At 44.5% G+C, this 144179-nt stretch overlaps 2 protein-coding genes across 4 annotated transcripts; one reads left to right on the top strand and one right to left on the bottom strand.

The window, feature by feature from the left end:
• Nucleotides 1-33063: 33063 nt before the first annotated feature.
• On the bottom strand, nt 33064-70005 carry DNALI1 (dynein axonemal light intermediate chain 1). The gene is made up of 6 exons (XM_044287279.1): nt 69695-70005; nt 64486-64619; nt 63645-63814; nt 62803-62981; nt 44493-44657; nt 33064-33973 (listed from the first exon to the last, which is right to left on the bottom strand). Exons 1-6 carry the CDS (start codon nt 69773-69775, stop codon nt 33938-33940), a joined length of 765 nt encoding a protein of 254 aa, XP_044143214.1. The 5' UTR covers nt 69776-70005; the 3' UTR covers nt 33064-33937.
• Nucleotides 70006-70145: 140 nt separating this feature from the next.
• Nucleotides 70146-124532, top strand: CDCA8 (cell division cycle associated 8). 3 transcript variants are annotated; one of them, XM_044286449.1, is made up of 12 exons: nt 70200-70268; nt 72199-72269; nt 73284-73392; nt 75816-75944; nt 80618-80658; nt 82367-82433; nt 84615-84694; nt 86791-86864; nt 112750-112848; nt 116808-116934; nt 117171-117257; nt 124231-124532. In XM_044286449.1, exons 3-12 carry the CDS (start codon nt 73299-73301, stop codon nt 124264-124266), a joined length of 834 nt encoding a protein of 277 aa, XP_044142384.1. In that variant the 5' UTR covers nt 70200-70268; nt 72199-72269; nt 73284-73298; the 3' UTR covers nt 124267-124532. The 3 variants fall into 3 exon arrangements, with proteins under 3 accessions (XP_044142385.1, XP_044142384.1, XP_044142386.1); XM_044286450.1 differs by lacking the exon at nt 72199-72269 and having other exon boundaries at nt 70146-70268; XM_044286451.1 differs by lacking the exon at nt 72199-72269 and having other exon boundaries at nt 70248-70289.
• Nucleotides 124533-144179: the final 19647 nt, after the last annotated feature.

Below are 144179 nucleotides of genomic sequence, written 5' to 3'. Positions count from 1 at the left end.
GTATTCAGAATGCTATTATTTTCCCTTATAACCATGTTATAAGGGAAAATAATACAATCTTCAGAACATCAATCCCAAGCCCGAACTTCTATGAAGAAGTTCGGGTTTGGGTACCAAACATGCGCAATTTTTCTCACGCGAGTGCAACGCATGATAATGTTTTGCACTCGCGCGGGAAAATCGCGTATTTTCCCGCAACGCACCCGGCTCTTATCCGGGCCAAAAAACTGACGCCCGTGTGAAAGAGGCCTTAAACAACACAATGTAACTCCAAGTCAGTCACACTTCTATGAAATCAACCTGTCCTGATTGTAAATGCTGTTGTGCAAATTGAACAGACAACAGGTAGAAATGATAGGCAATTAGCAAGACAACCCTCATAAAGGAGTGGTTCTGCAGGTGGTGACTAGGGATGACGAATCATCCGAAGTCGATTCTCGTCAAACTTCGTTCCAATACTGTACGGAGCAGGAGCTCCTGTTACAGGAAAATATGGCTGTTTGTGGAGAAGTTTCCATATCTTCATACCACAATTCATTTGGATGCAGCTAAGGAGACATCACTGATTTGAGGCAACAATGGTAATAGAGAAGGTCAGGCAGAATTTGCTAAAGGGTCACAAGTCCATAAAAATAAGGAAGCAGGTAGCAGTTACTCACAATCTGTAAGATGTCCATATATCAAAGGTTACAGCTCATTGACCACTGCATGTGTATTCTAGTGCTCTTCAAAGAAGAAAGTGTTTCCATTGTCTGCAATATGGACACCTAAAACGACTGTCCGCACAGAGATGTAAGGCTTTCAACCACACATAAAATTGCAAGGACAGAACCCTGTTTAATTTCTGAGCCAACAGGCTACACATAAAACAGGACTGCAAAAGACACCATTACAACAGATATCCCTACTGGGAATCTGTTATAATAGATTTGTGGTGGGAATCTCTAAAGATCTGGCCATATTATGTAACTCAGGCGTACCCCGTATACTGGCCAGAGCCTGCAATCAATGTTAACCCATAATAGCCCCCAGTGAGTGGTGATATGGTCACCAACACAGGGGGAGGGATTAGGTTTACTGTTACAGAACTTATTTGTATCTTCAGTAGTGTAATGTAAATGTGATAGAGTTCTTGTCTTTAAAGGGTTTCTGTCATCAGAAAAATCATTATATAGCTGGCTGATATTAGCGATGTGCCAATGTCAGCAGAACAGAACTTTATGACTTATATCACCCTGCCTGTCGCCGTTCTCTTAAAATAAAGACTTGTATAATATGCAAATGAGCCTCTAGGTGCTAGTGGGGCATTGCTGCAGCACCTAGAGGCTCCGTCTTCTCACCCATTTCCAATTGATTGAAGTCCTAGTTCTCCTCTGTGCCCGTAAAATCCTGCAGTGAGTGAAGAACGCTCTCCTGCTGCCAGTTTCGCTCACTGCATCTGCGCCGAATACTAAACGGACAGCGCAGGCGTGGGATTTTACAGGCACAGAGGAGAACTAGGACGTCAATCAACTGGACATGGACGTGTCAAAGGGTGAGAAGACGGAGCCTCTAGGTGCTGCAGCAATGCCCCACTAGCACCTAGAGGCTCATTTGCATATTATAAAAGTCTTTATTTTAAGATAACGGTGACAGGTAGGGAGACATAAATCATACAGTTATGTTCTGCTGACATTGGCACATCGCTAATGTCAGCCAGCTACATAATTATTTTTCTCATGACAAACGCTTTAATCTCTACACACAGGTGTCTGTTGGGGGAGCTGTTAGGAATTTATGACCCTCTTTATTGTAGAGGCTAGAGCCTGAGGTCACCACAAAATCCAGAGGTGTAAGCCTCAGGGGACAAACAGATGAGGACTTCCTCAACCATGAGGAGACCATAGATTTTAGGCTACTTTCACACTTGCGGCAGAGAGATCCGGCAAGCAGTTCCGTCGCCGGAACTGCCTGCCGGATCCGTCAAAACGTATGCCAACTGATGGCATTTGTAAGACTGATCAGGATCCTGATCCGTCTTACAAATGCATTGAAATGCCGGATCCGTCTTTCCAGTGTCATCCAGAAAAAACGGATCCAGCATTTATTTATTTTTATATATTTTTTTTTCAGTCTGCGCATGCGCAGACCGGAAGGACGAATCCGGCATTGCGGTATTTAGAATGCCGGATCCAGCACTAATACATTCCTATGTAAAAAAAAAATGCCGGATCCGGCATTCTGGCTAGTGTTTCGGATTTTTGACCGGAGATAAAACCATAGCATGCTGCGGTTTTATCTCTGTCCTGAACAGTCAAAAAGACTGAACTGAAGATATCCTGATGCATCCTGAACGGATTTCTCTCCATTTAGAATGCATGGGGATGTGACTGATCTGTTCTTTTCAATTGCTGATTTTTATAATATTCAGGAGACTTAGAGATCTTCCACTGTAGCAGAACTTTAGCGGTATTTCTGGTGGATACTCAGACACTGTGTTTCAAGGTAAGGAATTTGTTAGACAGGGTATTACTATTGTCTGATTGCAAATGAGCATAGGTGATTAAGGTGTTAAATTTGTTGTTGGGGGAGGAGCTTTTGTGGGAGTGTGTGTATATATAGCCACATAGTATTAGCTTGCCTAATTATAGCTTGCTGATTCTTAATTTTTTTTTTTTTTTACTTTTGATTCAAGATTCAAGCAGAAGGTAACAATTCGTTCATGCCAAGACATCATAAACAAATCGATACAGCGTCAATTTTGTATAGACAAGCATGAATAACAAATATCATTGCATTTTCCACACTTTTTTTAAAATAAAACCAAATCCCATACCCTCCCCCCAAAAGAAAACATATCTTCCCCCCCTTATCCCTGCGGCTGCTTTCTCCGATTAGACCAGTAAGACCCCACCTTGGGGGAATCCCGCCGAAAATGCGTCTCTCCTAACGATCGCTTTAAACATTTAGCACCCTAAAAATTCCAATCTGCCTAGCTTCCCTCCCATTTGGGCCTCTAAGTACCACTTCGTTTGTGTGAAGGGGGACATTAATTCCCTAATTTCGGTGTCCGATAAAGACTCTTCAATGAACTTTCTCCATTTTTTAACAAACTGCTCTATCGATTTCTCCTTGAAGTGCTCCATTTCCAACCTTTCCATTAACAGCATATTTTTAACAACGCCTAGCACTTCATCCCATGTGGGGGTGTCTTTTTGGAGCCAGTATCGCAAAATAGCCTTCTTGACTGCCATGAGAGTTATGTGCACCCCTTTAACGGCTCCTCCATTCCCTAGCTCTACTGTCTGGTCACTTGGGATAAACTGGAAGATGCATTGCCTAGGGTCATGTGCTATCTCTACTCCCCAGACCTTTTTAATATACTCCCCCGCTGTGTCCCATAGAGATTAGAGAAGTCAAGTTTGGGCAATACCATAGTCCGTGTATTAGATTTGCTCTAGACAGCGCACATTTAGGACATTGCCTTAGATAGTGAGACGGGGCATTCCTGTAAGACAAGTCAAAAGCGTAAGTAGCTTTGTGTATGATTCTTAATTGCGTTTCCCGCCATTGTTTATTATAAATCGCTTTACGTATAAATTCATATCCGTCCCTAATGTGTTTAGCTAATGTCCGCATCCCCAATTCCCGCTCCCAGGACGAGAAAGCTGTTTCAACTAGGCCTATCGTTTGAGTCTGTGTATCTTTCAATATAACTCTGCTAGGGGGAGCATAGAGTCGGTCGTGCCTATCAGTGCGTCAAACCATGTTAATCTATCTGGCTCCCCCAACTTCTCTGATTGGGCCTTACAGTAGGATCTAAGCTGATGAAACGGGAGAAATTGGGAGGTGGATAGGTTAAATTTGGTTCTGCATTCCTCCCAGGTGAGTAGTCTTCGTTTTGACTCGTCCATAATGTCTCGCAAAGTTGTAATTCCTTTTTGCTTCCATTCGTTATACAATTTATTCTCCCTTCCCTGAGGGAAGGCCGGTAGCCCCCACAATGGCATGTGAGGGGTGATATAGATGGGCAATCTATAAATCTTTCGAACCGCCTTCCATGCCACTATGTTATCCCTAAATAACATGGAGTGCTTGATTTGACGTGATATATACCTCCACCTCATGTGTAGTAGGGCCGATAGATCCCACGGTTTAGCTATTTCCCTTTCCAGGGGACCAGCTGAGAAATGACCCGTTCCCCACAACCAATCCTTTGCATGTCGGGTGAGGGTTGCTAGATTATAATGTCTTATATTGGGCAATTGTAAACCTCCTTCCCATTACAGCATGGTTAGTTTCGCAAAGGATATCTGGGGCCTCTTTCCTTTCCAGAGGAAAGATGTGTATGCCACCTGTAATCTACAGACATCAACGTGTTTAAGCAGTATAGGGATGGTTTGTAAAGGGTATAATAATTTTGGAAAACTGGTCATCTTCAGCAAGCCCGCCCTTCCATGAAGGGATAGAGGTAACTCTCTCCACTTGTTCAATTCCCCTATAATATTTTGAATTAAGTATAGAGAGCTTGGTGACCGTCGTATTTTGATACCCAGATATGTAAGGTAATCTTGTCTAATTTCAACATTGTACTTTTGTACGCGTTCTTTTGGAGAGGTTAATTTTATATCCCGTGACCCTTCCATAATACAGGAGGGTGTCCAAAATGTGGGTCAGATGAGTTACCGGGGATTGGGAAAAAATTAAAAGGTCATCGGCAAAACAGGCCAATTTTTTAGTTCCCGACCACCCACTTTAATACCGTCATAAACCTTCGACTGTAACAATAGTTGGGCCAACGGTTCTAGGGCTATGTTGAATAACAAGGGGGACCGCGGGCACCCCTGTCTTGTGCCCTTTTGTAGATTTATCCTATTTGATAGAAAACCTGGGATGTAAACCTTAGCATAAGATTGCTCTTAGGTAGTTACAAAAGTTCCCACTTATCCCCATGACTGCTAGTACTTCATGGAGCCAGGCCCAATTGACATTATCGAAGTCCTTTTCAGCGACAGAGGCCAAAAAGGCCAGGTTACCCTCCGACCCTCCCAACTTGTGGCTGTCTAAAGCTGCCAGTGCTCTTCTTATATTGGTCACTGCTAAACGGCCCTTCATAAAGCCCACCTGGTGAGCCCCAATCAGATCGGGTAAAACTGTAGCCAGCCTATTAGCCAGGAGTTTGGATAGTATTTTTAAATCCTGATTTATCAGCGGAATTGGTCTGTAAGACCCTGGGTGGGATAAATCTTTTCCCTGTTTAGGCACTTTTATGTAGGCCATTTTACCCGAAGGTGGCAGTCCCGATCCAGTTAGCACTGAGTTAAATAAAGCGGTTAGAGTTGGTGTTATTTCCCCTTGTAGCCCCTTATACAATTCTGCCGGGTATCCATCTGGACCAGGTGCTTTTCCATCCGTCAAGTTTTTGATAGTAGCTCTCACCTCTTCTCCAATCTCGCTATTCAACAACAACAGAGATTCTGGCATAAGAGACGGCAATTTGACCCTGCCCAATAATTCTTTAGCCTTTTCCTCATCATACGGGTCTTGTGTATATAAGGATCTAAAATAATCCACAAGGACTTCAACCACTTCATTAGGTTGGGTGCGAAGTATACCCTCGCCATCTTTCAAGGGATTGAAATGGGGTATTCCATTATATGTTCTGGTTAAGTTGGCTAGCAGCTTGCCCATCTTATTTCCATATCTGAATAGATCCGCCCTTTTTCTATCCCCAAACCATTTGGCCCTATTTTCCAAGTAATAATCGAAATTGTGTTTTGCCGTTACCCATAATATCTTATTGGTGGTTGATGGATCTTGAAGGAAGGCTGTATACGAATCTCTCAGGTTTGTAATCGCTTCCTCATATTTTTTTCCCGCCTCTCTTTTTTTCCCTATCGAATAGGCTATTATATGACCTGTAATTACCGTTTTCGCCGTGTCCCAGAATATTTGAGGATTATTACTGTAGGAGTCATTATCCTGGGCAGACTCCCACCACCACCCTTTTATTCGATCTAGAAAGTCCTCGTCTTTAAGTAAGTGTTGTGGCATTCGCCATATATAGTCAGTTCCCTTTGAGCATGTTTCTCGTAATTCCATAACGACCGAGGCATGATCAGATATGACTAGATCCAGTATGTCAACCCGTTGAACTTTTAAAATTAGTTTGTTGGACACTAAAAAATAGTCCAATCGAGACCACGAAGATTGGGCATGAGAGAAGTGTGTATATTCTCTCCCTGTTGGATTATGATGCCTCCAGACATCCATCAACCCCGTTGCTCGTAAGAAGGGCGTGAGGGTGTGAGGGCCCCTGGGATTTGAACGCTTATTGGATTTCTGCTGGCGTCTATCCTCCCTATCATCCTGTACTCGATTGCAGTCACCCGCTACCAGCAAGGGGCCTCCCCCTCTTTGCAGAATAAGGTTTTCTAGGTTACAATAGAAGTTAAACTGTGCAGAATTGGGGGAATAGATGTTGTAAATAGTAATGGGTCCTGTTGGTGAGTCTAACACTAATTTCAGCATTCTCCCTTCCCTATCCGCTTCCATAGATTGTACATTGCAACGTAGAATTTTGTGCAGCAATACAATCACTCCTGCTTTCCTCCCCTAAGATTAAGAACCTGTCCCACCCAGAACCTACGCAGTCTCCAAAAATCTCCCTCCTCCAGGTGCGTCTCCTGGAGAAGAGCCACATCAATTTTGTGTTTCTGCAGGTGCCTCAATACATTTGTGCGTTTATATTGGGAACGCAGACCCTTCACATTCCAGGTTGCAATTCTCATGGAGGTTTGTATAATTGGCACCCTTCAGGAGACGCCCCCCCCGGCTCCACAATGTGGTATCACTGGAACCTCAACGGAAATCATTACTTGTGAGTATTTTGCCGAAAGCAGCCCACTCTCCTTCCCTCCCCACCCCCCTGATACCAAAAACCAACCAATTAAACCTAAACGTGAACTAACAATCTCTCTTCTAGACTTCACTTTTTTCGCACCTGGACGGGCGCTTTCTCCCACCTCACCTATCACTGAATATACCAACCAGGGCCATCTTGAATATTGATTGGACCCTGGGTAAAAATTTACTTGGGCCCCCTGGATCCGGCCTTCCCACACCTTAGCAGGCAATCACGCCCTCCAACACAACACACACACAAAAAAATCCACTGTAAATACTTCCAGTTCTGAAGACTCCAGCGGCTCAGGATCAGTGCTCTGGGCAGCTGGGCTCAGGCTGGAAGTGGGCACCGCTCTGCAGGAAGGAGACCAGGGGTTCGCTCACCCTAGTTTTACAGTGCACTCCACAGTATAGCACCCTATACTATACAGCAACCCACAGTATGCAGTATAGCACCCTATAGTATACAGCACCACACAGTATGCAGTATAGCACCCCACACTATACAGTTCCCCGCAGTATATAGTAGAGCAGTATAGCAGCCCACAGTATACAACACCTCATAGTATACACCTCACTGTATACAGCACCATAAACTATACACGATACAGCCCCCCACACTATACAGTACAGCAGTATAGCACTCCACACTATACCGCACCCACAGTATACAAACTCCCACAGTATACAGTACAGCAGTATAGCACTCCACGATATACAGGCCCCCCCACACTATACAGCCCCCCCCCACAGTATACAGGCCCCCCCCCCACAGTATACAGACCCCCCCACAGTATACAACCCCCACACAGTATACAGCCCCACAGTATACAGCCCCCCACACTATACAGGCCCCCCCCCCCACATTATACAGCCCCCACACAGTATACAGCCCCCCACACAGTATACAGCCCCCCACTATACAGTAGTTTACAGTATATTAACATAACAGCCCCTGTCACCTTTTTCTGATGTAATCTTCACACAAAAAAGCTCCACAGTTAACTTCTGCAACACTCCTGGTAGGACCTATGATGACCTCATAGTCATGTGACCAGTAATTGCTAGTTTACTGGTCACATGGTGATGATGTCATCTAAGGTCCTAGATCACAACTTTAACACAGTACGATGCCTGGACTCAGTGCCGGCAGGCATGGCATGGCATCACCCCCTGTGTAGCTGACAGCTTGACACCCGGGCCCCCCAGGAGCAACTGGGCCCGGGGCAGCTGCCCCTTGGTAAATACGGCCCTGATACCAACATACAGTGGGATGCGAAAGTTTGGGCAACCTTGTTAATCGTCATGATTTTCCTGTATAAATCGTTGGTTGTTATGATAAAAAATGTCAGTTAAATATATCATATAGGAGACACACACAGTGATATTTGAGAAGTGAAATGAGGTTTATTGGATTTACAGAAAGTGTGCTATAGTTGTTTAAACAAAATTAGGCAGATGCATAAATTTGGGCACTGTTGTCATTTTATTGATTCCAAAACCTTTTTAACTAATTATTGGAACTCAAATTGGCTTGGTAAGCTCAGTGACCCCTGACCTACATACACTGGTGAATCCAATTATGAGAAAGAGTATTTAAGGGGGTCAATTTTAAGTTTCCCTCCTCTTTTAATTTTCTCTGAAGAGTAGCAACATTGGGGTCTCAAAACAACTCTCAAATGACCTGAAGACAAAGATTGTTCACCATCATGGTTTAGGGGCAGGAAGCAGAAAGCTGTCTCAGAGATTTCAGCTGTCTGTTTCCACAGTTAGGAACATATTGAGGAAATGGAAGACCACAGGCTCAGTTCAAGTTAAGGCTCGAAGTGGCAGACCAAGAAAAATCTCGGATAGACAGGAGCGACGAATGGTGAGAACAGTCAGAGTCAACCCACAGACCAGCACCAAAGACCTACAACATCATCTTGCTGCAGATGGAGTCACTGTGCATCGTTCAACCATTCGGCGCACTTTACACAAGGAGATGCTGTATGCGAGAGTGATGCAGATGAAGCCTTTACTCCGCCTACAGCACAAAAAGTGCCGCTTGAGGTGGGCTAAAGCACATTTGGACAAGCCAGCTTCATTTTGGAATAAGGTGCTGTGGACTGATGAAACTAAAATTGAGTTATTTGGCCATAACAAGGGGCGTTATGCATGGAGGAAAAAGAACACAGCATTCCAAGAAAAACACCTGCTACCTACAGTAAAATATGGTGGTGGTTCCATCATGCTGTGGGGCTGTGTGGCCAGTGCATGGACTGGGAATCTTGTCAAAGTTGAGGGACGCATGGATTCCACTCAGTATCAGCAGATTCTGGAGACCAATGTCCAGGAATCAGTGACAAAGCTGAAGCTGCGCCGGGGCTGGATCTTTCAACAAGACAACGACCCTAAACGCTGCTCAAAATCCACTAAGGCATTTATGCAGAGGAACAAGTGCAACGTTCTGGAATGGCCATCTCAGTTCCCAGACCTGAATATAATTGAAAATCTGTGGTGTGACTTAAAGAGAGCTGTCCATGCTCGGAAGCCATCAAACTTAAATGAAATAAAGATGTTTTGTAAAGAGGAATGGTCCAAAATACCTTCAACCAGAATCCAGACTCTCATTGGAACCTACAGGAAGCGTTTAGAGGCTGTAATTTCTGCAAAAGGAGGGTCTACTAAATATTGATTTCATTTCTTTTTTGTGGTGCCCAAATTTATGCACCTGCCTAATTTTGTTTAAACAATTATAGCACACTTTCTGTAAATCCAATAAACTTCATTTCACTTCTCAAATATCACTGTGTGTGTCTCCTATATGATATATTTAACTGACATGTTTTATTGTAACAACCAACGATTTATACAGGAAAAGGTTGCCCAAACTTTCGCATCCCACTGTATAACAAGTTTTCCGCTCCGGTTCCCACTGTGCCCTTTTCGTACATGTAAACCAGGAAAGGAGGGGTACCTGTGTGGTGTTTCTCCAAGGTACCTAATATCTATATAGCTTGGAAGGCAGAGATATATATATATATATATATATATATTATTTTATTTATTATTATCCTTTCTCCTTCGTTTTGTTTGCCTCCTCTTAATTTAAACCTCCCTCCTAGGGAACAGTTTTCCCTCTCATACCCCAGGTCTAATGCCTCATTTGACCCCCATAATGCCAGGCATCCCCCAATTATATCTCACGTGGCCCGACATGACGTCATTGATCCATCAGCCCCAGTCCTGATTGTGACCTGGTGACTGCTGGCTCTTGGATCCCGGCATGTTGGAATTCGACTTTGGTGATCCACGACCTCCCGCCGTCTTCTCTCGCCTTCCTCTCCCAGGGAATGGGGTCCTGCTTGTCGGCGACACTTGCGCTGATGGAAAGTCCTCCTCCATGTCTAGTGCTTCAGAGGCCTCCTTTGGGTTAAGGAAAGTCTCTACTGTGCCATCTGGCCGGAAGACGCGCAGTGTAGCTGGGTATACAAGGGCGAATCTGGTCTTGTTCCTGACCAGGGAGGTACAAATGGTGGAAAAGGCCCTCCTCCGGCGTGTGACTTCTGCAGAATAATCACTGAATAAAAGCACTTTGGTATTTCTCACCATCAGCGGCTGAGTTAATTTTCTGTACTTGCTCAAGATGGCTTCTTTTGCAGCGTAATTTAAGTATTTCACTATAACCGCACGCGGCCTAGTAGGGACCATGTTTCAATCCTGTTGTGGTGCAGGCCCCAGCCTGTGCGCTCGTTCTGCTATAAAGTATAAACATTCCATATCCCAATTGAAGTATCAGATAATTGAACAGGTACCTCCACCTCGGAGAGAAGGCAATAGAATCAGAAACCTCAAATTCAGAGAGGCCTATTGGATCCACACACTGCACATGCTCTATCCGAAAGGAATGAATAAAGAATATGAGATCTAATGTTTATTGTAATGCAGTTACATGTGTGTGTCCAATCATCATATTAATTCATGTTTGCCTTTTTTTCTGACAGGCCTCCTGATCCCCACCTCTTGGACCACGTGCCGTTTACTGTATCCTTTATTTTTATTTTCCTCCCTCATATTTTACACTCATACAGCATCACATGGATACACACCATATATCCGTTCTGTTCACATATTCATATTTCACGTATAACCTATTTACACCATTCCATTGTAGTCTTCATCCATTGGACCCATCCATATTTGTTCCAGTTCTACATACAGTTGTGTTCAAAATTATTCAACCCCCAATGTTGTAAAGGGTTTTAGGGAATTTAGTGTACATTTGTAATTGTGTTCAGAATGAAATCTTACAAGGACTTTTTAAAGAACCAAATGCAACTAAAATAACATCAATTGTTTTTGTAATACAGTATTATTATTTTTTTTGTGATTTCTTCATTGACACAATTATTCAACCCCTTAAAGACTACCACTCTTAAGAACAGAGGTTCATTCAAGTGTTTTTGATCAGGTATTGAAAACACCTGTGGATGTCAAGGAGCAGCAATCAAGCATAATAAGCACCACTTAGGCAGATTTAAAAGGACTGTGATACTCTGCTCCTTCTAGACATTTACTGGTGTGTTTACAAACATGGTGAAGTCAAGAGAATGGTCCAGGAAGACAAGAGAACAGGTGATTTCTCTTCACAGGAAGGGCAATGGCTATAAGAAATTGCAAAGATGTTAAACATACCATGAAACACCATAGGAAGCATCAGTCTCAAATTCAAGGCAAAGGGCACTGTTGAAACGCTACCTGGTCGTGGCAGAAAGAAGATGCTGACTTCGACTGCTGTGCGCTACCTGAAGCGCAAAGTGGAGAAAAGTCCCTGTGTGACTGCTGAGGAACTGAAAAAAGATTTGTCAGATGTGGGTACTGAAGTTTCAGCTCAGACAATAAGGCGCACACTGCATAATGAAGGCCTCCATGCCAGAACTCCCAGGCGCACCCCCTTGCTGTCTCCAAAGAATAAGAAGAGTCGACTGCAGTATGCCAAAAGTCATGTGGTGTGATGTTTCAGACGATTGCATTCCAAGACCGAACTACTTCCGGTCCTTGGAACGCAGTCACATGACCCGATGCGTTCCATTTGCCGATTTACTTCCGGTAAATGGAACGCACAGCGTCACACGTGCACCAGCCCCCAGGCCTGTCCATCGTCATGCCGCGCTTCCCGGCACCTTTTTAAAGCAGTGTATAACACTGCTATGGGCACACACTAAAACCACTGGTGCTGACAGCACCTTATCTATACATGTGTGTCTTCTGACTTCAACTTCTATCACCCAGCGGCAATGGTAGGTCCTCCTGAGTGGGGATGAGGCTCTTTTACCTGCTATATACTATATACTATGTGTGCATTTTATAAACATTAGTGTAAGCATCGCCATACCTTAAATTCTCAGTCTGTGATTTATAAGTATCTAATAGATATCATACTGGAACTATAGGAATCTATGTATGTTTTCTCCTTAATTTTACATTTCAAGAACCATCGCTTCGTCATGTAGATCTGGTTTTGTACGCTAGTGTGATACTGTGTAGCTTCAGAATTGCAACTTTGCATCTTTGCATATTGTATGATGTCTCACTGGTTATCTGCCTGCCATTTTTTCATGTTTTATGTCTTATGTTTTGTTATGTTTATCGTCGTCCATGGTTTGCTACACATGTTTATGTATATACCTTGTATATATATGTATATATATATATATATATAGATGTCTCAAAGAATATATATATGACACTACTGCTTTTTGTCCCATAGTGTTTGATGAAGGCTAACCTAGCCGAAAACGCGTTAACACGTAAATGTCACATGTAGTCAGCACAAAATAAATCACAATCAAAGAAAATCTCCTACTGCTGTGATTTTTATTGTATTACGACTAGGGTGGGAACCCTATACACAGCGGATACCCGGTGTGAACAAATTTGTTCTATATATATACGTTCTGCTATAAAGTCGCCATGTAGCCCCAATGCCTGGGGTACCTCTTGGGCACACAACTGGGCCAACTGACTGGGAGAGATTGACTCTGGTAGTCCCACAATCCTAAGATTGTTCCGCCGTGAGCGGTTCTCTAGGTCATCTACCTTGTCATTTAAATATTGATTGTCATGCAGTATAACTTTAATCTGTGAATGCGCCTTGCCCAGCTCTTCTTCTACCATATCCAGCCGCTGTTCCAGCTCATTTATTTGTACTGTATGCTGATGCACATCTGTTTGCAGCTGTTGCAGAGTTGAGGCCACTGTCGCCTCCAAAGAGGCTGTGATATCTGGCGCCAGTAATTTGGCCACTTCTATGGCCATTTCCTTGTAGGAGAAATGCTGTGGCAGATCAAGGGACAGGGGGGGTGACACCCTCTCTCCGCTCCGATATCTCCTGGTCCTTGTGCCTCTGTGGGGGTTGCGAGGCAGACCGCGTGAGTCGGCCTGTCTTGTCCGGAGTGGCCGCCATCTTGCCACAGAGCCACCGATCAGCGCGATGTGGGAGAGCCGGGGCTGGCTAATGCAGGCTATTGAGGGACAACTGGTCCCGATACTTGCGGTCCCGCTGATATACGGGTGGTGGGTCCCGGAGCTTACCGCTGCTGCATCTTCACATGGTGCGCGCCGGAACCAGAAGTCCTTGCTGATTTTTTATAAGTGCATTGGAGATACTCAGGAGGTAATCTGGAGGTGGATACAATCTAAACAAGTAAGATTTGTTTGTTTAAAATCTTTCCCCTCTTTAAAATGGCAGACCTGGTTCTGTGCAGGAATTGTGCTTTTATTTCAGGTTCCACTCTTCGGAGGTTTGGATGCTGTCTGATCTGTAGACAGCTCTCCATAATGCAGCAGGAAATTGCATTTTTGAAATCTGAGATTTGGAAATTAACCGTTAAACAAACTCAGGCTGAAAACGTTGCAATGCCACTGCCACAGAGGCCCCCTAGAAATGGAAGATGGGTTACAGTAGGTTCTGGTAGACTGAGAATTGTTGATAGAAGACATGTCCCACAGTCTGTGGCTCTCCATAATTCATTTGCAGCACTTTCAGAGTGCAAGAGCAAGATGGAGGATGGCTCAAGCACAGTGGGTGAGACACAATCATCTCCCATGCCTAAAGTATGCAAGACTGCAGCCAAAGACAAAAAGGAGAAGGTGAGGACTGATAGCAGCTGTTGGTGGGCGATTCCATCATAAGAGGTGTGAAGTTTGAGGAAAGTGGTGTTGTGAGATGTCTCCCTGGTGCTACCGCTAGCAGGGATATCCTTAATATTGTTAGGCAAGCAAAGCAGGAAAGGGGGTGGATATCATTGTCCATCTTGGGACAAATGATCTGGCTTGCAATGAGGTTTCAAAGGTGAAGGAAGCTTTTCACGCACTTGGAAATGATATACAAGAGGTTGCATCAACTGTTTAATTCTCTGTAGTTTTGCCTGTGTATAACCTTCAGCATGACAGGAAGATGTGCATTAAGGAATTCAATGCATGGCTTGGTGAATGGTGTCTGAACCAAGGGTTTGGCTTTGTGTCTCATGTTAGCTCTTGTCGGAATGGAAAAGAACTGTACAAGAAAGATGGTTTGCATCTTTCTCTCAAGGAAATGAATGTCCTCAGTGAACAGTTCAAAGTATTTGATAAGGAGCATTTAAACTAGGAAAGGCGGGCAAAAGAGTGACAATCCCACAGTCCGACTGCCCCCCAGAACAATGCCAGAAGATGCCAGTAGCACATAGGTTAAGAAATGACAAGCTCAGAGTCTTGTCTACAAATGCTCGCAGTTTAGGGAATAAGATCAATGAACTTGAGGCTATAATGGCATCTGAGAATATAGATTTAGTGGCTGTTACTGAGATGTGGTTCAATGGAAGTAATGACTGGGATATAACAATACCAGGGTTCTCTCTATATGGGAAAGAGAGAGAAGGCAAGAAGGGGGGAAGGGGGGCCCTGTATGAGAAAAATAGCATAAAATCTAATTTAATACAAGTTAGCAAGACCAATTTCGAGTCAGTTTGGGTTACCTTGCAACTTGATAATCATAAGGTAACTCGTGTAGGTGTGATATATAGACCACCTAGCCAAGTCAAAGAATTAGATGATCTACTAGTTGAGGAAATAGCTAAAATGACATTGAAGGGGGAAGGTATCCTTATGGGAGACTTTAATCTTCCTGATGTAAACTGGAAAACCAAAATAGATAGTTCTGCCAGGAGTAAAGATATTCTAAATTCCCTACTGGCATTATCTCTACACCAAGTAGTTGAGGAGCCAACCCGGAAGGAGGCCATTTTAGATTTAGTATTCACAAATGGGAATTTGGTATCTGATATTACTGTAGGAGAAAGCTTGGGATCTAGTGATCACCAGTCAGTGTGGTTTACTATAAGTACAGTGACACAAAAACAAAAGTTTTAGATTTTAGAAAAACTGACTTTTCTAAAATTAGATTCGTGGTATACGAGTCCCTATCAGATTGGAACAGTTTCACTGGAGTCCTGGAGAAATGGGACTACTTAAAAGTGGCACTATTGAAGGCAACAGAAAATTGCATTAGGCTTGTCAGTAAAATCAAAAACAGGAAGAGACCACTGTGGTACTCAGCAGAAGTGTCCAAAATCATTAAAAACAAAAAGATAGCATTTAGTAATTATAAAAAAAACGAGGATGACAGGCAAATTTATAAGATTAGGCAGAGAGAGGCCAAACAAGTTATAAGAGCTTGTAAAGCGCAGGCAGAAGAGAAATTAGCTCAGTCAGTGAAAAAAGGCGATAAGACATTCTTCAGATACATAAATGAAAAAAGGAAACTAAAACAAGGAATTACCAAATTAAAAACAAAAGAAGGAAGGTATATGGAAGAAAATAAAGAACTAGCTTACTGCCTCAATAAATACTTCTGTTCAGTTTTTACAAAGGAAAATGAAGGAAAAGGAAACCATACTTAAGGAGGGGATTGTGGAACATCTAAAATCCCATAGATTGAAAGATGAAAAACAGCATGGGTTTACTTCAGGGAGATCATGTCAAACTAATCTTATTGATTTTTTTTGATTGGGTGACTAAAATAATAGATGGCGGAGGTGCAGTAGACATTGCTTATCTAGACTTTAGTAAGGCTTTTGATACTGTCCCACAGGAGAAGGCTTATCAATAAATTAGTCTTTGGGCTTGGACTCCCATATTGTTAAATGGATTAGGCAGTGGCTGAGGGACAGACAACAGAGGGTTGTAGTCAATGGAGTATATTCAGACCATGCTCTTGTTACCAGTGTGGCACCTCAGGGATCTGTTCTGGGACCCATATTGTTTAATATCTTTATCAGCAAAATTGCAGAAGGCCTCGATGGTAAGGTATGTCTTTTTGCTGATGACACAAAGATTTGTAACAGGGTTGATGTTCCTGGAGGGATACACCAAATGGAAAAGGATTTAGGAAAACTAGAGGAATGGTCAAAAATTTGGCAACTAAAATTTAATGTTGATAAGTGCAAGATAATGCACCTGGGGCGTAAAAACTCAAGAGCAGAATATAAAATCAGTGATACAGTCCTAACCTCAGTATCTGAGGAAAGGGATTTAGGGGTCATTATTTCAGAAGACTTAAAGGTAGGCAGACAATGTCATAGAGCAGCAGGAAATGCTAGCAGAATGCTTGGGTGTATAGGGAGAGGAATTACCAGTAGAAAGAGGGAGGGGCTCATGCCGCTCTACAGAACACTGGTGAGACCTCATTTGGAGTATTGTGCACAGTACTGGAGACCATATCTCCAGAAGGATATTGATACTTTGGAGAGAGTTCAGAGAAGAGCTACTAAACTAGTACATGGATTGCAGGATAAAACTAACCAGGAAAGATTAAAGGACCTTAACATATATAGCGTGGAAGAAAGACGAGACAGAGGGGATATGATAGAAACTTTTAAATACATAAAGGGAATCAACAAGGTAAAAGAGGAGAGAATATTTAAAAGAAGAAAAACTGCTACAAGAGGACATAGTTTTAAATTAGAGGGGCAAAGGTTTAAAAGTAATATCAGGAAGTATTACTTTACTGAGAGAGAAGTGGATGCATGGAATAGCCTTCCTGCAGAAGTGGTAGCTGCAAATACAGTGAAGGAGTTTAAGCATAAGGCCATCCTTCATATAAGATAGGGCCAAGGGCTATTCATAGTATTCAGTATATTGAGCAGACTAGATGGGTCAAATGGTTCTTATCTGCCGACACATTCTATGTTTCTATGTTTCTATGTTTCCCCTAGGATGGAACTCTATGCCGGAAAAGAATAACGCTAGTGTGAAAGTATCCTTAGATAAGCTCTTTTGCTTGCATCAATTGGCAATACTGTTGGTTCGTAAATGATTGTTGACTTCTTATACAATAGGACAGTTCAGTCTGGGAATGATCTTTTCATGTTGGGCAGGTGCCTTAATAGAAATGACAAGGTCTGGTTGTGTGACGCAGACCTCACCTCTTAGCAAGGTCTGTTGTTCCCTAAACTTGGCTCAGAGTGTCATCATAAGGGCATGTAATTGCATACCTCCAGTGTGTCTTACTCAGGTAAACCCTGTACTGTCAGCTTCTTAATTTAGTTCCTGAGTAGTATGGAGGAATGGCAGTCTATCTCTCTGTCACTGGCACTTATAAGTAGGAGTTTAGTCAGGCCAATACTGACTGGTCCCATTAACAGTAGTAACTAACTACCATGGAGGCATACAGTGTAATTTGGGTGCTAGCCCACAAAGTACGCAGCGCAGCCAATAGGTTGTGGGGCATAGCTCTCCCTATTGGGGATTCTGCGAGGGAGTGGGTTGACCCCACAGTGATCCGCAGAGTCACTTTGCAGGAATTGCGACTGTTCAGTCGAAAGCGGAACTTGGGCGCAGCCATTGCAAGTGGGAACTCCCACTGGGTTGTCATATATAGCCTTGGTTTGTAATGTACCTACTAAGAGTGCCAAGTCTTATCTACAGAAACTGTCAACAGGGGGAGGCCATGATATCTCCAGATGGGTTTTCAGAACTGCAGCTGTTGAGGTGTCTTCCCTCAGGTGGAGAAATGCCTAGAGACAATTTTTTATTATTATTATTATTATTATTTATTATTAAAGTGCCATTCATTCCATAGCGCTGTACATATGAAAAGGGGTATACATACATAATACAGACAATTGCACTAAGCATGAACAAGACGAGTTACAAACTGGTACAGAAGGAGAGAGGGCCCTGCCCGTGAGGGCTTATAATCTACATGGTATGTGAGAAGGACACAGTAGGTGAGGGTGAAGTTGGTCATGGCGGTATAGAGGCAGCAGGATCACTGGTTGTAGGCTTGTCTGAAGAGGTGGTTTTTTAGGTTTCTTTTGAAGAATTCCACTGTTGGTGAAATTCTGATATATTGGGGTAGTTCCAGAGTGTGGGGGGTGCACGGGAGAAATCTTGGAGGCAATTGTGGGAAGAGGTGATAGGAGAGAAGGAGGTCCTGTGAGGATCGGAGATTGCGTGTGGGGATGTATCGGGAAAGTAGCTCAGAGATGTAGATTGGGGACAGGTTGTGGACAGCCTTGTATGTATTTGTTAGTAAAAATGTAAAAATCAGCGGCTCACCCTATATACTGAATGGACAGGGTGCACACCTCTCGGTCCACCCAGACCGCACGAAAGGAAAAATTGTGTAATAAAGGAATGAGGGGCACTCCGTATAAGGGAACAGGAGACAATAGTTCACAGTATAAATTTAATGTCACATCTATTCATTATACATAAAATCAACCAGTAAGATCAATAAAATCCAATAAATTCTGTATCACATTAGAAATAGAATCCTGAATCAGTCGTACTAATTCAAAAGGTCCATAGAACAACAAGCATCCGATATTCAATCACCACAGATGGTAAGGGCAGATTGCCGTTTCCAGGATGTATCTTTCGGATGTATCACAAAGAGGTACAAAATTTCATCAATGTCCAATGTGTAACAGCCAGATTCTGACGATATCTTAGTCAGATGCTGAACAAGAATGTTCTCTTGTATAGTAACACAGTGACAGCCGAAGTCTCTTACCCTCTGTGTCCGCACCGCTTACATGGAGACTCGAGGTAATGGCTGGATGAAGTTAACGCGGCGTCCCACGTGGTATAGAGTCTGACGTGACGTCTCACGTGACTCACCAACTTAGATAGTAGTAGCGTATTCCTGTAGCGCTCACTGGCTCTGTGTTAAGCTGGCTGTGTAGATGACCCCGACCGAGGCAATCGCTCAACGGTTCACTCGTAGTGCTTGGGGGAAAAAAGGCTCACTGTCTCGACTTGCCCAAACGCGTTTCGAGGTATACACCTCTTCCTCAGTGGTGGAGACAGTGAGCTCTGAGCAGCTCCCCTCCCTTATCTACATACAAATAGACATCTTCATCCCCCTTTTTTGGAAGGGATATTATGCCTCTTTGAGGGGATTTCCCCCAGGTCTCTATTTTGGAAGAAATTGACTGTTTGATGCGTCGTATATTTTATAAGAAGGTTATTTTGTTATATTTGAAGGGATTTTAGAATTATTTTAAATTTTTTATAAAAAACGCATCAGAAACGCATTGAAGACGCATATGCGTTTTCTGTGCGTTTTATTTGAAAATGATATGATAGTGTTATCGGCAATGTCATTTGGTCAGATTTTTAATTGTTATTATAATGGGATATGTTATGTTAGTGTGGTAAACTATGAGGTCTGTGGGAGCATTCCATATATAGCTGCGGTCTGTCATTTGACATCTGACTGGACATTGCAGATGTTAAGTATTGAATAGATTGTGGGATGATACCACCTTGCCAGTTGCTTTTCTGACACAGATGGTATGATGTTGCGATATTTTATATTTTATGTTTATAGTATCTATAATATGAATGTTGCAGGATTTGATATGGAACACAATCAGGTTCCGATACCATGTTTTCCGGATGTTTCAATTAAAGCAGCTCCACCTGAGCTGGCTTCCTGGGAGGATACAAAAGGCTGCTCAGAGCTCACTGTCTCCACCACTGAGGAAGAGGTGTATACCTCGAAACGCGTTTGGGCAAGTCGAGACAGTGAGCCTTTTTTCCCCCAAGCACTACGAGTGAACCGTTGAGCGATTGCCTCGGTCGGGGTCATCTACGCAGCCAGCTTAACACAGAGCCGGTGAGCGCTACAGGAATACGCTACTACTATCTAAGTTGGTGAGTCACGTGAGACGTCACGTCAGACTCTATACCACGTGGGACGCCGCGTTAACTTCATCCAGCCATTACCTCGAGTCTCCATGTAAGCGGTGCGGACACAGAGGGTAAGAGACTTCGGCTGTCACTGTGTTACTATACAAGAGAACATTCTTGTTCAGCATCTGACTAAGAAATCTTCAGAATCTGGCTGTTACACATTGGACATTGATGAAATTTTGTACCTCTTTGTGATACATCCGAAAGATACATCCTGGAAACGGCAATCTGCCCTTACCATCTGTGGTGATTGAATATCGGATGCTTGTTGTTCTATGGACCTTTTGAATTAGTACGACTGATTCAGGATTCTATTTCTAATGTGATACAGAATTTATTGGATTTTATTGATCTTACTGGTTGATTTTATGTATAATGAATAGATGTGACATTAAATTTATACTGTGAACTATTGTCTCCTGTTCCCTTATACGGAGTGCCCCTCATTCCTTTATTACACAATGTATTTGTTAGTATTTTAAATTGAATTTGTTGGGCAATGGGGAGCCAGTGAAGGGATTGGCAGAGGAGTAACAGGGTGAGAGGGTGGATCAGTCGTGCAGCAGAGTTGAAGATAGACTGGAGGGGTGAGAGAGTGCTAGATGGAAGGCCACAGAGGAGAATGTTGCAGTAGTCTAGGCGGGAGATGATGAGGGCATGTACAATTAATTTCACAGACTAAAAGTTGAGGAAAGCACGGATGCGGGAGATGTTTTTGAGTTGGAGGCGGCAGGTGGTGGAAAGGGCTTGGATGTGTGGTCGGAAGGAGAGGGCAGAATCCAAGGTCACTCCAAGGCAATTGACTAGGTTGGCCGGGGAGATTGTGAGGCCATTAATTGTGATAGATAGGTCTGTTGGGGTGGGGGGGGGGGGGGGGTTGAGCTGGATGGGGGAAAGATGATGAATTCTGTTTTATCCATGTTAAGTTTTAGAAAGAGAGAGGAGAAGATGAAGGATATGGAAGATATGCTCTTGATCTAAGAAGGTGACCAGACATCTGTAAAGACCCATCATGAAGGAACCAGATGATCCCCTCCTTGTAAAATCCCAGATGAACACCAGAACCATCCATGTACAAGAAGATGAATCAACAGATTGGCCAACAATGCAACATAAATGAGCTTATAATGTATTGTGTTTGTTACTTTTTAGCATGTTTTTTTTTCTCATTGTAAACACTCCCACACATAGACCAGGCTTCCAACATAGTGTGTCGGTATACTAATAACAGGGAAATATGTTACAGGAAAATATGGCTCTCAGCCAGAACCTCAGCCTGATGACCACACAAATATGCCTAATAATTGGATATAGTGTATATTGATATCCAGTGGTATTCAACCAATCAGTGATACCAGTATGGCCAGTAGCCATTTGGTCATTGTGTCCCTTGTTAGCATATTAAAGGCAGGAAGAGCACATTGTAAAAGCAGTTGGACATTATCTTGGCCAATAGATTGGGAAGATATTTGGATGGTCATAGGGGTGGAGTCCATGGTGGGGGCTGGGACACAGGAACATATAGGTGACATGAAACTTGGAAGTCTTGCTCTCTCTTTCTGCCAGCCCCTTGGACCAACAGTACTTCAGGAGCAAGCTAAGTTATATGTCTACTTATGTGTGTATGTTTTTAAGTATATCCCAGTAGACTTTATATGTGTACATATAGATATTTGTAGTCTGCGATTGTATTACATGTAGATTATATATGCTGGTCAGGTACTGGATGTGAGTTGGGTAGAAGAGTAGATCCAGTAGATGGTATATTGGTGGACTCTGGATATACTTTATATACATACACAATATTAGCCACATTGCTTAGCATCCAGGGAGGGCAGGAACGGAGGCAGCTGTGTGTGGCGGTGTCCTCTATGTTATTTGTAGTGTCTGTATCTTTATGTATAATGTCCATTGCTTTATTATCTCTATGTTATCAGTAAACTATTATTATATAAAAGTATCTGCGAGGGTTGTATGTTACTCCTGCAGTATATGAAGGACTGGAGGGACAAGCGGGTTATATAGGAAACAAAGACAACAGTCTAGGAATAGAATAGAAGGGACAGAATACGGAGTTAGACATAAATCTCCAATTTCCAATAAGCAAAATTCCCTTCATCAGCTCCATACAGTACAGTATTAGAATGTATTGGCTCCAATGAGCGAAATTTATTGCTTGGAACCGAACCCAAGTTCGGGAAATGTTTTTTTTACAGTACAAATTAACTTATGAAGTTATTACCCGAAGTCTTGCAAGGCTTCGTGAACCAATAACTTCGGCTCATCTGAGCCAATACATTCTAAAAATGTACGGAGCTCCTGCTCCGTACAGTATTGCAACATACTTTTATGCGAATCGACTGCGGATGTTTCATCTGGAGTCGATTCGCTCATCCCTAGTGGTCACCACAGACCATTTCTCTGTTCCCATCCTTTTTGGCTGTTGTTTTGGTCACTTCTGCATTTTGTCATTGTTCTCACCACTAGAGGCAGCATGAGATGGTGTCTACAACCCATAGAAGTTGCTCAGGTAGTGCAGCTGATCCAGGATGGCACAATGCGAGCTGTGGCAAGAAGGTTAGCCCTGTCTGTCAGCACAGTGTCCAGAGCATGGAGCAGATACCAGGAGATGTGGAGGGGGTCGTAGGAGGGCAACAACCTAGCAGCAGGACCACTACCTCATTCCTTGTGCAAGGTGGAGCAGAGCCAGAGCCCTGCAAAATGACCGCCAGCAGGCCACTAATATCCATGTGTCTGCTAATACTGTCAGAAACAGACTCCATGTGGGTGGTATGAGAGCCCGACATCCATATTACAGCTCAACACCGTGCAGGACAACTGGCATTTGCCAGAGAACACCAAGATTGGCAGATTCGACATTGGTGCCCTATTCTCTTCACGGATGAGAGCAGGTTCACACTGAGCACATGAGACAGACGTGACAGAGGTCTGGACACGCCCTGGAAAACAGACTCCGTGTGGGTGGTATGAGGGCCCCAACACTGTGCAGGGCAATTGGCATTTGCCAGAGAACACCAAGATTTTTAGATTCCACATTGGCGGCCTGTGCTCTTCATCGATGAGAGCAGGTCCACACTGAGCACATGTGACAGATGTGAGAAAGTCTGGAGATGCTGTGGAGAACGTTCTGCTGCCTGCAATATCTTCCATCATGACCGTTTTGGCAGTGGGTCAGTAATGGTGTGGGGATAGGGTTGCCACCCGTACGGGATTAACCCGGACATTCCAGGTTTGTAATACTGTGCCCGGGTACAAGGCTTTCTCAGACCCGGGCACAGGAAGATTCATGCAGAGACTCTCTTCTACGCTTGCCTGCCCAGTCTGCCCTCACCTGTCAATTGTCATCACAGCTGGTGGCGGCGCAGGCGGTGAGTCAGGCAGTCAGATCAGCGGTGGCTTCTGCCAGCAATGACCAGGACATGACTGTCAGTCAGCAGTGGTGGAGGTCAGCTGACTGAGCACAGTGTCTGAGTGAGAGTGACTGTGTGACTGTGCAATGCATGTGTGCAGGAACTTAGGAAGGATTAAGGAATAGGATAGGAATAGTGGCAGACGTGGAAGTGCCTGTGACCTGGAGGCTGCCGCTGCACTGGAGCTGCAACTGCATATTGCGCAGCTTGTGTGTAAAGGGCTGGCAGCTCTCTAAAGCAGAAATCCTCTCCCTCCCTCTCCTTCTCTCTGCTAGTCAGTACTAGAGGAAGTGACATCAGAGAGGGAGGAAGCGTGGGAGTCTGGGAGAGGAGAAATCACTCTCTGGCAGCCGCCTGCTCATGGAGCTGCTCCACTCCAGGCAGCTGCTCTTCTTTTCGTCTGGGAAAGGTAGTGTTGTAATATTAATATCACATTAAAGGCTACAAAAATGAACTCTCCCACATTTTCTTCTTTTTAAAAACTCATGTACATTACTAATAGCTCCTATTGTTCAGTTCTGCAACACTATTGGATGGTTGAATGTGTAAATAGGCCTGTTTGTCTGGCCACGAAGTCATACGACCCGGGTGCCTGCTTTGGAGTACATCATCTTGATGTTTTGGATGGGATAAATCAAGATTCAAGTAAGTAAAAAGCTTGAAATATTTTTTTCTGTAATAATTGATATGTGTAGATCATGCAGATTTTATGACATCATTGAATATACTGATATTGAGAGATTTAGAGCTGGTTATTTCTATGTTTACAACAGTGGGTCAAAGGGGTAGTGAGGTTTTGTCTGCACAGTAGGAGGAGTATGGAGTTATCTGTGAGGTGGACAAAGAAAGTAAATTACCCAATGGCCACCTAACTACTGATGTTCACATCACCCCAACAGAGGCAGTGCATCCTGATGCCCAGACCATGCCCCGTGACAGGTATCGATGGCTGAAAAAGAATTTCATCAGTCGCAGTACTGATTTTTCTGGTCAGGATGTCAGTAATGGTGTCCAATCCCCAATGCACACGACTACTAGTACTTTCTGAAATGTGTGACAGAAGACATGATCAACGCTCTGGCAGATAACACCAATCAGTACAGTTTTCAGAAGAAAGGATAATCCATAAACACAAAGGAAATAGAGCAGATGATTGGCATGTATCTGAAGATGGGTCTTGTCCAAATGCCTGGAGTCCGCATGTACTTAGAAGCAGACACAAGATACAGTCCTGTCTCTGATGTAATGTCACAAAACAGATCCCAGTCTCTGTTGACATCATTACATTTTGTGAACAATCTAACCGTGCCTGAGATGGAACAAAACACTGAAAAATCTGGAAACTCAGACCATGGCTTGATGCTTTCAGAGAGAAATGCCTAAAGGACTGAAGAACATAACTCTGTTGATGAAATGATGATCCCTTTCAGGGGGAAATTTAGCAGCATCAAACAGTAAATGCGTGGCAAGCCAAACCCATGGGGGTTCAAGCTGTGGGCAAGGACTGGAATCTCTGGTATACTTTGTGATTTTGATGTTTACCAAGGCAGTGTGAATGGAGTACAGGCAAGATCTGAACTTGGACTATCAGGGGATGTTGTGATGAAACTTGTTTCCACATGGTCACAACTACAAGATCTATGCAGACAACTTTTTCACCAGCTTCCCATTGATTGTTAGGAACAGCCAGACAAGTGCACCTTCCCAATTGTAACCTTGAGGATGAGAAAAGCTTGAAGAAAAAGGGGAGAGGAAGCGTTAATGTCAGAGTGGAGTCAAACCACAACATTTTTGCTGTGAAATGGTTCGACAACAGGCAGGTTATACTTGGGTCATCCTTTGCTGGCCCACAACCAGTGGAGAAGATTCAACACTGGGACAAAACTGCCAAAAGATTTGTTGAAGTTGAGAGGCCTTACATTGTGGCTGCCTATAACAAATTCATGGGCAGAGTGGATTTGTTAGACTCATTTGCAGAAAAATACAAGTTTCCACTGAAGTCCTGCCGCTGGTACCTTTACATCTTCTGGCACACCATTGTCCTAGCTGTGTTCAATGCTTTGCTCCTGTACAAAAGGGACTGCAAAGCTTTGGATATCCCAAAGAAACAGATGCTAAACAGGAGACTGTTTCAGGCCCAGTTGGCATCTTCTCTTATCCTGATCAACACTGCTGTATCAGTGCCAAAGCGAGGGCGACCATCAGCAAGCCCAGTTTCATCCAGGGGGGGGGGGGGGGGGGGCCTTGTCTTCCCAAAAGAGGCAGTATACAGATGATGGAGGTTCTTCAGCTACCAAGACAGCCAAAAAGTCAAATGCACACCCTCCAAAGGAAGTTTGCAAGGACATGATTGGACATTTTCCCATAAAGGCCGATAGAGGACGGTGTTGACACTTTGCTAAAGGCTACACCAACACACTTTGCAGGAAGTGCAATGTTCGCCTCTGCTTTTCAGAGCAAAATAACTATTTTTGGGCCTGCCATAATTGAATAAATCAACAAATAAAACAAGCATGATTTTCACATATAGTCTGGATCCAGTGTTTTTTAAATATGATACTCATTTTTTGTATTAAATTGATAATAAAAATTACATTTTTTTCTATTATACTATTCTTATTGTGTAGATACATAAACGTATGTGGGTCTTTATAAGCTGTAAAGTACAAATAAACTTTTAATTGTTCCTTACATGTGTTCAGAGTGTGAGTGATATTATTGAAATTCTGCTACCATACAGGCCCAGCATTGCAATTTTACAACATCCTCCCCAAAAGTTACTAAAATGTCAAATCCCCAAAGGTTCTCAATTGGATTTAGATCAGGGGAACATGCAGGATGGGCCAAAAGAGTGATGTTATTCTCCTGGAAGAAGTCCCTTGTCCTGCAGGCATTGTGTACTGTAGCGTTGTCCTGTTGAAAAACCCAGTCGTTACCACACAGACGGGGCCCTCAGTCATGAGGAATGCTCTCTGCAACATCTGGACATTGCCAGCAGTCGTTTGACGCCCCTGCACTTCCTGAAGCTCCATTGTTCTACTGAAGGAAAAAGCACCCCAGACCATTATGGCGCCCCCTCCACTGTGGCGCGTAGAAAACATCTCAGGTGGGATCTGCTTGTCATGCCAGTAACGTTGGAAACCATCAGGACCATCAAGGTTAAATTTTTTCTCATCAGAAAATAAAACTTTCTTCCAGCTTTGAATGTCCCATGTTTGGTGCTCTCTTGCAAAGTCCAAACAAGCAGTTCTGTGGTGTTCAAGGAGACGAGGTCTTTGAAGATATTTTTTGTTTTTGAAGCCCTTCAGTCTCAGATGCCGTCTGATGGTTATGGAGCTGCAGTCAGCAACACTAAGGGCCTTAATTTGGGTCGAGGATCATCCAGTGTCTTGACGAACAGCCAATTGGATCCTCCGGCTGAGTGCTGATGAAATTTTTTTGGGTCTTCCACTTGACTTTTTTGCTCCATAACCCTCAGGATCATTTAAGAAATTCCAAATGACTGTCTTACTGCGTCCACCTCAGCGCACTGTGAGAGACCCTGCTTAATCAGTTCAACAACCCGACCACGTTCAAAAAGGGAGAGTTTTTTTGCCTTTGCCATTACAACGTGTGACTACCTGACAGAAAATGACAATGAATCCACATCTTTGCACAGATTTGGCCTTTTAAAGGCATGTGGTCCTAAAATTTGGATCAGCTGAAAAACAGCCTGTTTCAGTTTAATCGTTATTTTCTAATAATTGAATGCTCAAAAAATATTTTGTCTCACTCTTATTTCTTCTTGTTGCATGTTGAAGCTCTACTTGGAACCTTGTTAAGATCCAACAATGTAAAATATGATTTTTTGCCATTTTTCAAGTGGTCTTAAACTTTTGATCAGGACTGTACATATCGTCCAATACAGACATCCAAATTTCATATTAGTGAAAAATCAATTTTATCGATAGTTATCGTTCTACCGACAAGTGCTTTTGGGGCCGTGCAGGGTCCCCTTCATCAAGCCCAGAAATGCGCTTGTCGTTTCAATGACAACTATCAATAAAATGGATATGCACTATAGATGTACCGCCGAACTACCAATATTAATATCGCTGCCGATACAGAGTATTTGGGCGAGTACTTGTACTCGCCAAAATGCTCCGATACCTTCCCCGATATTGGAACTTCCGGTCAGAAGGAGATGTTCCTCTGACTGGCAGCACCAAGGGAGCATACAGCCGAATTCCTTTCCAATCAGGAAGGCCGGGAGGTGGGTTATTATCCGCCTCCTGGCTTTCTGATAGGCTAGAAAGCCTGCTTCACTTGTTGCGAGGCAGCCTGGCTTCCTAACCAATCAGCAAGCTGGGCAGTATGTCATAACTCGCGTCCTGGCCTATAAAAAAGTGGTACGCTGCCTACAAAAAGTGAATCCGGCTTCCTAGCCAATCACGAAGCGGATTGAAATCATGACTCGCCGCCCCTCTTCTTGATTGGTCAGGAAGCTAGGTTACCTCTGAAGCCGGTGTTCTTTCACTTGAACGCCGTCTTCACAGGAAAGCAGGAAGCCAGGCGATGGATCATGATCCGCTGCCCGCGTGCATATTGTATACTTTACAAAAAAATTGCAGCGAGGTGCTAAAGTGTTTGGGTTTGGCTTGAACAAAAGGTGGCAACCCTATGTGGGGAGGCATTTTTTAGAGGGATGCACAGCCCTCCTTTTGTTAGCCAGAGGTAACCTGACTGCCATCGGGTATTGAGATACTCAGACCCATTGTGAGATCATATGCAGGTGCAGTGGGCCCTGGGTTCCTTATGATGCATGGCAACACTAGACCTCATGTGGCTGAAGTGTGTCAGCAGTTCCTGCATAATAAAGGCATTGATGCTATGGACTGGCCTGCCCTGAATCCAAACAAGAACATCTGGACTCGTCTCGTTCCATTCACCAACGCCACGTTGCACCATAGACTGCTCAAGAGTTGACTGATGCTTTAATCAAGGTCTGGGAGGAGATCCCTCAGAACATCCGTCGCCTCATCAGGAGCATACCCAGGAGTTGTAGGGAGGTCATACAGGCATGTGGAGGCCACGCACACTACTGAGCTTCATTTCCTTGTCTTGAAGCATTTCCACTGAAGTTGGATCAGCCTGAAATTTGATTTTCCACTTTGATTTTGAGTATCATTCCAAATCCAGACCTCCATGGAATATTTATTTATTTACATTGATCATTTTTATGTTTTACTAGCAGAAGGACCCGGCTTCGCATGGGTATATTTCATTTCATGTTTCTGTGTGTCGTTAAAAGATATCGACAGTATCCCCCATAACTGTGACCTCTACAGCACCCCGCCCCTTAACAGTGAAATCAACTGCCCCTCACTCCTTAACACTTATTCCCCCACAGTGCCCTGCCTCCTTACAATAGGATGTCTACAGCAGCCCGTCCCCTTAAAGGTTTTCTGTCATGGGAAAAATCGTTATGTAGCTGACAGACATTAGCAATGTGCTAATGTCAGCAGTACATAACAGTATGCTTTATAACTCCCTGCCTGCCGCCGTTCTCTTAAAAAACAGAAATGTATAATATGCTAATGAAGCCTCTAGGTGCTATGAGGGCGTTGCTGCAGCTCAGTCTACTCGCCTTTTTACACCCGCACGTGCACTTGATTGACGTCCTTCTTCTCCGCATCATCCTCATAATCCAGCGCCTAGAGGCTTCATTAGCATATTAGAAAAGTTTGCTTTTCACAAGAAGCATTTCCTGAGTTAAATGATGCCTCACACAAAAGAGCTCTCAGAAGACCTACGATTAAGAGTTGTTGACTTGCATAAAGTTGGAAAGGGTTATAAAAGTATCTCCAAAAGCCTTGCTGTTCATCAGTCCACGGTAAGACAAATTGTCTATAAATGGAGAAAGTTCAGCACTGCTGCTACTCTCCCTAGGAGTGACGGTCATGTAAAGATGACTGCAAGAGCACAGCGCAGACTGCTCAATGAGGTGAAGAAGAATCCTACAGTGTCAGCTAAAGACTTACAAAAGTCTCTGGCATATGCTAACATCCCTGTTAGCGAATCTACGATACGTAAAACACTAAACAAGAATGGATTTCATGGGAGGATACAACAGAGGAAGCCACTGCTGTCCAAAAAAAACATTGCTGCACGTTTACAGTTTGCACAAGAACACCTGGATGTTCCACAGCAGTACTGGCAAAATATTCTGTGGACAGATGAAACCAAAGTTGAGTTGTTTGGAAGAAACACACAACACTATGTGTGGAGAAAAAGTGGCACAGCACACTAACATCAAAACCTCATCCCAACTGTGAAGTGGGGGCATCATGGTTTGGGGCTGCTTTGCTGCATCAGGGCCTGGACGGATTGCTATCATCAAAGGAAAAATTTATTCCCAAGTTTATCAAGACATTTTTCAGGAGAACTTAAGGCCATCTGTCCACCAGCTGAAGCTCAACAGAAGAGGGGTGTTGCAACAGGATAACGACCCAAAGCATAGAAGTAAATCAACAACAGAATGGCTTAAACAGAAGAAAATATCCTTTTGGAGTGGCCCAGTCAGAGGCCTGACCTCAACCCGATTGAGATACTGTGGCATGACCTCAAGAAAGCGATTCACACCAGACATCCCAAGAATATTGCTGAACGGAAACAGTTCTGTAAAGAGGAATGGTCAAGAATTACTCCTGACCGTTGTGCACGTCTGATCTGCAATTACAGGAAACGCTTGGTTAAAGTTATTGCTGCCAAAGGTGGTTCAACTAATTAAATCCAAGGGTTCACATACTTTTTCACCTGCACTGTGAATGTTTACATGGTGTGTTCAATAAAAACATGGTAACATTTAATTCTTTGTGTGTTATTAGTTTAAGCAGACTGAGATTGTCTATTGTTGTGACTTAGATGAAGATAAGATCACATTTTATGACCAATTTGTGCAGAAATCCATATCATTCCAAAGGGTTCACATACTTTTTCTTGCAACTGCATATACGGTACATATATACATACGTCCTTTTTATATATATAGATTGTTCTCAATGAATTCTACTATGTAATGAAGAAAGATTTGCAACTGGAATATTTGATTATTTGAGATCTAGAATGTGGTATTTCACTGGTCCCTTTATTTTTTTGAGCAGTATATAGGCTCATTTTCAATACTAGTATGTATTGATTGAATAAAGCAGTTTGTTTTTAAACATTTGGCAGTATAACAGTAGAAGTACCGTATATTGATGCCATATCATGGATCTGCACAACTTTGAGGTTATACAGAGTTTAAAAAGTTGTCGGGGATTTCTTTTATTTATGGCCTCGAGACTAGCCATCAATATCAGATTGGCTGTTCAGAAGTTGCTCTGGTGTCAGAAGCTCTGTCTATTGTGAAGTGGACGGGGCTGGGTATTGCAGCACTGCACTAACTGGCTGCATCCATTACACACAAGTGTGCCGGAGATAGTCCCTAAATAGCTGATTGACAGGGGTGCAGGGTGTCAGACCCCAGACAATCTGATATTGATGACCTATTACAAGGATAGATCATCAGTATAAAAATCAGGGTACACCCCTTTAATATGGACCAGTGCATGATATTCAAGACCAAAGAAACTGTAAGCAATCTGTGACTACTATGCACACATTCTAGATGAATTCATTTCTAAAATACTAGTGACTTTAAGAGGTTATCCCATGACTAACGTAAATACATGGCAACCTCTTTCTAACAAAGCTAGACCCAGCCCTGTACCTCACATGGATCCAGAGATCTCACCATTCACTGCTCTGCTAGATTTATATCAAGCTGGCAGCTCAGGGGAGTGTCTTTCCTGCTGCAGCTAAGGGGGTGTGTCCATGCTCTGCCTATCACAGCTCAGGAGAATGAAGTATTGAGGCACTCAGGTTCTTTTTGCAATTTAAATGAAATTTATTTCATGAATTAATCTCTGCATCATCCATTCGCCCGTGGTATATATAGGAGCATTAAACAACAGAATATTTCTGACCAAACGTTTCGGTCACGGTGGACCTTCGTCAGTGGTCATATTATCTGGAATAATATTGGATACATGTTCAGGGTTATTCGGATGGCAGAGATAACGTTACATCATCATAGTGAAACAAAAATCAATGTCAATATATACAAGTCAAATTGAACACGGTTGTAGCAGCAAGAGAAATGGTGTCCAATAACGTAATAAATATTCAAATACATAGACGCAAATACGATGGGTCCGTGGCGTATGGTTTATAAAGGTAAAAAATAGTAAAGTACCAGTGTAATAATTTAAATTGCAAAAAGAACCTGAGTGCCTCAATACTTCATTCTCATGATAAATGGCTTAATAAGCCCTTGATTGGCACCGGTGACACACTTGAATAGAGTGCGGTTCCTCACTGTATTATAAGATATCACAGCTCAGGAGGCATGTATTTTCTGCTGCAGCTAAGGGGGCGTGTCCATGCTTGCCCTATCACAGCTCAGGAAACAGTGGAAAGATAAAACTGAGCATGTGCGGCCTTCTCAGTGAGCAGGTCAAAGAAATAAGAAAAAGACAAGCTGCAGGCGGTGCCATACAGATACATTGTATTGAATAACTCAATGGCTATACTAAATTTTAACTACATGCAATTACAAAAGTATTCAGATCCAGGTGCTGGCTTGAAAACTGTAGAATATTTTTCATGGGAAACCAATTTAAGTGTCACTTTATGTTTTTCAGATATGTTCAATAGCTAAGAGATTTAAGACAGTATGGGGACCTCTAAAAAGCACATTGAGAAGATGTTTAGTGTGCCTCATTCTGTAGTATTACAGCATCTATAAAATGTCAATATAAAAGTGCCCTCCTAAAAAGTTCCCTTTAAATTTGTCACAACTCTGAAAATTGCTTTTACTTGTTTTTATTCATTCATTTAGTATTACGGAGTCGCTCTTGGGAATTTATGCCATTTCCATTCGTCTTTTTGTCACTTATCACCGTAAGGATGTTTACATTATTGTTTTACACATTAAAAGGGTTTTGCCATTACATACAATGGAGGCATATTGCTAGGATATGCCCCTATTGTCTGATAGGTGCTGGTCCCAGCTCAGGGACCCGCACCTGCAACGAGAACGGAGCGGGGAAATCAATGGAGGGCTCACTGCGCATGCGCAGCCGCCCTTCATTCATTTCAATGGGGCCGCCAAAAATAGCTGAGCACTGGCTCGCCTTTTTCCGTCTGCTCCATAGAAATTAATGGGAGCAGGGGCCGCACGTGCATGGTGCGGTTCCATTCACTTGTATGGGAGCAGTGTGGAGCAGTGCTTGGTGGTGGCCGGACCCTGGGAAATCCGGGAAACCACAGCTCTCCCCGGCTTTATTCTCCTTGTAGGTGTGGGACCCGCACCTATCAGACAATGGGCGCATATCTTAGCGATATGCCTCCATTGTATGTGATGGGAAAACCCCTTTAGATCTGGTTTTACTGGATCTTTGTCATCTAGTACAGTAAGGGGCTGTTCACGTCTCCTTTTTGCTGTACGTCAAATGGATATGTTTGTAAACAGAAAAAACATTTGACTGTCACTGTTTACATTTCTGCAGGACAGAATGATGTAGCATACAGCGGTTTTGTGTCCAGAAAAAATAAAACATATAGAAACTTTTTTTTTTTTTTACATTGCAGCGAATGGGAGATGGATTCAGTTAAACGTATCCGTTTTTATCCAGATACTTCCTTTTATACACTTCAAATCTTTATTTCAAAAAGGAAAAATTTCACATTGTATCCGATATTTTTTATTGTATGTGTAAACGTATCCGCTTGTCAAAAGTTAAACAGCAAGAATTTTATTAACTTCTGGGTCCAAATATGAACATGTTAGTGTTTTTATGATGTCATGGTTGGTGGTGGTCCAACCAAGACCTCCAGATCTGGTCATTCTCTTTTGAAATTAATGGGAAGGAAGCTGCCAGCAATGGTCGGACCCCCAAAGATCAGTCTTTCATGACCTGCTGCAGTAATAGCCTGGGCTCACAGGGAATTGTTAGTTCCAGCCATCACGGACATTGTACTGTAGTAGTTTGGATATCGGACTGGCGCACGTTATATGCCAGAAATCTGTTTTAAACTCTGTCCAACAGAACGCTGTCATGTGAGAACCCACAATATACAATACTTGGAAAGAGGTTAGAACAATTTTACCATCAAAAGAACTTGGATATTGAATATATTGAGGTGTTTCATTATAGAATGAGCGATGTCCGCACATTCTTCTGGTCAGGGGGCGTTTTAATATTTATATAAAAGCCAAATATAATTAGAAATGTGACCCAGAGGTACAAATATTAGTTTCTTGGCATTAGCACTAGCATCGAATCCAGACTGCAGACACATCTCGCCAGCAGATGTTACTTCTTGGGCGTAATAATTCCTTCGAGCTGTGCCTGTGATAGAAAGCAATATTACAGTCATTACATACAAAGCCTGAGTGCACGGATATGCAAATGAAAAATATTAACAATGTGAAAGTAACAGTGCCACTGGATTCTTCGCATTGACTTCTTTACATATTGCAGATTTGGTCAGTATTTGGAAGCAAAAATGAGGCATTAAGGCCTCTTGCACACAACCGTATGTATTTTACGGTCCGCAAAAAACGGATCCGCAAAAAAAAAAAGGGATGACATCCGTGTGCATTCTGTATTTTGCGGAACGGAACAGCTGGCCCTCTAATAGAACCATACTATCCTTGTCCGTAATGCAGACAAGAATAGAATATGTTCTATTTTTTTGCGGAACGGAAATTCGGAAACGGAATGTGTATGGAGCACTTTCCGTTTTTTGGGCCTACCCATTGAAATGAATGGTTCTGTATATGGTCCTCAAATAAAGAAAAAGGAACAGACAATGAAAGAAAATACGTTTGTGTGCAAGAGGCCTAAGGCCTCTTGCACACGAACGTTTTTTTTTTTCCATTTATGTTCCGTTTTTTTTGTGTTCCGTATAGAGAACCATTAATTTCAATGGGTCCACAAAAAAACCCGGAATGTACTCCGTACAAATTCCGTTTCCGTATTTCCGCTCAGAGATAGAACATGTCAATGGGGCTGTAAAAAAAAACTGAACGGTTATGGAATACATCCGTATGTCTTCTGTATCCGTTCCGTTTTTGCAGAACCATCTATTCAAAATGTTATGCCCAGTCCAATTTTTCTATGTAATTACTGTATACTGTATATGCCATGCTTCCGTTTGCGTTTGCGATCTGCAAAAAACAGAAACAAAACGGAACGGCAAAAGGGAACGGAAGCGGACCAGAAACAGAAACACTACTGAAACAAAAAACTGAAAAACGTATCCATTTAAGACAGATCACTAAACACTGAAAAAGCTATGCGGCCGTGTGCAAGAGGCCTAACACAGATGTATACCGTAAGTGCATGTTTGCATGGAGTATTTTCAGCTCTGATAAAAACCTAATTTGGAATCCGCATCAGTTTTTTTTCTCATGTATTTTTTTCTGACGCATTTTTAATGCATTTTTTTTGTGTGTTTACAGTTTGTCCGCTACTAATTCCTCAGCATATCCCACTGCAGGAACTGTTACACTGTGCTGATGTTTCTGCTGTGGGAATTCATGCGGACCCACCCTAGGTTTAGCGCCTACGGCTTTGTGAGGGGCCCGCGCAGTAGCCATGGCAAAAATGGACCTGTACTTTCGTGAAAAACCACACGTCAAATACCCTCACTGCAGGAACTTGAAAATAATTGGAGATGATGTGAGAGCAGATTCGGCTCGGTTTTAGGGCTCGTTCACATGAACGTGTGATACCCGTCGTCGTATTGTGGACCGGATTTGCGGATCCGCAATACACGGGCACTATTCCATGGTCACGGATGTGGACCTATTCATTTCAATGGGTCCACAAATCCGGAGATGTGAAACGGAAGAACGGAACACTACGGAAGCACTAGTGAATGGGTCTGCGATCCCCATGCGGTTGCCCCACGGACGAGCCCTTAGGCATTGAATCTGTGATGAAACCCACGCTGAATATCCACCGTCAGAGAATCCCCTACATCTTCCATTATATATTCTGTGTTTGGGTTCCACTCCTGATTTTGGCTTACAAACACTGATGTAAAATTCTGACCAAATACTACAATGTATAAGTAAGGTCTAAGGCTACTTTCACATCTCTGGTGATAACATCCGGCAGGCTGCTCCAGCAGAGAACAACCTGCTGGAGTTCATCAGATCCGCCGATTCCCTATTGACTATAATGGGGACTATTGCTTGATTTTATATTGTGCATTATTGTAACACTTCTGTCTTGAGAAGTTGCTCCATTTTCTACCCCACCACTTTACTGGAGTGAGGCCTTATTCAAACGATCTCTCCTCACAGCCGAAGCCCCAGCAAAAAATTGCATTCTCTGACCTGTTATAAAGTACATGATGTAAACTGTAGTGAATGTATCTTCTTACCAGTGTCTGTATTTGTGAGTTATTCCCTCCCTTCTGATCCTCAGCTGTGTCATGTGACCAGCAATCAGAGTTTCCAAATGACACAGCATATTATGTGAGGAAAGGCAGTCAGTTCCTCTATGTATTCCTATGGGAGCCTTAATGTCAGTCTCATAGGAATGAAGATAGAAGTAACTGACTTCCTGTCCTGTGTCAGTTGGAGATCAGAGTGCTGGTCACATGACACAACTGAGGATCAGAAGGGAGGGGATAGCGCAAGGATACAGTCACTGATGAGAAGATTACATTCACTACAGATTACATCATGTACCTTTCTAGCAGGTCAGAGAATACATTTTCTTTGTCTCTCTCCAACAGTAAGGGGAGGCAGTGCTCTTTATTGGCGCTTTTAACTCCTCATTTTAGTGAACTCAATCAAAACCTTTCATATGTCACTATGACATACCAAAAGTTATTTTTTCTTTACGTACTGGTACACTTAAAAGATTTAGTCGACATTTTATTTCATTTCTCTGCTAAAACATACAACTGAAAAGATTTTGTCAAAAAGATGCTCCTGTATCTCGATACAAAGTTGTTCTGGCGCCCCCTTGTGTTCTTTTCCTACCCTTTTAGAACATAAATGTTTACGTTACTGGTCGTCATACATGCTATTGTCGCACAACTTGGGTAGCAAGTAAGAATTGGTGCTTATTTTCACCAGCACTGGGATACCTTTGGTGGACTTTCTTAGAGGGATTGAAAAGAACAGATTGGGGGATCGCAGCAATATCTGGTCACAGGTTTCCAACTGGAGTCTTGTTAGGCTTTGTGCGACATTACTCCCTTTACACTGTTTGGCCGCATTTTTTACATAGGTTCTGTTGCTGTTTTTAGCTTCAGCCAGATGTTTCTATAAAGTCTTTGGTAATTCACTGAAACGTCTGCATGCATTTTTGTAATTTTTTTTTTCAGAACACAGCAAATTCTGGGTATGGTGTTTTTCTGGCTTTTTCCTCCCATAGATTTCTCTAAAGGGCGTGAAGAAGTCCCTGACCAGAAATGGTCAGATATTAATCTTCTAAATTGCCCTACATATGGAGTAGCACATACTAAATTTACTGTCCTCCACACAGGACCATCTATCCACACAGTCAGCTGTATTTACCTGTACATACGGTACCTGTGTCAAAAGCTGAGGGCAAGGACCTCAAAGGTAGTATTTTCCGAAATACTGCCTGTACCACGAGCCACACAAGAAAGGCAGCGGGAGATTATGGAGATTAACAAGTGGCTCAAGAACTGGTGTAGGAAGGAGGGGTTTGGGTTCCTGGAGAACTGGGCCGATTTTTCTATCGGCTACAGGCTCTATCGTAGGGACGGGCTGCACCTCAATGGGGAAGGGGCAGCTGTGCTGGGGAGAAAGATGGCTAGAAGGTTGGAGGAGTGTTTAAACTAGGGACTGGTGGGGAGGGTAATTACGTTATAGGACGGGAAGATAGTGCAGATAGAGACCGGGGGCAAAGTAATGGGACTGGGGGAGGAATGGAAGGCGGGACTAGAACAGTTCAGAAGGAAAGGTGTAGGGTAAAAAATATACATAAACCTCTCAAATGTATGTATACTAATGCCAGAAGCCTGACTAATAAAACTGGTGAACTGGAATTAGTGATGTGTGAGGAGAACTATGACATAGTGGGAATAACTGAGACATGGCTGGATGATAGCTATGACTGGGCGGTTAATGTACAAGGTTACAGTCTGTTTAGAAAGGATCGTCAAAACCGGAGAGGAGGAGGGGTCTGCCTCTATGTAAAGTCCGGTCTAAAGCCCACACTCCGCGAAGATATAAATGAGGGACATGAACATGTGGAGTCACTGTGGGTAGAGATACATGGAGCAAAAAACAACAATAAATTACTAATAGGAGTTTACTATAAACCACCTAATATACCAGAGTCCACAGAAAATCTATTACTAAACGAGATAGACGAGGCGGCAAATCATAATGAGGTGGTTATTATGGGGGACTTCAACTACCCAGATATAGACTGGGAAACGGAAACTTGTATATCTCATAAAGGAAACAGGTTCTTGGCAATAACCAAAGACAATTACCTCTCCCAACTGGTTCAGGACCCGACTAGAGGGACGGCCATACTGGACTTAGTATTAACCAATAGGCCTGACAGAACAACAGACGTGCAGGTTGGGGGACACCTGGGAAATAGTGACCACAAAGTAATAACCTTCCAATTATCATTCAAAAGAGCGTTTCTACAGGGAGGAACAAAAATACCAAACTTCAAAAAAGCTAAATTTAGCCAACTAAGAGAGGCCATAGGCCAAACTAACTGGGACAAAGTCCTCAAAAATAAAAATACAGCCACAAAATGGGATATCTTTAAAAACATCCTAAAATCTCATTGTGAGAGGTACATACCGTATGGTAATAAAAGGTTAAGGAATAAAAAGAAACCAATGTGGATAAATAGAACTGTAACGAAAGCAATAAATGACAAAAAGAAAGCATATCATTCACTGAAACAGGAGGGGAGCACGGAAGCACTGAAAAACTATAAGGAAAAAAATAGAACATGTAAAAAACAAATAAAAGCGGCCAAACTAGAGACCGAGAGATTAATTGCCAAAGAGAGTAAAACTAACCCTAAAATGTTCTTCAATTATATAAATGTTAAAAAGTATAAATCTGAAGGTGTCGGCCCTTTAAAGAGTAATGAGGGGGGAGTCGCAGAGAGCGACGAGGAGAAAGCAAAGCTGTTAAATATTTTTTTCTCCAATGTATTCACTGAGGAAAATAAATTGTCAGATGACATGCAGAATGCAAAAATAAATCCCCCATTAAAAGTGTCCTGTCTGACCCAGGAAGAAGTACATCAGCGACTTAAAAAGATTAAAATAGACAAATCGCCAGGACCGGATGACATACACCCCCGTATCCTAAAGGAATTAAGTAATGTCATAGCCAGACCCTTATTTCTGATATTTGCAGACTCTATACTGACAGGGAATGTCCCACAGGATTGGCGCATGGCATATGTGGTGCCAATATTCAAAAAGGGGCCAAAAACAGACCCTGGAAACTATAGGCCGGTAAGTTTAACATCTGTTGTGGGTAAACTGTTTGAAGGTTTTCTGAGAGATGCTATATTAGAGCATCTCAACGGAAATAAGCAAATAACGCCATATCAGCATGGCTTCGTGAGGGATCGGTCATGTCAGACTAATTTAATCAGTTTCTATGAGGAGGTAAGTTCTAGACTTGACAGCGGCGAATCAATGGATGTCGTATATCTGGACTTCTCCAAAGCATTTGACACTGTACCACATAAAAGGTTAGTATATAAAATGAGAATGCTCGGACTGGGAGAAAACATCTGTATGTGGGTAAGTAACTGGCTCAGTGATAGAAAACAGAGGGTGGTTATTAACGGTACACACTCAGATTGGGTCACTGTCACTAGTGGGGTACCTCAGGGGTCAGTATTGGGCCCTATTCTCTTCAATATATTTATTAATGATCTTGTAGAAGGCTTGCATAGTAAAGTATCAATTTTCGCAGATGACACTAAACTGTGTAAAGTAATTTACACTGAAGAGGACAGTATACTGCTACAGAGGGATCTGGATAGACTGGAGGCTTGGGCAGATAAGTGGCAGATGGGGTTTAACACTGATAAATGTAAAGTTATGCACATGGGAAGGAAAAATGCAAGTCAACCGTACATACTAAATGGTAAAACACTCGGTAACACTGACATGGAAAAGGATCTAGGAATTTTAATAAACAGCAAACTAAGCTGCAAAAACCAGTGTCAGGCAGCTGCTGCCAAGGCCAACAAGATAATGGGTTGCATCAGAAGGGGCATAGATTCCCGTGATAAGAACATAGTCCTACCACTTTACAAATCGCTAGTCAGACCACACATGGAGTACTGTGTACAGTTCTGGGCTCCAGTGAACAAAGCAGACATAGCAGAGCTGAAGAAGGTCAGAGGAGGGCATCTAAAGTAATAACTGGAATGGGGCAACTACAGTACCCTGAAAGATTATCAAAATTAGGGTTATTCACTTGAGAAAAAAGATGACTGAGGGGAGATCTAATTACTATGTATAAATATATCAGGGGTCAGTACAGAGATCTATCCCATCAGCTATTTATCCCCAGGACTGTGACTGTAACGAGGGGACATCCTCTGCGTCTGGAGGAAAGAAGGTTTGTACACAAACATAGAAAAGGATTCTTTACGGTAAGAGCAGTGAGAATATGGAACTCTCTGCCTGAGGAGGTGGTGATGGTGAGTACAATAAAGGAATTCAAGAGGGCCATGGACGTATTTCTGGAGCTTAATAATATTACAGGCTATAGCTACTAGAGAGGGGTCTTCCTCTGGATCAACTTGCGGGATAACAGGCCGAACTGGATGGACAAATGTCTTTTTTCGGCCTTATGTACTATGTTACTATGTTACTATGTTACCTCCATGAAGTTATATGGGGCAGCGCACGTGGCTGGCCACAGCCCACAAACCTCCTCCCTACCACAGATCTACTAGTAGGAAGGAGCAAGCCCTGTTTCAGAGACTGATGGGATCCCAGCAGCTGGACACCCGCCAGTCTAATATCTTTTCTTTGGACAGATGTGTGTAATCTGGAGCTTCATACTCAATTCTGCACTGTTCACAAGTACTTCTTCCTGGCCTAATTATTTCTGTACAGACACTTTAAAGGGCATCTGTCAGCAGTTATGTACCTCCGAAGCTGCATGTGCACTAGGCAGCTAAAGGCATCTGTGTTGGTCCCATGTTCATATGTGCCCTCATTGCTGAGAAAAATGATGTTTTAGTATATGCAAATGAGCCTCCAGGAGTAATATATGCAAATGAGCTTAATATACGCAAATGAGTTTAATATATGCAAATGAGCCTCCAGGAGCAACAGGGGGTGTTAATATATGCAAATGAGCTTCTAGGAGCAACGGGGGAGGGGGGGGGCAGATGCTTATAACCTAAATTCTAGAGCACTGCCACCAAATATTAGCCCACTCCCAGAACGTCTCTGGTGTTTCGGACGCTAGAAGATTGTGGATGCAGTACCTCTCTATGTGCACCACAACCATATCTAGGCACTTGGCATTTCATCCTGCAACTTAGTGCATAAGAAACATCTGAAGAGGTGATTTTGATTTCCTTTCTGACTTATATAGAAAACACGGAGTGAAATCTACGCATGAAAGCATAACAGTTTTCTTATGTCGGGCTATGCCCTCAGTTGACTTAAAATTCTGCTATTGGAAAATAAAATGCTTGGCATTTTTATGGAAAAAAAAAAAGAAAAGATGAAAGATGGGGAACATTTACTACAGTAAGTTGGCTTTGTTCTCGGTTTAAGGCATTTGTATAGATATTGCTCATGGGATATTTATTGCAACAGGCGGACTGCCCTTTGTAGATGGCATTAAAATACAAGGGTACCTCTACACTGATTATTTAATGATTTTTAAATGTGCCCATATCCTTCATCATTGCCTTCTCTGTTAGACGGAGAGGGCAGTGATGAATATTTTGCAGCATCTGCACTACCATCAATATAAGGAATCTTATGACAGTCAGGAACCACGGACTTAATTAGGTGAAACAGAGCAATGATTTGTAAAGGAGATAGATCTACCAAATGGTGCCCAAACCAATGATGGACTACATGTCAGCTTTGCTCAACAAAGTGCCACCTATCACCACTTTCTATAGTCTAATAAAAAATAAAATATCTTGTCTCCAGGTCTTTCCTTCTGCGTGTTCTGTTGTCTCTTTCTCCCTAGCTGTTAAAGTGTGTCTCTGATTGTAAAAGCTTTCCATAAATCAATAGTACAAGTGAAGATAAGAAACCTTTGTAGACTTAGATAAAAATGCCTCTTTTTCATGTAGCAGCTCCCCCTTAAAGGACTTGTAGTCTAAGTGTTCTTCCAGCAGGGCTCTGTTTTCCTGGCTGGACCAGCAAGATCACATCAACATCAAGGGACTACTAAAGCCAATCAGTGGCCTCTTCAGTGCAACGCTGAGGCCAGTGATTAGCTTCAGCCAACGTGAGATGTCTGCAGCCAGGAAAACATAGCCGTTCCAGGAGAACTGGAGTGGAGGTGTGGGATCTGTCAGGTAAGTAATTATCTATTATTTATTACAGGTCGATCCTCTGAGTTGTCTGTTTTCCTCTTGAAACCAGACAATCCCTTTAAGGCTACATGGAGCGATTTTCTGCTGTGGATTCTACAGTGATTCCATGGTGGATTTATTAAGGAGTTTTCTGCAGATTTTCTGTGGATTTTACCCTATGCATTGCAAAGTATGTATATTTATGCTGCAATGCAGTGGCTAACTGAGAGATCAGGTTATGTGCTGCCTATAGAATTCCATAGAGGGAAGTAGGGGCAGGTGCAGGATACCAGCTGCTATGAGGTCTACCATACACTGCACAAAGCGAGAAGAGGAGACTCTGTTTATTCCTCTGTCTCCTTGTAGCATCCCATCACAACCAGCAGCAAGGAGGACATTATACAGCAGTCCTGAGCAGTGTTGCTGTGAATCCAGCTTTCTAGAGTCAGCAGTGTCTATCTGTCTCTGTGTCCCTCTAGCAGCAACTTCCTCCACCTCCTGTAGACTTTTATGAACAGCATGAAACTGGTTCTGTTAGTGAAGCTAAAAAGCTGTCTTTTTGATCAGCTATTTAGAATAAGTGAACATTTAAATGGGTTTTCCCACTAACAATACTTATCCACAAGATAAGCATCTGATCTCTAGGGGTCCAACCACTCTGGAACCTCCAGCCATCAAGAGAAAGGAGGTCTTGAAGAGCATGAGGAACTTCTGGACCTCTGTTCTCAAGACCACAGGGGGTTCCAGCAAGTATTGTTAGTGGGAAACCCCTTTTAAGGAGGTAAAGGGAAGGAGGAAAGGAAACTGATTTATGGAAAGGAAAATCTGAGGTAGATTTTAAGGGCTTCCTATATCAGTGACCATGCGTTCTATACAAGTCCAGTAGTAGCAATTGAAGTATTTCCTACATAAACTTAAATTCCGATGAGGACTACTATGTGGAATTACCCTGCAGGCTGATGCCCAAGGCAAAAGCTCGTTCATCCGGCAATACAGATTTTTAAGCATTCGTGCTGTCTAATCATGATCTGCAGCCGGCTTAGGGTACTTTCACACTAGCGTTTTTGTTTTCCGGTATTGAGTTCTGTCCTAGGGGCTCAATACCGGGAAAAAAATTGATCAGTTTTATCCTAATGCATTCTGAATGGAGAGCATTCCGTTCAGGAGGCATCAGTTCAGTCCCTCTTAAGTTTTTTGGACATAGAAGATACCGCAGCATACTGCAGTTTTCTCTCCGGCCAAAAATACTAAACACTTTCTGGAATGCCGGATCCGGCATTAATTTACATTAAAGTGTACTAGTGCTGGGTCCGGCATTAAGTGTTCCGGCAAAACGGATCCGGCTTTAAAATTGCGCAGACCTTTAAAAATGCAAAAAAAATATATAATACTGGATCAGTTTTACCAGATGACACCAGAGAGACAGATCCGGTATTTCAATGCATTTGTCAGACGGATCTGCATCTGGATCCGTCTGACAAATGCCATCAGTATGCGTCTGGATTGCTGGATCCGGCAGGCAGTTCCGGCGATGTGACTGCCTGCCAGAATCCTCTTCCGCAAGTGTGAAAGTACTCTAACAAGTTGTCAGTATGAGGAGGAGCAATGGCATAACTCATATACTGTGGAGGAGATCGCTGCATGCAGTAGCAGGTGTCCTCCGCTGACAAGAAAGTGATTGCTGGGAAGGAATACTCCCCTCCCGACAATCGTCTGCCTGATCTTTGAATGTAACACAGCCCTTACTTCTTTTGTTATTTTATTGCATTGAGAACAATTTATTTACAGAAAATGAATGGGTTTGGACAATTACTTTAACAGCACTAAATAACTGAGACTGCCCTCCTGATGATATTCACGTTGAGCTTCTATATCTTATAGATTAAACGAAGTCTCCCAAACCCTGGTGTAAATGAGCAATCAAAAGATAGCAAACGCAATACAGCATCTTATTTGAATTTAAGACGTGGAGAAAAGGCTCCTTTACAACTGAGCAGACTGATCTCCTCCGCAGTATGGGGAGGAGTGATTGCTAATGCTATCGCTCGCCCCATACAGGATCATTGTTTTCTGGCAGAAGAGCGAGTTTAGACAGCACGATCTACTGCTGGCAATAATCATTGATTTAGGTGTCCTCACCAAAGATCCTATTACCTGACAAACGAGCGTTGCGCTCGTTCATCTTGTAATCCGAGGCATCTTTTCACTGGTCGTTAACAATAATCTGCCGGAACATTAGGAAATCTAAAAGGGCCTTTAATCGTACAGTAAAGACATTTTATGCATGAAGTGAGTATGAAAAATCTGAAAAATGGCCATTTCTTACCTTCAACTGCTGGTTGGTCCGTTTCAGGAATTGTATTTCCTCCGCATGCTTCTTCTCTTCCACCTGCCGCCTCTCTGCCTCCCGTTTTTCAATGGCCTCGCACTTGGCTTTCTGTTCATTAACCTGCCTCTCAAGATCTTTCTTCTCCTGCTCCAATTCTGCAATCTGTAGACGAGAAATGATGACTTGTAAATGGAAATAAAGAGGAAACAATGGTAAACGACTAAATATATCCAACAAATCTCACATTAGTAGCACACGTTGGCTTTCTTGCCTGTCAATACTATTTTAGTAATCTTTTTATTGAGTTTTATATATCGTACAAATTTATGCAAACATGAACATGTATACATTAATCTGATCAGACAATAGATGTCAGTTGCAGGATGACAGGCCGAACTGGATGGACAAATGTCTTTTTTCAGCCTTATGTACCATGTTACTATGTTAGATAACAGAAATAAAACTGGACATACATATTAAGATGTATCCGGCTGAACCTGGCCATTTCAGTGGAATTGGCAGACCATTTCTAGTGTATGGGGACCTTTCGACTCTTCATGATGGCACATGTCAGACTGGAGAATGTCGGCTTTCTACATGCCCCATCCTTTTGTTCTCAAGGAAATAACCTGTCAGCTATCTCGTCTTCCACAAAGCAGCCATATAAAATTCAAGGGGTGGAATGTATTAACCTATTTACACCAATATTCTGTAGTAGAAGAGTCATACATTTAGTGCGACTTTTAGAATTTTCCACCACATGCCAAGTGGGTGGGGCTCAGCAGGAGGGGTGGGACCTTCACGGCCAGACCCATTTACCATGATTTACACAACAAACTGATTTGCTTTTCTGGTGCACAAACTGCCAGAAGATGTGCCAAATTTATGGGGTTCTCCGTGATTTTGATATTGATGGCCTATCCTCAAGATATGTCATCAATTTCAGATCGATGGGGGTCCAACTCCTGGCACCCCTGCCGATCAGCTGTATGAAGAGGCCGCAGCGCTCTTTGTGCGGTTAGGCCTCTTCCTAGGCCATGTGATATAATGTTCATGGGTCACGTGGCCTAGGTGCAACTCAGATCCATTCATGTGAATGAGGCTGAGCTGCAATACCAAGCACATCCGCTTTACAATGGATGGTGTTCTGCTTGGTGATCTGTGAGGAGCTCCTAAAAGGGATTGTCCCACACAAAATATTCTACAGTTTTCAAACCAGCACTTGGATCTAAATACTTTTGTAATAACATGTGATTAAAAAATGTAGTATAGCCAACGGGTTAGTCACTGAAATCTATCTCATAGCGCCACCTGCTGTTTGCCCATTTTGTAAATTCTGTGTCCCTCACTGAAGTTGACATACATGCCCAGTTCCATCCTCCTCTGCCACCAGCTGCAGCAGAAAGGGCACACTTCTTGAGAAAGTGCATGCCCTTTGAGCTTTCAGCTTGATATAAATCTATAGGAGCACTGAATGGGGAGATCTCTGGATCCATGTCAGGTACAGGGCTGGTTCGAGCTTTGTTAGAAAGAGACTGAACTATATGATATCTGATTTTAATTTTTTACATTACTCATGGGATAACCCCTTTAAAACAGTTGGACCCCCACTGATCTCATATTGATGACCTATTCTATGGAAATTCCTGAGAACCTCTTATAGAGGCCTGTGCCTAAATTTGTTATCTTACTCCAGCGCTCCTCTGATTTAGGGCTCATGCCCAAGGCAGTAGATTTTTTCTGCATCCAATCCCCATTATTTGGGTTCCATGCGTACCCATTCATCTCAATAGTGCCGCAAAAGATGTGGACAACACACCCGTGTGCTGTCTGCATCTATAAGTCCATTCCGTGACCCCACAAAAAAATGTCAGCAGGCCCTCAGCTGGTATCCGCAATTTGCGGACTGCAAAAACGGCTACGGCCGTGTCTGTGAGCCCTTAGACTGGCATTTGAAACTCTGTCCGTAATAAAGGGTTTATTCATGTAATGATCATTATATAGTTGTTATGAAATGCGCAGAATCTGCGACACCACCCACTGTGCGATTATGTATGCAGCTTTAGGGAATGTACACATGAAGCAGGAAAATCAGCTATGAATCCATACAGTGCCTTGCAAAAGTATTCACCCCTTTGACTTTTTTCGTATTTTGGTACATTACAGCCTTAAAGGGGTTCTGTTTTAACTGATGATAGATCATCAGCATCTGATCAGCGGGGGTCCAACACCCGGGACCCCCGCCGATCAGCTGTTTGAGAAGGCAGCGGTGCTCCAGGGGCGCCACGGCCTTCTCACTGTTTACCGCTGGCCCAGTGACGTCTTGACTAGTATCAACTAGCGTGGGCGGGGCTAAGCTCTTTTCACTTGAATGGAGCTTAGCCCCGCCCACGCTAGTTGATACTAGTCGTGACATCACTGGGCCGGCGGTAACCAGTGAGAAGGCCACGGTACTACTGGAGCTCCGCTGCCTTCTCAAACAGCTGATCGGCGGGGGTCCCAGGTGTCGGACCCCCGCTGATCAGATGCTGATGATCTATCATCAGTTAAAACAGAACCAACTTTAAGTACGTGAAAGGTACTCCCTGAAACACGACACCGGACAAACCGCAGGAGACACAGGAAAAGCAGGGTAAGAGACCGACCTGATACCGGTTTTGGTACGGCAGGAAATGTCGAAAGAGACCCTATCCGGGGTAAAGGAAACCACGTCAAAGTCCAAAGCGCGAACATCAGAAACCCGCTTACACGATACAAGGCAAAATAAGGTGACGAGTTTCGCAGAAAGCTGACGAAGAGATAGATCCGAATTAGGCGGCCAATGAAAAAGGAAATTAATGACCAAAGAGACGTCCCACGAAAAAGTGAATCGGGGTCTAGGGGGCCGAGAGAGACGAGAACCCTTGAGCAAACGGCACACCAAAGGATGCTGACCTGCCGGACAACCGAAAAACCCTTGATGACGGGAGGAAATAGCCGACCTGTACAAATTAATAGTACGATACGCCTTGCTGTCCTCAAAAAGGGAGGCCAGGAACTGTAAAATATCCGCTACAGGGGCCGTAACGGGATCCAGGTTACGGACCATGCACCAACGAGACCAAGATCCCCAGGCCGACCGGTAGGCACGTGTGGTACCGGGGGCCCACGCACTTTCCAGAAGGAATCTAGTTGTCTCCGATACTCCAGCGATGTCCCAGCGACCCCCGAAACTCTGCACACCAGAAGATGAAGAGAACTGTTCATCAGGAGGGGATGGTGCTGGCCCATTGGGCCCAGAAGGAGGTCCGGCAGGGACGGGAGGAGACGAGGATCCTCGATTAACATCTCCAGAAGTTGGGGAAACCACACTTGGGCCTGCCAGAAGGCAACCACCAGGGCATAGGAAAGGGCCCCTGACCAGTCCTGGAGAAAAGCGTCCACTACCTTCGACTGAGGGTCTGGCCTCCAACTGTAAAACCTGGCCAACTGGGCGTTCCAACGCGAAGCAAACAGGTCTAAGGTAAAAGGCCCCCAGAGGGACTCGAATGGAAGAGAACACCATCGACTCCAATCTCCAGTCGCTGAAGTCCGAGATGTACCAAGAATTCCAATCCGCATGGTAATTGAGAAGACCCGGAATATACTCCGCCACTACCGTGAAGCCCCTGTCCAGACAGTAAGACCAGAACTCCTTCGCTAGATGTGTTAACATTGTAGAACGAGTGCCGCCCATGGAGTTCACATAGCGAACAGCTGACACATTGTCCATCCTGAGCCGTATGCAAGCAGTGGCTCTGCCGCAGGCAAAGCTCTGAATCGCGAAGGAGCCCGCTAAACGCTCCAAAGCGTTGATGTGCAAAGTCGCCTCCGACGTTGACCAAGGACCCCCGGTGGAAACGCAGTTGTAGCAGACTGGCGTCCGACTCAATAATCAAATCCTGCCGGGGGCCCACAATGGCCTTGTGTCGAGATTGTGAATCCACCACGTCAGTTCGTTCCTGGTGTCCTGGTCCAGGACCACTGAGTCTGCGTAGGAGGCACCCACCTGAAGATGTGCAATCTTGAGCCGTTGAAGTGCCCGGTAATGCAGGGGGGCCGGGGAAATCGCCTGAATCGAGGACGACAGGAGGCCCAAGATACAGGCCAAGTGACGTAGGGAAACCCGGGGAAGCTGTAGAATGTGACGCAGCTCTTTGCGGATGGATCGGACCTTGGACAGGGGAAGGCAAAGAGTGCGCAGTTGAATCCACTCTGAACCCCAAAAACTCCATGATCTCGACGGTTGAAGACAAGACTTCTCTCGATTGATCATGAACTCGAGGCCCGTGAGAAGGGAAATGGACAAACGCAGGTGAGCCAGAAGAATGGACGGATATTGGGCAATGAGCAGCATGTCGTCCAAGTAAATTATCAGACGGACACCCTGACTGCGAAGCCATGAGACCACCGGCTTCATGAGCTTGGTGAAGCACCATGGAGCTGAAGAAAGGCCAAATGGGAGACAGGTGAAGCGCCAGAACTGCCCTTCCCAAAGGAATCGAAGCAGGTCCCTGGACTGTAAGGCAATCGGCACTGTAAGGTAAGCATCTTTCAGGTCGAGCTTGACCATCCAGTCCCCCAGGAGAAGAAGGTCCCTGAGCAGGTGGATGCCCTCCATTTTGAAATGGCTGTATCGGACATAAACGTTTAGGTTTATAAGTGGATGAAATTGTCCTCCCTTCTTCTCTACCAGAAAAATGTCGCTGATGACGCCTCCATGGGATAACGGGGCCCTCTCTATAGCCCTTTTTTCCTGCAGGGATAAGAGTTCTGCGTCTATGAGTCGACGAGACTCTGGCAAGAACTCCCCCGGCCTGGATCGACGAAGACAAAGTGGGGCGTCTATCTGAAAACCCCTGATAGTAGCCAGGATCCACGGATCGGATGTGATGAGAGACCAAGCATGTAAAAAATGTTGGAGTCTGCCTCCTATGTAAAGGGAAGAAGACGGGAGCGGATTTTGAGGACTCACCGAAAGGATGTCTTGAACCCGGAGTTCCTCTGAAACCTCTGGACCTTCCGAAAGCTCCTCTGGACGGGAAGAAAGAGGCTTGTTGTCTCTGGTCCTGAAACGCTGGTAGCTGGTTTAAGGGACCTCGACCTGTGCTACGGGTCTGAAAAGTCGTACGGCCGGACAGTCGGCCCCTAATACTGCCGGCACTGGTAGAGACCCTACCGTAAAAAAATTTGCGCATAGATGATTGCGCCTTGTCCAAAGCCGTGAAGGCCCCCCCACAAACTTCCCTAGTTCCTTTATAAAGGAGTCGCCAAAAAGGAGCCCCTGAGCATCCTTGCCCGTTTCAGTCAAAGCCATGTTGGCCAGTTTTGGCTCTATTTTCATGAGGATGGCCTTCCTCCTCTCAATCGCGAGGGAAGTATTTACATTCCCCGCAATGCAGATGGCACGCTGCACCCATACTTGGAGCTCCTCCGGGTCTATCGGCGTGCTGTCCGCTCTAGCAGACTCTGCTATATCAAAGATCTTTGCAAGGGGTCCTAAAATATCCAGGAGCTTATCCTGGCAAGCTCATAGTGCTGAATCTAGGCCCCTGCGGGGGTTAAACCCTGTCTTGGCCAGAAACTGGACCATTTTAGGGTCAACATTAGGGGTCTCACAGACCTTATTAGGTATCAAAGGGCGTGGGCATTCGGCCCTTAATTTATTTTGTGTCTCTTTACATAAGGGCGTTCTAATCCTGGCCTCTAAATAATGGGCCACATGTGGGGCGGGGATCCACTCCGCAGACCTAGGATGATGTAAACTATCAGGATCAAAAAGGGGCTCCCCTGTAGGATCCGTAAGAGAGGCAGAGCCCAAAGCGGCAGCATCTGCGGCCACACTAGTAGAAGGTTGCGACAAAGGGATGTTACCGTCCACCTCAGGGTCCACCATAGCGCCCTCAATCTCATTTTCTGAACCACCGAGGTGGTAACTCAAAGCCTCCTCATCAGACTCCATGTAGGAGTTTGAACTAGGCTCGGGCTGAGTGCGACCTGATTTCCACGGCCGTGCCTTTTCTGCCTGGCGTGGACAGGCTCTCTTGCGTGTGCTGAGCACGCTCTCATTTGATAGAACTACGCTATCATTTGCTAGATTTCTGGAGGCAACAGTATCAGGTGGAGGAATGCGGGGAGGCCCCAGAGGGACAAGGGCCTGTGATATGGATTGTGAGATAATAGAGGACATAGACCCCATAGCTGAAGCAATAGCCTGGGAGATTGATTGTTGCAGGGCCAAGGCCTGGGCATCCACCGAGGGCATAGAAACAGCCCCAAGAGGAGTAGGGGAGGATCCCTGAGTTATGGCAATTAGTGAACTGACCGGTACTGAAGGGTTAAAATCGGCAGGATGGGACATGGTTGTGCCACTGAAGGGAGTTAGTCACTCCTGTAGGGAATCGCCAAGATGAGGGAGACAAGAGGAGAAACACAACTGCACAGCAGAGGAGAACACAAAAGTGGCGACCAAGATCGCAAGAACAGCAGTGAAACGCGGGGGGGGGGGGGGGGGGGACACGCCCCCCACCCCCTCCAGGCGCCAATAGGAAGGGGAGTCAGAATCAAATCCCGAGCGCGGCAGGGACAAACCAAGATGACGCCCGAAATCTCGTCACTCGAGTGTGTGTGGACTGGGATGCCGCGTCAGAGGCGCCAAGAGAGGAAAGATGGCGCAGAAACCCCCACCAGAAAGGTGAGGACGAATAAAACAGTGGAGAGATGTGCAGGATGAGGGAAGGGCAAGGCGCCGGCGGCGCGATATGCCAGAGAGGATGAGGGAACACTGGGAGGGTATAACGGAAAAACCGAGGCAAAATATATATCAGACAATAACACAGTAAAAAATATATAAAATGATACCAAATAGAAATAAACTAAAAAGAGGGGAAATTAAGAGAACCCCAAACTTATTGGGGAAAAAATCCTTACAAGGAAAGCAAATATAATGACCACACTTTAATAGTTATCTGCCATGGAGCAGCAAAGAAAGAGGAAGATGTCAGGAAGGAGGGCCTATTTATGGTCTGGTTGGTGGGAGCGGTCACCCTTAGGGGTGGTTTAGTATGTTATCTTTGTTATTCTTCTTTGCTGCTGTGGATTTTCAGTAAAGAGAGAGATAGCAATATGAGCCTCCGTGTCTTGAAATAAAATTCTAATCCTCCTTTACATTCACAGATCATTAATCAGCCGGATTACCGCGCCATGACTTGTCCTGCGATGTGGAGACAAATGGCAGGTGGCACACGCTACTACTGTGACTGATAGGACACCTGAATGCCTCTTCTCCACATCTGCTCAGACCCTATTTCTGGACATTGCACTTTAATAGTATTAGAAGGCTAATCGGAAAATGAACATTCGTGGAGACAGTGGCGGTCAGGGTTCCTCTCTAGCAGACAGTTAATGTCATTTCTGCCTCTTGAATCATATTAGCCAATGATGTGTTAACGGCAGGAAAGAAAAAAAAATCCCACCCACAACCATCTATCCAGGATGCAATTTGTTTAGAACTGCTTGGCAATTTTCTAAAAAGCCGTTCCAGTGCTGTTTCATATTTATAAAACTTTGATAATGTGATTAAAATCCAAGTTTGTCGACCATGAAATTAGAGATTCAGGTATAAAATTGGTTAAAAAAGAAATTAAATCATCTTTAAGGCAATGACCATTCTATGCTAAAGCTATGAAGTCACTGTTGAGATATGGAACCGTTTTAGAGCATAGAAAAGGCAATTTCATTGTGTATTAGCTATGGTTGAAGAAGTTAATATTCCAGATCCTGGCTTTACATGCGGAGATTCACAGCACTTAACCAGAAGGATTAGACATGGTGGCTGTCTGACGCTGAAGGGGCTGGAAGAGTTTGCTTGAAGAACTGCTTTGTTTGTGATACGGTGACAGCTGATCACTCATTCTACACGCCAATGTGGAGAGTTTAACTTCATAGTTCCATCAAAGTTTCCAAATTACGGAATCACATCTGATGACCTAATAACAGTTAGCTGGAGGGGACAAGAACACCTCTTCGATGGCTTCTACAACTGCAAATTGGGATGCCATAGGCAAGCATGTGTTCTATCACCTAACTGGCTCCAAGCTTTTTTTTTTTATGGTGTTATAGTCATGTCGCTGTACAACCGGTGGTTTTATTTGACTAGCTTAGCCTCTGTTCACACCATGTTTGGTGTGTCCCATGTGTGACTGCATGCCATACGCACCTCTCTTTTCTATTGGAGAATGTAGTTCACTATACACTACGTGCAGAATTATTAGGCAAATGAGTATTTTGACCACATCATCCTCTTTATGCATGGTTTCTTACTCCAAGCTGTATAGGCTCGAAAGCCTACTACCAATTAAGCATATTAGGTGATGTGCATCTCTGTAATGAGAAGGGGCGTGGTCTAATGACATCAACACCCTATATCAGGTGTGCATAATTATTAGGCAACTTCCTTTCCTTTGGCAAAATGGGTCAAAAGAAGGACTTGACAGGCTCAGAAAAGTCAAAAATAGTGAGATATCTTGCAGAGGGATGCAGCACTCTTAAAATTGCAAAGCTTCTGAAGCGTGATCATCGAACAATCAAGCGTTTCATTCAAAATAGTCAACAGGGTCGCAAGAAGCGTGTGGAAAAACCAAGGCGCAAAATAACTGCCCATGAACTGAGAAAAGTCAAGCGTGCAGCTGCCAAGATGCCACTTGCCACCAGTTTGGCCATATTTCAGAGCTGCAACATCACTGGAGTGCCCAAAATCACAAGGTGTGCAATACTCAGAGACATGGCCAAGGTAAGAAAGGCTGAAAGACGACCACCACTGAACAAGACACACAAGCTGAAACGTCAAGACTGGGCCAAGAAATATCTCAAGACTGATTTTTCTAAGGTTTTATGGACTGATGAAATGAGAGTGAGTCTTGATGGGCCAGATGGCTGGATTGGTAAAGGGCAGAGAGCTCCAGTCCGACTCACACGCCAGCAAGGTGGAGGTGGAGTACTGGTTTGGGCTGGTATCATCAAAGATGAGCTTGTGGGGCCTTTTTGGGTTGAGGATGAAGTCAAGCTCAACTCTCAGTCCTACTGCCAGTTTCTGGAAGACACCTTCTTCAAGCAGTGGTACAGGAAGAAGTCTGCAAGGTAAGAAAAACATGATTTTCATGCAGGACAATGCTCCATCACACGCGTCCAAGTACTCCACAGCGTGGCTGGCAAGAAAGGGTATAAAAGAAGAAAAACTAATGACATGGCCTCCTTGTTCACCTGATCTGAACCCCATTAAGAACCTGTGGTCCATCATCAAATGTGAGATTTACATGGAGGGAAAACAGTACACCTCTCTGAACAGTGTCTGGGAGGCTGTGGTTGCTGCTGCACGCAATGTTGATGGTGAACAGATCAAAACACTGACAGAATCCATGGATGGCAGGCTTTTGAGTGTCCTTGCAAATAAAGGTGGCTATATTGGTCACTGATTTGTTTTTGTTTTGTTTTTGAATGTCAGAAATGTATATTTGTGAATGTTGAGATGTTATATTGGTTTCACTGGTAAAAATAAATAATTGAAATGGGTATATATTTGTTTTTTGTTAAGTTACCTAATAATTATGTACAGTAATAGTCACCTGCACACACAGATATCCCCCTAAAATAGCTAAAACTAAAAACAAACTAAAAACGACTTCCAAAAATATTCAGCTTTGATATTAATGAGTTTTTTGGGTTCATTGAGAACATGGTTGTTGTTCAATAATAAAATTAATCCTCAAAAATACAACTTGCCTAATAATTCTGCACTCCCTGTATGTGTCTGTACAGTATGTTGATGTATACTGGCCAGCAGTGATGGCCAGTTTGCATTGTTCGCCCGCGAATATATGTGAGCTGCCATCTTTTTTCACAAGTCTGGAGAGGCACAGGTAAGCCCTTACCTGTGCCTGTGCGCGAGCCGGTCTGAAAACAAGTGCAGTCAGCGGGAGCAGGCAGTTCCGAGAACAGCCACCGGGGGCCTTCATCGGGCTGTTCTCGGAACTGCCTGCTCCCGCTGACTGCACTTGTTTTCAGACCGGCTCGCGCACAGGCACAGGTAAGGGCTTTCCTGTGCCTCGCCAGACTTGTGAAAAAAGATGGCAGCCCACATATGTTCGCGGGGGCGAACAATGCAAACTGGCAATCACAGGATATATGATTTGGTGTACATTCTAGGAGCAATTCTCTGCCTATAAGCCTGTAAGAGTTATTAAAGCATCTTAAAGATACCCTCATTTACTGTAAAAAGATGACACCTTTACTGTAAACCAGTTATCTGGGACTTCAAAACTGATGGCCTATACTTAAGATAGGCCATTGATATTTGATTGTCGGGATCCAATTCTTGGCACCCTTGCCAAAAGGCTGAAAGGGCTTCAGCGCTCCATGGCCCCTTTAATGCTTACCATACTTGTGATAATGGCTGTGTCTGGTATTACTATTCAGACCTACTCACGTGAATGAGACAAAACTGTAGTGAACTGTAACACCAGGCACAGCCACTACGAACAGTACAAAACTGTACCTGGCAAGCATTGAAGGGGACCTGGCCGGGTTCACACATGACTGAAAATACAATAGAAAAATCTACTACTATTTTTACTGTGTTTCAGTTTTTCTGTGTATTATATGCAGTTTTTGCCACGGGAAAACCAACAGAGACCAAAGTGTTAAAACGGAGGTCAGACACAGGTCAGGTCAGGCAGCAGATGGTCAGAATCCAGGAATCAGACAGGATGCAGTACATGGACAGACAAATGGATACAGCACACCTTACCAGGGAACTAGCAAGCTAGACAGCATATTGCTCAGGCACCCTCCCATAAGGGAAGGTGCCTTAAGTACCTAAAGGTGGCCAGCCATAAGCTGGTGTGAATTAGGGTGCACATACCGGCCCTTTAGGAGCCAGAGGAAGCGCACAGGGAAAGGTCTTGCCAACAAGGGAGTTGAGTCAGTTGACTCTGGCAGCTGGGCCCACCAGAAGGAACCTGAGGAAGACCAGCAGGTCCGGGCCAACAGACAGAAAGCAGGAGGGTGAGTGGGGTGGTGTCTGTGCCCACCAAGGAGAAGGTGGGGTCGGGGAAATTCCATTATCTATCGGCTTTTTATGGCATATTCTATACTTTTTATCTACATTACGATCCAGGACTTTGAATAGTGGCGGAGATATGGACATTGATGCAAAGAGTTAATTAGCTCATGTTGGCAGCCAGGACAAGGATTACATGCTGCAGTGTGTGACTAATGAATCTTACGTCACATGATCCTTTTCAGGGCTACTGATTAGCTGGTAAGGACATGTGATGTGCCATGTGACTTGGCAGGTCCAATCACACCATTAGTGTAACTCTATCAGGACATCACACTGATGCTGTAATTTATACTGACACGGTCCCTTTAAATGTAAAGCTGGACATTTAGATGTCGGCAGAACCAGCTGACCATTCAATGTGGGTGGGGGTCTCCAGACTCTCCCCAACGGCAGAAGGATCTGGCTTTTGGATTTCATCATTGACCTCACAAGTACGCAGCCGAACCAAGCATACATGTGTATGGAAAGTTGGGGGAGATAGCCGTCTGACAGCTAATTTGTATGGGCTGCATTACTCTTTCAAACATAAAATGCCAATTGCCAATGTTGTATGCAGCCCTTCAAAAGAAAAAGTTTAACTGCTTTGAAGTTTTGGGCTCTTCTTCATCCCGTGGGCAGGCAGAACTCTACCACCATCTAGTGGACATTATTAGAACTGTAACATATAACAATTTGCTATTTCATAGCAATGCTAGACATAACAAAAAAAGATAGGCAACGTTCCACTGGATTTTGAGGCTAGAATGAGTGGATTTGTGACTATTTAGGCATGTTGGAAGCAAAGGTAGTTGCCCTGCCTGCCATTGCCCTTTAATGCCAAACATGTTCCTTGGGATTGTAGACTGAGCTTGATGCAGGCCAGTGAAGTTCTTCCACACCAAATATGAAAACCATTTTGTTTTGTGCGTACTCTCCATTCACTGAGCCAGTGCTCAGCTATTTTTGGAAGTTCTATAGTGGTGAATGGAGGGTGACCATGCATGCACGGCTAGCTCGCGTTCATTCCAGGGTCCCAATTCTTGAGATAGAAGTATGTCCCAGAGAAGGGGCCAGCACCTGGCAATATGCCATAAACCGAGGGGATCCTGTGTTTTACTAATAAAAACTGGAACTGCATCAGAAACTGCCCCAAATATGTGTGAATCCAGTGCTGCTTCTAAGGACAGATTACTTTTATGGACTGTGCAGGACTTTGTCTAGGATCCCCTCAGTTTTGTTATGGACAGTGGGTGTGTAACCGCTGTGTTAACCAACATATATGGCTTTGGTTGTTACCCTGGCAGTCCCCTGATATTCCCCTGATATTCCCCTTTTAACCACTGTACAGGGATCTGGACTTCGCTGCAGGGGATCCACCAGGCTACCTCCTGGAGTAGTCTCTGTGTGGTTAACAGCTGATCCACCATGGTCAGGGAACCGAATTGTCAGGCAGAATCGTAGCCAGGGACAGGCCAAAGTCAGGGCTGGTGGAGTGTGTGTAATACGGAAACTGGTCTGAGGTCAGGGCAGGCAGCATAGGATCAATACAGAGATCAGACACAGGTCAGGTGGTGGTGGATCAGAATACAGTAAACAGGCAGAAGGTCAGTACACTGGCAGACAACAGAAACAGCACGCCTTTGCAGGAACTCATCTCTCAGCAGATTTGTACCTATGAAACTGCTTGACCTGCTGCATGTGCGCTTGGCAGCTGAAGACTTCTGCGTTGGTCCCATGTGCATATGTGCCCGTATTGCTGAGAAAAATTATATTTTAATATATGCAAATGAGCCTCTAGGAACAATGTGGGTGTTGCCATTACACCTACAGGCTCTGCTCTCTCTTCAACTGCTGCACCCTCTCCACTTTGTTTGACAGGGCCAGGCGTGAAGACGTTTACACTGCTGGGACCTGTCAATCAAATTTGAGAGGGTGTGGCAGTTGCAGAGCGAGCAGAGCCTCTAGGTGTAATGTCAGCGCCCCTGTTGCTCCAAGAAGCTCATTTGCATATATTAAAACATATTTCTCAGCAACGCAGGCACATATGACCATGGGACCAACACAGATGCCTTCAGCTGCCAAGTGCACATGCAACAGGTCAGCCAGTTTCATAGGTACAAATCAGATGCCCTTTAAATATTGATCATCTTTCCTTAGGATAGATCATCAATATCATATTGGTGGGGGTCCAACTCTCAGCGCCCCCACCACTCAGCTGTTTGAAGAGGCTGCGGCCCTCGGTTGAGCTCTGCAGCCTATTCTGCACGTGCTCATCAGTCACATAGCCTTTGTACAGCTCAGTCCCATCTAAATGTCCCGCTATGCTTTACCGTATACAACACTTGGCAAAAAGTATAGTTTAGCCCTTTTATGACATATGTGTACAGCACAAGTCTTCTCTTTAAAGAGCTGAACCCAGACATACCTCCATTTTCACCCAGGCAGCCCCCCTGACTTGAGCATCGGAGCAATTCATGCTCCGATGCTCTCCTTTGTCCTGCGCTAAATCGCGCAGGACAAAGGCATTTTCAGGAGTTCCGTTGACGAACTGGGCTATCCTTGCGCAGAAATCGAGGGAGCCTTTCAATTGCTATGGCAGCCTCATGCCCTCTGATAGATCACAGGCCTTCCACAGCAATGATTAGCAATGGCAGGGCTCAAACTCACAATGGTAATTCATTGCAGCCTATGGGGGAAGCAATCAGACTTTAAAAAGAAGTCAAGAAAGTTTTTTTAAAAATATTAAAACATTTTTAAAAATGGCTGATTTGACTTTTTCGATTGCTTCACCTACCAAAAAAAAAAAAAAAAAGAATAAAAAGTGATCAAAAAGTCATACACACTCCAAAATGGTATAAATAAAAACTAATGTATAAAAAGTTATTGGGGGGGGTTAGAGTATGGTGATGTAAAGAAAAAAAAACTTTTTTTTTTTAAGTATTAAAACACAAGAAAAACTATACAAATATGGTATCGATGAAATTGTACTGACCCGGAGAATGACAGTAAGGCCTCATGCACACGACCGTTGTGTGCATCCGTGGCCGTTGTGCCGTTTTCCGTTTTTTTTCACGGACCCATTGACTTTCAATGGGTCCGTGGAAAAATCGGAAAATGCACCGTTTGGCAGCCGCATCCGTGAGCCGTGTTTCCTGGCCGTGAAAAAAATATGACCTGTCCTATTTTTTTCACGGCCAACGGTTCACGGGCCCATTCAAGTCAATGGGTCCGTGAAAGAACACGGATGCACACAAGATTGGCATCCGTGTCCGTGATCCGTGGCCGTAGGTTAGTTTCATACAGACGGATCCGAAGATCCGTCTGCATAAAAGCTTTTTCAGAGCTGAGTTTTCACTTCGTGAAAACTCAGATCCGACAGTATATTCTAACACAGAGGCGTTCCCATGGTGATGGGACGCTTCTAGTTAGAATACACTACAAACTGTGTACAAGACTGCCCCCTGCTGCCTGGCAGCACCCGATCTCTTACAGGGGGATATGATAGTACAATTAACCCCATCATATCCCCCTGTAAGAGATCAGGGCTGCCAGGCAGCAGGGGGCAGACCCCCCCCTCCCCAGTTTGAATATCATTGTGCGGCCCCCCCCTCCCCTGTTGTTAACTCGTTGGTGGCCAGTGTGCGCACCCCCCTCCCTCCCTCCCTCTATTGTTTTAATACATTGGGGCCAGTGTGCGCGCGCCCCCCAACCCCCCCTCCCTCCCTCTATTGTTTTAATACATTTGGGCCAGTGTGCGCGCGCCCCCCCCAACCCCCCCTCCCTCCCTCTATTGTTTTAACACATTGGGGCCAGTGTGCGCACCCCCCAACCCCCCTCCCTCCCTCTATTGTTTTAATACATTGGGGCCAGTGTGCGCACCCCCCCCCCCCCCCCATCATCGGTGGCAGCGGAGTAGAAGATTTTCATACTTACCTGGCTGCTGGCTGCTGCGATGTCTGCGTCCGGCCGGGAGCTCCTCCTACTGGTAAGTGACAGCAATGCGCCGCACAGACCTGTCACTTACCAGTAGGAGGAGCTCCCGGCCGGACGCAGACATCGCAGCAGCCAGCAGCCAGGTAAGTATGAAAATCTTCTACTCCGCTGCCACCGATGATGATTACAATGGGGGGAGGGAGGGGGGGGGGGGGTTGGGGGGGTGCGCACACTGGCCCCAATGTATTAAAACAATAGAGGGAGGGAGGGGGGGTTGGGGGGGCGCGCGCACACTGGCCCCAATGTATTAAAACAATAGAGGGAGGGAGGGGGGGTTGGGGGGGCGCGCGCACACTGGCCCCAATGTATTAAAACAATAGAGGGAGGGAGGGGGGGTTGGGGGGCGCGCGCACACTGGCCCCAATGTATTAAAACAATAGAGGGAGGGAGGGAGGGGGGTGCGCACACTGGCCACCAACGAGTTAACAACAGGGGAGGGGGGCCCACTGGCCACCAATGAGTTAAAAACAGGGGGGGGGGGGGGTCTGCCCCCTGCTGCCTGGCAGCACCTGCCAGGCAGCAGGGGGCAGTCATGTACACAGTTTTTTTGTATATTCTAACCTGAAGCGTCTCCATCACCATGGGAACGCCTCTGTGTTAGAATATACTGTCGGAAATGAGTTTCACGATGTAGCTCATATCCGACAGTATATTCTAACATAGAGGCGTTCCCATGGTGATGGGGACGCTACAAGTTAAAATATACCATCGGATTGGAGAAAACTCCAATCCGATGGTATAACAGAACTCCAGACTTTACATTGAAAGTCAATGGGGACGGATCCGTTTGAAATGGCACCATATTGTGTCAACATCAAACGGATCCGTCCCCATTGACTTGCATTGTAATTCAGGACGGATCCGTTTGGCTCCGCACGGCCAGGCGGACACCAAAATGACTTTTTTTTCATGTCCGTGGATCCTCCAAAAATCAAGGAAGACCCACGGACGGAAAAACGGTCACGGACCAACGGAACCCCGTTTTGCGGACCGTGAAAAAAAACGTCCGTGTGCATGAGGCCTAACAGGTTAGTTTTACTGCATAGGGAACACTGTAAAAACAAAACCCATAAAAACTATGGCGGAATTGTGTTTTTTTAATCAATTCCACCCTATTTGGATTTTTTTTTCCAGCTTCTCTCTAAATTATATACAATATAAAGTCATGTAATTAGTAGGTACAACTTGCTTATATTCACAATAGAATGGCTTGTTTTGTCTAGGAAGCAATCATTAAGAGAAATAAAATGGGCGCCGTCTCAGTACACACAAAACCTGTCCTAATCACACAGTTACTTCACCACAATGAGCTATAGTGCTGTCTCATCCTCCTCTCTGCTCTGCTTGTCAGGTATCATTATCCTGAATACAGGTGAATCTGTGGGATGGAGAAGATGATGAGACATGAGAGGAGGCTGAGGTGTAGTAATCAGCAGCAGCTCTTGTATGCAGTCTCCATTACCACAGCCTGTCCTGTCCGTCCTCTCTGTACTTCATGTCTTCTCATGAACTAAATTCCCCAGAGATTCAGCTGAAGATCTTATCATCTGTATTCAGGATCATAATCCCTGACAAGTAGAGAGGAGGATGAGGAGGCAGCTCTTTACCTCAGTGTTGTGAAGTAACGTCCTAATTTGTGATCAGGACAAGTATTGTGTGAACTTTTGGGACAGCAGCCATTTTGTTTCCCCTGATGATTGCTCCACAGACAAAACGAGCCATTAGAAATAATGAAAGGTATTTGAGAATATATTTATAATAAATGAATATTTAAGTATTTAAATTTTCTTAATTCCCAGAGAACCCCTTTAAAGGGGTATTCCCATCTCAGACAATGGGGGCATATCGCTAGGATATGCCCCCATTGTCTGATAGGTGCTGGGACCCGCACCTACAACGAGAACGAAGCAGGGAGTGCTGTGGCTGGAGGACCCGGGATTTCCCGGGGTCCGACCACCACCAAACGCTGCTCCCATAGAAGTGAATGGGAGCGCACCGCTCATGCGCAGCCCATGCTCCCATTCATTTCCATGGGGCAGACGGCAATAGCCGAGCCAGTGCTCGGCTATTTTTGGACGCCCCATAGAAATAAATGGAGGGCGGCTGCGCATGCGCAGTGCGCCCTCCGTTCGTTTCCCGGCTCCGTTCTCATTCTAGGTGCAGGTCCCAGCGGTGGGACCCGCACCTATCAGACAATGGGGGCATAGCCTAGCGATATGCCCCCATTGTCTGAGATGGGAAAACCCCTTTAACCTGTCAGAATGATTACAATTGTACATTTTTATCCAGGTGGTGAAACTGGTGCATACTTATTTCAGTGGGAGAGGAAACAAAGAATAATACAATCCAGCATGCTGATCCTTCTTTCCCGCTGACATCTTCTCCCAGGGAAGAGCAGCCCTGAAATTAGGTTGTTGGTCATCCTGCTGAAATTGGCAGGTTCAGACAACTGTTACCTATTGTGTATGGCCAGTTTAATTCAGACTTAGGGCTCATGTACACGACCGTTGTTGTTTTGCTGTCCGTTTTTCACTGATCTGTTGTTCCGAATCTGTTTTTTTTCCTCTGATTTAAGTCCTCTTTCGTTCCGTTATTGCACAAAACATATCCATATGGTTTCCGTATTCGTATACAAAAACAGTAACTTACTAATCACCAAACACATAAGCAATATGGGCTAGGCATAGCATTTCTACAGTATGGATCCGCAAAATATGGATTTGTTCCTTGTGCGCTCTGTATTTTTTGCGGACCCCTTGACTTGAATGGGGCCTCGGACCATGATTTGCGGACAATAATAGGACACTTTTTTGCGGAACGGCCATGCGGACAAACGGAAACGGAATGCACATGGAGTAACTTCTGTATTTTCTACAGCCCCATTAAAGTGAATGGTTCCGCATACGGTCCGCAAAAAAAAACGGAGCAGAAAGGGAAAGAAAATACGTTTGTGTGCATGAGCCCTTATAACGGGGAGCTGTTTTTTACAATAATGTAATCCTAAGGAAACTTGAGGTCACTAAGTAAGTTTGAGATTTTGGATTTACGAAGACTTTACGCAATAGAAAGGAAATTTAAGCTAGAGGCTTACTAAAGAAGAGCTAAGTGCGGAAAATAATGACGTACAACATGTCGGAGCAGGCTAAATTATAATTCAATAGTTAGTAGGTTAAAAACCGATAATCAGAGGCAACCTACCCTTTTCTCTATGTCCGATTTGCCTTGTTCTGCCTGTAAGGCCTTCCTCATCCCAAAAGCCACGCTGCTTTCATATAGCGTCTGGTATGCAGAGATGGTCATGTGTATTTCATCACGCACCCTCAGCAGTAAGACACCCCGCTCGGCACAGTTGATGGTCACCTGTCTGATAAGCTCATCTACAGACATGAAAAGGAAAAATATATCATGAACTCATTTCAAATATATAAACAGTGTCGGACCGGGGTACCTAGGGCCCACCAGTGAAATTTATTTTAGGGTCCCACCGTACCGATACATTCAAATATAATAAATAATCTAACAAGTTTTTTTTATATGAACATAGGCTGGTTGAGGTGCTGTACATTGAAAACGGGACCCTGTCTAACACCACCAGGAATAGAGAGGTGGCCACGCTTGCCCTACTCTCTCCACTCACTCTTCTGGGACTTCCGAAAATAGCTGCGTACGCTTACTGGGCTAGTTTCAGAAGTCCTAGAGAAGTGAATGGAAGGAGATTAAAGAATCTTGGGTCCCTCTGATTGCGGACAATCAGGTTAGACTTCACAGGCCTTCTTGGGCTATGTTCACATCTACATTGTATGTCATAATAGAAGGATAGAAGCTACAAACTCAATGGTCCCCAGTGACTTCTAATAGGGTCGCTTGGATGCAGCTAAGGTGTTTGTCGTTTTGTTGGGAAATATATCATTGCACGGAGCGCTGTTTACTACCATCAAAAATAATAGATTCTGCCAAATGGAATAATGGAGTCTCCAGTGCAGAGGTGGACAAGCTTGTAGTGGACTCATTTAGCAGAGGGATGGTGATGACAAACTGACCAAAGCACTGCGAATAGAGCTCTCTGCGCACAGGACAGATCCCAGTCTCCCGAGCTTGTCTTTGCTGTAATTTCATATCCAGCTCTTCCTGTAAATGGACGACATCTATCCGCGTACTGGGCGTGCTTGACACCTGCTGGATCCACAACTGATTGTTCTCCATCCATTCTCTGTTAGAAGGAACATGTAAGCCGTAGTTATAGTATTCTGAAGATGAGTACAGGGGGAATACAGACGAAGGTATAAAATAGGGGTCATTCCTGACAGACTATGGAGGGGCGTAGTAAAGAAAGAACAAGGGAATCCTGAGGAAGTAGTTGTTCATTCCTCTGGTGCAGAGTCTTTAAGGTATATGTCTTCCAATGGATATTGTTGAATGGAACAGTTTCTTTGCAGTATACTGATATCTGATATAACATCGGCCAGTCAGAGGCCGAAAGGATACACTGCCATTCGGTCTCTGACTGATGTGTCCGATGGAGCTTGGCACAATGTACTTTTCTTTTGGCTTTATACAGAAGAGAACAGTAGAGGCTCATGCACAACCATGGAAGCCCTATTACCGCTCCCATAGCTAATGGTTGGTGCACACCCCTGAAAGCCAGTATTCAGATTACAGGAAAACGCCAGGCACATGCATACACTAATAGGTAGAGGTGAGCCCCAAAGGTAATAAATACTACAGCTTCCTCTTAGGTGGAGGTCCCCAACTTTTTGTATGTCGTGAGCCACATTTGTCTTCCAAGCTAGTGGTTGGAGGCCACTGCTCTAAAGTGTCAAAGTCATGGGAAAAAATGAGTGTATGAGCTCTCTGGAAAAGTACCTGTATTAAAGAACTTACCTGGGTGGTAGGATGGCATTTAAAATTTCTTCTGCTGGCTTAGAAGCATCTAGAGGAGGGGATTTTGACTTTGGAGGTGGTGGTACAGGAGAAGATGTAATGGTTTGCTGAGGAATGGCTTTCAGAGCACGGGACTAGGAGAAAGGTAATAAAATATCCTTATAGGATGATGTCTTTCAGATGTTCACTGAGATAAGGGAAGAGAATGTTTCTACGACAAGAATGGAAAATTATTTATCAATCTTTACCTACATGGGGTCCCTAAGGGTGGACTGAAAATCTATTCCATTCACATTAATGAGATTGAAGAGTAAGATTGCTGCACTCACCTGTTCGAAATCATAGTCAGAGGCACGGAAAGTGCTTGGAACTCAGCACCAGGAAATCCAGAAAACAAGAAGAAAGTTTCCGCAAAAAAATAGAACATGTCCTATTCTTGTCCGCAATTGCGGACAAGAACAGGCATATTCTATTAGTGTCGGCAATTCACATGTCAGTATTTTTCTTTATCCCGAATTTCAATCCGTTTTTTGTTCCTGAAAATGTTTCCGTATGTCATCCGTATGACATGTATAAATTTCACAAAGCAAATAAAGTTGTTTGGTTTTTTTTTGAAAAAAAATTGGAAAAAAAAAGTGAATAAGTGATTTCTGTGGGCAGGATTTAATTTTCAGGAACGGATTCCGCATAAAACGGATGACATACGTAATGACAAACGAATGTCATCCGTTTTTTGCGGAACCATTGACTTTGTATTGTACCAGGATCCGATTTTTGCGGAAAAGAATAGGACAAGTTTTATATTTAATTGGACATGTGGAACGGAACAACGGAAACGGACAGCACACATTGTGTTGTCCGATTTTTTCCAGGACCCATTGAAAATGAATGGGTCCAGAACTGGTCCTGATCTGTTCCGCAAAAAACGGAACAGATCAGGAAAGAAACAACGGACGTGTGAATGGACCCTTACTTAGTTAAAAAAACAAAATAAAGACACACAATGACTACGCATTCTGGACCAGGAGTATACGATCCTTTAAAGGGGTATTCTCATCTGAGACAGTGGGGGCATAACGCTAGGATATGCCCCCATTGTCTGATAGGTGCGGGTCCCTCACCTATATCGAGAATGGAGCAGGCAAAGTGGTGGCTGGAGGACACCAGTCCGGCCACCACCACGCGTTCTCCCCACAGAAGTGAATGGGAGCACATCGCGCATGCCCAACCACCACTCCCATTCATTTCTATGGGCCCGACAGAAATAGCTGCTTCGGCGGCCCCATAGAAATGAATTGAGGGCGGCTGGGCATACACAGTGTGCCCTCCACCACATTCAGGGCTCCGTTTAGGACCCGCACCTATCAGACAATGGGGGCATATCATAGCGATATTCCCCCTATTGTCTCAGTTGATAAACCCCTTTTAAGGATTGTATACTCCTGGTCTGAAACGCGCAGACGTTGTGTGTCTTTATGTTGGGTCCGAAGCTTGACTCACTCAAACCTAGCGGCGACACATGGATTTCTATGAGCCCCATTCAAGTGTACGGAACGGATTTTCAGTTTCAGAAGCCATCCTAATCACAGAGACCTGTATTGATACTTATCACCTGAAGCAATGTACGAGCTCAACCGAGGGAAACTGTCACCTCTCCTGACATTTCTGTGTTAGTAATCACTTGAATTCCCCAGTGTAATAACAATTCTGGAGCATCTACCGCCTTTATGATTCATGCCAGAAGTTATGAATGAATTGCTAGAAGTTACAGAAGGGTGTTACCAGTAGGGGGGGGGGGGAGTCCCTGCACAGTTGTTTGACTTTGTGCTTATAGCATCAAACTGGGCAATAACACAGCCCCAACTGGTAATTCCCATCTGGGCCTAAATGCAAACTGCTAGTAATTCATATATACCTTCATGAGGAAGGCAAGTAGTTGCTAAAACAGACATGTCAGGAGAAGTGACAGGTGCTAATTAAAGGGAACCTGTCAGCTGGTTTGATGTTGCTGAACCGACACCATTATCTCTTATGTTTCTTTTTTACAGGTGCCCTTGTGTATAATAGATGAAGCAGGATTGATCAAAAAATGCATTTTAATCCACACATGCACATATGTAAATTACATCTGCTGGATCTCAAAACCTGAATAAAAAAGCTGATGTGAAAGTAGCCTTAAAAATGACAGAACCATTCGCTCTTTCTCTGTATACTTTTGCTTCTAACTTCAGGAGATATCTCACCTAACCCTGGCCCACCCTCTTTAAGTTCAATCCCTTCTCCATCTCATATAGGAACCCTGCTAATCTTACAAACAATCGTATGTTTTCTCTCCCCTCTTTTAACTGTGCACTTTGGAACCTACAGTCAGTGTGCAACAAACTCTCCTACATTCATGACTTCTTTCTTACTAATTCTCTTAACCTGCTGGCTCTCACTGAAACTTGATTCAGCAATTTAACAATGCTTCTCCTGCTGCTCTGTTTTAGGGTTGCTTACATTTTTCTCATACCCCCTGGCCTGAGAACAAACATGGTGGTGGAATGTACTTTCCAGGTCATTCCCTCAGTACCATAACTCTCTCATTCCCATCATTTGAGGTCCACAACCTCAGAGTTTCTTCGCCCACTGTCCTTCAGTTATTTATCCCCCCCGTATACACACACACCTTCCCCAGTTCCCGGATGGCTTTGCTGTCTTGCTTCCACATTTTCTGTCCTCAGAATTATCAGCTTTCATTTTAATGACTTTAAAGAAGACCTGTCACCACAAAATGCAATGCGCTCTGAAACCACCATATTATAGAGCAGGAGGAGTGGAGCAGATTGATATATATTTTTGTGGGAAAAGATTCTGATTTATACATTTATATCTTTGCTTTTTCAACATCCTGTGAACAGCATTGGTACAGGGAGGGGATACTGTCAGCGATTGACAGCTATCACTTATACACACAATGCTATCAGTCACTGATAACACCTCCCTTCTGTGCCAATGCTGTTCACAGGAGATAGAAAAAGCAGAGATAACAATTGCAGGTTTTTCTGAATCTTTTCCTACAAAACAATATATAAATCTGCTCAGCATCTCCTGCTCTATAACATGGTGCATTCAGGTTGCATTGCATTTTGTGGTGACAGGTCCTCGTTAACATCCCCATAGTCAGCTCGATCTCCCCATCTGCCTCCCAGCTTCTATCTCTAACTTCCTCTCTTGGCCTTTCACAGCTTTCTATTTCTCAGACACATAAAGAATGTAATACACTTGACCTGGACTTTCTCTGGCTCTGCTTGGTTCCTGACTTTACTAACGCTCCTCTCCTGCTCTCTGACCACAACTTTCTCTCTTTCACACATTCAGAAATATACATACCATTGGCTCTCATAAACGTACAAACTCTACAGTCATCATTGTCACCAATCTCTTTCCTCTACTGTCCTGATCTGGCTGCAAAACACTATAATGATACCCTCAGAAGCACCCTGGATGAAGTGGCACTAGTGCTGATCGAGCATTTTCAGCTGAACACCAGTTCGGCTTGAGCATCGCTATGCTCGGCTGAACACCGCGTGTGCTCGAGCGTGATGCTCTTGCCAGTGTTTTTAAATGTAATTTAGCATCAATTTCTGAAAAGACCTTATCCACTCAGCTATAAAGCTGAATGCTAAACTGTGTCAGAAAATCCTCATACAAGTTTCTGATGTAGTGAGTATTCCTATTCAGAAGAAGACTTTATATTTCTGTGCAGGTTAACATGTAGCTGTATAGTGTAGTGGTTAATGTCCTTGTCTCTAATGTACAAGGTTGGGAGTTTGAATCCCGGCAGAACTCCCTAATGCCACCTGCACCTCAAAAAAATCTCTACAATCTGCTCAATTCTTACAGTGGAAACAACAAAAACTCTGATCCATCCTTGTCTTGATTACTGTAACTCATTACTAATTGGCCTCCCCCTCACCAGACTTATCCCTCTACAAGCTTAGTTCTCTGTCTAACCGCTACTCCGAAGCCTCCGCCCTGTGCCAGTCACTGACCTGGTTACCCATACTGTACAGGATTCAATCCTGAATACAGCTGTTCAAATGAATATTTGTAGGAATGGAGTATAGAGACAGAGGAGTGTGGGGTGTAGCCACTTTTTTTAGAAACATTTTTTTTTGCTAAAAAAGTATGTCTTATAGTCTGAAAAATACTGTACTGGTCCCCAAATGAATATCTTGAACTGTTACAAGATCTTGCTATATTTATATGGAAATCTTAGGATTGGAACAATATTTGCTTGTTCTTGAGGGACTTGTAAAAAATGAAAATCAGACATTATATAGTACATGATGATCTCTTTCTAACAAAGCTAGACCCAGCCCTGAACCTCACATGGATCCAGGGATCTCGCATCATTGCTCTGCTACATTTATATCAAACTGGCAGCTCAGGGGGTGTTTCCTTTCTAAAAAGGCATTTCCTTTCTGCTGCTTCTCTATCCCTATCGTAGCTCAGGGGCGTGTTCTTTCTGCTGCAGCTCTCCCTGTCAGCCCGGGGGCGTGTCCTTTCTGCTGCAGCTCTCCCTGTCAGCCCAGGGGCGTGTCCTTTCTGCTGCAGCTCTCCCTGTCAGCCCAGGGGCAGGGGCGTAGCTAAAGGCTCATGGGCCCTGGTGCAAGAGTTCAGCTTGGGCCCCCCTTCCCTCAGTGCTTGTTGGAAAGGGGCAGGGGAGCACATAGCCTTCCTGCTGCCAGAAGCAAACATTGAAAGGGCACCCCCTCAATCTAAATTCTTGACCTAACCCCTTCCCTCCAGCCAGAGGTGTAAATTGACCAGCATGCACTTTCTATAATGCCAGTGTCTTATGTGGCACAAGGGTTTTTGGGCCCCTTCAGGCTCCTGGGCCCGGTAGCGACTGCTACCTCTGCACCCCCTATAGCTACGCCCCTGCTTAGGGGCGTGTCCTTTCAGCTGCAGCTATCTCCTGATCACAGCTCAGGGGGCATGTCTGGGAGTCACACCCCCACTACATCAATATATAATTACTGGAAAACCTATTTAAATGCAGGAAAAGATCAGTGATGAACATGTAGACCGAAAATTGCTTAATTTTGGGCAGCACGTCTGTGTAAAGAGGGGGTACACTGCCGACTTAGCCTGTGTATGTGTTATCGCATTGGCCAGCCAGCTGATGCAGTGGCATCTTCCCCATGGCTGGTATAAGGCTTACCTTGGGTGATCTCCTCTCCGTGTTCCTGCTGATCAGCACCGGGTTGTCGTACTTGAGGAGGGAATCTGCCGGGGGGATCATGGTGACTGGAGCCGAGCGCCAAACTGCTGCACACTGGAGCTAGCACACTGCCTGTGTACAGCCGTCTCCTAGACAACAGGACGCCTTTCACAAGGGCCGCACTGGGCATGCGCTAACTGCCCTCCCCCGCCCTCTGTTTGTATCCAAGAGACGCGGCGGTTATTAGTTGTCCACCTCCTGTGTAAAAATGCTAAAATACAGCCGCTTAGTACGAAAACGCGTTAACACGTGATAATGTCTTCCAGCAATACTAATATTCCTCGCAAGGTTCAGGGTGACTGAAGACGTGTCAGCTGTGGTTGGCAATTCATAAACGCATGACATCCACAACATGGCCGCATCCTCGCAACTCGCATCTCTATTGGCTTAGAACAGAGCGCGGCCTCCTGGCGAGCACGTGACGCATTGAAAGGACGCGATTGGGCGCGCGCTGGCGGCGGCTGGGTTTGAATCTGTTCTGTTAGTTTCCGGCTTTGGTGAGCGGCTGTGTGAGGTGAGCTCCCGGGATTAGCGGGTATGTGGACGGTACGGGGCCCGGTGCAGGCGGGGTTCATGGAGACTGCGCAGCTTTTTAGTTTTACGTCGTCAGGGAGGCAGCGCTGTGTTGTGGGCGCCGCTGGCAGTGTGCTCCTAGAACGGGGCCTTTACGTGGGGCTGCGACGTTCAGGTGTTTGTTTAACGGAAATAAAGCAGGTGTGAACCGAGGCTTACTGACAGCCATAGTTTCCTCACAGCGGCGGACCCCATCTATTCTGTCCCTGTGGGCAGGGGTTTGTCTTTGAGGTCCCCTGGCAGTAGGTGGGGCCTCTCCTGGCCAGGTCTCTATATTGTGTATACAGATAGAAGATGCTACATACATGGCTTCTGCGCATGCGCTGGACAGGGAAGGTGCCTGCACATGCCCTGTGGATTTCTCAGCGTTTTTGCTCCAATATCTGCTTGTGGATTTTGTTGCGCTTTTCGCTCCTGGTCCACAACGTGCGCAGGTAGCCTTGGACCGCCTGCACAGGACTGATGGGGGACACACACAAGATCTGCACGGATTTCCACGCAGGTTTCTCTACATCTATATCCACACCAAGATCTGCAATTTCTGGCAGCGCGTTAAGTGCTGATTAGGTGCAGTTTGCCGAATGTCCTGCCATCCATTGGAAATCCGCTGTTAAAACCACAAACCTATTTGCCATGCTGCGGATTTGGAAATCCACACGGAAAAGATCTGCAGAGATTTGTGTAATCTCATACTTTGCTGGTACTGTACTGCGGGATTTATGGCAGTGGAAGGGTTTCCAGGACCTATCCAAATCGGATGGTTGGGGGCCTGACTCCCAGCGCCCCCCCTGCTGATCAGTGGGGTCACAATTGTCAGACCCCCACCAATCTGATGGGTTAGCTCATCAGTCAGTCCCAGAATACCCCTTACAAAAGGTTATACATTGCAGACGTTTACGGAATTTCCACAGGTTAAGGGCTCATGCACACAGCTATTGTCTTGCGGTCCGCAAATTGCAGATCCACAGAAAACTGATACCGGCCGTGTGCACTCCACGTGTTACTGAACGACTGGCCCATAATACAACAGTCCTGTCCTTGTCTGTAATGCGGACAAGAATAGGACCTATTCTGTTCTGGGGCTACGAACCTAACATACTGATGCAGACAGTGAATGGGTCTGCATCTGACCTGCAAAAAATGTGGATCGGATGCGGGTCAAAAAAATGTTGGCGTGCAGGAGCCCTCAGCCATATATGGGTAGTAGATATAGGTCTTAAGTACAATATACAGATGTCTTACTGTGGATAACTACAACTGGTGCTTAGGTAAAAAAAGAAACACCCCTTGTTCTCAATTGTATAGTCAGAAAGTTGGCACTCAAAACATTCCGAGGATTATGTGGAAACATACAAATTTTATTATATGGTAAAACCGCAATGTACCTAGGTACTATACATCTAATTGATAAAATAACAATTGATACAAATAAATAATAAAAATGCATAAATTAAAACATCAATTGAACACTCTTCTTGACACAATTTCTACGTAGTCCCAAATCACCCGTTTTATAGAAAATATAATGTACACATTTGGTACTCGCGATACGTTGTGCTGATCAAAAACCTTTTTGCGTGTAGAGGTTCTTTCAGTGGCGTCCCACAGCTCCCCCACACTCCAGCAATGTTAGTTTAGTTTTGCAGCGTCTTTCAGGATCTCGTCGCGACACTTGGTCCGTATGTAAGTTTCGTAAGTAAAGCGATATATTGTTTCTTGACGGTGAAATTTAGTACATGGCCATGCATTTCGAGATGGCTTATCTTCCTCAGTGGGTCACCTGTGGTCTCAAACTTCTCAACTTTTTTACTCTCTTCATCTGTGCTTTAATTGTTCACATCGGGTTTAGCATCTGAATCTCTGTGTTCCAGTGTGGAGCTGTGGGACGCCACTGAAAGAACCTCTACACGCAAAAAAGATTTTTTGATCAGCGCAACGTATCGTGAGTACCAAATGTGTACATTATATTTTCTATAAAACGGGTGAAGCCTATTGACTCTGAAAGCTTGGGACTACATAGAAATTGTGTCCTTCCACATAAAGACCAGAAGTCCTATACATACTGATTACATGGCACCTGCCACCGGGATTTCTACCGATAGACACGTCTCTATAGAGAACCAAAGTAGAATTCGACCTAGAGTGATCAATTGATGTTTTAATTTATGCATTTTTAATAATTATATATTTGTATCAATCAGATGTATAGTACCTAGGTACATTGCGGTTTTACCATATAATAAATTTGTATGTTTCCACATAATTCTCGAAATGTTTTGAGTGCTGGTCCAACTTTCTGAAGATATAGGTCTTGCATTGGCGAGAGGAGGTTCCATAGTCTCATGCTATACTTTTTCAATACAAGTGCATTTGCGGTGCCGTGTTTGGGTAACTCCATGATCCCGACCACCTCTGCACACTGCAGTCAGTACTGGAGGGCCTTTTTCTGGAAATGGAATGGCACCTATGGAACCCACGCTGTGGATTATCTGAGATGGGTATACCCCCTTATCAGAACCGTTCTCTCCCCCACTGCTAGATGTTTGGGGATGTCGGCCTGTCCAATCCCCTCTTCTGGTGTTTCCTGGTTCCCGCCAGGTCCTTGGTGACCTCACAAACCACAGTGCTGCGGCAAGCTGGTTCCATGCACACTGGCCTAATACAGGCTGAATCAGCCGCCCATCTAGTGTCTTCTGAAGTTCATGAAGAAAAGGATTGGGCGTATTGAAGTTAAGTATGCCCGATCCTTTGTTTTCAAGCTTCAAGAACACACTCCTGCTGGGTCAAGCCAAGCATGCATGTGTGTGGGCAGTTGGGAGGCCAACAGCTGTTGAATGTATATGGCTATCCAGTACCGGGGGCATAGTGTCGTCATGATCAGGAGAGTTGTCCATATCAGTTCTCTAATGTGGTCCCGTAAGATCAGAGACTCACATCCTTCTCCAATAATCTTTAGACATTGGTTCTCACCATGGCGCCAAAGAAAAGAACCAACCGTGGACAGAAGACTCGCACTATGAAGAATGAGAAGCTGGCATCTTTTATCAAGGACTTTGACAGCCAAGGTAAGAATGAGTCTTCCCCACACAACTGCTGTAATGCCTGTGAGGGAGGCTTTACTTTCTATTGATGCCACCCTACAATGGCACAGATGAAGACTTACCGTATATAAAGATGGACGTTTCTTTAAAATCTTCCCCAATGCCACTAGATGTAATTGGATAAATAATGAAGACTTACATGGGGTGTCCACCGCTCGGGAGCTGTTCACATGGCTGCAGTGGTGACTCCCAGCATCCCTGCCGTTTGAAAGGGTAGCTATGCTTGTGTGGGCACCCACCTCTTCAGAACTATCAGCTCGCCGCCTCCATGCTGTGTAATTACACAGGAGACGAAGCGCAGGCAGGTAGTTTTCAATAGGAAGCCACTCGCATAAGTGTCGCTACCCCTTAAAACAGCTGATCGGTGGGGGTGCTGGGAGTCTGACCCACAACAGTCTGATATCCATGACCTGTCCTGAAGATAGGTCATGGATATTAAAAAGGTTTTCTATTACTGATCACCTTTCACCTAGATCAGAGATGGCCAACCTGAGGCTCTCCAGCTGTTGCAAAACTACAACTCCCAGCATGTCTAGACTGCCTGAAGCTATCAGCCTACAGCAGGGCATGGTGGGAGTTGTAGTTTTACAACAGCTGGAGAGCCGCAGGTTGGCCATTCCTGACCTAGATGGGTGATCAGTGGGGGTCTGACTCCCAGGACCGACACCAATCAGCTGTTTGAGACTGCACTGGCGCTCCTGTGAGCGTTGCAGCCTTCTCTGTGCTTACTTAGCACAATGGCTATACATTGTATAGCAGCTGTGCTTGGTATCTCAGCTCAGCCCCATTCATGTCCACGTGACCGATGAATGTCATCACTCTCCTAGGAAAACCTGAAAGAAGGCCGCAGCGCTTACAGGAGCAGCGCTGCCTTCTCAAACAGCTGATCAGAGGGGGGTCCTGGGTGTTGGACCCCACGAATCGGATACCGATGACCTATCCTGAGGATAGGTCATCAGTATAAAACTCCCGGAAAACCCCTTTAAGCCGCTGCCTAACCCCTTTTAGTCCAACTATTCAAAGTGCATTTTAGCTCTTGACCATGACCTATAGGAGTTTTCCAGTAATAAATCATTTATTTGTATCCCATAGACTGCCCCACCTATAGAAAGTCATACTTGGCTGCTGACCTCCGCTTGTCCATCTCCTGCTCCCTGGCTTGCTTTCTTCTGGCTGAGTATGGCCATAGTTGCTTATGCCTCCATCATAAACATCTGTTGGCCACTGTATAGAGGGGCTTCTGAATACCTTTCTTCATGCCAGAGTTGTCAGTCAGAAGTGATCCCATAACTAGTGGCCATACACGTCCTATATGGATGCTTAACCATCAGAAGTACCCTCTGTTAGATGATGCTGAATACTAAGGTAATTGGGCAAGGGATTCTTTAGGCTAGAACCACACATGGCATTTGTTATTGTGCCAAAACCATATGAAGTATCTGTCTCCCTTTTTAGATCTACTTCATATCCAGCTCCTGTGTTCAGTTCAAAAAGCCCCAAATGTGAATACAGTCTTAAGTGTTCAGCTCTTTTGTAATATGAACACATTTTCCGTAGAACTCTATGGCTCCATGCTGTAACTTCATGTTCTCCGACTTGGTTTGCTTTCTCCATGGAGTTTGTAAAAACAAACTCCTGGCATACTGCAGTACTTGCCATACTCCGGAGGCATCCTTCCTTATGAATAGGGATGAGCGAATCGATTTCGGATGAAACTGCCAAAGTAGATTCGCTCATCCCAACTTACGAATATTGATTCTATGGGAGAAGGTGGTGCTCATGAAGGCGCACAGTCGTGTGGGTCTGTGCAGGAGTCTTAAAGGGGTTGTCCCATCTCTCATTTCCCCGATGCAGCGCACCACTTCCTGTGCTTTCTGTGGGTGGTACCTTCTACATTCACAGTACAGGCAAGTGACCTTCTGCTGACGTCTCTTCCCTGTACAAGTGCATGCCCGATGCATCTAATAGCTAACCAAGTCTATTAGCAGCATCTACAGCAGCTGCTTGCAGGTTGGAAGACGCTGTGCATGCTCCCGTGGTCCCAGCCAGTACAGGCAAGAATAAGGCAACAAAGACGCTGCGCAAGCGCAGACACCGCTGCAGTATCGCAACGATGGCTATAACCCTTGACAACGAGTAATAAACAATGGGAACTAAAAATTGACTAGGGAGAGAAGGTCATAGTGAAAATAACATGGCTAGGGTAAGTTTATTAGAGTAAGAACCGAGTGAAAGCTACATAGCGAGATGGGACATCCGCCTTAAAGGGCTTCTCTGGGAATGAGTTTTTATCATGGAGAACGTTCTGGAAGAAAATATCTGCTCTTGTGAAATTCTGAGCTGGAAACCAGTGCTGTAAACTGTTCTCCCTCTCTCTTTTCTACCAGTCAAGACAATAGTAGAAGAACTAAAAGCCAACGTTGTGAGCAATCTGAAGGAAGTTGATAGCCTGTACAACATTGAAATTATCAAGCTCCCCATAGCGATCCGAGAGATGCGCTGGATTGATTTCTTCGGTAAGACTATCAGAATTATTTCCCTTTTAAAATTCTTACTTGCACCTCTTGTAAGGAACACTGCGGGGGAGGTTTATAAGACCGGCGTTCCCATATGTAAGTCTTCATCTCCCTGTGCTGGAGTAATATTCACCACCAGAAAAGGGACGAGAAGCTCAAAAAGTAGCATATTATGGCACAAATGTGGTGTGAGACATAATGTGCAGCATTTTTATGCTGCAATAGTGGAATAAAATCTTTATTGTCCCCTCTTTGACTTGTGATGCCTTTAATTGCCTGTTTACCTGAGATTTGATTTATCAATTATTCTTAACTTTATTTTTTTCCGCAGGACTTTAAATCTTTACATATTGGACCTTATGCATAGTAGCCATAAACCATAGATTACATTTCAGTTTCTATCGTCCGAGGGGATATTATTTATGGGGAACACTGTGGATAGTGACAGAAATCTGCAGCAAAACTTATGTGTATTTTGCCCTTTATAGCGTTGGGTGAGATATATGGCATATTGGCACAAGAATACAGCACGCTGTGTATTTCCCTGGCTTTATGTGATTTAGGTTTCTCTAAAGCCTCATGCACACGCCTGTTCCGTGCACTGGTAACCGCAATTTGCGGTCCCCAATGCACGGCACCATCCTTGCAGTTGCCACGGACTGATCCAGACCCATTTAACTTGAATGAGTCTGTGATCCGTCCACACTGCAAAAGAGAGAGAGCAAGTTCTATTTTTTTTTTTTTTTTTTTTTTTTTTTTTTTTTTTTTTTGCAGTACTAAGGCACGGAGAGAAACCCAACGGAAGAGCTCCGTAGTGGTTCCGTGCCTCCGTTCCCCACTGGACCTTCTAGATTGCAGACCCATTCAAGTGAATGGGTCTACATCATGATGCAATGTGCACTTGGTTCCTGCATGTTGCGGACCCGCTGTTTGGAAGCCACAATACAGTCAGCATCCGTGTGCATGAGGCCTAAACATCAGATTTTTAAGCCGGATTAAGGCCAGACTCAGACTAGCAGGTTCAATGTGAGAAACTCTGCATGTGGCAGTGCGAGTTCCTGTAGTGCTGTGTACCTGCGAGACCTAGAACCTATTGAATAACACTGACATAATGCAGCAAAAATCATATTGCAAGCTTTCTGAGCACAGAGGCGCCTTCAGGCAAAATTACAAATGGAAGAGTGAGAAACGGGCACAACATTTGGAGGATGTTACTACAAGACCTGTACATTGGATCAGGAAATGCTTCAATGCTCCACTCATTCATGCTAAATGAGGAAGGGGAGCTTATGTCTGGGTTCATAGCCCTTTAAATATAAACCTTGGCCGAATGACTGGATTGTAGTCAGTATAAATTCCCAAGTTCTCCTTTTTCTCCCTCATTCTTAGAGAGAACCTGTCACCTGGAGAACGCATATTAAACCAACCACAGTACCTTACAGTATCCCCCTGTGTGTTGCTAATCATGATTTTCTTTCCTCATTCTGTCTCCTCACTTGTTAAAATCGCAGTTTTAATGTCTGTTGGCGCCTTCTCCAAGTCAGGCTTGAAGTCAAGGAGGCAGCGGCCTCCTTGCTTCAAGGCACGATAAGCCCACCCCTTACCCCTCCTCTCTACATTGTGATGGACATCTTGCTGTGATGCCTGGATCGCGCTCTGCTCGCGTGTGCGCTGCCTGTTACAGCACGATCCCGGCTTCCTCACTCACCGCCATCATTTTGCAGACTGCACATGCACCGTTCAGTTCCATCACGCTCGCGCCCGGCTGTCGCTTTTCGGTCTTTAGCGTGATCACTGGCTTCAGGCGCTGGAGAACGCAAGCCAGTGATTACGCTCGCGCTAAAGACGAGAAGCGACGTCCGGGCTTGAGCGCGATGGAACTGAACGGTGCATGAGCAGTCCTACAAAATTAAGGTGGTGAGGGAGGGAGCCGGGAGCACGCTGTAACGGGCAGCGCACGATCACGGCAAGATGTCCATCACAATGTAGAGAGGAGGGGGAAGGGGCAGTCTTATCGTTTTTTTTTTTTTTTTAAACAAATGAGGAGACAGAATGAGGAAATTAAAATCATGATTAGCAACACACTGGGGGGGGGGGGGGGGGGGGATACTGTAAGGTACTGTGGTTGGTTCAATATGTGTTTTTCCAGGTGACAGGTTCTCTTTAAAATTCCCTTCGAGAATTAAAACCTTTAAGTCTCCCATGGAGTGTCCTGGTTCAGAGAAATGGTTTCCCACAGTTATAGTGCATCTGTAAATTCATCCTGGATCGCGGTTTCTGGACATTCTCCCTAATATAAAGTCCTCAATTAGGACACCTCGTACAAAGTATCATGTACACTACATTTGGGATGCACATGAGATGTTCTAGGTCTGTTGGGTATATGGACTGTATTGTGGAGAAGACACCTGAAGGTCTTGTTTGTTTTAGTTTTTTTATTGTTGCACAGAAATGTGCCAGTCTCTGGTGGTGATGAGAAGGCACCTCTGACAAGGAGATTCGTTAAAGGGGTTGTCTGAGTTATGAAAAAAAATAAAGCGCTGTAAGGGCTGTTTCACACGAGCGTATCCCGTGCGTGTCATCCGCAACATGAGACAGCCCAGCCGTGCTCCGTACAGCAGAGACACTGAGCATTAACATGACTGATAATGCTCTTTGCCTCTCTGTGTAATCTTTTTTTGCTACAAAATCGCGGTGACAACTTTATCTCGCCGTGATTTTGTAGTTAAAAGGTCAGAGAGGCAAAGATTATTGTCAATCGTGTTACTGCTCTGTGTCTCTGCTGTCCGGAACGGAGCTTGGCTGTCATTCGCGCTGAGGATGAAACACACAAGATCCGCTTGTGTGAAATAGCCCTAAATCTGATTGGCAGCAATATATAACTAAGCTAAGCAAGTTTTAGGCCCAAAAATATCTATTTCCTCCTTTCCCTGGTTCTCTTCTGGCTCTGTTTACCTGCAATAACAACGATCTCTGCCCCTCCCCCTGCTCTGCAAAGGGAGTGAATACAAGAGCTGCCCTGAGTGACATGTCTGCCTGCTGGGAGACTCAGCAGCATGTTGTATGTGTTGACTAAAAGTCCCAGCTGTACAATGACACTGCTGATACACACAGGATCTTCCCCCTAGCTGTGGTGCAATGCTCTGCTGAACTCCTGTGCCCAGCATTTGCCCCCTCGCTGCCTGCAGCTACTCGGTAAAGCCTTCAGCCCTGTGTCTGTGCTGCAGAAGGAGTTAGTCTCCTGAAGAATCCAGTGAGCGGACAGACAGCAGTGCAGGGGGGCATGGCCAGCACAGTGAGGTCTGTGTACAGACACATATCTGCCCTGTCAGCCTTGTGCACAAAACATTAGCAGGGAGAGAAGATGACATCACAGGTCATGTGACCCTCAGTGAAATCTGAGAAAGCAGCAACTACAGATGCAGTAAGTGCATGGTTTACCTGCTACACTTGATTAGTTAGAAACATACAAAGAACAAAAAAATAACTGACAACCCCAGACAATGCCAGAAGAGGTAATATTTCCTTTAGTCTTTTGTGGTTGTCAAATATGGGTTAGCGTTCCATCACAATCTTCTCACTGATGGAAATAACTCAAGTGTGAACCTTACTGTATTTCGGGTGAAAGCTCTCCAATCTGATATGCTGGACGGCCTGTGGGTTTATGCTCTTACATAGTCATCGGATCGCCGGGGATTTGAGTCCCAGCCCCCCTGCTGATCAACAGTTTCAGGGAGCTGCTCCGCTCCCTGGAGCTCTGGTAAGCGATTCGGGCTTCCGGCAGATTTTCAAACACGGCGCCGTACATTATATAGTGATCATGATTAAGATGTGCAGTTGAGACACGTAGACCTTGCCTGTGTGGTCAGCCCATGGATTTTATAATGAAGAAATAAAGAAATTGGAATTTATCCTGAGCCTGCTGCTTTGTGTGTGTTTTTTGTGGAAGTGCAGCCCCATTTAGGGTCCATTCACACGTCCGTAAGTGTTTTGCGGATCCGCAAAACACAGACACCTGCAATTTGCAGACTGCACATCAGACACTATAATAGAAAATGCCTTTTCTGGTCCGCAATTGCGGACAATAGGACATGTTCTATTTTTTTCAGGAACGAAATTGCGGATCCCCAAAAAACGTATCCCGAAGATGCGGATCCCGAAAATGCGAATGCAGATCCAGGAAATGTGGATTTGCATCTGTTCCAGCCCCATTGAAAGTGACTGGGTCCGCAAATTGCGGAACGAATGCGGACCCAAATTACGGACGTGTGAATGGACCCTTACTGAGTGGGGCTGGGCTGCTACTAGGCCATGTGACCGATTGTATAGTGACGTCATTAGTCTAGGAAGAGGCTGCGACCTCTTCTAATAGCTGCTCAGCGGGTTCCTGTGTGACCCCCCCTGCAGATCTGATCTAACCTGGAGTTAGGACATCAATATCTTTTTCTGGATAAATAAAAAATAAAAAACACAATGAAATTAGTGTTGGGGGGGATTGATGCCACTTTTATTTTCTTTAACCCTTTCTGAGGTTCTTGTTTTTCCTGAAAGTGTTTGTCATGTAAGTGACTCCTGACTGTTTTAGCTATAGTTTAATAAATCTTAACGTAAGAAAATGCCTGATAACATATAATTGAAACTTTTATATAAAATGATTTATATTTTTTTTCTAGCAAAAGGAGGCAGCCTAAAAGCTTTAGAGGCAGCGGCAATGGTGAGCTGAAGGCAAATTCTGCAACTGTAATTGACTGTGTGTATATGTGTATTTATTTTGTGGCGTGGTACTGAAGCCTGGTTGTGTGTGTGTAGAATTGTTCCCAGTTTTATGTAAACATTGGAGGGATTGTACTAATCTGCATACAGTGTTCAAATGTATAGGTCCTGACAAGGCTATTTATTTATTTATTTTTTTTTTTTTTATTACCAAAGTCTCGCAGGGTTTAAGTTTTAAACTTTAAAACATGGATCTGAAGTCTGCTTTGGTACAGACTGGTAACTCTGTACCAAGAGTTACCAGTCTGTACCAAAGCAGACTTCAGATCCATGTTTTAAAGTTTAAAAATTAATGGCTGAAGTTATTCCCCAATGTATCTCAAGACTTGGGAATAATGCACTTCACCTCACCAGACCCCCCATACATTTCAATGCTGTATGGAGACACATCTCCGTACAGCATTGAAATGAAGTTTGGAGTGAATTGACTTTGGATCTAGGATCTAAAGCTCCATTCGCTCAACACTAGTTACAAACCAGTGTTTGTTTTTTGTTTATTTTGTAATGCTTTAAATAGGACCTCTATGCATAAAGGGCATGAATGTGGCGATCACAAATCGGCCTGTTCAGACTTTTCTGCTAGTTGCTGGCCAGTATGGCTGATGTCCCAGTAAATGGCAGAAGTTCCTAGTTTATGCGGTGGTGCATGCGCTCATTCTGCATAACTAGGCACAATTGCTGCTCACAATTCGAGGCAATCTGAGTGACGACCCCTGTGGTTACCGAGGGTTTTCCAGAAACTGCTAAATAGAATGTGAAATGATTTGACATAATGGCGAAATTCAAGGACTAGGTGAAGATTTGTATAGTTGTATAGATTGACTTTCTATTTTGCATTGAGTAATTGAACTCTGGTGTCCCAGACGTATAAAGCTGTCCTGCATTTCACAGCTTGTCTGTAGTGACTAATCCACCCATTCTGGCAATGTCTAATCTGAGGGAGATTCATGAAAACCAACAAAACTAAAAACTTTGGACTATAGCGACCAATCACAGCACTAAGAAGTGAAAACTGAGGCAGCGTCTGTTAGTCTTCATACACTTACTGAATGTCTGTTGTAGAATAGGGCCGTGTGGGGTGCTGAATGCCCTTCCATTAGTTCAATACCTTTTACTAGCTGGTGACAGTATTTTTATAGCGGGATTTCTTGATTTGTAGCTTGCTATAATAGAATATTTGTAACAGATTGTCCTAACCTCCGCCTGCCCTTTTACCGTGCTCTGTATTAAGAAACTGGAAAATAAAGTTAGAGAATAAGTAAGGTTGATAGCAGCCATTATGCTGTGGCTAGCTAATTGTGCTTCTTTATAATGGATATAGTGTTCCCTGGCATGCTCAGGCAGATCTTAAGTTTTAACGTAACTGCCCTAAAAGCCATTCCAATCACACATTACTTGTCTGAAGTAATTGGCCTTCTTTAGATAAACCTGTAACCCTTGAGTATAAAGCGTTTTGTTCGCCGGGTGATGCCAATTACATTTCTTTTGATTAAAGCCTTTAAAGTGTTGGTGAGTTCTTGCTATACTTTTCGGCGTGATGGTTAGAAAAGGTATTGCAGGTGACTTCTGTTGGCATTTAGGGGTCAATGTACGCGGCAGTGTATATCGTGAATGTCTACAATAAACTCACGATTGTTTTGTCACGTTAGGTGAATGCGGACATTGAGAAAGTAACATCAAGCGTTTCTCAGACTCCTTTTAAGCCTGCCAAGAAAGGTCAGTATATAATTTTAGTCTGTGCATGGATGTGTTTAAGAATATTGATCCCTTAACTAGGGGTGGGCGATATGGCCTAAAATCTATATTGCGATATAATTTTAAGCATGTGCGATATGCGATATATATTGCGATATATTGTTTTCTATATTGGGGGGGGGGGGGGGGTGTTTAAATTTTATTTATTTTTTACTTTTTATTTATTAACTATTGGCCTCCTTAAGGGCTAGAACCCTTGTCATATTCACCCTAATAGAGCTCTATTGGGGTGAATAGGACTTTACACTCTCCCTGCTGCCCTGTGCATAATGCACACAACAGCAGGGAGCTGACCATGGCGGCAGCCTCTGATCTGCCCCCCTTCCCCAGCCTCTGATCTGCCCCCTCTGGTAACGCAAACCCCCCCCTCCCCAGTATTAATCATTGGTGGCAGTGGCCACAGGGTCCCCCTCCCCCCCCCCCCCCATCATTGGTGGCAGTTTGCAGTTCTGATCGGAGCCCCAGCAGTGTAATGCTGGGGCTCCGATCGGTTACCATGGCAGCCAGGAGTCACGCTGCTGAAGTCCTGGCTGCCATGGTATGTTAGTGAGCAGAGAGCAGCGCATTATACTCACGTGCGCTGTGGCCGCCGGTCGCTCCTTCTTCTCATAGGTCTGTGCGGCGCATTGCTAATGCTGTAAGCATTAGCTATCCGCCGCACAGACAGAAGGAGCGACCGCCGGCCACAGCGCACGTGAGTATAATGCGCTGCTCTCTGCTCACTAACATACCATGGCAGCCAGGACTTCAGCAGCGTGACTCCTGGCTGCCATGGTAACCGATCGGAGCCCCAGCATTACACTGCTGGGGCTCCGATCGGAACTGCAAACTGCCACCAATGATGGGGGGGAGGAGGGGGACCCTGAGGGATATGGCCGGCACATTCATTGGTAGTGCAGTGGCCACAGTCCCTCCCCTCCTCCTCCTACTCTGTCCTCATTGGTGTTCAGCGGCAGCCGTGCACAGTGGGGAGGGAGAGACTCCCTCCTCCCCCCTCCTCCCTCCGCTGTGCCGGCCGGCTCAGAACATGGTGCGCGCGATCATATCGCGGTCCGGCGAAAATCCATATCGTGGCCCAAATTCATATTGCATATCGCCTATACCGCCCACCCCTACCCTTAACCTTGTTGGTCACAACCAGTTCTAATATAAGACCAAATTCAAACTTCTGATCAGTTATAGTGAGCCAAAACCAGGGGGGGTCAAACACAGAAGAGGAAATTTCTCAATTATACCTGATCTCTGTGGAGGCTTCACTACTGGTTCAGATAACTGATGGAAATGACTAAAGTGTGAACTTGGGCCTAAGATATATACCGTTATAGCGGCCTGTTAAGTTTAAAAACTCTATATGGTGTTGAATAGATTGAGAAATAAGCAGTCTCCACATCCCAACGTCAATGGGTATAAACCCGACTTGTCCCAATCAACGTGGACAATTTCAGAGGTTCCAGCAGCCTGATCTCATAAGATAGTATAATGGCGAGTTTACACGCTCCGAGGAGCAGCAGATTGTCGGGAGGCAAGGAAGTGATCACCGGTTTCTGGGCAGCAGATCACTGATTAGACAGCACAACCTGCTGCCCAGAAACAACAATTTACTTGCCAGCACAAATGACTGTTTCACTGGATGAATGAGAATTTTGCTTGTTGATGGGGTGATTTGTTGCACCTTTAGACAGTCAGGTTATCTGGGATGAATGTTCATACTCGCAATAAGTCACAAAATTACGCTGCAGGAGCCACTCTAGAACTACCCATGCCAAATGGACGGAGGCAAAGCGACTAAAGTTCAGCTTTTCTAAAGCTGGGTAACTGGCAGTTGACGAGTGTTTTTCTTATGGGCCAAAAACTTTAATCTTTTGAATCCAGTCATAATTTGTTTTCTGAACAATATTTTGATGGTGGTTTTGTACAACAGGGATGCTCAACCTGCGGCCCTCCAGCTGTTGTAAAACTACAACTCCCACCATGCCCTGCTGAAGGCTGATAGCTGTAGGCTGTTCAGGCATGCTAGGAGTTGTAGTTTTGCAACAGCTGGAGGGCCGCAGGTTGAGCATTCCTGTTCTACAACAAGCACTGTTTTTATGGTGTGTAGACCTGATTACATGTATTTTTCACCTCCTTGATTTCTATATACAGCAAGGAAAGTGAAGGCCAACTCGATTGAAGAATTAGTGGAAAATATTTCGGTGACCAGTGTCCTCAGACAAAGAACAAATGTGAGTTTTTAAATGTTTGGTGCTTTCTTTTGGCCTGCACAATGAAGTTGATTTAATGTGGTTGTCCATTAGGCAGGGAGACCAAAAGCTAACCTGGAGGGATAATTTTGTTTGGAATATTCCTTCTTGTCCTGGTAGAAGCAGATGTATGCTGTAGGCTAAAATATATAAATAAGACTGCAGTGTATATGAGAGCAATGGAAAAAAAACATGTGCTCGCCCATTTAAATCATACTGGCTGAACCTACCTTCAACGTAACAGAAACCCCATTCAGAAGAGTTTTGGAAACTCCGGTTCCATCCGCTTGTCGTTTCCCTGGTGCTGGTCATGTGTCATAATCAGTGGACCGCTGCAGCCACTTATTAAAGGGAATCTGTCCCAGATCATGGTGACAATCTGGAGTAATACATGGGTAGTACTGCAGATAAGGAGTTCAGATTGCTACTAGAGTTAGCGATACCAAATTTTTGATTCAATTTCGTTACCATAAAGTATTGCGATACTAGATACCACACAAAAAAATTAACCAAAAAGCCATGTGCATTCCGCATTTTAAAAAATGGCGTCTCGCACAGTTTTTTTTATTTTTTTTTCTGTTCCGGCGTTCACTGCATAGATTTAAAAAAATATTTTAATAGTTTGGACTTCGGTCGTGGCGATATGTGATATGTTTATTTATTGTTTCTATATTTTATTTGTGAAATTGGGAAAGGGGGTGATTCATACTTCATTATTTTTTTTTTTTTTTTTTTTTTTTTTTTTTTCTTACGCTTTTTATTTAATAACTATTAGCCCCCTTAGGGTCCAGAACCTGTGATCTTTTCATCCCTTGTCCTATTCTCCCTGATAGAGCTCTATCAGGTTGAATAGGATCTCACACTGTCCCTGCTGCCCTGTGCATAGTGCACAGGGCAGCAGGGAGGTGAACATGGCAGCCAGGACTTCAGTAGTGTCCTGGTTGCCATGGTAACTGATCGGAGCCCCAGGATTACACAGCCAGGGCTCCGATCAGAAGCTGCCACTGCCACCAATAAGAGAAGGTGAGGGGATCCTGTGGCCACGGCCACCAATGATTTTAATACTGGGGGGGTTGAGAGGAGCGGGCGCACTGTGCCACCAATGATTTTAATGGGGTGGGGGAGGGTGCACTGCGCCACCAATGATGATTAACCCTTAATACAGGTACTGGCAGCAAATCAGCAGCAGTTAACCCCTCAGATGCAGCACCTAAGGGGTTAACTGCCGCTGATCGCAGCTCCCTGTCAGACAAGGTGCCGGCTATGTGATTCTGCTGCCGGCACCTGCCTCCTGTATTATGTGTTAAAGACTTTATTATTTGGGTCCAGACTTCAAGTATTAGGCTTCACAAAGCGACGCCCAGAGATGTCCCAGCACTTACTATTATTCCTGGGCGTTCCTTCTCCCTGCGCTGCGATTGGACAGCGCAACAGCCAGATAGAAGGGGCGCCCACTAGAGAAGCTGATGTCTTCTCCCCATTGCTCCGATATTAATTTGCATACGGAGCAGGAGACAGTAATGGGGCACAGCGGGCGAGCGGAGCGGCGCCCAGGAATAGTAGTAAGTGCTGGGACATCTCTGTGTAGCCTAATACTTAAATACCAGGCAGACACCCACCCAAATCCCTGTCTTGTCTGTATCTGGTAAGTTGGATTTAATGGATGGAACTCTCCCCTCAAGAAAGCCTAGCACAAGTCATCCTTTTGCACATTACCCATTCGGATATTGTTTGGACCTATAAATAACCAAAAGTGAAGAGATTGAGCACTTGGAGAACTCCTTGACCTAGACCATGGATGTCAAACTCATGGCCCTCCAGATGTTGCAAAACTACAACTCCCATCATTCCCTGATAGCTGTAGTATGCCCAGGCATGATGGGAGTTGTAGTTTTGCAACAGCTGGAGGGCCACGAGTTTGACATCCCTGACCTAGACTCTTCTGCTTAACTGTATGTTTAGAACCAGCATTGTGGATTGTGCCACTAATGTGACAGGGATACCAGTGTATACAGTACTTGCATTAATAAACCTTATGACAAAATGTAAGTTATTTGTCTGTTCTGTGCTTTTATCAGAATAAAACTTCCACAAAAAGACTTGGCACTGCAAGGAAAGCTCGAATTTCTGCTGCCAGTACTACCGCCAAGAGGTAAGTGTTTGAACAGTGTACCTTCAAGAGAACCTGCCACCTCTCCTGACATGTCAGTTGTAGTAACTACTTGCATTCTCCATGTAATAGCAATTCAAGAACATCTATTCTTATGACTGTTGTACCATTCCTGTATTTTTCCTGCTAAAGTTTACAACAGTCTACAGTAATGGTCCTGCTGGTGTCACACGTAATGGGGAGGGGCCAACACAAGAAAACACACAGAAGGAAATAAACCAGAGTCTAGACCTCAAAGCTAAGGAAGAGGGATAGTTACTTCCTAGGAATCCCTAGATCTCTCCCTGACTCCTACCAGCATGAGTAGACCCGGAGGGTGGAAAAACTCACACCATAACCTAGGCCCTGGAAGCCCTAGGAACGGTGGCAGGGAATGAGACTACTGGTTCTTTCCCAGGTGAAGGACCCAGCGTCTCCCTGAGGCCTAGAAACACAACATACAAGAGTCACAACAAAAGCACTTATCTTTAAAGAGGAAATGGAGAAGCCGGTGATTTAACGGAACAACACACCAGTAGTGTTGAGCAAACTTGTGTTTTAAGTTTGGCGTCTAAAGTTCGGGTTATCGAAGAATCGCGTTTTGGATTCCGCTACCACAGACCATAACGGAATTTAGAATCCATAACGCGATTCTTCGATACGCTCAACACTACACACCAGCTCAACAAATGCCAAGCAGGAAATATCAACTGCATGGTAAGCAGTGTGAGAGTGAACTAAATAGAGCCTCAGTGATATTCACAGGCAACACCTCGCAAGGGGTGTGGTCATCACTAAACCACAAACTGAAAGGTGAGAACAGAGACTGTCAGATAGCCTCACGTGCTGGCAATCTCCCTGATCTTCTCACCTCTGTCATGGGAGAGACCGTGACAGTTCTCCCCTCCCCCTTCTATGGTGACCTCCGGACACCCAGGGCCGACTTTATCAGGATGCGCCCTGTAAAAGGCCTTCACGAGGTCACTGGCATTAACGTCGGCTGCAGGAAGCCACATCCTTTCCTCTGGACCGTAACCTTTCCAGTGCACAAGGTATTGAAGAGATCTACAAAGAATTTGTGAGTTCACTATCCTGGCAATCTGAAATTCAAGATGACTGGAGCAAGAGGTAAGGAGGACGGTTCAGCTGGCTCGACATATCTTTTCAGCAATGACTAGAATTTTTTTAAAACCTGTACAAGGTCAAGATGAAAGGCAACCGGAATAATAATGGCAGAGATCTTATATGGTCCAATAAACATTGGGCCCAACTTCCAAGAGGGTACCTTCAACTTAAAGGGAACCTGTCACCAGTTTTATGGTGTCCTAACTAAGGGCAACATAAATAAGTGACTGATTCGCTTAGCAAAATGCTGGGTCACTTTCTTTAATTGACCCAGTCAATCTGCCAACATCTTGTATTGAAAAGCTCCAGCTGATAATGATGAGTCATGAATATTCATGAGCTCCTGACTCTCCCCGCCTACCTGCTGCTGAGTGACAGTTTGTTGCCATAGGAATCAGCTGCAGGTGGGCAGGGGAGTGGCTATAGCTCTGAATTAAATATACGCTGGACTCAATGACATCACGCCGGACTCAAACAGCTCATTAGCATGCGGCATCTTTGTGTATATTATGAGGTAACCATCTGTCACACCAGTAAGTGAAGACATCTAAGGCACTTTTTAGTAGTTAATGATTGTATATAATTAGTTAGATTATAATCGAATATCCACATGACGGGTTCCCTTTAATGTTTGTTGTGGACAGCCACACAGAATCACCCACTCTCAGACCACCCATACGTTTCTTGTCAGCCATCCGTTTATACTTTTTGTCCATCTTTTTAAAATAGTTTAGAATTTTCTGCCAGATAGATGACAATGAAGAGAAAAATCTTTCCTCTTCCGGTATACCATAGGTCTCAGTACCAGAAAATGTGCCAAACTGCGGATGGAATCCATATGCTCCAAAAAAGGCAACTTATCAGTGGACTCCTGTCTACAGTTATTTATGGCAAACTCTGCCAACAACAAAAATTAAGACCACTCCTCCTGATTCTCCGAGACAAAACATCTCAAATAAGTCCTCAAACACCTTGAGCCGTAGGAACAAACAACTTCCCTGGAGGACAAGAATCGGGTGCATCTCCCTAGGCCCCAAACATTAGTGGATACAACCACCCCAGGATCCTCCGAATCATAGACCGAGGTGTGTTTTATTTTTTTTTCCTCTAAAAAAAAACACATGGCCGCCATTTGCTAGGAGAAGGACCCTGCGACAAGACTACTCCAACCCCCACCTCGGATGCATCAACTTCCACAATGAATAGCTGTGACACATCAGGTTGCACCAGTATAGGGGCAGAAGCAAAACATTCCTTTACCGCTGAAAAGGCTTGCAATGCCGCATCAGACCAGACTGAGAAATATTAGTCATTGGTATAACAGTGGGGTAATTCAAGATAATTTTACAGTAGTAATTGGTGAACCCCAGAAATCGCATGAGTGCCTTCAGATTTTAGGGTCTATCCCAGTCCAACACAGCCTGGACTTTTTCCAGGTCCATACAAAAACCCTTAGAGAGTAGGTAACCCAGGAATTGCACTTCCAGGACCGCAAATACACACTTCTCCATCTTTGCATACAATTTATTCTCCCTCAGTATCTGTAAGACCTGTCTCACATGATCCTGATGCTTCTCCATGTCAGGGGAACAAATTAGAATATCATGCAGATGCACCACAACAAACCTGCCCACTAGATGATTAAAGATGTCATTGATGAAATGTTTAAAAACAGCAGGAGCATTGGTTAACCCAAACCGCATGACCACATTCTCAAAATGACCTTCAGAGGTATTAAAGGCAGTCTTCCATTCGTCCCCCTCCTTGATCCTTACCAGATTATATGCCCCCCTCAAATCCAACTTGGAGAACACCTTGGCACCAACAATTTGACTGAACAAATCTAGGATCAAAAGAAGGGGATAGGGATCACTGACAGTAATGCGATTAAGCTCACGGAAGTCCAAACATGGCCTAAGAGTTCCTTTTTATTATATATATCTATCTATATATAATCTATATCTCTCCATCTCTCTCTCATTATATAAACCCTGCAGCCACTGGTGATTTGCATGGTCTAATATGACCTTTAGCCAAGCTCTGACATATTCTCGCATGGCTACTCTTTCGGGTTCTGAAAGATTATACAACTGAGACTTGGGCATCTTGGCTCTGGGAATAAGGTTGACGGGGCAATCGTATTCTCGATGTCTAGGTAACTCCTGATCTCCACTTTCAGAGAATACATCAGAAAAATCTGAAATAAAAGGTACTATTTTAGTGGTTACAACAGAAAGCGACCTGCTGAGACAGTTGTCTATGCAAAAATCACTCCAATCAAGAATCTGTCTCGCTTGCCAATCCATGGTAGGATTGTTTGGTTAACCACGGTAACCCTAGCTCCAGAGGAGCAGGCAGACCCTCCAGCACAAATAGTGAAATGGATTCTTTTTTAAACTCGTTTTATTGAAGTTTAATAAAAGGCATAAGTCAAGACATCAGAAAGCCGTCACAACCCGCGCAGGGGAGTTCCGGGCTTCAAGTTATATTACACAAGAGCAGCATAAGGGATATAGGCAGCATCACTTAAAAGAAGCAATCGCATCAAAATGAACATGACATCGTGTTTCATAGCATACTGAGCAGATGCTTATTACATTGCTACATAATACCCGTCAGAGGGACATGTCGAGCAGGCCTTGGCCTACACAGAGTGCATATGCATGGGTTGCAAGGTCTGAGATGAGGAACACCACTATCCCCCCCCCCCCCCCCCCCCCCCTTCTGAAACTTGTGCGGGCACTTTCTATGGGCGTAGACCACCTTGATTTACTAGTGCTTTCCACTGGCTGACAGTAGGAGACCTGCCATCCATCTCGGTGCTACCGCCTTCCTGGCCATGAACAGAGCATCTCCCAAAAACACCCTCTGATGATGCGTCCACAGTTCCTCATCTAGCACTCCTAGAATGCATATTTTAGGGCAATTGGCTACCTGGACAGGGACCATTGTCGAGAGGACGTCCATAACACCTTTCCAAAAGGCCTGAAGAAAACTGCAACCCCAAATGGCAGAAATCAGCCCTCTCCTCCTGACACCTATGGCACCTGCTGTTGGGAGATCTCCCCATTCTGTGCAATCTGAGAGGGGATAAATAGATTCTATGCAGTATAAACAGTTGAATTAGTCTGTTATTAACTGAGGGAGAAACTTTTGCGGGCACCAACAGAGCCTCTTCCCATTCCTCAGCGTCAAGTGTAGGAATAGAAGCTTTCCACTTTGCCTCTACCTCCAAAGGTTGGAGTACCATGCGGTCTCCCAGCAAATGAGTGTATAATACAGAGATGATACCCTTGGGGCCCTGGGATCTTAACACCCCTATCAAGGGATATTTAGAGATGTTCCAGTTCGCTACCCCTCGCCATCCATTCAATTCTGTTCGCTTCCGTGGGGTCTGAGCAAAAAGAGGCCTCAGCCTCCCTACATTTGGTATGCAATTCAAGTTCCTGGCGAGCTGTGCTCTTTTTTTCGCATAAGAGATGGAGGATTTTAAACAGCCCCTCAGGTAAGCCTTCAGGGTGTCCCATAATGACAACTAAATGGATTCTTGATGAGAATCTCCCACCTTTTAGGCGAATGTCCTGCACCATTTGTGATGAACACTTTTGTGAGTGGCGCGCGGAATCAATTGCAAATACCGAAATATTTTTGTCTTATGCGCTTGTTGTCAAATCCATGCATACGGACGAACTGGCCATCCACTAGGTTAACCCCTGCCCCACTGTCAATAAATACTTAAATTTCCACAGTTTTGAGTCTAGCACCACCTTGGCAGGCAGGAGAAATCTGGTACTACCAGTAAAAGACCAAAGTACATTCTGATTCCCCACCCACACTACCAAGAGTAAGAATAGGACTAAATACATTAGTGTTTATTTTTCACCTTGACGTTTAACAGAAGGACATGCGTTCACAAAATGTCCCCCTTTTACCAAAGAAAAAGCAGAATCTCTTAACCCGAACGTCTTTATCACCAGGTCCAGGAGTGACCTCTACCAACTGCATTGGCTCATCATTAGACATGAGCTCAAGTGCCTCACTACCCAAAGTGTCTGAGGAGGCAGCTTCTCCATATGATAGTGTGTCCCGAGCGAGAGGAACCTTAGATCTCTCCCTCCGGCGCCTATCAATACGTACAGCCAGTGACATGGCTACCTCCAATGACTCAGGATATTCATGAAATGCCAATGGGTCTTTCAGGTTCTCGGATAACCCTTGACGGAATTGACTACGGAGGGCTGGGTCATTTCACTCAGTAACGGTTGCCCACCTCCTAAATTCAGAGCAATAGGACTCCGCAGACCGCTCTCCCTGCCGTAAGCCATGCAACTTGGTCTCGGCCAGGGAGACCCGATCTGGGTCATCGTAGACAAGTCCCAGAGCTCTGAAAAATTCATCTACCGACCGAAGGGATTGTAATCTGGTCAGCAAAGAAAAAGCCCAAGACTGCGCATCACCTTTCAGTAACTAGATAATAATTCCCACTCTTTGACTCTCGTCCCCAGAAGAGTTAGGACGTAGTCTAAAATATAGTTTGCACGACCCCTTGAACCGAATAAAGTTGTCACTTCCGGAAAACCTATCCGGGAAAGTGACCTTTGGTTCGGGGCAGGCCTGGCTCCCGCTCCCGAAGGTACAGTCTGTGGTCTCTGACAGCGAGATGGCCATGCGGGTGTCAGCCACCTCCAGACAGTCCCTGCAAATGATTTACCAGTGCAGAAACTGTATCCATAGCTGTACTGGCACAAACAAAATGAGGATTTTTCGGCGGTTGATAATGTCACACGTAATGGGGAGGGGCCAACAGAAGTAAACGCAAAGAAGGAAATAAACCAGAGTCTAAACCTCAAAGCTAAGGAAGAGGGATGGTGACCTCCTAGGAATCCCTAGATCTCTCCCTGACTCCTGCCAGTATGAGTAGACCCTGAAGATGGAAAAACTCATACACCAAAACCTAGACCCTGGAAGCCCTAGGAACAGTGGCAGGGAATGAGACTACTGGTTCTTTCTCAGGTGAAGGACCCAGCGTCTCCCTGAGGACTAGAAACGCAACACACAAGAGTCACAACAAAAGCACTTATCTTTAACCACTTAAGGACCACAGGTTTATACCCCCCTAGTGACCAGGCCCTTTTTTACAAATCGGCACTCCACAACTTTAGCGGTTTATTGCTCGGTCATGCAACTTACCACCCAAATGAATTTTACCTCCTTTTCTTCTCACTAATAGAGCTTTCATTTGGTGGTATTTCATTGCCGCTGACATTTTTACTTTTTTTGTTATTAATCGAAATTTAACTATTTTTTTGCAAAAAAATGACATTTTTCTCTTTCAGCTGTAAAATTTTGCAAAAAAAACGACATCCATATATACATTTTTCGCCAAATTTATTGTTCTACATGTCTTTGATAAAAAAAAAATGTTTGGGCAAAAAAAAATGGTTTGGGTAAAAGTTATAGCATTTGCAAACTATGGTACAAAAATGTGAATTTCCGCTTTTTGAAACAGCTCTGACTTTCTGAGCACCTGTCATGATTCCTGAGGTTCTACAATGCCCAAACAGTAGAAAACCCCCACAAATGACCCCATTTCGGAAAGTAGACACCCTAAGGTATTCGCTGATGGGCATAGTGAGTTCATAGAACTTTTTATTTTTTGTCACAAGTTAGCGGAAAATGATGATTTTATTTTTTTTATTTTTTCTTACAAAGTCTCATATTCCACTAACTTGCGACAAAAAATAAAAAATTCTAAAAACTTGCCATGCCCCGCACGGAATACCTTGGGGTGTCTTCTTTCCAAAATGGGGTCACTTGTGGGGTAGTTATACTGCCCTGGCAATTTAGGGGCCCAAATGTGTGAGAAGAACTTTGCAATCAAAATGTGTAAAAAATGACCGGTGAAATCCAAAAGGTGCACTTTGGAATATGTGCCCCTTTGCCCACCTTGGCAGCAAAAAAGTGTGACACATCTGGTATCGCCGTACTCAGGAGAAGTTGGGCAATGCCTTACAGGGGGGTGTGATCAATGACAGGGGGGTGATCACCCATATAGACTCCCTGATCACCCCCCTGTCATTGATCACCCCCCCTGTAAGGCTCCATTCAGACATCCGCATGATTTTTTACGGATCCATGGATACATGGATCGGATCCACAGAACGCATGCGGACGTCTGAATGGAGCCTTACAGGGGGGTGATCAATGACAGGGGGTGATCAGGGTGATCACCCCCCTGTCACTGATCACCCCCCCCTGTAAGGCTCCATTCAGACATCCGCATGATTTTTTACGGATCCATGGATACATGTATCGGATCCACAGAACGCATGCGGACGTCTGAATGGAGCCTTACAGGGGGGTTATCAATGACAGGGGGTGATCAGGGTGATCACCCCCCTGTCACTGATCACCCCCCCTGTAAGGCTCCATTCAGACATCCGCATGATTTTTTACGGATCCATGGATACATGTATCGGATCCACAAAACGCATGCGGACGTCTGAATGGAGCCTTACAGGGGGGTTATTAATGACAGGGGGTGATCAGGGTAATCACCCCCCTGTCACTGATCACCCCCCCTGTAAGGCTCCATTCAGACATCCGCATGATTTTTTACGGATCCATGGATACATGTATCGGATCCACAGAACGCATGCGGACGTCTGAATGGAGCCTTACAGGGGGGTTATCAATGACAGGGGGTGATCAGGGTGATCACCCCCCTGTCACTGATCACCCCCCCTGTAAGGCTCCTGTTAGCTATTTTTCCAGGCAGGTTTATGATGGTAATATTATGAGGCTTCAGACCTCCACACCCGTGAATATTTCCCTGTGCAACGAATATCCCCTTTGCTTCTGATCAGAGAGATAAGACAGCCCTGACTCAACATAGGTTGTCAATATCTGAAATCTTTATTCTCCCAGCACATAGTTTATAGGGTTTGTTGGGGGTGGGAACATAGTGTCCTTCCAGATTCAATTGGACCAATCCTCCTAGAACTCAGCAGGCGTTTGGGAATCATGTGTTTGTCAATATACAGTTGAAACTTTGCTAAACAATGCTGACATCTGCTATATATAATACATGAAAGGGTTATTTTACATTGAACAGGTTTCTCTCTCCATGCTAACAAGTTAAATAGGAAATCACACGTTACTGTCAATGTATGCGAGGTGAGATGTTAAATAGCCTTTTGGTCAGGAAGGCTGCTATTGTGTCCAGGACTGGCAGAGGGTGTGAGATATGTTAATGCGAGGTACTGTATTTCCATAAGAGATGAGGCTTGTATAATATATGTGTCTAATCTGTAATGTATCAAAAGTAAGATTATGAAAATCCCTTTCAATCCAACCATTGATCCCAACTTTTATATATATATATATATAAAAAAACGGGATCACTGTATGTTTTCCTCCATCTAAGGCTGTGTGTGTGTGTGTGTGTATGTGTGTATATATATATATATATATATCTATATCTATATCTATATCTATATCTATATCTATATCTATATCTATATCTATATCTATATCTATATCTATATCTATATCTATATCTATATCTATATCTATATCTATATCTATATCTATATATATATATATATATATATATATATATATATATATATATATATATCTATATATATCTCTAAATGTGTGTGTGTGTGTGTGACCCATGAAGACACTAAAGACTATGAAGGAGATGAAAAAAACCTTGTGTACTTTGGCGCACAGTAGGAAAAAATCTCCTGCATAGTGAAAAGAGAGAAGAAAGAAAAGTAAGAAAAAACATAAGGCATGCAAGCTCTGCACATAGACTTTTACTGGGCTAACCCCGCCCTCCATGGCACATGGCTGCCCAGTAATGTTACAGATAGGCAGGTACATTACACCTCATGCCTTGACCAATAGAAATTCCCTTTAGACCTGGAAGGTACACATTCGCACATTTCCTGAGAGTGCCGGTGGGTGGCGCTCAAACACTCACCATCCACCACCACACCCAGAACACGCGCAAATGAATCAGCCCTTTTTTTAAACAAATGTGGCCCTAATCGGACAGCATCTATTTAATCTGGCACAAAGATGCTACTAACCCACAGTGAATCTCTGTTAGACATGGTTCCAAAAGGGGGGATCAGTCCCTGAGGAAGGTCTTTTAAAACAGAGTCGACCAAGAAAGGTGATATAGCATTCACATGGACACCAGTCCCACCAACCAATGTTTCATGTTGGGGCGCCCATGGTTCAGTGAGACTGGCATCAGCGTGCCATACCCCACCGTTGCTGATGAGGACCCGCTGGTAGCTTTCACTAAGAACATTGCTCTCAGAGCCAGCAGCCATTAGATCCCTCTCAAACCAACGGTGGCGGCTTTCACATGGGTAGCAGGAACCAGAGTGCTGATCTATAGACCTACATACCATTCCTAAGCCAAAAAGAAAGTCTACCATAGTCATCCTATGCTTAATAAAACTTTCCACGACAGTTCCCTCCTCTCTGCAATATGTCCACTGTGTTCTTTGAATCTCTTGCTGAATCTTCGGTTTCCTCAGCTTGCCGTCGTCGATTGTGGTGCTCCTTGGGTGTTATTGCCTCCATGATGATGCTCCATCCTTCGGTTCGATTCTTCAGGGAGTTGACTCTGAGCCCTGATGTGGTAAGGTGTGGCGTGGCGATGAGCGTTTAGTTGGACATCCTTTCCATCAAACACATAGGTTAATCCGTGGTGTATCTGGGAGCTGCGATGAGGATGTGATTATCTGCACGTGACTGGGCCATCCGATCGATCAAACAGCAGCAGGAGCATCTCACCAGGATATATATGATAAAGAGAAAAACAACAACATGAGGATATATACTCCTATTTCCTTTAACCAGTTACCTATGGAAAACAGGAAATCTCCAAAACCACCCAAAGCTGTGAAAGGATTCTATCTCTCTTTAATAATAGCCCTATCTATGCCCTGAACTACAGTGACCTTATCTATATGGGCCTGGACTTTATCTCTGGTATCTGCAGTCCTCTCCTATAAACTCACAGAAACCCCCCCTTAGAAGCTAAAAGATAATCCAGTGCCATCTTTTCCTCTAAGACGAGGGTTGGGTTGGTGCACCTGTTGGCAAGGGAAACAAAAGCGAAATATCATCATAATCAATGTTTTTATTTTTTCAATCAGTTTTGTCATATATTCCTCTTGTATCTGCTGCAAGTATCTAGGCATCAGAATTAATGGACTCATTGTCCATGGGGCTGGGAAAGGTCTGCCCATACTACTCCTCCCTTTGAGCATAGACCATTAGAGTCTTTGCTCATCCCTTGAATCTTTGATGCCCTTGCATATATTGTTCTACTGGGCTGTTTAGCATGCTCAGACAAAACTTGTTCCTCAGGTTCTGTAAAGTCAGGAACCTGTGGTAGAGTCAAGTGTGCGCACATCTTATCATCTGATTCTGTTGTTAATATTGTTGCTACGGGATACAATAGCACGTATGGGGGTGGGGCAGGAGTTGGGGATTCTACTTTGATTCTACTTTGTTGTTTTGTATTTGAACTGCACAGGTCAGTCCAAAACTTCTGCACATAGCCATGCTTGGCCACAAGTATTCATATACATTTTATTCCAATGAGGGTCTCCTTTGTACCATGGAAAAGTGTCTATGTCATTCAGACATAGGCCCTTGATCATGGCCATATGAAAGTCTGAAAAAGACCCTTCTTTTGGGAACGGGTCAGTACATTTCATTCCTTCTGTCCATTTACACATATTATCAACCCAAGGATCAGTACAAAATGGACCTAAACACCTCTGGACAAACTTTTTTTAGACTTTTCCCCAATTCATTTTTAGGAGACAGTTTCGCCATAGAGATTTGCAGCAGACTCAGGGTACATGATTTTCAGTTCCAAATTTTAAAATTGTTTCTTTATGGGATCCTTCTTACAATAAGAATTGCCCATTTTTTTACTTAGCTAAAATATACAGTGAGATCAGCTGAATTTGAAGGTTTATCTAAGGATAATTATGTTTGTGTTCAGTGCGAAAATACTTACTGATAAACCTTATGCTTATCAGTTTGTTTTTTTTTTTTTTTTTTTTTTATCCTATTTCTTCTAATTCAGGTTCATAACTACTCCTGAATTTATGGCAGATATTTAACTATTCTGGATGGTATTACTTCTAATTCAGGCTCATATTACTCCTGAATCTATGGCAGATTTTTTTTAACTATTGATGGCCAATTTTATACCTTCAATTTCAGCATGAACTCGCATACAATCTATACATAATCTATACAGTAAATTCAACCTTATACATATATATAACGACAAAAAAAAAATGCTTAAGCAACTATACAGCTATATACAGGTTTAGCAAAGGATATTCGTTGCACACAATACTGTTTTTCAAATCAGGGGAATACAGACCCCATTTTTTCTTCAGGAATATCAGATTCCTGCGGGATTTCAGATCCCTCTATTACTTTAGGAATATCAGATTCCTCTGGGATTTCAGATCCCTCTATTACTTTAGGAATATCAGATTCCTGGGAGACGCTTATCAGAAGCGCTTACCGGGTTCAAATAATCCACTCTTACAGTATAGGGCAGTAATAATATATATCTTAAATATAGAATCACTTACCCGATACTGCTTTGGTGGATCCCACCTTCTGACACCAAACTGTTAGCTATTTTTCCAGGCAGGTTTATGATGGTAATATTATGAGGCTTCAGACCTCCACACCCGTGAATATTTCCCTGTGCAACGAATATCCCATTTGCTTCTGATCAGAGAGATAAGACAGCCCTGACTCAACATAGGTTGTCAATATCTGAAATCTTTATTCTCCCAGCACATAGTTTATAGGGTTTGTTGGGGGTGGGAACATAGTGTCCTTCCAGATTCAATTGGACCAATCCTCCTAGAACTCAGCAGGCGTTTGGGAATCATGTGTTTGTCAATATACAGTTGAAACTTTGCTAAACAATGCTGACATCTGCTATATATAATACATGAAAGGGTTATTTTACATTGAACAGGTTTCTCTCTCCATGCTAACAAGTTAAATAGGAAATCACACGTTACTGTCAATGTATGCGAGGTGAGATGTTAAATAGCCTTTTGGTCAGGAAGGCTGCTATTGTGTCCAGGACTGGCAGAGGGTGTGAGATATGTTAATGCGAGGTACTGTATTTCCATAAGAGATGAGGCTTGTATAATATATGTGTCTAATCTGTAATGTATCAAAAGTAAGATTATGAAAATCCCTTTCAGCTCCATTCAGACATGCGCATGATTTTTTACGGATCCATGGATACATGGATCGGATCCACAAAACGCATGCGGACGTCTGAATGGAGCCTTGCAGGGGGGTTATCAATGACAGGGGGGTGATCAGGGAGTGTATATGGGTGATCACCCACCTGTCATTGATCACCCCCTGTAAGGCTCCATTCAGACGTCCGCATGTGTTTTGCGGATCCGATCCATGTATCCGTAAAAATCATGCGGACGTCTGAATGGAGCCTTACAGGGGAGTGATCAATGACAGGGGGTAATCAGGGTGATCACCCCCCTGTCACTGATCACCCCCCCTGTAAGGCTCCATTCAGACATCCGCATGATTTTTTACGGATCCATGGATACATGGATCGGATCCACAAAACGCATGCGGACGTCTGAATGGAGCCTTACAGGGGGGTTATCAATGACAGGGGGTGATCAGGGTAATCAGGGTGATCACCCCCCTGTCACTGATCACCCCCCCTGTAAGGCTCCATTCAGACATGCGCATGATTTTTTACGGATCCATGGATACATGGATCGGATCCACAAAACGCATGCGGACGTCTGAATGGAGCCTTGCAGGGGGGGTTATCAATGACGGGGGTGATCAGGGAGTGTATATGGGTGATCACCCGCCTGTCATTGATCACCCCCCTGTAAGGCTCCATTCAGACGTCCGTATGCTTTTTGCGGATCCGATCCATGTATCCGTGGATCCGTAAAAATCATACGGACGTCTGAACGGAGCCTGACAGGGGGGTGATCAATGACAGGGGGGTGATCAATGACAGGGGGGTGATCAATGACAGGGGGGTGATCAATGACAGGGGGGTGATCAATGACAGGGGGGTGATCAATGACAGGGGGGTGATCAATGACAGGGGGGTGATCAATGACAGGGGGGTGATCAATGACAGGGGGGTGATCAATGACAGGGGGGTGATCAATGACAGGGGGGTGATCAATGACAGGGGGGTGATCAGGGGTTTATAAGGGGTTAATAAGTGACGGGGGGGGGGGGGTGTAGTGTAGTGTTTGGTGCGACTGTACTGACCTACCTGAGTCCTCTGGTGGTCGATCCTAACAAAAGGGACCACCAGAGGACCAGGTAGGAGGTATATTAGACGCTGTTATGAAAACAGCGTCTAATATACCTGTTAGGGGTTAAAAAATTCGGATCTCCAGCCTGCCAGCGAGCGATCGCCGCTGGCATGCTGGAGATCCACTCTCTTACCTTCCGTTCCTGTGAGCGCGCGCGCGCCTGTGTGCGCGCGTTCACAGGAAATCTCGCGTCTCGCGAGATGACGCCTATTGGCGTTAGTGTGACCTGGGAGCGCCGCAGCATTGACGCCTTTCGGCGTTAGTGTGACGGGAGGAGGTTAAAGAGGGAATGGAGAAGACTGTGATCCAAAGGAACAAACCAGCTCAACAAACACAAAGCAGGAAATATCAACCGCATGGTAAGCAGTGTGAGAGTGAACTAAATAGAGGCTCAGTGATGACCACAGGCAACACCTGACAAGGGGTGTGGTCATCACTAAACAAAAAAAAAAAAAATGCAAGGTGAGAGCAGAGACTGGCAGCACGTGAAGCTGCCAATCTCCCTGATCTTCTCACCTCTGTCATGGGAGGGGCCGTGACAGCTGGGTGTTACCAGTGGTGGGTGTGTCTTACGCTTTCTAATCAGTGTTGTCATACTGTGCAGAGATACAAATCATTGTGTAAAACTTGACCTATTGGGTATCGGCACGTCCGTAATAACCTGCTCCTAAAATATCACATGACTTAACCCCTCACATGAATACCGTAAAAAAAAACTTTTTTTTTTTTTTTTTGTCACCTTACATCACAAAATGTAATAGCAAGCGATCAAAAAGTCATATGCACCCTATAATTGTACCAAACGGTCATCTCATCCCACAAAAAATGAGCCCCTACACATTTTTTACAAATTTTTTTTTATTTAAAACTGAAACAACCCAAAAAAGTAGTCCTATTTGATAGTCACGTTCGTAACAACCTGCTCTGTAAAAATACCGCATGATCTAACCTGTCAGATGAATGTTGTAAATAACAAAAAGTAAAAACTGTACCCAAACGGCTATTTCTTGTTACCTTGCCTTACAAAAAGTGTAATATAGAGCAACCAAAAATCATATGTACCCTAAAATAGTACCAACAAACTGCCACCCTATCCCGTAGTTTACACAATGGGGTCCCTTTTTTGGAGTTTCTACTCTAGGGGTGCATCAGGGGGGCTTCAAATGGGATATAGTGTAAAAAAAGAAGTCCTGCAAAATCTGCCTTCCAAAAACCGTATGGCGTTCCTTTCCTTCTGCGCAATGCTGTGTACCTGTACAGCAGTTTACAACCACATACGGCGTGTTTCTGTAAACTACAGAATCGGGGCCATAAATATTGAGTTTTATTTGGCTTTTTGACTGGAAAAAATTGATTTAAAATGGAAAATCTGCCAAAAAAGTTAAATTCTGAAGTTCCATCTCTATTTTCCATTAATTCTTGTGTAACGCCTAAAGGGTTAGCAAAGTTAGTAAAATTGGTTTTGAATACCTTGAGTGTAGTTTCTAAAATTGGGTCATTTTTGGATGGTTTCTATTATGTAAGCCTCACAAAGTAACTTCAGACCTGAATTTGTCCTTTTTTAAAGTGTGTTTTGGAAGTTTTCAGAAAAATTTCAAGATTTGCTTTTAAACTTCTAAGCCTTCTAACGTCCCCCAAAAATAAAATGGCATTCACAAAATAATCCAAACATGAAGTAGACATTGGAAATGTAAAGTAGTAACGATTTTTGGAGGTATTACTATCTATTATAAAAGTAGAGAAATTGAAATTTGGAAATGTATTTATAAGTAAAAAATAAATAAAAATTGGACTCAATTTCTTGTGCATGGCATTGGGGGACACCGCACCATGGGTATATGTCCAACTACCACTAGGAGGAGACACTAAAGTGTTGGCTCCTCCCTGTTGGGCTATACCCTCTCCACAGGCACTAGACAGATCAGTCTTATTCTAGTGTCCGTAGGAGGCAGACCTGACCTGCTTTTTGTGCAGGTCATCCTGCTACAATTATTTTTTTTTCAATCATTTTTTCTTCTCTGCAGTTTCCGGCCTGCTGCAGGGGTGGCTCCATCGTGTTCCACTTTGGAGCGTCGCCCGTTCCCCCTTCCTTCCCGGATACCTACATCTCAGCTGTATCCTGGCTCCAGAAGCCCCCTGGCCTTTCGTTTTTTTTTTTCCCTGGGGGTCGCTTCTTCAGTTCTCTCCCCCCCCCCCCCCCCCCCCCCACCTGGCCCCCGTTCGCCATGGCAGCTCTGGAGCACTTCCGCAATTGCGGCCGTTCGTCCCCGGCCGCGCTCCACTAATTTAGGCCCCGTTTTTTTTGGGCCTACTAGGCCACAACTCCCCACCCACTTTCCGACCTTCCCGGGCTTGCTCCGTCACCTCACCTCCATGGGGGGGGCCTCGGAGGGGCCTCTCCTGCCTGCCAATCCAGCCCCAGGTTCCCTGCTCTGTCTGAGGGGCGGTTCTCCTGCTCAGGGCACGCTGCTCTGGGGTCTGGTAGGCAGCCTCTGGCTGAATTGCTCTGCAGACTCCATTCTCCCTCTCCCCTCTCAATTGCTGCATTTTCCTGCAGCCCTGCCACCTGATCTATAGCTGCTGCAGCACCTCTTGGGAATGTGGCATCCAGGGACAGATAGGACAGCCCTGCTGCCCAATGAGGGCCACCGCATCACCAAACGGCCATCTTACTCCCTTCTTCGGTAGAGTTCCTTCACCGTCTTTGATGCTGCAGCAGTTACACCTGTCTGGCTCTATGGTATACTATGTGGCCCTGTTTCCCTCTTTTCAGGTGAAATAGACAGCCTCCTTCAGTTGCCATTGCACTTACTTATTTGTGGTGTGCACCTGTAGTTTTTTAGTGGTACCGTGCAGCCCTTCCCCCCCCCCCCCCTTCCCGAGCGGAATATAGGTACCATTGCTCACGTGGCAGCCGTTGCACTTCTCTGGTCCTAGGGTGCTCCATGCGGCCACATTGCTCTAATCTTAAATCTAGTACCTCTACCATCTCCAGATGCTGTACCCATTGCTCCTGTCTGGTCTTATCTCTGCACTACACAGCCGTATTTCTGCTTTACAGGTTGAGGACCTGCTTCCTCCAAATGCGGTCGAATTCCCGGATGCTGTGGCTTTGTTTCCACTCTCCTTAGAGTGCAACATGCAGCCACTTTACCTCGGTTTTAGGCGGGTATTTTTAGTACCCACGTGCTGGGCCCTATGGTGCAATCTGTTGCCCATACAGTTTCTGTATTACCTGGTGCTTCCTTCTGCGGGCTCTAATCTGTGCTGCGGATGTTGGTTTCTTCCCTTTTTGGTTCTTCTATACATCTGCCACTCCGTTACTGTCGTGCTCCTTGTACTTTCTCAAGACATTGTCCACAACGGCTATCCTGATTCAGCATGTACATGGTAACCATATCTGGCAGGGGAGGGCCAGCCCAACCCCCACCTCCACCTTGTCGGTCTAGTGCTACTTCTGGTGTACCCAGTATATGGCTGATCTGTTCTGGTGGGTGGTCCACATACAACCACGCTCCCTACACCATGGCCAGGTGGTTGTTGGCTTTTGTGCTAGGGTTGCTATTGCCATCCCTATAAAATACTGCTGTCTGCGGCACTCCGCGTTCCCCATATTATAAGGGAGTACCCGCGTTGTTTTCTATTACAGGGCGGGACCGTTCCTGGTGGAGTACAGTGATCTTCACTGGATCTTCTCCTTGTTGGGGTACGTAGCTTGGTGAGCTCTGGCCGCTGCAGCAGTTTTCAGCTATCGCTGGATGTCCTCCGCTACATGGAATCCTTCTGGGATCAGCGATACCTGCCTGGTAGGTGAATTTTCTGCTGATTGCCCTGGCATCGGACAGGGTTCCGTAGTTCCTTCTGGGTCCGGGCATTCCCTTATATTCTCTGCTTAGTTGTACTATCTAACAGAGGGCAGTCCCCTTGGACCTTGCTATTGTCTGCGCCTGTCTGGTACTTTCTCCCCCTGGGAGTCTTCTGTATGTCGGTCGCAGATGGTTTCTACATTTCGTGTCGTCGCACCCATTTCTTTTATAGCGACTTCTCCATTCCTCATGCATATGAGTGTCTGTTTTAGTGGTACAACCCATGCCGCTGTACTTGCCCTCCCCGGGACAATGTATGCGATTGCTAGCCACTATTCTACTATTCTTAGAATGGCTAGTTGTCCATGGCCAATTCCTTCCCCTATGGATATTCAGTTTTTTTGTTGTCCTCTGGTGGTTCAGTTCCTGGTTCCTTGTGAGCCCATAGCAGGTACTCTTTTCTGGATTCCTTGTTCCCGATCATTCGACAACACAGATTCTGTATGATTGCTGTTTGGGAGGGGCCTGGGTTGATTGTTCCCCTTGTGGGTTCCAATAGTCCTGTGGACCGCTTGGGATTAGTGTCTATCTTCCCATCCTCCCACATCAAGTACCTGGTGTTGAGTGGTTTAGTGCTACGGGTTGCATTTACACCTTTATGGTCTCCTTCGGGAGGGGCTTCCTCCTGTTTTTGGAACCTTCCTTCTTAGACTGTTGGGAGTACTCTCCTTCTCCTCCCATGTCCCTCAGTCCAGTGTGTCCCTGGCTTCTATACGCGGTGCTGTCCTACTTTCTCTCCAGCCTTCGGCTGAGCAGGGGGTTCCCTTTTGCCGCCTTCTTGCATTTGGGTCGTTCTCCCAGGCATTTGTTCTGGGGTGCTGGCGGTCTTAACTGTGGCTTCCTTGGGGGTTCTCCCTTTTTGTACGAGGCTTCTTACCTATTCCGTGCTTTTCTCCTGTTGGGTCACATAGTTTCCCGCACCTGTATGTCCAACAGCTGGCATGGCTGTTCTTTTCCCACCCTCGGGGACTGCTTTAGGACGTCCCATAGTGTGGTGTCCCCAATGCCATGCACGAGAAAATTTAACTTTTATATATTTTTTAATTTTTTTTTTATTTATTTTTTGTACTCACCGTAAAAATCCTTTTCTCGTAGTAGGCATTGGGGGACACAGATCCCACCCTAGTTATTTACTTCCTCTTCTCCAGGCTGGTCTCTTGATCTTTCCCGGTACGGGAGTTGTTGGTTCCTTGCCTTCTCTCTCCTACTGCTTTCGGTACAAACTGATCTGTCTAGTGCCTGTGGAGAGGCTATAGCCCAACACTTTGTCGTGTCGCCTCCTAGTGGTAGTTGGACATATACCCATGGTGCTGTGTCCCCCCCCCAATGCCTACTACGAGAAAATAATTTTACGGTGAGCCAGAATGGCTTGGTTAAGTAAAAGCGTTTTTAAAGTTATCACCACATAAAGTGACACGTCAGATTTACAAAAAATGGCCTGGTCCTTTAAAGGGGTATACCAATCTTGCTACTTCATCCTGACCTGCAGCCTGCTCTACCGTTCACTTCCTGGTTTCCTGCTGCTAAGGCTTGGTGGGCTTAGGCAGTTTGAGTGAAGGCTGGCCACGCCTCCTTATGACATCGCTCAGAGCTCAGTCCTTGTGTGCGAGTTCATGTGGATTGTATGAGTCATCAGCAGCCTGCAGTGTCTGTGAGGCCCCTCCCCCCTGCTGGGGAATCGTCACTCAATTCCATAAATGTGTCCCCTTTGTTCCATCCACTCCATATTTGTCTTCCCCCTATGTTCCTAGATGCCATAATGGAGTTCCTTAATTCCTGTTGATTCCCTTTTTATTATCCTATATTATATCGTTGGTGGATTTGGTAATGCATATATTTTAAAAATACTCCACTTGAACTTTCCTCTGATCCTTCTCTGGCACGTCCTCACGCTCCTCTGTAATTTCAGAAGTCTTCGGGCGGCCGTGCATGAGCAGATCTTCATTCTTTTGCGCCGCTCCTAAAATTGAGCTGCGCATGCACGGCTGTTTTAGACGCAGACAAAGGAATAAACATCAGCGCATGAGCGGCCGCCCGGAGCCGTGCTCATTCGTGATAACATGAAGAGGCCGTGCACTGGATGGAGCCACTTCTACGCAAGCGTGGCCCATGGATTCGGCGGCCAAGAGGTGGCCGTATCCATGGGATACCAAACATATACAATGAGGTAGGAGGCAACAAATTTTAGGGGAAACGCTGGGAATTTTTTTTTATAAGATATATATTTTAAAAAAAATGATCAATGGGACATATTTATTACATTAAACTATGATCACTGATATGGGAATACCCCTTTTTAAGGTGTAAAATGGCCGATCCTTAAGAGGGGTTAATGCAAGCTGCTTGTAATGCATTCTTGAACTTCTAGTACAAATAACAAAGGAGTGGTACAACACTGAGTCGTAAGAATAGATGCTCCAGAATTTATTATATGGGAAATGCAAGTAGTTACTAAAACGGACATGTCTGGAGAGGTGACAGGTCCCCTTTAAAGGGGTTGTCTCACTTTATCTAAATGATAAATACTATTTGCTAAAGTTAATTCAAGGCATTTGTAACGGACCGTTTCAGCAGACAAGGGGTTTAAATCCGTTTAGGCGATATGCCCCTTTCTGAGAGACAGGCACAGCTGCTGCAGAACACCAAACTCCCGAACTGGATACAAAATAGCACTCCAAGCTGGAACATCGCGAATAGCTGCCAGCAGACGAACAGGAAAAGCATACAATCAGCTTACACTCCTGGCAATCAGTCTCTAACAGCATACAGGGAATCCCCCCCAATAACGAGACAAGGCTCCGTGTTGAGGGTCAAGCAGTGGTCTGTGAGTTAAAATGGCCGCTATCTATTGTTCTCACCATGTGCTTCATCCATTGTTCTCACCATGGGAATAGTAAAATCCAAGCAAGTAAGGCAAATGATGCAATCCAGGGACAGAGGGCTCAGTCCCAAGTGCCTTAAGACCCAATAACTTAAGGGACCATAATTCCAGGGCAGGAGGCTGGCAAACAGCCCCCTCCAAAACACAGTGGCGAGGTTGGTTTCGCCACAGCACTTACTGATATATTGTGATTGTCCATATTGCCCTCTTTGCTGGCTTGATAAAATTTCCAATGTCATTATACACTTTTTTTCAATTCCATGATTACGACCAGCCTGCCATATAGCAGTGGTGGTCGTGCTTGTACACTTTAGGAAAAAGTGCTGGGCTGTGCGCACTCCTGCGGTGCCGGCCACCAGAGAGTCCAGCGCTTTTTTTTTTTTTCTATAGTGTGCGAACCTGGCCACTGCTGCTGGATTTCAGGGTGGTCGTAACCCCTGGAAACGAGCAGTGTATAATGTGATGGAAAAATGAATGAAACCAGCAAAGGAGACAATATGGACAATCGTAATACATTAGTAAGTGCCTTGTATTAACTTTCTCTACATGATAAATGTCATTTTCTTAAGTGAGACAACCCCTTTAAAATCTAGACATGTAGAAAAATGGCTGTGCTTTACAGATTAATATTGCAGGTGGCCATGCACTCTGGAAATGTCAGAAAAATGTATTCAGATTCTTTTTGCTTTCGACTATGATGGCACCCCTGGAAAGACTGCCTCTACCCCCTCAGGACAGGGAACAGAAACCAGAACCGCCTTTTAAGAGGGATCTACCTCCAGTTCTGTTTCCTGTCCTAAGGGGCAGGAGGGAATTGGATCTGCTGGAATAAGACTAAGATGGAGCTGCGGGGGCCTCGGCTATTAGTGTGAGGAGGGTCACCCCGTGTGGCATAAGACTCCTTTAGGAGCTGCTGCAGAAGTCTGGGCTCCCTTCTCTCTCACTACCCCTTTCCCGGTCCTGGGGAGGTTTCGGCCTTTCTAGGCTTCTGTGAACCTCTGCGGCTGTGTTCACATGTTTGACTGCTGGCCAGCGTGCTGGATTCCCTTACTTGTGGGTTGCGGCAGTGGGAGGAAGGGGAGGGAGCCGGCTTGCGTGTGCTGAGGATAAAAGCACTGTTTCATGTTGAGAAACTCGCTCCCTAGTCAAGGCGGTTAGAGCTACCATGGGGTTGGATGATCAGAAGCCACAGCAATCAATCCAGGACTCTGAAGGTTTAGATCCCAAGAAAAGAAAGGTGTTTGAAGTGCATAAAACCATTCAAGCAGTGATTTTGGCAGAGTGTAAAAAAAAAAAACTGATAGGAAGTTTTTTGTTCCTTCTGTGAAGCGGAATTTTCCGTTGAAGAGATCTCTGCTCTGTGGGATAGGGCCCTAAAGCTCCCGTGGCAAAAATGTCCAGAAAATATGGGTTCACTTAACGACCCGATGGACAAGACAGCAGAGGATTATTTAAAAAAGAACTGGGAAGCCCCTGCGGCGGCTTTTAAACCTGCTATTGCCCCTACGTCTGTTGCTAGGTCCCTAAGTGTGGATGGGGGAGTTAGAGGCTCACATTAAGGGGGGTACCCCTATGGAACAGTTACTTTCTTTATTCCCTACTATAAATAATGCCTTAGATTTCTTGGCCTTCTCTTCTGCAGACTCCTTGAGATTTTTCCGTTAGGGCTTCCGCCTTATCTAACTCTGCCCGTAGGGGACTTTGGTTAAGTCTGGCATGGGGATGGTAGTTCCAAGGCTAAACTTTGGGCTATTCCTTTGCAGGGTGAGTTTTTTTGCTTGGGCCGGTCCTTGACTATTTACTAGAAATGGCCTCGGACAAGAAAAAAGGCTTTCCTTCTGTTAGTCGGCCCCCTAGGAGGTCTTTCTGTCCCAGATTTAATAGAGCTGTAAGGGGAAGGAAAGAGCAAAGCAGTTTACAGGTGCTGGTAGGAAAAATAAGGGATTTCTTATCTGGGTCAGATGCCTCAAAAAAGCAGTCCCAATGATGCCAGGGCCCCTGTCGGAGGTCATCTGTCTTTTTTTTTTATTTATTTATTTATTTTCTCTTCAATGGCAGAAGAGCCTGTGGATAAATTCTGTCACAAGGGAGGGCCTGAAGCTAAATTTTCAGAGCATTCCAGAAGTGAGATTTGTGATTACAGATTACCGTTCAGATCCCAAAAAGCATTCGGACATCATCTCGGAGCTTTTTTTTCCCCTAACGCTGGGTTCAGACCTGAGCGTACTTGAACGTACGCTCTGTATGCGCGATTGTACGGGCGTTTGCAATCGCGCATACAGAGACAAGCGAACGCCCATTGTCACACGTTCCCGCTGAAGTCTATGTACGGGAACGCGCGACAAGACGCCCCAAAGAAGCTCATGTACTTCTTGGGGCGTCGGGCGGTTTACAGCGCGATCGTACGCGCTGTAAAACGCTCAGGTGAGAACCATTCCCATAGGAAATCATTGGTTCTTGCCTGAGCGTTTTACAGCGTGTAGGAACGCGCTGTAAAACGCTCAGGTCTGAACCCAGCCTTATGGAGAAAAAGGTGTTGGTAAGAGTTCCAGAGCAGGAAGTGACCAAGCAAGGGGTTTTATTCAACCCTTTTTCTTGTCAATAAACCAAATGGCTCGTTTCGGACAATAATAAACTTAGTGTTTACACCGGTATCTGCTGTACGAGAGATTTCATATGGAGTCCATCAGGTCAGCCGTTAATCTTTTCCCGGACTGCTTTATTGCCACAGTAGACCTGAGGGATGTGTACTATAATGTCCCTCTCTATCCCAGCCACCAGATGTTTCTGAGGGTAGCAGTCCAGTTAAAGAGAGATGTTCTGCATCTTAGTTCCAGACCTTACCCTTTGGGCTCACACATGCTCAGAGGGACTTCACAAAGATTGTTTGAGATGATGGCCCACGTGAGGGAGGAGATCGTCATTATACCATACCTGGACGATTTTCTTCTAATGGCCCGGTCAAGTCAGATTCTTCAGTGACAGATTGCCTGGTTGAGGAAGGTTCTAGAGAAACTGGAATGAGAGATACACCTAGAAAAATCCAGTTTATGCCCGAGCCAAAGATGCAGCCTCCTAGGGATGATTTTGGAATCCAGTTCCCAGATGTGCCTGTTACCTCTTCAAAAAGCTTTACTTATCAGATTAAGGGTACAGCATCCGTCAGTCACCCTAAGAGAGACCGTGTCGGTGCTGGTTCTCATGACAGCCGCTTTTCCGGGAGTAGAATGGGCCCAGTATCATTCAAGGCTCCTTCAGATTCTGTGGGATTGGGAAAGATGTCTCCTCTTTCTCTCTGGACGCAGAGATCTCTATCACCCAGACTCTGAGTTCCTTGGGGTGGTGGATGGATCTGCAAAATGTTAAAAAAAAAAAAAAAAAGTCCTTGGATCAGGAAGCCGGTTCTCCCCTTTACCACGGATGTCAGCCCATCCGGGGGAACTGGGACAGCAATTCTCTATCCCACTCTCACAATTTCAAGGAATTGAATGCAATCAAGATGGCCTTAGTACAGAGTCTCACGGTTATCGGGGGCAGAAACTTGAGTCTACTCGGACAACACAACAGCAGTGGCCTACATCAATCGGCAGGGAGGTAAAAGGGCTCAGGGCCTCATGTCTCACTCATCAGATTTTCAGCCTAGCAGAAGCTTCTCTATTATCTTTCTGCAGTACATCTGAACCAGACAATGTGAAAGCGGACTTTCTCAGTCGTCATCTATACCAGGGAGAGTGCAGCGATATGGGGGATTCTGGAGAGAGATCTCTTTGCAACCAGGTCAAACTGAAAGGGGAAAGACCTCTACCTATCTCCAGGGGAGCATCTGAGAGCAGTGGAAGCATTTGGTGCAATCATGGCAGCAAGGCCTTCTTTATGCCCCCCCCCCTCCTAAAGTCGTTACCAAGGGTTCAAATCTGAGAGGAGGGAGTCACGGTGATAGTTTTAGCTCTTTTTTGGTCGAGATGGATGTGGTTTTCCTGGCTCCACAAGATGTCAATAGCGACCCCATGGGTGCGTCTGTCTCGGGGTCCAATCTTTCACCCAGAGGTAAAAAATCTGCACCTGACTGCCTGGTTGTTGAGAGGGAGCTTTTAAAGAGAAGAGGTCTCTCTTGGGATGTAGTTAACACTCTGGCGAGTTGGAAGAAGGTCACAGTCTGATATCTATCTGAAACTTTGGAGGGCCTTTTCAGATTCACCAAAAAACCTGTGGATGTGCTAGAAGTTCCTGACATCCCACTTGTATTAGATTTCCTACAAGAGGGATGGAAGAAAAACCCCAAAACCTTAGGTCTAGCACTTTGAAGGTCCAAATTTCAGCTTTAAGCACTTTGTTTGAGTTTGTTAGCAGAACATCCTTGGGTTAAGAGGTTTGTGACAGCAGTGTTAAAGTTATCTTCGGTCTGTAAAAGTAGATTTTCTCCCTGGAGATTTAAATTTGGTCCTCTCTACTTTCACTTCAGACGCTCTTCAAGCCTATTGATCCCCCTAAAGATGCTCTCCCTTAAACTTGCAGTCCTTTTGGCCATTACTTCGGCTAGAAGGGTTAATGAGATCTCTGCTCTCTTGGTTGACCCTCCCTACTTGGTAATCTTGAAAAATCGGTTGGTGATTTTTTTTTTTTTTTTTTTTTTTTTTTTTTTTTTTCCAAAAGTCTCTTCACTTTTTCACCGTTCCTTCTGTGCTTCCCCTAAAAATTAGAAGGCATCAGAATTCTGTTTAGATGTTAGGAGTATTTTGCAATATCTACAGGTCACTCGCCCCTTGGAGGTCCTCCTCTCGTCTGCTGCTTGCTTTTTATTTCAAGGAGCTAAAAAGGATCTGCATCTTCTTCTCAGTCTATTGCTAGGTGGATTAGACAAGCCATTTCCTTAGCCTACTCTTCTAAGGGAGTTGTTCCGCCCTCCTGGTTTGGGGCTCACTCTACGAGATCAGTCTCCACTTCATGGGCAGAGAGCTTCAGCTTCTATAGAGCAGATTTGTAAGATGGCTACCTGGATGGATGGAGATATAGATAGATAGATATAGACATTTATATATAATCTAATCTATATCATTTTTTTATTTTTTAGGGATACCTTCTAATGAAGGTCTTACCTTTTTGGCTATAAGGTGCTTCAGGCTGTGGTCCCACCCTAGATAGGTTTTCTTGCCTATTCTCTGGGGGTGCTGTCATAGAGAGAAATATTGGATTACACTTACCGGTAATCTATTTTCTTTGAGCCTATGAAGGCACCCGATTAATTCCCATCCCCCAAAAATATTAATGATGATATTTCTTGATAAAAGGACTGGAGGTAGAGGGGGATGATTCTTCCTTCTTCTTTCTTCCTTCTTTCTTCTCTGTGGAAGCGGTTTCTCCAGGAGGTTGTCATAGGCTCAAAGAAAACATATTACTGTTAAGTGTAATCCAATATTTCAATCCAACAACTTGGCAACTGTGGGTGTATATTTTCAGTTATGGCCGTAAATGGATGAATTAATAAACATGAGACTGAAGGTAGTGCATTAAAATTTCAGTGTGCTGTATATTGTTCAGTAGTGTCTGTCTATTCATTTTAGGTCAATTTCAAAGTATTCATTACTTAGTATTTGAAATAATGCAAGGTCTGTCTATTGCAGAACAAGTAAAAGGACACGTGCAACGCCCTCCAACAGCAGATTGGCAGACTCTTCAATGGTGGGATACACTCCTATGATCACACCTAAAATTGATACCAGGTAATTAACAAGTATGAAAAGTTAGTAAACCTGAAACAAACACAGGATAACCAACATGCCAATGAGCTGTAGAAGGTGGCAACCTTTCAGCCATTATTGTGAACACCTACACCCCCTCTATAGCATAGGTAAAATATTGCTGTAGTTGTATTCCCTAAACTGATCTTACAGTGGGCATGGAGGAACTTAAAGGGCTTCTGTCACCCCCAAAACTAATTTTTCATTTTTGGGCATATTAAAATTCCTTTTGGACGACTATTCCCTATATAGGGCTCTTGCCTTGTTCTGTGGCTTGGTTTCACTAAAAATCGATCTTTTAAAATATGCAAATTACTTCACCACCAGCAAGTAGGGCGTCTACTTGCTGGTAGCCGCCGCATCCTCCTTAAAAACAAAAAAATAACGCCCCCTCCTCCTGCTAATTGACAGGGCCAGGGAGCGCTCTCCTCCTCCGGCTGGCCCTGTCTGCAATTCAAATCCCGCGCCTGCACCTCATTCGGCGCAGGCGCTCAGAGAAGGACGCTCGCTTCCTCGGTGCGCCTGCGCTAATGACGTCTTCTCTTTCGGGTTTAGAGGTGACGTCATCGGCGTAGGTGCACTGAGGTAGTGCTGAGGTGGCGAGCGTCCTTCTCTCAGAGCGCTTGCGTCGATTGAGGTGCAGGCGCGGGATTTGAATTGCAGACAGGGCCAGCCGGAGGAGGAGAGCGCTCCCTGGCCCTGTCAATCAGCAGGAGGAGGGGGCGATTTTTGAAAGGAGGATGCGGCGGCTACCAACAAGTAGACGCCCTACTTTCTGGTAGTGAAGTCATTTGCATATTTTATAAGAGTTTGTTGTTGTTTTTTTTTTTTTTTGTGAAACCAAGCCACAGAACAAAGTAAGAGCCCTATATAGGGAATAGTCGTCCAATAAGGATTTTAATATGCTGAAAAATTTAGTTTTGGGGGTGACAGCCCTTTAAAGCGAACCTTTCACCAGGATTTCACCTTTTTATAGATATCCTCATTGCTTTTCAATGCATTATTGTGCTGCTTTCCTGGGATGGATATTCATGAAAAAAATTAGTTATAAAGTCCTGTCTCCAGCTCCTGAAGTCAAGGGGGTAGCCCTTCCCTCACTCCAGGCTGTACCTCCCCTGCCCTAACCCCGCCTCTATGTAGTGTAACTGACACCCGGCTCAGTCGCCGGGACCGCGCTTGTACAGGCGGCGCATGAGCCATCGGACTCTAGCGCGATCCTGTAACTGAAGAGTCCGACGGCTCATGCGCCGCCTGTACAAGCGCGGTCCCGGCGACTGAGCCGGGTGTCAGTTACACTACATAGAGGCGGGGTTAGGGCAGGGGAGGTACAGCCCGGTGTGAGGGAAGGGCTACCCCCTTGACTTCAGGAGCATGACTTCAGGAGCTGGAGACAGGACTTTATAACTAGTTTTTTTCATGAATATCCATCCCATAAAGCGGCACAATAATGCATTGAAACACAATGAGGATATCTATAAGGTACTGGTAATAGTTTATTATGTGAAATCCTGGTGAAAGGTTCGCTTTAAGTGGCTTGCTGGGTTGGTACAGCTGCCAAGACAAACCAATATAGATCCAAACTGTCTTTCACATTGAATCTATTCTAATAAATAAGGAAGTATTGCAGTTTTTCCCATTCTACACTACAAATGATTTTTTTTTTTTTTTTTTTCCAAACGCATTAATTGGTGCCAATAAAAACTCATGCAGAATAAGCCCTCTTTTTGCTACTTCAAATGGAAAAAAAAAGTTATTGCTATTCAAAATAATGTATGAAAATTGGTTTAGTCCTTAACCCTTTCACGACCAGTCTATGTATTGATGAATTATTGGTGCTGGAGGGGGTCTATGGAGCTACCGATGAGCTGAGCTCACTCCGAATGCGGGGTTGCCACAAAACAGCTGAAACCCATCCACGATGACCAGGATTGGAGTTGACGCCAATCCTGGTCAGATGCTGCAGTCAAAACCATCCACAGCATCTGAGAGGTTACCAAGTATTGGCTGCCCAATGCCTTACATGGCATCGGGACCTGCCTTCTACGGGTGCCGAGGAGGTCCAGCTGGGTTTCCTACGCAACCTGTTAGTGTATGACTCGGTGTCATACACTAACAGGCAATGCATTACAATACAGATGTATTGTAATGCATTGCAGAGGGGATCAGATCCCCAAAAGTTGAAGTCCCAGAGTAGGACAGAAATAAAGATTAAAAAAGTGTTTTTAATAAAAAATAAAGTTTTAAGTAAAAAAACAATGCTTCTTTCCCCTGATTTTATACAAAAAAATAGAAAAAAAATGAAACCGCACATATTGTGTATCGCCGCATCAGTAATGACCGGCTCTATAAATATATCACATGATCCACCCCGTCCGATAGACACCATAAAAAATAAATCAGCCATTTTTGTCAACTTACATCATTAAGTGCAACCCCAAGCGGTCAAAAAGGTGTATGCCCCCAAAAATAATACCAATCTAACCGTCACCTCATCCCTGAAATATTGAGCCCCCTACATAGGACAATCACCTAAAAAATAAAAAAAATATGGCTCTGACTATGGAGACACTAAAACTCGTGTTTTTTTTTTTTTTTTTTCTTTCAAAAATGCTTTTATTATGTATACTTTATTTTTTACATTTAACACATTGGGTATCGCTGCGTCCGTAACAACCTTCTCTATAAAAATCACATGATTTAACCCTTCAGGTGAACACTGTAAAAGAAATAAAATAAACTGTGTTAAAAAGCCATTTTGTCACCTTGCATCACAAAGTGTAATGGCAAGTGATCAAAGTCATATGCCCCCCTCCAAATTGTACGAATCGGTTATCTCGTCCCACAAAAATTATACCCTACCCAAAAAAAAACTGGCTCTCAGACTATGGTGACACATAAAAAGGCCCTGTTTTGGAGATTCCAGACCCCGCCACTATTGGACGTTTATGGCATCTTCTAGTTTTATGTTCCAGCTTGGAGTACCCCTTGACAATACTGGGTACCTGCATCATAACTGCCATGTTTTACAGCAAAAGTTTTTTTTTTTTTCCCTCACACTGGGGCCCCTGCCAGTCCATAGACCCAAGGGGCCACATTGCTGGGTTGTGTCCCACTGGAGTTTTCTGATCGGTGCCACAGACTACCCCTACTGTGCAGGATACGGGCAGTGGGGCGGAGGTGACGTTCTGTCAGGAGTGTTTGCTCTGTTTGGGGACCTGGTGACAGTCCTTACAGTCAGCCCCGCGATAGTCTGGTGACAGCCATAGCCACCCTCTGCTGTATCTGATAGTCCGGTCACAGCCATAGCTGCCCTTTGCCCTGTCTGATAGTCTGGTCACAGTCGCTATATCTGGTGACACCCCTCTTCAGGACTAAGGTCCTCATACACATTAGATGCCAGTGGCTGCACCCTTGGACTCCTGTCTGCTTCCCTTGCATTATGTTAAATGGTCATGTGATGCAAGGGAAAAAAAGATCTCCACTGTGGCCAGTGATTGTCTTGATGCCACTGCGGCCAAACTTTTTCATGGAGAAACCCAAGATAAGCAGTGGAGGCCTTGAAGCGAATGAGCCAGGACCCAGCACCTAGGGATTACCTACGCAAATCAGTCTAGTCTGACAGGTCATGGAAACGAGTGCACAACCCATTAATAACTTTAATATGTATTTAAAATTTGGCAGCTAAAAACTGAAAACAAAGTCCTGTCTACAGGACTATAACGGAAATCCATAATGGAATCCTTAACACTAGTGTGAACCTACCCTTATAGGGCTATGGATCTTAGAAGACTGATAGCTTTAAAAGGACTATCTTGGAGGAAACTGTTTGCCACTAGTGTAATCTTTAGTATTTTTAACAATTTTTTATATTTTTTTACTTATGTTGTGATTTAACAGTTTTTTTTTTTCTTTCTTTCTTTTTTTTTTTTTTTTTTTTAAAGGGTATTTAAAACTCCAGCACTTAGGACGCCAGCAATGCGAGAGCCAGTCTATACTTTTTCAGCCAACGGCAGTCCATTAGCAGGAATGGATGATTTGTTCATTAACCTGCCAACAGACAATGGAAAGGTAACGTTCTCTTAGGCTTCTTTCACATTCACTTTGAGTTTCGGCAGGCTGCTGTGGTAGAGAACAGCCTACCGGAAGTCTCTGGGTTAGGCATATGCCGAGATTCGGCTGGACAGAAAACGCGTATTGACTAACTGGGTCCAGCGGGAGTGAAGATTTCAGTGTTTATTATATCAATCTCAAAGTTCATATCAATGAGTTTGGCTTAATACAATATTTATTTTATTTTCTCCTAGAATATTAGACTGACTGCTAATGACATGGATGGTATAGACTTGCGCAATCTTGACCAGAAAGCATTTGAAAATATTAAACTTTTATCAGTAAGTATCGTGTCCTGTAAATTTGGGTTTTAAAGGGAGTTTTTCACCTAAAATCACCATTATATATTACACTAACATCAGGATCTCCATTACATTCCCCATATTACAATGCTACCTTCCATATTGCTGTCCATTGCTGATTTTCTCAGAAAAACACTTTTATTCAATGTTAATTAGCTTCTGAAGGTTGCCAGGGGCGGCGTTCATGCAGCTGTTGCCCAGGCCCCTCCCCTTTCACCCCTCTGGTTCTTCTGATTACGTCCTCCTCTTAGAAATTTAGCGGCGTTCAACAGATTCACTGCGCCTGCGCACTTCATTCCCCATTATGGGCAGAGGCACAATGCCAGCTAGATCAGGATGTACAGGCCAGCACATGCTCATTAAACGCTCTTGTGCCTCTGCCCATAATGGGGAATGAAGTGCACAGGCGCGGTGAATCTGTTGAACGGCGCTAGATTTCTAAGAGGAGAACGTAATCAGAAGAACCTAGGGCGGGCCAGAGGGGTGAAAGGGGAGGGGTTTCGTATGAAAAGCACCGAGGGGCCTGGGCAACGACTGCATGAATGCTGCCCCTGGGCACCTTCAGAAGCTAACATTGAATAAGTGTTTTTCTGAGAAAATCAGTGATGGAAGCAATATGGAAGGTAGCATTCTAATATGGGGAATGTAATGGAGATCCTGATGTTGGTGTTTTATAAGGGTGGTTTTAGGTGAAAGACTCCCTTTAATTTGTACTAGCATAGCGCATTTTTCGCCTGATAAGACGCACCTAGGTTTTTGAGGAGGAAAATAAGAAAAAATATTTTGGAAGGTTTTAAACTAATGGTGGTCTGTGGATGACGCACTGTTATGGGGGGGGGGGGGGGGATCTGTGGATGATGCACTGTTATGGGGGGGGATCTGTGGATGATGCACTGTTATGGCGGGGGGGGGGGGGATCTGTGGATGATGCACTGTTATGGCGGGGGGGGGGGGGATCTGTGGATGATGCACTGTTATGGCGGGGGGGGATCTGTGGATGATGCACTGTTATGGGGGGGGGATCTGTGGATGATGCACTGTTATGGGGGGGGGATCTGTGGATGATGCACTGTTATGGGGGGGGATCTGTGGATGATGCACTGTTATGGGGGGGGGGGAGAATCTGTGGATGATGCACTGTTATGGGGGGGGGGGGAATCTGTGGATGATGCACTGTTATGGGGGGGGGGGATCTGTGGATGATGCACTGTTATGGGGGGGGATCTGTGGATGACGCACTGTTATGGGGGGGGATCTGTCAGCAGCTCCCTCTGTCATGCGCCGCCTGCCCCAGCAGCTCCCTCTGTCATGCGCCGCCTGCCCCAGCAGCTCCCTCTGTCATGCGCCGCCTGCCCCAGCAGCTCCCTCTGTCATGCGCCGCCTGCCCCAGCAGCTCCCTCTGTCATGCGCCGCCTGCCCCAGCAGCTCCCTCTGTCATGCGCCGCCTGCCCCAGCAGCTCCCTCTGTCATGCGCCGCCTGCCCCAGCAGCTCCCTCTGTCATGCGCCGCCTGCCCCAGCAGCTCCCTCTGTCATGCGCCGCCTGCCCCAGCAGCTCCCTCTGTCATGCGCCGCCTGCCCCAGCAGCTCCCTCTGTCATGCGCCGCCTGCCCCAGCAGCTCCCTCTGTCATGCGCCGCCTGCCCCAGCAGCTCCCTCTGTCATGCGCCGCCTGCCCCAGCAGCTCCCTCTGTCATGCGCCGCCTGCCCCAGCAGCTCCCTCTGTCATGCGCCGCCTGCCCCAGCAGCTCCCTCTGTCATGCGCCGCCTGCCCCAGCAGCTCCCTCAAAGTGAGAGGAGCTGGGGCAGGCGGCGCATGACAGAGGGAGATGCCGGTCTGCGCCGTCTTAATGCTATACCTACGGTACTACAGGAAGTACCGTCAAAGCATATACAATTAAATAAAGATCAGATTGAATGTATTTAACAGTTGCCCGGTGTATTAGAGTAGAGTCACTGCACCGGGCTCCGTCATGGGTGTCCCCGCCTCCTCCCTCCACACTGATACTTCACTGGCTGCGCTGTGCAGCATAGCGGCCAGCGAAGTATTCGCTTTATAAGACGCACGGTCATTTCCCCCACACTTTTGGTGGAAAAAAAGTGCGTCTTATAAAGCGAAAAATGCGGTATATGCCCAGTGTTCCCTTGGTGTATATTTATATCTAAAAGACAAACTGTTTCCTATTGCAACCAATCACAGTACAGCTTTCATTTTTGCTGGTAGCAACCAAGCACAGCATTAATTTTATTACAGCAGTTCTCAATCTGCCTCTCCCTGCATGTTGGCAGAAAATAAGGTCCTTATTTTTTATTTTTATATATTTAATTTGTTTATATCAATTACATATTCAAATATTGAACTATAATGACAAATTATTCTTCACATTTCCTATTTACTAATTAATATACTACAACCTAACTTAAAAATACAAATTTTACATCGGTATCTTTGGTTTTATTTCAGTTTTTTTTTTTTTGTCATATAACATAATATGATTAACTTTAACCCTTATGGTACTGGAGGTTTTTTTGCATTTCCATTTTTCTTCCCCATTTTCCTTGAGCCATAACTTAATTTGCCATTCACATAGCTGTATGGGGGCTTATTTTTTGCGGGACAAGCTGTACTTCTAGGGGGTGACAGGAGAAGGGGGGATCAGGGTCACTAGTGGGGTGACTGGAAGAGGGGGGAGCAGAGAACTGGGAGACTGGATGGAACCATAATTGGGGGAGGGGGGAATCGCTTGTACTGACGGGCTGGGCTTTTCACTGCCACAACATGGCCGGGAGGTTCAGACCAGTCACACAAGTCCGCGGCTCCTTAGCTCTCCAGCGGCCCTGTCATGTTTTCCAGGGTCCTTGGGCAGCACGCTCTGCTCTCCTTTCTACAGCCACCCCCAGGAGCCGGCCCCTCCCGCTAGCATTTCCTGCCTAACCAATAACAAAGCTTTTTGCTGTAAGGAGCTTTTGTTAAAGGTTATTTCAGGCACAGCCAGCATCGCTGTGCTGCCCGGTGCTGTTCACAGCGCTCACTACACTGATAAATGTGGGTGAAATGTATAAGGCATATTGGTACGGCTTAGTCTTTTTCCAGGGAGTAAAATTGCCTGAACAAGAGTCATAGACGCTTGTACAGGTGTTAACGACCGCAATTCCTCCGCCTTTCTACAGGTTTTGTTATCACGGCGTTCCCTCTGTGGCAAAACTGACCTGTGCCCTTCTATCTCTGGCTTAGTACGATTACAACAATACCACGTGTGTGTGTGTGTGTATATGTGTATGTATGTATGTATGTATGTGTGTGTGTGTGTGTGTATATATATATATATATATATATATATATATATATATATATATATATATATATATATATATATCTCTTTTTTTTTAAAGGGAGTCTGTCACCTCCATATGGCTATATACAGCGCTTACATGTCTCTGTAGCACACCTATACAGGATTGTAACGGTACCTTTTTGTTCTTGTCTTTAGACTTGCACCAGCAGGAAAAACTAAGTTTAATTCATATGCAAATGAGCACTCGCAAGTGCCCAGGGGCGGCGTTCAGTGTGTTAGTGCCCAGGCTGCTCTGCCTTCTTTTCACTTTACTCCTCCCCAGCCTCTTCCTTTGCCCTATCGATGAGGCAAGAGACTTGGAGGGTGGGCAAAGGCAGAGGCTGGGGAGGAGTAAAGTGAAAAGAAGGCAGAGCAGCCTGGGCTCCTACACACTGAAGGCCGCCCCTGGGCACTTGCGAGTGCTCATTTGCATATGAATTAAACTTTGTTCTTTTCTTTAGACTTGCACAAGCAGGAAAAACAAAGTTACCGTTACAATCCTCTATAGTCGTGCTACAGAGCCATGTAAGCACTGTATATGGATGGCCATATGGAGGTGACAGACTCCCTTTAATCTCTAAATACTCAAAAAAGAAAATAAGGTCCTTTTGATTCATAGTGGTAATCTCCCAACATTTTTTACACTAATGTACCGTATTTTTCGCCGTTTAAGACGCACTTTTTCTTCCCCCAAAATGGGGGAGAAATGCCCCTGCGTCTTATACGGCGAATGCAGTCAGTTTTACATCGCTGGCAGCGATGTAAAGAGAGCGAGGACTCGGGGAGGGACTGGGAGGAGGAGCTGGGGCCGGCAATAGCGGCGGGGCGGTGCAGTCACTGTACTAAAGGCCCGCTCCGGTGTACTAATAAAATATGTCATATTCAATGAATGGTTATTAAATATGCCCCTTTATGCCTAATAGTACCTTAAATCCTTAGCGCTTCAGTAGTATGCAGGCTGGGCGGGCGGCAGCGTAACTCCCTGATGTCACGTGCCTGCGCCGCCTACTTTATGAATGAAGCAGGCGGCGCAGGCAAGTGACGTCAGTGAGTGACGCGCCGCGCCACGCCGGCTGCCCGGCCTGCCGGCATTGTACTGAAGCGCTTCGGATTTAAGGTACTTTTAGGAATAAAGAGGCATATTTAATAACTATTAATTGAATAAGACATATTATATTAGTATACAGGAGCGGCGGGGGATCTGTGGATGGCACAGTTATGGGCTGGGAGGGTCTGTGGATGACACATGTATAACAGTGCCATCCACAGATCCCCCCCTGTAACAGTGCCAGCCACAGATCCCCCTGTAACAGTGAAAGCCACAGATCCCCCCATAACAGTGTCCGTCATCCACAGTTCCCCCCATAAGTGTCTGTCATCCACAGATCCCCCATAAGTGTCTGTCATCCACAGATCCCCCCATAAGTGTCTGTCATCCACAGATCCCCCCATAAGTGTCTGTCATCCACAGATCCCCCCATAAGTGTCTGTCATCCACAGATCCCCCCATAAGTGTCTGTCATCCACAGATCCCCCCATAAGTGTCTGTCATCCACAGATCCCCCCATAAGTGTCTGTCATCCACAGATCCCCCCATAAGTGTCTGTCATCCACAGATCCCCCCATAAGTGTCTGTCATCCACAGATCCCCCCATAAGTGTCTGTCATCCACAGATCCCCCCATAAGTGTCTGTCATCCACAGATCCCCCATAAGTGTCTGTCATCCACAGATCCCCCCATAAGTGTCTGTCATCCACAGATCCCCCCATAAGTGTCTGTCATCCACAGATCCCCCCATAAGTGTCTGTCATCCACAGATCCCCCCATAAGTGTCTGTCATCCACAGATCCCCCATAAGTGTCTGTCATCCACAGATCCCCCCATAAGTGTCTGTCATCCACAGATCCCCCCATAAGTGTCTGTCATCCACAGATCCCCCCATAAGTGTCTGTCATCCACAGATCCCCCCATAAGTGTCTGTCATCCACAGATCCCCCCATAAGTGTCTGTCATCCACAGATCCCCCCATAAGTGTCTGTCATCCACAGATCCCCCCATAAGTGTCTGTCATCCACAGATCCCCCCATAAGTGTCTGTCATCCACAGATCCCCCCATAAGTGTCTGTCATCCACAGATCCCCCCATAAGTGTCTGTCATCCACAGATCCCCCCATAAGTGTCTGTCATCCACAGATCCCCCCATAAGTGTCTGTCATCCACAGATCCCCCCATAAGTGTCTGTCATCCACAGATCCCCCCATAAGTGTCTGTCATCCACAGATCCCCCCATAAGTGTCTGTCATCCACAGATCCCCCCATAAGTGTCTGTCATCCACAGATCCCCCCATAAGTGTCTGTCATCCACAGATCCCCCCATAAGTGTCTGTCATCCACAGATCCCCCCATAAGTGTCCGTCATCCACAGATCCCCCCATAACAGTGTCCGTCATCCACAGATCCCCAGTAATAGTGCCATCCACAGACCACCTAGTTCCAAACCCACAGCACACCTTTTGGTTAAAAATATTTTTTTTCTTATTTTCCTCCCCAAAAACCTAGGTGCGTCTTATACGCCGGTGCGTCTTATACGGCGAAAAATACGGTAACTGCTGAGACACTTTCTTATTCTGCCTCATCTCCCTGCATGTGCTGTCTAAAAGACAGTCGGTTGCCCATAGCAATGAATTATATGAACTTTCATTTTTTGCCCATACTAACTAATCACAGCAAAGCTTTTATTTTACTGCAGCGCTTCTTACAATACTGAAGATTTAGGTTTACCAACCTGTGCCTCACCAGCTGTTGCACAACTGCAGGGCATGATAGGAGTTGTATTTGTGCAACAGCCTGAGAGCCACAGGTTGGAATACATAGGTCTTCAGTATTGTAAGAAATTGCTATGGGCAACAAACAAGCTATTTTGTCTTGTCTAAAAGACAAACTATTTTCTGACACCACACACGCAGATTGATAACTGGCGTAATAAAATGAACTGTGCTCCGATTGGTTGCTATGGAAAACAGTTTGTCTTTTAGATAGTACATGTAGGGAGATGAGATGCAGAGTGAGAAGCAGTGCCTCAGCAGTTACAGCTATTAGTGTAAGATGAATAAAACGGCAGCACTCCCAACGATTCCAAAATTTCAAGCAGCTGCATTCGGTGAAGAATAAATCCTTGAAATTTTTGAATCGTTGGAGTGCTGCAGTTTTATTCATCTTATGAGGACTTGACACTGCGGGGAACCGCCACGTGTTGGACTGTCTGGGATTACTCAGTGATTAGTGCTGTCTTGATGTTGTATTGGAGCTATTAGTGTATACATCAAAAACACATTACTTTGTCAAAACCTTCCAGATAGATATTACAGTGAAACCTTGTTGAGCTGTTCATACTAAGTTGTATTGGAAAGTGGTCTCCAAGGGGGTGCTTCTCTCAAAGATGGCATATATTGTGGAAATGAATCTGTCACAAGGACTCTGTTCTAGATGAGTTTCTTTTCAAGGAGGTGGTCTTTTGGAGAGGTATTAGTGTAAATGTGAAATAAACAATTGCATTTTACATGTATAGGCAAAAAAAGTAATAACTTTTTTTCTTCCCCCTTTTTTTTTTTTTTCTTAGAGTCGCCTGGAAAAAATCTGTAAGACACTAAAATAACTGAATCCTGTTTATTTTTTATTTTTTTGTTACAGCTTTTTTTTGTAGAGTACTGCTGTAAATACTTTTATTCCCGGTTTATTACTGTAGAACTATTGCATTAATCTACTTTTGCAGTTGGAAAAATACATTTTGTGTTTGGCAACTGTTTTTTGCTTTGGGTCTTAATACTTGTAAACCAATAAAAGCCCACATATCACCTGGGCAACAGTTTTATTGTAATTCACTGGATACCTTGTATGATGTATATAAAATGACTGGTTTTAAAAGAACTATTTTGTCTGCGTTTTCATGTAATACCTAGTTATGTATAGTTCAATGCTAAGCTTTTTAACTTTTAAAATTGGCACTGCACGTTTTGCCATGTGCAAAGGTAAAGTGTATGTAATCATGTCTAGCTCTGTAACCGCACAGCTCTTTACCAGCTCCTTAAAGCTGCTAATATATAGGTGTATACATTGATACAATGAACTGTATCTAGAGCAAGATTCTTTATTCACTCCAGGAAAATGTTTGTTTCAAGTAACCATTGTTGAAAAAACGAATTGCGATTATGGCCAGTCCTTCCCATCTACTTAAGGCCTCTTTCACACGACCGTATGGCTTTTTCGGTGTTTTGCGGTCCGTTTTTCACGGATCCGTTGTTCCATTGTTTTGTTTCTGTTCCGTTTTTCCATATGGCGTATACACTAAGTACATAGAAAAAAATTGTGCTGGGCATAAAACTTTTCAATAGATGGTTCCGCTAAAAAACTGATACGGATGCATTTCCGTATGTGTTCCATTTTATTTTATTTTTTTGCAGACCCATTGACTTGAATGGAGCCATGGAACATGATTTGCGGGCAATAACAGGACATGTTCTATCTTTCAACGGAACGGAAATACGAAAACGGAATGCATACGGAGTACATTCCGTTTTTTTTTTGCGGAACTATTGAAATGAATGATTCCGTATACGGAATGCAAAAAACTGCCCATAAACGGGGGGGGGGGGGGAAGGTTGTGTGAAAGAGTTCCACAATCAATTGTTTGAAGAGGCAACAGGGCTACCTTGAACTCTTAGACCCCTTCCTAGGCAAGTGATGCCAAATTAATTGGTTACGTGATAAATTTGCAAACAAATACTATACCAAACATCCTCTGTTCCAAAATTCAGCTTCATGTGAATCATCTGAACTTTTTGAGAAATTTGGAATGAATCCCAAACCGGTAAAAGCGATTCACTTATCCTTGCTGCTATACTTACTGTATGAAAATAAGAAGCTCTTTGCGCTCATTTTTGATCAAATTGTGTCTGGCCCATCTACCTACGAAAAGGTGGCTTCCAACGGATGGAACCTGCACTATCAGACTTGCCTCTCCTGGGTTTAAGCCTACACAATTCAGGGCAATGTAGAATCAAGCTATATTTTAAACTGATTAAAAGCCCTGGGCAAATGGGTGGGAGTGCAAGGTCCTGGCTGCCTCTCTTTGGACCTTGCACTCCTGCCCATCTGTCTAGGGCTTTTAATCAGAATATAGCTGTATTCTACATTGATCTGTTTTCCTTCATTTTCCAGGTTACTATGATTACAGCGATACCACATTTATAGTTCTTGTGTTTTTAATACTTAAAATATAAACTTTGAAGAAAAAAAAATATAGATTTTCTTTGCTTCACCGTTTTCTGACCCCCTTAACATTTATAGTGGTCTACAGGGGTGTATGTGAGATCATATTTTGCAGGGTGATCTACTATTTATTGATACCATTTTGAACTGTGCTTGCCTATTTTCTTTTTTTTTTTCTTTTTGTAGCAGCTAAAAAAGTTGAATCAGCCATTTAAAAAAAATAATATATATATATATATATATATATATATATATATATATATATATATATATATTTAAATTATTTTTTACATTCTCCCCCAGGGGACATGTAATCATCTGATCACTTTTCTTAAAGACTGCAATGATTACATTGTAGCCTATGGCTGTTTCATTATGTTCCTATTGAGCCCTACCACCGAAAGGGCTCCATAGAAACATTGCTGTAGCAGGCCTCAGTGTTAAGAAGGTGAACAGCTCCTTCGATATCTGCACAGGGTAGACATTCAGGCTCCAAGAGTGAAGCCCTCCCAGGGAAAGACCGTCCGGATAATGCTGATCACTGACTTTTAACCCCTTAGCTGGTATGGTCATTTGTGACCACAGCACCTAAGGGGTTAAAAGTCTGTGTTCAGCATTGGTGCCAATTAGTGTTGAGCGAAGCTAGCTTTGGATGCTACATCCAAAGTCACTTTGGATTAATACTGTACAGAGATCCATCTCCGTACAGTATTAAAATGTATGGGCTCCGATTAACTGAAGTTATTCACAAAATTGCACGTGACTTTGTTGAATAACTTTCAGAAAACCACTTTAAAACTTGAAACTGAATTCCGCTTCAGTTCCGACTAGTACCTTGCTGTTTTCACTGACCCCCAAAGTCTATAGCAGGCATTCCCAGCCTGTGGCCCTTCGGATGTTGCAAAACTACAACTCTTAGCATGCCCGGAAAGGCTACAGCAGGGCATGGTGGGAGTTGTAGTTTTACAACAGCTGGAGGGCTGCAGGTTGAGCATCCCTGGTCTATAGGGATCCATAAACTCCAGTATTGGCAAAATCTTGTGATCAATTAACAAGCTATGTGAAAGCCCTGATCACTGCATGTGGCTGTACTTTTCAGCTACCTGAAGATATAAAGCAGGGCTCCTCCACCTGCAGCCCTCCAGCTGTTGCAAAACTACAACTCCCAGCATGCCCTAATAGCTGTAGGCTGTCCAGACATGTTGGGAGTTTCGCAACAGCTGGAGGGCTGCAGGTTCAGCATCCCTGATATAAAGTAATTCACATCTAACATAGTTCACTTTTAGCTTTCTTGCATGGTGTAGCAGATTTGTGATGACCATCTTACATGCATGGTAGCTTTTGAAGCATCAAAAATATTTCTAACAGATCCTCATTTTATAACATTTTGTGTCCGTCTACTGCTAAAACTAGTGATTCTGGAGAAATTCCATTTTTTTTCCTGCAGGGGGAGCTGTTGGCAAACTATCTGTTTATTCTACCTCTTTACATGTTGAGTTCCACACTGCTTTCAGAAATCAACAAGAAAATAGTTACTGTTGACCTAGCATGTAATAATAATAAGCAAAGGTGCAAGTCGGTGATCCAGGCAGAAGCCTAACTGTCCTAATGAAATAGACCTTCATAATTAAATATGGCATTGTACGCTTGATTTAGACTTTATTATGCCTGCTCAAGAACATCCACAAAAGTAGTTTGAGTATTATCACTTACAGGTAACCTTTTTAATTTAGTGACTGGTGTGATAAAACTGTGACAATCATGGTCCATGGCTCTTTTAGGGCAAATGAGCAAAATGCTCTAGACCAGGGATCAGCAACCTTCTGTACTCCAGCTGCTGTGAAACTACAACTCCCAGCATGCTCTTTCAACTTGTGTGGGGGTTCAGAGAGCAGCCAAGTAAGTGTGCATGATGGGAGATGTAGTTTCACAACACCTGGAGTGCCGAAGGTTGCTGACCCCTGCTCTAGACCTACCTCTGTTATGCAGAGGGCAGGGTTGTTTGGAGTATGTGGCATGTTACAGTACATCATGGATGTCAAACTCATGGCCCTCCAGATGTTGCAAAACTACAACTCCCATCTTTCCCTGATAGCTGTAGTATGCCCAGGCATGATGGGAGTTGTAGTTTTGCAACAGCTGAAGGGCCACGAGTTTGACATCCCTGCAGTACATGGTTCACAACTTCAGGGTAAGTGAGGTTTATCAGTGTGGATTTTCGTGCAGAAAAAAAAAATGCAGCATAGGGCTAAATTCACATGACTGTATGTATTTTGCGGTGTGCAAAATGTGGATCTGCAAAAAAATATGGAAGACGTCTGACTTATTTTATTTTTTGCGGATCGATTGTAACAATGCCTATCCTTGTCGGCAAAACGGAAAAGAATAGGACATGATCTATTTTTTTTTTATTGCTGGGCAACCGAACAGACATACTGATGCGGATAGCACATGTGTGCCTTCTGCATTTTTTGCGAACCCATTGAAATTAATGGGCCGCATCCTATCCGCAAAAAAAAAAAAAGGAACAAACACTGAAACTTAGGCCTCTTTCACACGGGCGTTTCGGGTGAGGTGTGGGAAAAGATGCAGGTGAGTTGTGGGAAAATGTGCGATTCTTAATACAGAATGCACAGCAAATTAGGGATGGAGGGGTTAAAAAATTAAACTCAAGATGAGCTGGGCAGCGCAAACAATTGGATGAAGCGAGTTTAATTTTTTTTTTAACCCCTCCATCCCTAATTTACTTTGCATTCTATATTATGAATGCTATTATTTTCCCTTATAACCATATTATAAGGGTAAATAATAATAATCGGGTCCCCATTCCAATCGTCACCTAGCAACCATGCGTGAAAATCGCACCGCATCCGCACTTGCTTTTGATTTTCACGCAGCACCATTCACTTCTATGGGGCCTGCGTTGCGTGAAAAACATGCAATATAGAGCATGCTGTGATTTTTATTTAATTTTTTTTCCCCCACACAATGCACAAGTGATACGTGAAAATCACAGCTCATGTGCATAGCCCCATAGAAATGAATGGGTCTGGATTCAGTGTGGGTGCAATGTTTTCGCCTCACGCATTGCACCAGTGTGGAAAACTCACCCGTGTGAAAGAGGCCTTAGGAAACCTAAGTGCAGAAAACTGAGATTGTATATTTACAGTTCTGTGCTAGAAAGAATGACTAGAGCAGTGTTTCCCAACCAGTGTGCCTCCAGCTGTTGCAAAACTACAATTCCCAGCATGCCTGCACAGCCTTTGGCTATTGCGGGCATGCTGGGAGTTGTAGTTTTGCAACAGCTGGAGGCACACTGGTTGGGAAACACTGGACTAGAGTATTAGAATCTTGGGACCAATGGATCCCAGATAAAAATAAAAAATAAACACTGTTCTTATTTTCAATATTTTTCATTTCTGAGATGCATGAAATATACCACATGTAGAGTTTACAGAATGTTAAACTGCTAGATGAATGTGACATCAAAGAAAAACATCCAGCAGGGAAACAAAATGTTTCTTGCGAGTCCTAGCACATTTCTAAATCGCTTGTATAAAAGGAAAAACAAGAAAAAAAAGCCTCTTAAAACTATGTGTACGCAACGCTATCTTCAGCTGCAAAATCATAGGTGTGGAAGTGATGGTGTCTCCTCAATACACAGCAATGTGGGCTGGCAGATGACGATGCTGGTTGTGCAGTGAGCCCCTAAGGGAGCTGGGGGTAAAGGATGGGAGTGGTAGTGGCTCTGATGTAGTGCTGTCAAGGTTTTCTATCTTATGCTGTAGCTCCCTCAGATCCATTGCAGTGAAATTATAGTATGGAAGAATAAGGCCAGAGTTGAACATAACAAAGTTTTTTTAATTTTTTTTAAGTGCAATGTAGAACTTGAAATACATACAGTAGCAGGTTTTAAGTACAATTCTTCTCTGCCACCAGAGGGTAAGGTATGGTGGGAGGTTGAATTGCTGCAGTTACTTGATACTAGCTTAATGATTGACGGATGGCTTGGCTATAGTTTGTAGCCTCACAACAGTGTCTTCAGCATGATTGTTAAGTGGGTGTTCTACAAGCTACTTCTCAACTCTGGATACTCCAACAGAGATACAGTTCCCAGGATTGAGTGCTCTACAAGCTACTAACCCACCAGTGTCTCCCCTGCTGCATAAAATGACATGGTGCACATGAAATTCATAACAGATTGCATAAGAAACATGTAAAATGCACTAATCAAGAACACAATAGTAGTGCCCCCCAGGTCTGAGGTACTACAGTTACGCTGGAGTAAGGTCCTGTAGAATTGGCTGCAGACCTCTAATAAATTTACAATTTCATTTCAGATGATGTTACAGAATAAGCTGATATGTATATAACATGAGTGATAGCACTGTATCTGCACATTATTTTACTGTATCTGCATCTCTAATTCTTAGTTGTCTCTGAGCTGGTGGGTGGAGATGAGCTGCTTATCATGTCTCCCCATGGAATACACATGTAGACAGCAAGTTCTTCACCCCAACTCTTTCTCACTCACTCTGAAACACTCAGAAGCAGCATATAGGACACTACAAAGAAGTACTGAGCAGTATAGATCTGAATAAAGCATGTGGGGTGAAATATAACACAGAATTCCAAAACTGAAACAGCTGGAGCTGGCATTTTTAATTAAAAACCTATGGTACACTAATCTTGCACAGACATACACCTGCTTACAGTTACATATACCATACATGTGTGCACACAGGGACAGATTTACTAATCCTAATTTTTTGTTTTATACTGTATACTTAGGCGTAATGTATCAATTTGAGACTTTTGGAGTGTCTGCTTGGTTTAAACTAGTTTTTGTGATAAATTTATAAAATGTTGGACTTTTTTATTTCTTATTATTATTATTTGTCACAAGAAATAACTGTAGATTTTTCACTCTAAATTCTAGTCATATGTGTTACAAAAGCTGCATCACTCTAAGGGGACCTGGAGTATGTTTGCCATTATTTTTGTGACAGTTTTAAATCTGGCTAAAAATGTAGCTCTTCACAAAAAAAAAAAACATGTGGCCGCCCCTTTAGTAAAAGCAAACTGCCAGGCATGGAGCAAAGCACCCTGAAATGGTGCAAATGCCTACGCCACTGCCAAAACAAACAAAATCACTCCACTTTTCTAGTGCAGCAAACTTTATTCATTACCCCCTTAGACGGCCTAAAGATGCACCAAATTTATCAGTGTCTGATGCTGGATGATAAATCACCAAGACCACTAAGTGGTATGCAAACATGTACCCTGCTGCTCCAATGTCTGTTTGGGTGCTATTTGATCTAGTTGATCAAAATGTGCATGAAGGACCTTACATTTAACAGTATACATCTATATATCAAATGATCAATATATTCAATGTTTGCATTTGTGTTGCAGTCACAGCAGATATATGCACATTTATTTCAGTTTGAACTAACTAACTTTGGCTCCCCCAAAAAGGATTATACAGTGGATATAAAAAGTCTACACACCCCTGTTAAAATGTCAGGTTTCTGTGCTGTAAAAAATAAATAAAAATGAGACAAAGATAAATCATTTCAGAACTTTTTCCACCTTTAATGTGACCTATAAACTGTACCACTCAATTGAAAAACAAACTGAAATCTTTTAGGTGGAGGGAAGAAAACAAAAACCCCCAAAAAATAATGTGGGGATGTAGCTGTGTTCAGAATTAAGCAATCACATTCAAAATCGTGTTACATAGGAGTCAGCATACACCTGCCATCATTTAAAGTGCCTCTGATTAACCCCAACTAAAGTTCAGCTGCTCTAGTTGGTCTTTCCTGGCATTTTCTTAGTTGCATCCTACAGCAAAAGCCATGGTCCACAGAGATCTTCCAAAGCATCAGAGGGATCTCATTGTTAAAAGGTATCAGTCAGGAGAACGGTACAAAATAATTTCCAAGGCATTAGATCTAACATGGAACACAGTGAAGACAGTCATCATCAAGTGGAGAAAATATGGCACAACAGTGACATTACCAAGAACTGGACGTCCCTCCAAAATTGATGAAAAGATTAGAAGAAAATTGGTCTGGGAGGCTACCAAGAGGTCTACAGCAGCATTAAAGGAGCTGCAGGAATATCTAGCAAGTACTAGCTGTGTGGTACATGTGACAACAATCTCCCGTATGCTTCATATGTCTGGGCTATGGGGGTAAAGTGGCAAGACGAAAGCCTTTTCTTACGAAGAAAAACATTCAAACCAGGCTATATTTTGCAAAAACACATTGAAGTCTCCCAAAAGCATGTGGGAAAATGTGTTCTGGTCTGATGAAACCAAGGTTGAAGTTTTTGGCCATAATTCCAAAAGATATTTTTGGCGCAAAAACAACACTGCACATCACCAAAAGAACACCATACCCACAGTGAAGCATGGTGGTGGCAGCATCATGCCTTGGGGCTGTTTTTCTTCAGCTGGAACTGGGGCCTTAGTTAAAGCTAGAGGGAATTATGAACAGTTCCAAATACCAATCAATATTGGCACAAAACCTTCAGGCTTCTGCTAGAAAGCTGAACATGAATAGGAACTTCATCTTTTAGCATGACAGCGACCCAAAGCATACACCCAAATTAACAAAGGAATGGCTTCACCAGAAGAAGACTAAAGTTTTGGAATGGCCCAGCCAGAGCCCAGACCTGAATCCGATTGAAAATCTGTGGGGTGATATGAAGAGGGCTGTGCACAGGCGATGCCCTCGCAATCTGACAGATTTGGAGTGTTTTTGCAAAGAAGAGTGAGCAAATCTTGCAGAGTCAAAATGTGCCATGCTGATAGACTCATACCCCAAAAGACTGAGTGCTGTAAGAAAATCAAAGGTGCTTCAACAAAGTATTAACTTATGCAACCATATTATTTTGTTTTTATATATTTTTTTTCCCTCTACCTAAAAGATTTCAGTTTGTTTTTCAATTGAGTTGTACAGTTTATAGGTCACATTAAAGGTGGAAAAAGTTCTGAAATGATTTATCTTTGTCTCATTCTTTTTTACATCACAGAAACCTGACATTTTAACAATGGTGTGTAGACTTTTTATATCCACTGTATATGTAGCAAGCAAGACATCATGAACACCTTCCATTGCCTCAAATCTGATCACTGCTTTGATTTTCCAACCTGATTAGAGCTGAAATCCCATTTATTGCTGTGGTGGGCAACACCTTTAGTTCTTGTCTGCATTCGCTTTCACATATGAGGCCCAAAGTGCAACCTTTTTAGAGTTTCAAATGCCACATTGTAACAAAATAAAATTTATAAAAAAAACATCAAATACATTACCTATCGTAATCTAGTGCTCTACCACATTAGTCTTATGTCCTTTTCCATGAGAGAAATTATTTAAGACATGCTGTGACTCACTAGAAAACGGAGAAGCTCTTTGTTCTCAGAAAGACCCATGGACTCCTTGCTTCCCAAGGACAAGAAGCATTTACCTGAATTCCTATCTGACAAGGGCAGCTTGTCTCATGTCCACTGAGCCTTCAGGGGGTTGAGTCTTGAAAGGTTGGACAATAAAGGAGATTCAATCTCTCATTTTGTCCCAGGGTTGTAAATGTCATTGATATAAGACATCTGTACTATAGATCTCACCACCTTAAATTATGTTCTCTGCTTTTGGAACGAAATGTTTGTATCCCAGAAGAAAGGCAAAACAAGACACTTCATTATCTCTTCCTTCAATACGGCGTTGATTGCTAAAAAGATATGGAGAAAGCACTGGGAATATCTCATCAATACAGATAGTGGACAGATTTTGATGAATTTGAGTGCCCAGAGGAGGTTACCGAGCATATCCCATGTGTTACTCTAGGGACTACCAGTGCATCGCCTGAAAACTAGATAAGTGCTCAAACACTGTTCTCCCAGATGCTTCAGTACAAGGAGATTTATCTTCTGTAATTGGCAGGAATATTTCGTACAGGTGTTATGCTGTGAAGAAATGCACGCGCTGCGTGTCCGTTTGGGGATGTCATTTCTAGTTTTACCTAGAGTTGTTCATGTATTTTTCATCTTTAAATCAGGACTTTATGACTAGGTACCCTGCTAGTTTTATTTATTACAATCTCTAAAGACGGTGAATCAAAACTTTCTAAAGACAAGTTCACACAGGGCTTACTGCATTGCCGTTTTCAGGATTTTAACACAGTGCTTCGATGTCCCTAAGGTCACAGAAATTCCCTTTTCACATTGTATTTCTTGGGCTGTAATTTTTCATTGGGGTAAAGCAAGGTTCACAAAAGCTTATGCTGGCTTTGTTGCAGATGTAACTGACCTGAACTCACAGCATCATTGATTCCTATGATGCTGTGAGCTTGGGTCAGTTAAAGGGAATCTGTCACTAGCAATTTAGCAAAAATTATTTTTCATGAATCTATGTTTAATAAAGTACCTTTTTTCCATCTGTGTTGTTCTTTTCATTGTGAGTCTTGTCATTTCTTCTAAAAATCGATTCTTCTGATATGCAAATGACGCTGTAAGGAGCCCAGACGGGCGTTTTTCTTCTCCATGGTGCCCAGGAACGCCCCTCTGAAGGGCCGTGCCCGCCTAAATTTTAAAACTAATAACGCCTCCAAGTTCTGCTAAATCGCCTCCTAGAGGCGCGGCTAAGTGCTCAACAACCCCCCCCCCCCACCCTCAGCGCCGCGCTCTGCAGCAAACACCCCGATCCTCCTCTCGCCGACATCCCAAATCCTGCGCTCTGATAATACGACTGAGGGCAACAGCTTCAACATAGTCACTGGGCATGCGCCGATCCCAGTGACTATGTTGAAGCTGTTGCCCTCAGTCGTATTATCAAATAGCTCTGGTGCCTTCTCAAATAGCTGAACGGCAGGGGTCCTAGGTGTCAGAGCCCCATGATCAGATACTGATGACCTGTCTAGAGAATAGGTCATCAATAGTAAAGTCTCGGAAAACTTTACAGAGGAAAAACAATAATATTGAAACCATCACTTTATTGGTTCATAATTGTGCAATTGTATAATTGTACAAAAGAAAAGTTGAAAAGAATATATATAGCAATGGCAGGCATATAAGAACACACAGAGGAGCAGACTGGTGGTCTAAACATAATCTTGCATACAGGTACACCCTTATAGTATAATATACCTCCCAATATATAACCCTATGTTCAAAGAACCAATATAACTCAATATTTCTACCACAGTGGCTCAGGAGATGCATGTAATGGCACAATGTAACATATAGTAAGACACAAAGTCAACATAAAGTCATATTTGATGCATATTTGAGGAGTTTGCTTAGCTCGCCATACGTGTGTGGTGCAACAATGAAGACTCAGCAGTGGCTGGGGTCGAAGATAAAAGATGCAGTGTATTATATCAGCATTCCAGAGATTGTGTTTTGACATCCACTGGTAGAACAAAAAATGTAAAAAAAAAAAAATTTTATGAAACATTAAATGATATTTAAAAACAATAAAGCAAAGCTTTTCACCATTAAAAATGGTTTATTATGTAAAAAATTAAGAGTAAAAAAATATATAATTGGTGCTGCAGCATCTGTAACGATCCAAATTTTAAAGCTATCATGTTATTTAACCCACATGGCGACGGCAAAACAAAAACAAAAAATCTAAAAATGTTTTATGATGCAAAAGTAGTAAAACAATAAAAATATAAATTTGGTATTTCCGTAATCATATTGACCTGCATAATAAAGTTAGCATGTCATTCATACTGCATGATTAACACAGTAAAAAATGAAAACTACAAAATAATTGCAGAACTGCTGTTTAAAAAAAATGTAAAAAAAATCTCAATGTATTTTAAATAATCTGTACCCTCAAATGGTGTCATTAAAAAAATACTAATAAAAAAGTTATGACTCTTAAAAGGTGAAAATGAAAAAAAAAATATATTGCATCCTTAAGGGGTTAATTATTGAATTCAGTGTGTAAACAATATGTAGCATGGGGCTAGGTACCTCCTAGTGGTAACTTCAGGAAGGTAGAATGTGATCAGTTCTGCATGGGATCTGTATCAGAAAAATTTAACCATGTCCTATAAAAATACTCATGAAGAAAAATTGGCCTAAAAGCAGTTGTCCAACCTCAGGATAGGCCACCACTAGCTGATCAGTAGTAACTGGCACCCCACCAGTCAGCTGTTCTATGTGGCTGCTGCCGGAACTACACTGCACTGCTCTCATTGATGTCCCAAAGAAAGTATTTTTTCTGGTTCAGTTGAAAACCAGTCCAAATGTGACTACGAGAAGTTTGGACAGTGCTGGGATAATAAATATGCGTGTCCCATGAGCCCTGATTTCCCCAATATAGGGCTCTTATTTCAAGGGAAATCTATAGCAGACAATGCTTTTTAGTTTTCACATCCAATGGATACAATACTTTATTTTAGTGGGAACCCAAAGGAGATATCGCTCCGCGTAGAATTATAAAGGATCATACAGTACTGATATATCACTGGAGCACTGAGTGTACGGCATTGTGATTGCCTAAAGGTTACCTTCACACAGTTTTTGTCAATGCAATTTTTTCTGCGTGTAAAAAAATATATTTTCATTGCATTTTTCAACAAGCATTTTTTATTTTTTATTTCATTAATGACCAGTTCTGAAAAGGCTACCAAAATATTTTTTGCTATTTTTTTGTGTGACACGGGCTTTTTGAAGATGTGTTTTCTTTTTTAGTCATTTTTTTTCAAACTATAGCTCCTTATTCTTTAAATATGCAAATTTAACCCCAAAGAGAATTATTAAAATGGGTTCCTTATTTTGTGTCAGTCATTGTGATGTATGGCAACTGTTTTAGTTCGTGTTGGCTTTTTTATTTTATCTTTCTCCTTGTATTTTTGGCATTTTATATTTTTAGACTTTTTATTTTTTATAAATTTTGGCTTGTGATTTGTCACTCCAAGAGGTCATTAAAAGACTGCATCCAAAGGAGCCCATGAGTTACAGATGAAAACAGTCCCCTGTGGAGGCAATATATACAGGCGGGGCTGATCTGGACAAGCCCCAATTGTTGTAACATTAAAAAATGATGCTATACTCACATCTTTCCCTGTGCCTTTCTATACAACTCTTCTGTATTGCTGATGACTAGGGATGAGCGAACCCAAACTGTATAGTTCGGGTTCGTACCGAATTTTGGGGTGTCCGTGACACAGACCCGAACCCGGACATTTTCGTAAAAGTCCGGGTTCGGGTTCGGTGTTCTTCGCTTTCTTGGCGCTTTTTGAAAGGCTGCAAAGCAGCCAATCAACAAGCGTCATACTACTTGCCCCAAGAGGCCGTCACAGCCATGCCTACTATTGGCATGGCTGTGATTGGCCAGAGCACCATGTGACCCAGCCTCTATTTAAGCTGGAGTCACATAGCGCCGCCCGTCACTCTGCTCTGATCAGTATAGGGAGAGGTTGCAGCTGCGACGTTAGGGCGAGATTAGGCAGTGATCAACTCCTCCAAAGGACTTCATTCAGAGATCGATCTGCAGCTGTGGATGATTGAACTGCTGCTATTGAATTGCTCACTGTTTTTAGGCTGCCCAGAGCGTTTTTCAGTCACTTTTTTCTGGGGTGATCGGCGGCCATTTTGTGTCTTGTGGTGTGCCAGCACAAGCTGCCACCAAGTGCATTTAACCCTCAATGGTGTGGTTGTTTTTTGGCTAAATCCTACATCAGGGTGAAGCTGTCGCACCAAGTGCATTTATCCAGCAATAGTCTGGTTATTTTTTGGCCATATACTACATCAGGGGCAAGCTGAGCCTGTCACCAAGTGCATTTAACCCTCAATGGTGTGGTTGTTTTTTGGCTGAATCCTACATCAGGGTGAAGCTGTCACACCAAGTGCATTTAACCAGCAATAGTCTGGTTATTTTTTGGCCATATACTACATCAGGGGCAAGCTGAGCCTGTCACCAAGTGCATTTAACCCTCAATGGTGTGGTTGTTTTTTGGCTAAATCCTACATCAGGGTGAAGCTGTCACATCAAGTGCATTTAACCAGCAATAGTCTGGTTATTTTTTGGCCATATACTACATCAGGGGCAAGCTGAGCCTGTCACCATGTGCATTTAACCCTCAATAGTGTGGTTGGTCAAACTGTCACACCAAGTGCATTTAACCATCAATAGTGTGGTTATTTTTTGGCCATATCCCAGTCTAATTCTGTCAGTAAACCTATACCTGTCACCCAGCGCCTAAATACTAGGCCTCAAATTTATATCCAGCTAAATCTGTCGTTACTGCTGTACTGTTGTGGCTGGTCAAGTTATTTAGTGTCCGTCAAAGCACAGTTTTTGTTCTGGGTTGAAATACAATTCCCAATTTAGCAATTTCCTAATTTAGTGGTTTCTGCTGTATCAGAGCTATTTTAAATCTATCCCTAAAAGGGTATATAAGATTCAAGGTGCACATAGGGTCATTCTGAATAACTTCACACACACGCTACTGTGCATTTCCAAGTCTAATTCTGTCAGTAAACCTATACCTGTCACCCAGCGCCTAAATACTAGGCCTCAAATTTATAGTCAGCTAAATCTGTGGTTATTTCTGTGGCTATTTCTGTGGCTGGGCAAGTTATTTAGTGTCCGTCAAAGCACAGTTTTTGTTCTGGGTTGAAATACAATTCCCAATTTAGCAATTTCCTAATTTAGTGGTTTCTGCTGTATCAGAGCTATTTTAAAACTATCCCTAAAAGGGTATATAAGATTCAAGGTGCACATAGGGTCATTCTGAATAACTTCACACACACACGCTACTGTGCATGTCCAAGTCTAATTCTGTCAGTAAACCTATACCTGTCACCCAGCGCCTAAATACTAGGCCTCAAATTTATATCCAGCTAAATCTGTGGTTACTGCTGTGCCTGTATTAGTGTAATACGGTACCTAAATAGATAGCCAGATAGTGTTAGGTGTCTGTAAAAAAAGGCCTGAATTTGAATTCAATACATTGGGCCAAATAATATTTTTGTTGTTGTGCTGAACGATAACAATGAGGAAAACATCTAGTAAGGGACGCAGACGTGGACATGGTCGTGGTGGTGTTAGTGGACCCTCTGGTACTGGGAGAGGACGTGGCCGTTCTGCCACATCCACACGTCCTAGTGTACCAACTACCTCAGGTCCCAGTAGCCGCCAGAATTTACAGCGATATATGGTGGGGCCCAATGCCGTTCTAAGGATGGTAAGGCCTGAGCAGGTACAGGCATTAGTCAATTGGGTGGCCGACAGTGGATCCAGCACGTTCACATTATCTCCCACCCAGTCTTCTGCAGAAAGTGCACAGATGGCGCCTGAAAACCAAGCCCATCAGTCTGTCACATCACCCCCATGCATACCAGGGAAACTGTCTGAGCCTCAAGTTATGCAGCAGTCTCTTATGCTGTTTGAAGACTCCGCTGGCAGGGTTTCCCAAGGGCATCCACCTAGCCCTTCCCCAGCGGTGGAAGACATAGAATGCACTGACAACCACTTATGTTTACTGATGATGAGGACATGGGAATACCACCTCAGCACGTCTCTGATGATGATGAAACACAGGTGCCAACTGCTGCGTCTTTCTGCAGTGTGCAGACTGAACAGGAGGTCAGGGAGGAAGACATGGTGGAAGACGATGCAGGGGACGATGAGGTCCTAGACCCCACATGGAATGAAGGTCGTGCCACTGACTTTCACAGTTCGGAGGAAGAGGCAGTGGTGAGACCGAGCCAACAGCGTAGCAAAAGAGGGAGCAGTGGGCAAAAGCAGAACACCCGCCGCCAAGAGACTCTGCCTGCTACTGACCGCCGCCATCTGGGACCGAGCACCCCAAAGGCAGCTTCAAGGAGTTCCCTGGCATGGCACTTCTTCAAACAATGTGCTGACGACAAGACCCGAGTGGTTTGCACGCTGTGCCATCAGAGCCTGAAGCGAGGCATTAACGTTCTGAACCTTAGCACAACCTGCATGACCAGGCACCTGCATGCAAAGCATGAACTGCAGTGGAGTAAACACCTTAAAAACAAGGAAGTCACTCAGGCTCCCCCTGCTACCTCTTCTGCTGCTGCCGCCTCGGCCTCTTCTGCTGCTGCCGCCTCGGCCTCTTCTGCTGCTGCCGCCTCGGCCTCTTCCTCCGCCTCTGGAGGAACGTTGGCACCTGCCGCCCAGCAAACAGGGGATGTACCACCAACACCACCACCTCCGTCACCAAGCATCTCAACCATGTCACACGGCAGCGTTCAGCTCTCCATCTCACAAACATTTGAGAGAAAGCGTAAATTCCCACCTAGCCACCCTCGATCCCTGGCCCTGAATGCCAGCATTTCTAAACTACTGGCCTATGAAATGCTGTCATTTAGGCTGGTGGACACAGACAGCTTCAAACAGCTCATGTCGCTTGCTGTCCCACAGTATGGGCGAAATCTCGTTGCAGCTCTGGGACTAGCCGGTTTGACGCACATCCCTTGCCTGGCGCATGTGCTGAATTTGGTGGTGCAGAAGTTCATTCACAACTACCCCGACATGTCAGAGCTGCTGCATAAAGTGCGGGCCGTCTGTTCGCGCTTCCGGCGTTCACATCCTGCCGCTGCTCGCCTGTCTGCGCTACAGCGTAACTTCGACCTTCCCGCTCACCGCCTCATATGCGATGTGCCCACCAGGTGGAACTCCACCTTGCACATGCTGGACAGACTGTGCGAGCAGCAGCAGGCCATAGTGAAGTTTCAGCTGCAGCACGCACGGGTCAGTCGCACAGAACAGCACCACTTCACCACCAATGACTGGGCCTCCATGCGAGACCTGTGTGCCCTGTTGCGCTGTTTCGAGTACTCCACCAACATGGCCAGTGGCGATGACGCCGTTATCAGCGTTACAATACCACTTCTATGTCTCCTTGAGAAAACACTTAGGGCGATGATGGAAGAGGAGGTGGCCCAGGAGGAGGAGGAGGAGGAGGAAGAGGGGTCATTTTTAGCACTTTCAGGCCAGTCTCTTCGAAGTGACTCAGAGGGAGGTTTTTGGCAACAGCAGAGGCCAGGTACAAATGTGGCCAGCCAGCAGGGCCGGCGCTACCATAAGGCAGACCAAGCGGCTGCCTTAGGGCGCGCCCTGTGCAGGGCGGAAGAATGAATGCCTTTTTTTTTTTTAGCACTTACTTGTGCCGCAGCGCCGCCGCCGTCCGTCCACCTGCCCTGCCCCCAGCCTGCGTGTGCCGGCTGGCGGCCGCGGCGCTCGTAGTCACGGCAACATTACACAACACTTTAACATAGGCTCAGGCTGCCTGCCACGGGGGCCTGACTGGTGTGTGAGCGGCGCCGCCGCGGCGGGTAGCGCAGGTACAATAGGCGAGACCCGAGCTGACTGATTGTGTCTGAGTCAGACAGACACAGGCAGCCGTCAGCAAGATTAGATCAGATGATTCAGATCAGAGTCAGACGCACACTGGCAGCCAGCAGCAGCAGACGTGGTCAGGACAGACAGGTCAGGACTTGTTAGGTTAAGTCCGAATTGAATTTTGAATGGTATTTTATAATAATTAATATGATAATTTGATTTCAAATGAATTAAAATGATGAGATGAGCGCCCATGTGTGCAAAGCATGGCCCACCTCCCTCCATCATGTCACGGTTACACAAACTAGCGCCAGAGCAGAGGCGCTCAGGCTTAGCACGGCATCAATGATGTGTTTGTTTAAAAAAAGCAATTACAAAACAACAATCATTAATAGTTTGTGTGACCGTGACATGATGGAGGGAGGGGGGGACAATGTAAATGTCTGTACTCTGAGTATGTCACTGTATGTGACATGGGAATGGGGCCAGGCCGCCAGGAAGGATCGGCGGGGGGGAATGATGTGCCATGGGGGGGGGAGAAATGTGACACAATAGGGGGTAATGATGTGATCATGGATGGGGCCAGGGCGGGGGGGGGGGGGGGTAATGATGTGATCATGGATGTGGCCAGGGCCGTCCGGGCTGGGGGGGGTCAATGATGTGCCATGGGGGGGCGCCAAAATTTAGCTTCGCTTGTGTTGGCAAAAATCCTTGCACCGGCCCTGCCAGCCAGGGCCCACTACTGGAGGACGAGGATGAGGAGGAGGTGGAGGAGGATGAGGATGAAGCATGGTCACAGCGGGGTGGCACCCAACGCAGCTCGGGTCCATCACTGGTGCGTGGCTGGGGGGAAAGGCAGGACGATGACGATACGCCTCCCACAGAGGACAGCTTGTCCTTACCCCTGGGCAGCCTGGCACACATGAGCGACTACATGCTGCAGTGCCTGCGCAACGACAGCAGAGTTGCCCACATTTTAACGTGCGGACTACTGGGTTGCCACCCTGCTGGATCCACGGTACAAAGACAATGTGCCCACCTTACTTCCTGCACTGGAGCGTGATAGGAAGATGCGCGAGTACAAGCGCACGTTGGTAGACGCGCTACTGAGAGCATTCCCAAATGTCACAGGGGAACAAGTGGAAGGCCAAGGCCAAGGCAGAGGAGGAGCAAGAGGTCGCCAAGGCAGCTGTGTCAAAGACAGCTCCTCTGAGGGCAGGGTTAGCATGGCAGAGATGTGGAAAAGTTTTGTCAACACGCCACAGCTAACTGCACCACCACCTGATACGCAACGTGTTAGCAGGAGGCAACATTTCACTAACATGGTGGAACAGTACGTGTGCACACCCCTCCACGTACTGACTGATGGTTCGGCCCCATTCAACTTCTGGGTCTCTAAATTGTCCACGTGGCCAGAGCTAGCCTTTTATGCCTTGGAGGTGCTGGCCTGCCCGGCGGCCAGCGTTTTGTCTGAACGTGTATTCAGCACGGCAGGGGGCATCATTACAGACAAACGCAGCCGCCTGTCTACAGCCAATGTGGACAAGCTGACGTTCATAAAAATGAACCAGGCATGGATCCCACAGGACCTGTCCATCCCTTGTGCAGATTAGACATTAACTACCTTCCCCTTAACCATATATTATTGTACTCCAGGGCACTTCCTCATTCAATCCTATTTTTATTTTCATTTTACCATTATATTGCAAGGCTACCCAAAGTTGAATGAACCTCTCCTCTGTCTGGGTGCCGGGGCCTAAATATATGCCAATGGACTGTTCCAATGTTGGGTGACGTGAAGCCTGATTCTCTGCTATGACATGCAGACTAATTCTCTGCTGACATGAAGCCAGATTCTCTGTTACGGGACCTCTCTCCTCTGCCTGTGTGCTGGGCCTAAATATATGACAATGGACTGTTGCAGTGGTGGCTGACGTGAAGCCTGATTCTCTGCTATGACATGCAGACTGATTCTCTGCTGACATGAAGCCAGATTCTCTGTTACGGGACCTCTCTCCTCTGCCTGTGTTCTGGGCCTAAATATATGACAATGCACTGTTGCAGTGGTGGCTGACGTGAAGCCTGATTCTCTGCTATGACATGCAGACTGATTCTCTGCTGACATGAAGCCAGATTCTCTGTTACGGGACCTCTCTCCTCTGCCTGTGTGCTGGGCCTAAATATATGACAATGGACTGTTGCAGTCGTGGCTGACGTGAAGCCTGATTCTCTGCTATGACATGCAGACTGATTCTCTGCTGACATGAAGCCAGATTCTCTGTTACGGGACCTCTCTCCTCTGCCTGGGTGCCGGGGCCTAAATATCTGAGAATGGACTGTTCCAGTGGTGGGTGACGTGAAGCCAGATTCTCTGCTGTGGGACCTCTCTCCAATTGATTTTGGTTAATTTTTATTTTTTTTTATTTTTATTTTTATTCATTTCCCTATCCACATTTGTTTGCAGGGGATTTACCTACATGTTGCTGCCTTTTGCAGCCCTCTAGCCCTTTCCTGGGCTGTTTTACAGCCTTTTTAGTGCCGAAAAGTTCGGGTCCCCATTGACTTCAATGGGGTTCGGGTTCGGGACGAAGTTCGGATCGGGTTCGGATCCCGAACCCGAACATTTCCGGGAAGTTCGGCCCGAACTTCTCGAACCCGAACATCCAGGTGTCCGCTCAACTCTACTGATGACACTATGGAGGTTAACCATGTCTTGATGATCTGGAATTTTGGGTGTAGACCAGTGATGGCTAACCTTGGCACTCCAGCTGTGGTAAAACTACAACTCCCAAGATACCCCCCTTGCTTGGCTGCTCTCAGAACTGTATAGAAATAAATGGAGCATGCTGGGAGACGTAGTTTCACCACAGCTGGAGTGCCAAGGTTAGCCATCACTGGTCTAGACCGTGGAAGACAATGTGGGTTCCATGCAATCTAGCCTGAAGGCGGCCTTGAAAGAAAACAACAG

The sequence above is a fragment of the Bufo gargarizans genome, chromosome 3, assembly GCF_014858855.1.
Source record: "Bufo gargarizans isolate SCDJY-AF-19 chromosome 3, ASM1485885v1, whole genome shotgun sequence".
NCBI classification, from domain to species: Eukaryota; Metazoa; Chordata; class Amphibia; order Anura; family Bufonidae; genus Bufo; species Bufo gargarizans.
The sequence above is the reverse complement of the archived record's forward strand: the minus strand, read 5'-3'. Positions and strand labels throughout refer to the sequence as shown.

Coding starts and splice junctions, on each gene's coding strand:
- DNALI1 (XM_044287279.1), bottom strand. CDS start 69,775: ATGATCCCCCCGGCAGATTCCCTCCTCAAGTACGACAACCCGGTGCTG. Junction 62,982..63,644: donor GCTCTATTCGCAGTGCTTTG/GTCAGTTTGTCA, acceptor TCATGTCTGTAG/ATGAGCTTATCAGACAGGTG. Junction 44,658..62,802: donor AATCGGACATAGAGAAAAGG/GTAGGTTGCCTC, acceptor TCTCGTCTACAG/ATTGCAGAATTGGAGCAGGA.
- CDCA8 (XM_044286450.1), top strand. CDS start 73,299: ATGGCGCCAAAGAAAAGAACCAACCGTGGACAGAAGACTCGCACTATG. Junction 75,945..80,617: donor GCGCTGGATTGATTTCTTCG/GTAAGACTATCA, acceptor TTTTTTTTCTAG/CAAAAGGAGGCAGCCTAAAA. Junction 80,659..82,366: donor CTTTAGAGGCAGCGGCAATG/GTGAGCTGAAGG, acceptor TTGTCACGTTAG/GTGAATGCGGACATTGAGAA.